Consider the following 124,598-nt stretch of genomic DNA (forward strand, 5'->3'; position numbering starts at 1 on the left):
AGGAAGGACAAGATTATTACACCATGCTTCACTAAACCCCGTTTGTTTCCCTCAGACTGGAGGATGAATTTCGGGATGAACAACAATGCCATGTCTGGCACCACAACCCTGTCCCCTAACATTTGCACTGTAGGACCAATAGAAGAAGAGATGTGACTGGAAGTGCGTCGTCATTGCAGACCCTGCTTTCAGTGATGATGCTGTCATCAAGAAGCGCACACAATTCTATAAGGAGTCCCAAACAGACCGCTGCTCCCATCTGTTTGTCTCCATCAGCTGCCGTTTCATTGACGTTTATAGTGTGACTCACAATCCATTTAAACGTAATCCATCTTCAGTATTTTTACTTGCACTTGTAACTCACACGACGTGAAGAATCGGTCAGGGAGTAGAACTGCGTCGTTACAGGTGGTCCTCATCTTAATGGTGACATCCCCTGTGAGCTCTGCCACCTTTCTCTCATGGCCCGCATTGCTTTTTTCAGCGGTTTGTGCTACAGAAGCTCTTCTGTGGGATCAGACCCTATGGGCGAGCTGTGGCTCCACACACGTGTCGATGAGTCTTGGGCACCTGTTTTATTTATATATATATATATATATATATATATATATATATATATTGTGAGAAACCCGCCCGGCCACAGACAGACAAGACAACGAATGCCCCGAATACACATGCTTTATTTCTCTCATTTGTGACAAACAGCACCACAAACCGGCCAACTGTCTCTTTCTCTCTATCTTTTATCTTTTCTCTCTAAGTCTTCAGCCACCTTCTCTTCCTCCTCAGGCTCCTGTCTTCTCCCACCCGACTCTGGCCCCGAGTGGAGTGCCGTGGCCTCCTTTATACATCACCCAGAAGTGTTCCAGGTGCTTCTTGATTAGCATCCGGCAGCACTTCCAGGTGTGGCAGAAGTGCTGTCAACCACCATTCTGAAGCTGTCCAGGCGCCCACTGGTGGTGGCCATGTCCTCCCACAAGGTGGAGCGTCCCGGTTCTGTGGCCCCCATGCAACCCAGGAAGGTTGCCCTCTCACGCTCTGGGGAAAATACTGCCCCTCTCCTGTTCCTTCTCGTCTCCCGGCATCCCGGTGGGGCAATGTCCCCTGACATCTGTCACAATATATATACATATCTATCCATCCATCCATCCATTTTCCAACCCGCTGAATCCGAACACAGGGTCACGGGGGTCCGCTGGAGACAATCCCAGCCAACACAGGGCACAAGGCAGGAACCAATCCCGGGCAGGGTGCCAACCCACCGCAGGACACACACAAACACACCAAGCACACACTAGGGCCAATTTAGAATCGCCAATCCACCTAACCTGCATGTCTTTGGACTGTGGGAGGAAACCGGAGCGCCTGGAGGAAACCCACGCAGACACGGGGAGAACATGCAAACTCCACGCAGGGAGGACCCGGGAAGCGAACCCAGGTCCCCAGGTCTCCCAACTGCGAGGCAGCAGCGCTACCCACTGTGCCACCGTGCCGCCCATATCTATCTATTATATACAAAAGTCAATGTGTGTATGTATGTTGCAGCATCTCTTCCGAACGGCTGGAGCAATTTTCATGAAACTTGGTACACATGTCCTCATTGGTCGACTAAAAATACTGCAGGGTGAAATCAGCCATAACTCACCCCCTTCTGGGTAGGGTGTGGGTGATCTTACGGTCTTGTATGCATGTTATCATCCAGTTGACACTCGGAATGACCACCAGAGGGCGAACTGGAGGCGACTGCCAGCATTCTTTATGTTTGAGCAGCACTGTGCCCGCCTGTTGCTTTTCAAATTAAATAGAGTTCTATGTGTGGAAGTGTGTGTGTCTGTCCGGCCCGGAAGTGAGATGTAGAGTCGGGGTGAGGGCTCCAGCTCCGAGGATAGGCAAGTGAGGTCAGCACACCGGCAAAAGGAAACCTCCGAAGAAAGACAGTCGTTTAACTGCTAATGCACAAACGATGTGAGCACTTCGGCAACATGAATCCTTCTAGCAGAGAGACACCCAGAGTAGTTCTGACGATTTAAATACTTTCTAGGATCAGCACGGGCTTACACGGTTAGTATATACCAGGCGACTGCCACCATTCTTTATGTTTGAGCAGCACCGCGCCCCTGTTGCTTTTCAAATTAAATACAGTTGGCCGGTTCCGAGCGTCAACTGGATAACAACATACCTCCAAGACCGCAAGACAAGCACATTAGTGAGTCTTTATCCATCCATTATCCAACCCGCTATATCCTAACTACAGGGCCAAAAATATACAAAAATCACCGGAAATAATCAAATCAATTTTTTGAACGTATTCCTGTTGTCACATCTGCACATAGGGGACACTTTAAGGGCTTTGCTGATAAATAATAATAATAATACATTTTATTTATATAGTGCCTTTCCCATGCTCAAGGTGATGTGGATTCTTCACCATTCCAGGGGTTAAACTGATCTCTATATTTTGGGGTCCCCTGATACGGAAAACATCGATATCTCAACAATGGGTGTGTGTGTGTGTGTCACAGTTTCTTGAGGACAGTCTAGAGCTAAAATGGCTGGCTGGAAAAAACGCCACACTTGAAACTTCAGCCTGTTATGAGATGACGAGGTGCTGATTAGCCTTTGAGAAGGAGGTCCTCTAGAAGAACCCTCAAATAGCGCAATTCTGAAACTAGTGATGAATTCCTCTCGTTAGTATTCTAAATTGGCCCTAGTGTGTGCTTGGTGTGTTTGTGTGTGTCCTGCGGTGTGTTGGCACCCTGCCCAGGATTGTTTCCTGCCTTGTGCCCTGTGTTGGCTGGGATTGGCTCCAGCAGACCCCCGTGACCCTGTGTTTGGATTCAGCGGGTTGGAAAATGGATGGATGGATGGATGTATGAGGGTGTGAGATACAAAAACACTCAGTGCAAACGTCACTTCGGAATAGTGTGGGTATTACCATGTGGACATGTAGGCACAATACAAAGAAATAAAGACAGTGTGCCCCGTGGTTCCTCTCTCAGGTGGGCGTTAGCATATCGTAATCTCTTGGACCAATAGTGTGAGTTTTCTGCATTCGATTTATACGACCGACATTATAAAATACCAGAAATTATACAGTAAAATCAAGTCCTGACTTATCCGCGGGAGAACATAAACACGAGTGTATACGGTATGTGAATGTGGAGCCGCGTTACCCCAACTCTGTTTGGGGTGCCCAGTGCTGACCTAGGGTGGTCCCTACAATGCCTTAAATAAAATCAACTTAACACAACTACCAGCTGCAGTTGCTAATCTCACCGTCTCTTATTTACAGTCGCAGACCTCTCAGTTAAATAACCTTAATGAGTCAGGAGCAGTTCCGTAACGACCAGTCGTGTAGTCTGACATCCCCAACGATTCAGTTCAAGCAGTAGTGCAGCGTTTCTCAACCTTTTAAGTATTTGCGACCTGAGTTTTCATAACAGTTTTCGCACCCACCTAAGGTTTTTTTGAAAGGAGCCCACAGAATTTCCCCTTGGGATTAATAAAGTATCTATCTATCTATCTATCTATCTATCTATCTATCTATCTATCTATCTATCTATCTATCTATCTATCTATCTATCAATACCAATTTGTTCTTTTTAAATTAATGATATACAGTGCATCCAGAAAGTATTCCCAGCGCTTCATCACTTTTTCCATTTTGTTATCTTACAGCCTTATTCCAAAATGGATTAAATTCATTTTTTTCCTCAGAATTCTACACACAACACCCCATAATGACAACATGAAAAAAGTTTACTTGAGGTTTTTGCAAATTTATTAAAAATAAAAAAATGGAAAAATCCCATGTCCATAAGTATTTACAGCCTTTGCCATGAAGCTCCAAATTGAGCTTAGGTGCCTCCTGTTTCCCCTGATCATCCTTGAGATGTTTCTGCAGCTTCATTGGAGTCCACCTGTGGTAAATGCAGTTGACTGGACATGATTTGGAAAGGCACACACCTGTCTATAGAAGGTCCCACAGTTGACAGTTCATGTCAGAGCACAAACCAAGCATGAAGTCAAAGGAATTGTCTGTAGACCTCCGAGACAGGATTGTCTCGAGATACAAATCTGGGGAAGGTTACAGAAAACTTTCTGCTGCTTTGAAGGTCCCAATGAGCACAGTGGCCTCCATCATCCATAAGTGGAAGAAGTTCGAAACCACCAGGACTCTTCCTAGAGCTGGCCGGCCATCTAAACTGAGCGATCGGGGAGAAGGGCCTTAGTCAGGGAGGTGACCAACAACCCGATGGTCACTCTGTCAGAGCTCCAGAGGTCCTCTGTGGAGAGAGGAGAACCTTCCAGAAGGACAACCATCTCTGCAGCAATCCACCAATCAGGCCTGTATGGTAGAATGGCCAGACGGAAGCCACTCCTTAGTAAAAGGCACATGGTAGCCCACCTGGAGTTTGCCAAAAGGCACCTGAAGGACTCTCAGACCATGAGAAAGAAAATTCTCTGGTCTGATGAGACAAAGATTGAACTCTTTGGTGTGAATGCCAGGCGTCACGTTTGGAGGAAACCAGGCACCGCTCATCACCAGGCCAATACCATCCCTACAGTGAAGCATGGTGGTGGCAGCGTCATGCTGTGGGAATGTTTTTCAGCGGCAGGGACTGGGAGACTAGTCAGGATAAAGGGAAAGATGACTGCAGCAATGTACAGAGACATCCTGGATGAAAACCTGCTCCAGAGCGCTCTTGACCTCAGACTGGGGCGACGGTTCACCTTTCAGCAGGACAACGACCCTAAGCACACAGCCAAGATATCAAAGGAGTGGCTTCAGGACAACTCTGTGAATGTCCTTGAGTGGCCCAGCCAGAGCCCAGACTTGAATCTGATTGAACATCTCTGGAGAGATCTTAAAATGGCTGTGCACTGACGCTTCCCATCCAACCTGATGGAGCTTGAGAGGTGCTACAAAGAGGAATGGGCAAAACTGGCCAAGGATAGGTGTGCCAAGCTTGTGGCATCATATTCAACAAGACTTGAGGCTGGAATTGCTGCCAAAGGGGCATCGACAAAGTATTGAGCAAAGGCTGTGAATACTTATGGACATGGGATTTCTCAGTTTTTTTTATTTTTAATAAATTTGCAAAAACCTCAAGTAAACTTTTTTCACGTTGTCATTATGGGGTGTTGTGTGTAGAATTCTGAGGAAAAAAATGAATTGAATCCATTCTGGAATAAGACTGTAACAACAAAATGTGGAAAAAGTGATGAAGCACTGGGAATACTTTCCGGATGCACTGTATCATAAATACATATTTTATTCTACCTACTTAACTTTTATCGACATTTATCTAACTCTATATTTATTTTTCTAGTATCAGAATGTAGTTTAAGTTCATTTGTTTTGGTTTCAATAGATGTATTTTTCATATTTTTGATTCTTTTTTCTTTTTTTCACATTTTCGCGCCCCCCTTTTTGTTACTTCGTGCCCCCCTAGGGGGGCCCACCCAAGAGATTGAGAACCACTGGTGTAGTCTGTGACTCTCTCTGACTTTGTGTTTAGTCGTAGACGTGGCTCGCTGACCACCGATGAGCGCCCATCCAGTAGTACAGCACTCAGCATTCAGCGATGAGGAGTAAGGAACACGGGTGTGTAGATCGTCACAAACAGAGGAGACGCGCGTCTGTCTGATGTGTCGTGTTTTACGTGCCGGAACAGAATGGGAGAAAAACAACAACAAAGAGCAGAGATTGAGGCTGAACTCGCCATACTTGTCAACCGTTCATAAAGCACCGACTCTGTCAGGCCGCACATTAGTAGCCATCAGAAAAAGGGGATAACTTCTGATGTTTTAGAATTGTGAAGCCAAGCTTGGAAAGGCATCACGGAAGTAGATTTTATTGGAGCAATTCGCTGAGCAGTTGGACTCACCCGCTGTTTGTATCGAGTCTACCCAACTGGCGATCACGGGACTTCTCCCAGCTCTACACAATGAAGTCTGCAACTGAAAATCGCTGGACATATTGTGTAGTGTGAAGTATGTAGAACTGAGAGAGTGGAATGCCAGCTTGACATAAGCCAATGTCACATTATGTGACTTCTACTTGGAGGGGATGTCAGACTTGATGACTGCTGTTTACTGATCTCGTCATCCTGGTATGACTGGAAATCACTGGGCATGACAAGTTACCCGCCAGGATAGTTTCACACTTCCAAAGTATCACAAGCCGTCCCTTTTCTGATGGCCATGGAAAGGGTGTGATGATGAGCTGCAGTCTCCTTATTTTTTCCATTCGTCCACTCTGTTAGATACATAGATAAATGAAAGGCACTATATGATAGATAGATAGATAGATAGATACTTTATTAATATGGCATGTAGAACATGAGAGATCAGACAGACCAGCATCTCAAAACATCTGCGTTCCTCATGTGTGGTGTTGTTCGTGATAGATACAGTGGTGTGAAAAACTATTTGCCCCCTTCATGATTTCTTATTCTTTTGCATGTTTGTCACACAAAATGTTTCTGATCATCAAACACATTTAACCATTAGTCAAGTATAACACAAGTAAACACAAAATGCAGTTTGTAAATGGTGGTTTTTATTATTTAGGGAGAAAAAAAAATCCAAACCTACATGGCCCTGTGTGAAAAAGTAATTGCCCCCTGAACCTAATAACTGGTTGGGCCACCCTTAGCAGCAATAACTGCAATCAAGCGTTTGCGATAACTTGCAATGAGTCTTTTACAGCGCTCTGGAGGAATTTTGGCCCACTCATCTTTGCAAAATTGTTGTAATTCAGCTTTATTTGAGGGTTTTCTAGCATGAACCGCCTTTTTAAGGTCATGCCATAGCATCTCAATTGGATTCCGGTCAGGACTTTGACTAGGCCACTCCAAAGTCTTCATTTTGTTTTTCTTCAGCCATTCAGAGGTGGATTTGCTGGTGTGTTTTGGGTCATTGTCCTGTTGCAGCACCCAAGATCGCTTCAGCTTGAGTTGACGAACAGATGGCCGGACATTCTCCTTCAGGATTTTTTGGTAGACAGTAGAATTCATGGTTCCATCTATCACAGCAAACCTTCCAGGTCCTGAAGCAGCAAAACAACCCCAGACCATCACACTACCACCACCATATTTTACTGTTGGTATGATGTTCTTTTTCTGAAATGCTGTGTTCCTTTTACGCCAGATGTAACGGGACATTTGCCTTCCAAAAAGTTCAACTTTTGTCTCATCAGTCCACAAAGTATTTTCCCAAAAGTCTTGGCAATCATTGAGATGTTTCTTAGCAAAATTGAGACAAGCCCTAATGTTCTTTTTGCTTAACAGTGGTTTGCGTCTTGGAAATCTGCCATACAGGCCGTTTTTGCCCAGTCTCTTTCTTATGGTGGAGTCGTGAACACTGACCTTAATTGAGGCAAGTGAGGCCTGCAGTTCTTTAGATGTTGTCCTGGGGTCTTTTGTGACCTCTCGGATGAGTCGTCTCTGCGCTCTTGGGGTAATTTTGGTCGGCCGGCCACTCCTGGGAAGGTTCACCACTGTTCCATGTTTTTGCCATTTGTGGATAATGGCTCTCACTGTGGTTCGCTGGAGTCCCAAAGCTTTAGAAATGGCTTTATAACCTTTACCAGACTGATAGATCTCAATTACTTCTGTTCTCATTTGTTCCTGAATTTCTTTGGATTTTGGCATGATGTCTAGCTTTTGAGGTGCTTTTGGTCTACTTCTCTGTGTCAGGCAGCTCCTATTTAAGTGATTTCTTGATTGAAACAGGTGTGGCAGTAATCAGGCCTGGGGGTGGCTACGGAAATTGAACTCAAGTGTGATACACCACAGTTAGGTTATTTTTTAACAAGGGGGCAATTACTTTTTCACACAGGGCCATGTAGGTTTGGATTTTTTTTCTCCCTAAATAATAAAAACCATCATTTAAAAACTGCATTTTGTGTTTACATGTGTTATATTTGACTAATGGTTAAATGTGTTTGATGATCAGAAACATTTTGTGTGACAAACATGCAAAAGAATAAGAAATCAGGAAGGGGGCAAATAGTTTTTCACACCACTGTAGATAGATAGATAGATAGATAGATAGATAGATAGATAGATAGATAGATAGATAGATAGATAGATAGAGTGAAAGGCACTATATAACAGATAGATAGATGATGAAAGGCACTATATGATAGATAGATACTTTATTAATATGGCATGTAGAACATGAGAGATCAGACAGACCAGCATCTCAAAACATCTGCGTTCCTCATGTGTGGTGTTGTTCATCCATCTGCCTGCTCATTGGTTGTCAGCTGTAATGCACACAGAGCCACCATTACGACTAAAGACAAAAATCAAACCTGTTTGAGGAGCGAGTTGTGGGCTCATTGGTGGATCTACCATTAGGAGCCCAGGTGCCCGTGACGGCGAGGGGCTTCCTTGTGACTACTGACAACCCTCCTCTACATGGCTAAATTATTAAGGGGAACCCCCATCTTGATTCGATGATCAGGAGTCCGTGCTTCAGAATTGAAGAAGGGGAACCCATATTCCCTCCCTCCGCTGGATGAAACAATTGGTGTTGTGACCACGATCTAAAAATCACTATGGGAGAATCGCCCGGCCCCTCCTTACCATTTGAATCGAACTTCCACACACATTTATAAATGGCAGGATGTCTGAGTCCTGTATTGTTCATGAAGTCACCCAGGGGCCTGTGGGGGGTCTTAATCTGGCCACCATATTGCTCTCAGGAAGCACTTCTGAGTCAGACCTTGGAATGAAATGTGGGCATTAAGGGTCATCTCAGACCCTAAACTCCAGGCACAGCTACACAACATACAATTCCCAGGTTCAAATGACGTCTTAAGCACAATTCTTTTCATTTATTCTCCTCCATCCCTTCCTTTTTTAGGGGGGTGGCACCTAATGTGGGGCTCAAACCCACAACCCTGAAATTAAGAGTTTTGTGCTTCTCCATTCCTTCTCAGGCAGGCAGTGACCTCCTCCTCTTCCAATTCCATCTCACCATGCTTCCATTATGTCGGACCCAGGAGCACTTCTGGTGCCACCATATTGTACCCAGGAAGCATTTCCAAGTCAGGCCTGCCCTCCATAAAGCAACAACTCCTCGTCCCCCACAGCTCCCCCTTGTGGCAGCTATTAAAGAAACCCAGCAGGGCTGCCCATCCGGACTACAGCTGGCATTCAGCCCGGCAGGTGCCCACAATGAAGATGCGTCAGAGGGTTGCTGCCACCTATTGTGCGTCGCCTTCCATCTTTCCATTACAAAGGCTTACCAGTAAGGCAAACAATCATCTATTCCAGCTGCAATGCCAGCAATCTTATGTCCTCTATGGCAAAAGTAATAATTTTGGTTCAAATTTGTACCCTTTCACAAAAGGAAGTTCTTATTTATCGGTACGTTTCACTGTCATTGTCACCCTTTAGGGGTTCACCACTCAGAGTCCAGCTTCTGTGCGCATTTAAACAGCCGGGTGCTGAATTGTACATTAAGTCAACCAAGGATCCAGTGGGGGTCTTAATCCGGCCTTGGGTGGTCCAGTTGGAGTGAGTCGTTGGGTACATCAGACTTTACACGACAGGGGCAACTGCCTCTGACTCGCTCCTGTTACGAAAATGAAGGCTGAAACCGAAAACCGCTGGAAAAGTCGTGTAATGTGGCAGGACCCCATCAATACAAGTTCAGCTGTATCAGCTACAGTATATGATATTAAAAAATACAAGCCAAGGGCAGATGTCCGCTCGTTTCGTAACCTCCACGCCCACCTGGCGTTCGTCTGCAAGCGGCGGCAACTGCTGAGGATTCCGAGGACGGAAACTCGAAGGCGACAGACGGCTCAGAACTTCTTTTATTGCTGGCATTTCTACCCAGACAGGGTCAAATGACGACACGATGACACCGGGCAGTCCCAAGGTCCTTCGTGCTGTGCCGATTGTAAGGCGGGTGTTAGTTTATTAGCCCCCCCCCCACATCTCCCGACAGAAAGTAGGAAACTGGAGCCCGGCGAGTCTTTAAGTTATGACAAAGACGTTAACCTTGGCCCCCCATTGTAAACCGAGCGAGAGCAGCTGTTCCTGCCCAGTTTCACCGGGGCACAGCTATGCATTGTTCTTTCATCGCTGGAATCTGTTTTTACAGCCCGTTCACACCGCATGGGGCCAAGAAATTTGAATCTTATTGCTGTGGCAAATCGTCATCATCCAGCCGCCCTGGCAGAGAAGCTGAGCAAAAGAGCCTTCTTATTTTAATGAAAAAATATGCAGAGAGTTGTGCCCATTTAAATCAACATGCTGTTTTTCTTAAAAGTCATATGCGTGACATTTATTAATGAATCCATTTCAATTAAAAGAGCTGACTGCTGCCATCTTCAAGCGAAGCTCCCTTCGCTGTTTGCCCGGCAGTTCGCAGCTCCCGCAAATGGGGTGGAGCAACAGTGACATCTAGTGGGCACTGCTGGCATAACCCGTAAGAGATTAATTAAAGGGAAAGCTTTTGATCCGAACATAAATATTGTGAAGGAAAACAGAGACTCCTTTGGCATTTATTTACCTAATAAGTCAGTTGGGCAATATTTGCTTCAGCTTTGATTTATCATTATTATTCAATTATCTTTCAAAATTAAATGCTCTTTAAAAAATAATCTAAATGAATGCAACGGCGTCCCAGACTCCTGGGATGCTCGCGTCTGTCGATCATTGTGGCGGTGCAAGTCAAGCTACAGACGAGGCGGCGTGTTTGTTTGTCACCCAACATTTAAGAAAGCAGATAATCCGGGGAAATTAAATGAAATGGGAAGGAGACAGACGTGAGAGAAATAAAATAATAAATATGTGAAAAATCTCCCATCGAGACAAAGAGTGGAGCAGCGGAACCATTGATTTGCCAATCTGCTTGCATTAAGTGAATCCAAAGGAGTTCCCCACATGGGCCATTTATTCATTTGGAGAAAATGTAGCCAGTAGGGGGCACCTCAGACCCTGAACCCCAGGCTCAACCACATGACACACAAGTCCCAGGTTCAAATGACTTCTTGAGCACAATTCTTTTCGTCTGTTCTCCTCCTTTTTTTGTCACTCAATGTGGGCCTCGAACCCACAACCCTGAAATGAAGAGTTTCATGTTCCTTTATTCCTTCCCAGGCAAGCAGTGTCCTCCTCCTCTTCCAGTTCCATCTCACCGAGGTGAGGTGGAGCAGCTTCCATTATGTCAGACCCGGGGAGCACTTCTGGTGCCACCATATTGCACCCATGAAGCACTTCTGAGTCAGGCCGGACCTCCATAAAACTACAAATGCTGCCCCCTTGTGGCTCCCATTGAAGAAACCCAGCAGGGCTGCCCATCCAGACTATGACTCCCATTCATCCCTGCAAGTGTCCGCACACGGGAGATCCACTGGAGGGCTGCCGTCACCTATTGTGGTGGGGGGCACACGGGCCCAGGAGGCAGTCACTTTACATCCTTCCATCACAAAGGCTTACCAGCCAGGCAAAGAACCCGCAATTCCAGCTGTGATGCCAGCAATCTATAAAATTCATTTTGGTTCACACACGTTCCTTTTCTCGAAAGAAGGTTCTCTTTTATGGGTGCATTTCACTGTCAAGTCGGCTTTTTTGGGGTTCAAGATTATGATGGCTTCATTTTAGAACATTAGAAAAATTTTTAACAAGAACAGGCCATTCATTAAAGCTTGAATATCTCAGCCAATGAATTTCTGCAAAATAACATCAAGTCGAATTATGAAGGTCCCTAAAGCCCTGCTGCCCACCAAACTACTTGGTCACTTATTCGACGTGTTTGAGGTAAAACCTCCGAATGTTTATTTCAAGTCGGTTATCCCTATTCATGCTTTGCGTCGCTTTTGTTCATTCTTGATTCTTTTATTGAAGTTGATCGTGTACATCATTTATTCTTTTTGGTTTCGTCTACGTACAGGGTGAGTCAAAATGATCTTAACATTTGAATGGCGGAAACGATTTATTCACAAAACTCACTTCATGTGTGCAAGATGACTTCCAGGAATGTCTGACAGTGTACCCTATGTGGCACATAAATTGTATCTAAGTATGTCTACATAGCAGTACCATTAGTGCTAACATCAGCTTGACTCACCCTGTATATAAGCTGCCTTAGTTTTGGGGGGGGGTCCCCAAGAGGTGTGGCTACCCGCCAATCACTGCCAGGAACTGCTTTGCTCCCTTAGAAATCCAGAGGGTCTCCCACAGTTCCTAGTGCACTTAGGAGTGCCGAGTTCTTGTGCTTTTCGTAAATTCAGTGTGCTTTGTGGTTGCTGGATTTTTGACATTTCATTTTGTGTTTCAACTTTTCTTGGGATTTCGTTTTGGGATTTTTGGTTGTATTGATTGCCTTCGTGTTGTGGACAAATCCGATTTGCCTTTGTGCTTCATTACTTAAAAAATATTTTTTGTGAAGAATAGCTCTCATTTTATAAAGATTGTATGGGCACCTTTTTGTGTCTTGCCAGGGTTTTTGACTGGATTTCCCTCTTTAGTGGGCATGTTTTCTTTCTTATGTGCTTTGTGACTCCGAGTTCATGTCAAAATGATTTCTCAACAAGTTTCCAGCTGTGTCCCCGTATTTTTGATGAACTCATTTTAAAGTCACCGTCTCGACCCACTGGACTAATTCACTTCATCATTTTAAACACTTCAGTCAGGTCTCCTCTTAATCTTCTTTTCCTTAAACTGTAAAGGCTCAGCTCTTTTAATCTTTCCTCGTAACTCATCCCCTGTAGACCTGAATCAGCCTAGTCGCTCTTCTCTGGACCTTCTCTTGTGCTGCTATGTCCTTTTTGTAGCCTGAAGACCCAAACTCCACCCAGGACTCCAGATGAGGCCTCACTAGTGTGTTAAAAAGCTTGAGCTGAACTTCCTGTGACTTGTACTGCACACATCAAGGCGCTATATAACCTGACAGGTCTCCTCCTCATCTTCTTTTGCTTAAACTGTAAAGGCTCAGCTCTTTTAATCTTTCCTCTTAACTCATCCCCTGTAGTCCTGAATCAGCCTAGTCGCTCTTCACTGGACCTTTTCTAGCACTGCTATGTCTTTATGGAGACCCAAACAGCCCCCAGGACTCCAGATGAGGCCTCACCAGTGTGTTATAAAGTTTGAGCAGACCCTCCTTGGACTCGTATTCCACACCTCAAGGCGCTATATAACCTGACATTCTGTTAATGGCATCTGAACTCTGTCGGGAAGTTGATAGCTTAGAGTCCACTATGACTCCTAAATCCTTCTCATAAGGTGGACTCTTGATTTTCCGACCCCCCATTGTGTATTCCAGCGTTTCTCGACCTTTAAGTATTGCGACCCGAGTTTTCATAACAGTTTTAATTGCGTCCCCCCAATGTTTTTTTGAAAACCTAATAAAATTTATTCCTATATTTTTTGCTGCCAATACACCGCAGCAAGTTTAAAATTTCCCTACGAATAGTGAAATTACGCCACATATGGTAACATTCGCACCCCCTTTTTTGTTACTTCGCGCCCCACAGTTTGAGAACCACTGGTGTATTCAAACCTCACATTTTTAGCTCCTACATGTAATTCTTTACATTTACTTAAGGATAAACTCCCTTGGCTTGTACTCCACACATCAAGGCGCTATATTACGTAACATCCCATTGGTATTTTTGATCACTTCTGTCCTCTGCCTACACATAGACAGTGACCAGTCCACTATGACTCCCAGGTCCTTCTCAATGGGGACCCAAACTGCACCCAGGACTCCAGATGAGGCCTCACCAGTGTGTTATAAAGCTTCAGCAGACCCTCCTGTGACTTGTAACTCCACACGTCAAGGCGCTATATAACCTGACATTCTGTCAGCCTTCTTAATGGCTTCTGAACACCGATGAGAAGTCGATAGCTTAGAGTCCACTGTGACTCCTAAATCCTCCTCATAAGGTGGACTCTCGATTTTCAGACCTCCCATTGTGTATTCAGACCTAACAAGACCTAAACTTAATGCAGGCGTTAGGCTCAGCTCTTTGAATCTTTCCTCATAACTCATCCCCTGTAGCCCTGAATCAGCCAAGTCGCTCTTCTCTGGACCTTCTCTAGTGCTGCTATGTCTTATTGAGTCATAAACTGCACCCAGGACTCCAGATGAGACCTCACCAGTGGGTTATAAAGCTTGAGCAGAACCTCCTGTGACTTGTACTCCACACATCAAGGCGCTATATAACCTGACATTCTGTTAGCCTACTAAATGGCTTCTGAAGACTGTCTGGACGTAAATAGCTTAGAGTCCACTATGACTGCTAAATCTTTCTCTTAAGGTGGACTCTCGATTTTCAGACCTCTCATTGTGTATTCAAACCTCACATTTTTAGCACCTACATGTAATTCTTTACATTTACTGAAAGATAAACTCCCTTGACTTGTACTCCACACATCAAGGTGCTATATTACGTACCATCCCATTGGTATGCCTACACATTGACAGTGACCAGTCCACTATGACTCCCAGGTCCTTCTCAATGGAGACCCAAACTGCACCCAGGACTCCAGATGAGGCCTCACCAGTGTGTTATAAAGCCTGAGCAGACCCTCCTGTGACTTGTACTCCACACATCAAGGCGCTATATAACCTGACATTCTGTTAGCCTTCTTCATGGCTTCTGAACACTGTCTAGAAGTCGATAGCTTGGAGTCCACCATGACTCCTAAGTCCTTCTCATGAGGTGGACTCTCAATTTTCAAACCTCCCATTGTGTTTTCAAACCTCCCATTTTGACTTCCTATGTGTCATACTTTACATTTAGTGACATCAAATTTCATTGTCCACAAATCTGCCCACGCCTGTCTGCTGTCCAAGTCTCTCTGTGATTCCAGATCCACCTTGGCTTGGTACCATCTTCAAACTTAACCAGCATGTCCTTTGTATTCCTATCCAAATCACATACGTACATACACTTCGGTCCATAAGTATTTGGACACTGATACGGTTTTCATAATTTTGTCTCTGTGTGCCACCACAATGGATCAGAAACCAAGCAATCAAGATGTGATTGAAGTGTAGACTTTCAGCTTTAATTTAATGAGCCATTTAGGAATGGCAGACATTTTTTAAACATGTGTTTGGACAAACTAACGCAATCGTGAGTGTAACAATCATGTCAATACTGAGTTGAAAGTCCTCTCCTGTCAAGTCTGAACAGCCATTACCAAGTGCCAGGTGTCCACCCTCCTGATGCCCTGCCAGGTCTTCACTGCCGCTGTCTTCAGGTGCTTGTGCCTTCAGTTTTGTCTTCAGCCAGTGAACCGCATGTCCAGTTGGGTTGAGGTCAGTTGATTGACTCGGCCATTGAAGAATATTCCGTTACTTTGCCTTGTGAAGTTCTCGGTTTGCCGTCCCAGTGTGTTTTTGGCTCTTTGTCCGTCTGTTTTGTGAAGTGTCGTCCTGTCAGTTTTGTCACGTTTCTCTGACTCTGAGCAGACAGTATGGTGTCCTGCACACTTCACAGTTCCTCCTGTTACTTCTGCCAGCAGTTGTATCATCACTACACACACCAGTGACAGACTTGCATTGGCAGCCATGATGGATCAGGACCTCCACCGTGTGGTATTCTCCAGATCAGGAGCCACTCCTCCTCTTCTCCACGCTCTTCTCTGTCCGTCATTCTGCTGCGTATTGATCTTAGTTTCATTTGTCCAAAGTAAACTGTTCCAGAACTGGACTGGCTTTTTAAAAATGTCTTCTGACGTAGTCTGATCTGTCCTTGAGGAGTACCAGTGGTCAGCACCTTTGTGTTTGTCTTTACTTTCATGAAGTCTTCTCTTCATTGTAGTCTTTGGCAGTGACAGGCCGACCTCCCAGAGAGTGGTCTTAGTTTGGCTAAATGCCGTGAAGTGGTTCTTCTTCACCCAGGACAGAATTCTCTGACCATCCAGCACACTGTGGTTGTCCGGACCTTCAGGTGTTTCTGAGTTCACCGATGTGTGCCTTCTCTTTACGAATCTACCAAATGGTGGACTTGCCCACCCCTGGTGTTTCCGATCTCTCTGATGGGTTTGTGTTCTTTCCTCAGCCTACTGGTGGTCTGCTTTTACTGCCACGGTCAGCTCTTTGGACCTCCTATTGAGAGTTCACAGCAACAGCTTCCAAATGCAAATGTCACACTTGGAATCGACTCCGGACCTTAATAGTAAATGAAATAATGGGGGACCTGCTCACCCCTGACTATAGACCAGCTGGCCAGTGGAATGTCCAAACACTTTGGAACCCCTGAATATGGTGGGGGGTCATGTATGAAACATCTGTCATTCCTAAAGGCTCATACGATGTTTCTGTTAAACTGTTTGAATCCCTGCTGAAAGCCTACACTTCAATCATCTTCATCATTTCATCATTTCAAATCCATTGTGGTGGTGCATAGAGCCAAAATACCGAAGACGATGTCACAGTCCAAATACTGTTGAATAAAAATCGCACTGACCCCTGCTGAGCACCTCTCTTAACATCTGCCCATTCTGATGAGGTTTCTGATCAGGTTCCTCGCTCCATCACCATCTGCCTGATCCAATTCTGCACCCGTCTACACACCACACCCTGAAATGCCACCTTCTTTAGTTTGATGCCCACCTTCTCATGTGGCACCTTATCAACTGCTTTCTGAAAGTCCAGATCAATAATATCATGAGCTCCACGTTTGTTGCCTTCTCTTCCAGTTCTCGCATGTTAGTAAAACGCGACCTCCCTCTTCCGACCCCATGCTGAAGGTTCAGTAAAATCTTTACACACAGAATTCCATTATCTTCCCACTGTTATGGCCATAGGAACTGATAAGCCAAGTAACAGTGACGGAAACTGGCATGGCTCTTCTGGTGCCGTTTCTAAAGTCACATTCACTCTTACGGTGTCCCCGATCTTCTTCCGGAGTCCCATGATGTGTTGGTCCCTCTCTGTGATCCTCTCCCTTGTTTTCTACAGGGTCCTATTTATCCAGAGTTCTGGGAGTCTCCATCTACCTTCTTGAACCTTCACAGGCTTGTAAAGTGTAACATGAATATGGAGGGGGTTCCTGGAATGCAGAGCTCAGCGTTCCTGTGTGATATTTTGCTGTCAGTCACCCATCCAGCCCCACCTACATTCACTGTGTGTTGATGCTGTGATGTCGCTTGTCATTGACTGTTCATGCTCATCCACGCTTCCGGCAGCCATCTTTCTGCGTGTGCCGATCTGCATGAAGGCATCTTGCTTTGACGTGACCTCACGTGGAGTGATGGGAAAATGAAAAAATCTGAGTATTACCTCACGGGCGTTCAAAGTTGGGTGCAAACTTCAGAAAATGGTGGGAATTCCTCCTGCTACTTCTGCCAGCAGCCACATCATCACTACACACACCAGCGACAGACTTGCATTGGCAGCCATGATGGATCAGGACCTCCACCGTGTGGTATTCTCCAGATCAGGAGCCGCTTCTCCTCTTCTCCACGCTTTTCTCTGTCCGTCATTCTGCTGCGTATTGATCTTAGTTTCATTTGTCCAAAGTAAACTGTTCCAGAACTGGACTGGCTTTTTAAAAATGTCTTCTGGCGTAGTCTGATCTGTCCTTGAGGAGTACCAGTGGTCAGCACCTTTGTGTTTGTCTTTACTTTCATGAAGTCTTTTCTTCATTGTAGTCTTTGGCAGTGACAGGCCGACCTCCCAGAGAGTGGTCTTAGTTCGGCTAAATGTCGTGAAGCGGTTCTTCTTCACCCAAGACAGAATTCCGTGATCATCCAGCACACTGTGGTTGTCCAGACCTTCAGGTGTTTCTGAGTTCACCGATGTGTGCCTTCTCTTTACGAATCTACCAAATGGTGGACTTGCCCACTCCTGGAGTTTCTGCCATCTCTCTTTCTTTCCTCAGCCTACTGATGGTCAGGCGTTCAAAGTTGGGTGCAAACTTCAGGAAATGGTTGCCCGTGACAGACCCAACGTTCTACCGAATCAGAATGACTTTTTATTTTGGGTTTAGAAGATGAAACGGTCAAAACCAATGAGACAATCTGATCTTTCACTAAGCCAGAAACGTGAGACAAGACTCAGAATCAGAAGTCGGAACACCGAGAAGTCTTTAGATTACTCAAACACAGATATCCAGACAGGGCCACGCCGATGATGTCATGCCAGCACACTTCTGGGCGACTGACTCGGCAACGGTCAACATGAAGATCATCAAGGTGGCGCCACCCGTCGATATTCAAAATGGTGCCGTGATAAGACATTCAAAAAATGACATCTTAGTCAGGAACCAAGATGGGGCAAAATGAATGTCTGATTCGTATTCTTCAACCTCAGAATCCCCATAATAGTCACAAACGAGTCCCTGAGAAGATCCTCAGGAAAGCCCAAATAAATGAATAAATATGACCAATCACAGATCTCATCCATCCATTTTCCAACCCGCTGAATCCGAACACAGGGTCACGGGGGTCTGCTGGAGCCAATCCCAGCCAACACAGGGCACAAGGCAGGAACCAATCCCGGGCAGGGTGCCAACCCACCGCAGGGCACACACACACAAACACACACACCAAGCACACACTAGGGCCAATTTAGAATCACCAATCCACCTAACCTGCATGTCTTTGGACTGTGGGAAGAAACCCACACAGACACGGAGAGAACATGCAAACTCCACGCAGGGAGGACCTGGGAAGTCAACCCAGACGGGTCTCCTAACTGCGAGGCAGCAGCGCTACCACTGCACTCTAGCAGACTATGTATTGCATTTGTCATTCCAACAGATGGCACATGACCAACATTAATACTCCTCTATGAATCCACCCCATACCAAATGGCTTGTAACAGAGACATGCTTTGTATTTGTCACTCCCACAGATGGTGCATTACAGACAATTACAATTACAAATCCTGTCACTTGTGAAATGTGATGTTGATTTATCATCACTATTGTAGAGCTGCATTTTACACGTAACGTTACCCACACTTTCAGTTCACTTCACGTTTCACTTTGGCTGACACCTCCTGGCTTCTCCACTCCCATCGCCACACAACGTCACGGACCCCGTAATGCGCTTCAGCACAGCTTGATTGGTCTTTTCTCTTTGCATTTATTTTTTGGCTTTCTGTTGTGGCCACTAGAGGGCATATGCAAGCTATTAACCCAAGGCACACCTGAAGCACCACAGTCACGGGTTCAAATGAAGAGTCTTCATTTACAAAAAATACCTGAAGAGGTTTCTTCTCACCTTGTTGAGCAACACGCGGCACAATGCAATAGAAAGACATCCTTCCCTTTTGTCTTCTTCCACTCTCCTCCCTTCAGGAAACTTCCAAGGCAGGGATGGAGCTACCATCAGGGCCTTCTGGGTGCCCGCCCAAGAGCCTGTGATGGTAAGGGGTGCGCATGGGCCAGTGGAAACAATCAAGGGGGACCCCCCTGCCCACCATTTGATGAAATGATCAAGTATGAGTGTAAGCCTCACTGGTGCTGATGGGTCTCCCCATCGCTTCCTCACATAAGGTCTACTGGACATCATCTGCCTCCTTGGTGGACCTCCAATGTCACCGCCACCACTCTGCTCTTTCCATGTGGCTTTTCACTTTAAGAAGTACCAGAACCCTTGAAGATCAGAACTCTTAATTGTATCGGGGCGCTCAGTGTGGACCCTAATGAGATCCAAAATAATGACCAGTGGGACCAAAGCAACAGCAAGAAAGGGCCATCTGTCGACAAAATAACGGAGTGAGTTTGCATGTCCTCCTCGTGTCTGCGTGGGTTTTCTCCCACAGTCCAAAGACATGCAGGTGAGGTGCATTGGCAATCCGAAAATGTCCCTAGTGTGGGCTGGCACCCTTCCCGGGGTTTGTTCCTGCCTTGCGCCCTGTGATGGCTGAATGACTGAATAAAGGAGTGCCAAGGGTAGAGAAAAGGTGTCCCCTTCAGGGACCCCCTATCTGCTCCATTCAGTGCCTGGGCTATTCACCCCCCGAGGGTCTGTCCTCTGCCCACCTGCCTATCAGACTGCACTCTCCACTCCCCCACCGACTCCTTCCAGTTTACTTATGGTTGCAAGTTACAAGGGGGGGGGGGGGGCTCACTCTTCAGTGTCATTTACCAGTCAAGGGCATGGGCACTCGCACCCATCACTGCCTAGGGGGCACCATGTACCCTTAAGCCGTTCCTGGCTGTTGGACCACCCCAGGCCCATGTAAGTCTTTGTGAGGTTCACTCAGGTTTCTTTGGCTCTGTTTCTGCCTTCTGGATTTTGAATTTCGATTGTTAGAGGTGCTTGATTTTGGTTTGCTGATTCTGAATTGCTGCCTCGCAGTAAGGTGACCCATCTGGGTTTGATTCCCAGGTCCTCCCAGCGTGGAGTTTGCATGTTCTCTCCGTGTCTGCGTGGGTTTCCTCCCACAGTCCAAAAACATGCAAGTTAGGTGCATTGGTGATCCTAGTGTGTGCTTGGTGTGTTTGTGTGTGCCCTGTGGTGGGCTGGCGCCCTGCCCGGGGTTTGTTTCCTGCCTTGCGCCCTGTGTTGGCTGGGATTGGCTCCAGCAGACCCCCGTGACCCTGTAGTTAGGATATAGTGAGTTGGTAATCGATGGATGGATGAATTTTTGCTTCTGTCTTTGGGATTTCTGGATTTGCTTGCTTTGGATTTGCCTTTCTGGTGCCTTTTGATGCTTTTGATTTGATTTTGTATAATAACCTCTAGAATGATCCAAAAACTTTGTCTTTATCCTTTTGAGCCAGCGGTTTCCATGGTTTCCCTCTCCCGTAGTGCTTAAAAGTCAGCCTTGGTGTTGTGTTCTAGCCCGGGCTTATTTGTGGATTTTCTGTTTTATTGTTGTTTTAAAATGATTGTTTTTTTATGTCATTTCTTTGATGTTTTTTTGTTTAGTATTTATATTCTGTGTCTCTCACTTCATGTGTGTTTCATGTGCTCTGTGGGTGGAGCCATCCCTCATGACATCACACAGGAGGACCCGCCCCTCCTCATTTATATTCTGGTGGAAGTGACGACTCCCCTCAGGTTGTCATGGACTCTTGTTTGGAGATCTTTGTACGTTTGGCTGTCTTTAATATTTTCAGTTATTTCTCCTATGTGATTTCTGACCGCCATATCACTAAGGGAGGGGTATCGCCTTTTTATGTTATAGCGATATAGTGTCAGGTTATATAACACTCATTCCCAGGCTGGATACACTAGTACATAAATATGCAGCCGTTTTTGTAAAGCACAGGTACGTTTGCAGCCGTTGGAAGGTGGGCACGCTGGTATTAGTGCAGACTGGTGAGACTGGCATACAGTCCACGAAAACACAAAAGTTAAAAAAGTAATATTGGCAACTATTGTATAATAATAGTGATCAGCTTTTATTCTTTCAGCTTCCTAGGTACCCCAAAGTTAGAATATCTCACAAAATTATTTTTCCCATAAAGACAGAAAACCACCACACTCCTTGTAGGGCATTTTATATAATTTCTGGGACATTTATGACATTTTGAACTTTTAAGGCCAGCTTGTCATTTTTGCGTCTGTTGTAGACTGATGCTTACAGGTGGTTGTTGGGACATGGCTGCCCTGGGATAAGGACTCTGTGATGATCCTGATCTGTTTTTGGGACTTTTAGTAGGCCTATGTCACAAAGTTTGTGTCACCACTTCATAACACTTGGTTCCGTTAGTCTGTGCAGGCCTCAAAGCCTGCTTCTCGAGATTGGAGCCTGGCTGATTTTTATTTCTAGCCCTTATCCGGGGCCTTGAGGGTTAGTTTTTGGACTGATGCCCTAATTTGAGTTTTAATAGATAGATAGATAGATAGATAGATAGATAGATAGAGTGAAAGGCACTACATGATCGATAGATAGAGTGAAAGGCACTATAAAATAGATATGAAAGGCACTATATAATAGATAGATAGATAGATAGATAGACTGAAAGGCACCATATAATACATAGATAGATAGATAGATAGAGTGAAAGGCACTACATGATAGATAGATAGATAGATGTGAAAGGCACTATATAATAGATAGATAGATAGAGTGAAAGGCACTATATAGTAGATAGATAGAGTGAAAGGCACTACATGATAGATACATAGATAGATGTGAAAGGCACTATATAATAGATAGATTCTTTATTAATAGCAATACTTTTACACTGGGTATGGATGTGAGTGCTCAGGGCTCTCCCAAAGGGGTATTTTTTAGGGGCAGGTGGTGGTGATGCCCTCTTTGGCACCTTCATAGACTTGATGTTTTCAGATCTCACTCCGGACCCCCTCATGTTCCCCCTTTCTTCTTCAGCCACCCCTGGCTCAGATATGCACAGAAAAAAAAAAAAAAAAAGAACGTATCCATCTTTAAAAGAAAGAAGAGCTGAACTGACAAGTCAAATTTATGTGGGAAAATCTACGCCAGCGCATTATAAATAATTTATACCTTTCATGCCCTCCAGCGTTCAGGCCTCATTGAATTTGTCAAATGTGCATCTGCAAGAGCAGGCCTTGGCGCACTTCTGGCAGGCAGGACTCTGTACGATGCAAATATCAGAACGGCGAGCGGAAAAGAGACGAATACAAAGAGAAGTAAGCCTGGCAGCGAACATTCTCAGTTTCAGACAAGAAGAGCCTCGTGCCCTACAATGCAGGAGCTCTGATTTGCACAACAAGTAAAGCGATCAATGCCACCCTGCACCAAATGTCAGCACACTGTCAGTTAGCCACAGATGGATTGATTGTTTGCGCTCGCCTAATGAACTCAAGCCACTCAGGTGGCTTTCTTCTTGAAAACTTTCTCCGTGCTCAGTGTTTCCAAGTAGCGGCCCACAGTTGTGTGTTTGACCAGGACGGCGAGGACCGGTGGGCTTTGGACACAACTGTTTGGGTCTTTCAAGATGAGAAAAAAAATCGGGAGTGGTCTCCCCTCGACTTTCTCATACACTCAGATATGGGGATGAATAACTGAGAAGTAAACCACAAGACAAGGATTCTGTTTTTATGTTCTGTACATTAAAGAACCATCAACAACAAATCAAATCAAATTAATAATATATTGAACAATTACTATGAAAGTAAAGTTGAATAAAAAGGACTCTGCAGTTGCATGAATAGAAGGTAAAGTACCACTGACGGTTAATGGAAATAGCGCAAAGGTTGATAGAAATCTACATTTTGTACCTGATATGCGTATGTAAAATTTGGTTGACCTCTGTGAAAGCGAACTCAAATTACCGAGTTTACACACACAGACACAGACAGACACACAGACAGAATTTCAAAAAATGGTATTTTCAGACTCAGGGATGTCTAAAACATCGAGATTCATCAAAATCTCAACATCAAATCTTTGGATGATTCCAACACTCTCCCTGTACTTTTATATACAAAAAAGTAAAAATTGTGTTTTCGGGGGTGGCATGGTGGCACAGTGGGTAGCGCTGCTGCCTTGCAGTACGGAGACCCGTCTGGGTTTGCTTCCCGGGTCCTCCCTGTGTGGAGTTTGCATGTTCTCCCCGTGTCTGTGTGGGTTTCCAAAGACGTGCATTGGCGATTCTAAATTGTTTGTAGTGTGTGCTTGGTGTGTGTGTGCCCTGTGGTGGGCTGGCACCCTGCCCGGGGATTTGTTACTGCCTTGCGCCCTGTGTTGCCTGGGATTGGCTCCAGCAGACCCCCTGTAGATAGGATATAGTGGGTTGGATAATGGATGGATGGATGGATGTATTATTGGACTCAGGAAGGTATAAAACATTGAGATTCATTAATATCTTGAAATTGAATTTTTGGATGATTCCAATCCTCTCCCTATAGTAGTAAAAGAACAGTCAAGGAGGAGGTCAAGTGCATCAGGAATAGTAAAGGGGAATTCAAAGATACAGACAGTGAAATAGCAGATGCATTAAACTTACATTTTTCTGAGGTGTTTACAAGTGAGCAAGTGGATAACCTCCCAGAGGTAACAGGGACTACTAAGGAGGTACTGAGGGATTTGGAAATTGTAGAGGGAGAAGTACTGCTCAGATTAAATAAGATGAAATCGAACAAATCACCAGGACCAGATAATATTTATCCTCGTGTTCTTAAGGAGGCTAGTGAGTACAGATATAAACTCTTGACGCATATTTTTAGGAAGTCACTGCACACTGGAGAGATTCCGAAGGACTGGAAAATGGCAAATATCATCCCATTATATAAAAAGGGTGACAGGGCAGATCAGAGCAACTATAGGACAGTAAGCTTAACATGAAACATCACAGGAAAATTAATGGAAGGAATTATTAAGGATAAGATCGAGCAACACCTGACAAGGACAGGAGTTATTCTAAGCAGTCAGTATGGCGTCAGAAGAGGGAGGTCGTGTTTTACTAACATGCTGGAATTCTATGAGGAGGCAACAAAAGGATACGATCAAAGTGGAGCAGATGATATTATTTATCTGGACTTTCAGAAAGCATTTAATAAGGTGCCACATGAGAGGTTGGGCATCAAATTAAAAGAAGTGGGAGTTCAGGGTGATGTTTGTAGATGGGTGCAGAATTGGCTCAGACACAGGAAGCAGAGGGTGATGGTGCGAGGAACCTCCTCAGAACTGGCTGATGTTAAGAGTGGTGACCAGCAGGGGGCAGTGCTAGGGCCGCTGCTATTTTTAATATCTAGAAATGATTTAGATAGGAATATAAGTAACAAGCTGGTTAAGTTTGCAGATGATACCAAGATAGGTGGATTAGCAGATAATTTGGAATCCGTTATATCATCACAGAAGGACTTGGATAGCATACAGGCTTGGGCAGATGAAATTTAATGTCAGTAAATGTAAAGAATTACACATAGGAAGTAAAAATGTTAGGTTTGAATACACAATGGGCGGTCGGAAAATCGAGAGTATACCTTATGAGAAGGATTTAGGAGTCATAGTGGTCATTAGTCATTAGGGTAACCCTAACCCTAACCCTAATTTTAGAGGCTTGGTATTGATAGGTTTTCTCAGTAATTCATCCAGGCCACAGGTCCTGGTAGTGTGGCTGCCAGCTGGGTAAGGGGTCGGCCGTTACAGTGTGTGGGGACAGCAAATTTACACAAGCTGTACACGGACTATTTGACATTGTGTCAAAGTGTCATATCTTCAGTGTTGTCCCATGAAAAGATATCATAAAATATTTACAAAAATATCAGGGGTGTACTCACCTTTGTGAGATATGGTATAAGTCGGGTCTTGAAACCCAAAAAAAACGATCCTAAAATCAGACCCCGACTTCTACGCCCGTTCAGAAATGCAACACTTTAATCTTCTTGCCTTCTCCAATCTCGCTCATCAGTTTCTCAGACACATTAGATTTTGTTGCAGTTACCAATTTATTTTGCTACTTCAATGACATTTAATTTAAAACCAGCTTCATATTTTCTTCTGATCGAACGCTCCATCGTAGATAAGAGATGCTCTTACGATACAGGAGTATGAGGATGTGAGATACCAAAAAACACAAATCATTGCAAACGTCACTTCGGAATAGTGCGGGTATTACCGTGTGGTCACGTGGGCACAACAGAGCGAGAGAGAGAGGTTAGGAGTACCCGCCGATACAGGGCATTGCCGCACCCACATAGAAAACAAAAGGCCATGTGCTCCGTGGTTACTTTCTCAGGTGGGCGTTAGCATATCGTAATCCATTGTACCAATATATATATAATACAACTCGGAGTCCTGCCACGTGCAAATGTTCACGGATGACACGGCTATCGTGGGCTGCATCAGGAGTGGGCAGGAGGAGGAGTATAGGAACTTCATCAAGGACTTTGTTAAATGGTGCGACTCAAACCACCTACACCTGAACACCAGCAAAACCAAAGAGCTGGTGGTGGATTTTAGGAGGACCAGACCCCTCATGGGCCCCGTGATCATCAGAGGTGACTGTGTGCAGAGGGTGCAGACCTATAAATACCTGGGAGTGCAGCTGGATGATAAATTGGACTGGACTGCCAATACTGATGCTCTGTGTAAGAGAGGACAGAGCCGGCTATACTTCCTTAGAAGGCTGGGATCCTTCAACATCTGCAATAAGATGCTGCAGATGTTCCATCAGACGGTTGTGATGAGCGCCCTCTTCTACGCGGTGGTGTGCTGGGGAGGCAGCATAAAGAAGAGGGATGCCTCACGCCTGGACAAACTGGTGAGGAAGGCAGGCTCTATTGTAGGCACGGAGCTGGACAGTTTGACATCTGTGGCAGAGCGATGGGCGCTGAGCAGACTCCTGTCAATCATGGAGAATCCACTGAACAGGATCATCTCCAGACAGAGGAGCAGCTTCAGTGACAGACTGCTGTCACCGTCCTGCTCCACTGACAGACTGAGGAGATCAGTCCTCCACCACACTATGAGACTCTTCAATTACACCCGGGGGGGGGGTAAACATTAACATTATTCAAAATTATTGTCTGTTTTTACCTGCATTGTTATCACTCTTTAATTGAATATTGTTTTTTTGTATCAGTATGCTGCTCCTGGAGTATGGGAATTTCCCCTTGGGATTAATAAAGTATCTATCTATCTATCTATCTATCTATCTATCTATCTATCTATCTATCTATCTATCTATCTATCTATCTATTATATAGTGCCTTTCATCTATCTATCTATTATATAGTGCCTTTCATCTATCTATCTATCTATCTATCTATCTATCTATCTATCTATCTATCTATCTATCTATCTATTATATAGTGCCTTTCATCTATCTATCTATTATATAGTGCCTTTCATCTATCTATCTATCTATCTATCTATCTATCTATCTATCTATCTATCTATCTATCTATCTATCTATCTATCTATTATATAGTGCCTTTCATCTATCTATCTATTATATAGTGCCTTTCATCTATCTATCTATCTATCTATCTATCTATCTATCTATCTATCTATCTATCTATCTATCTATCTATCTATTATATAGTGCCTTTAACATATCTATCTATCTTGTCCTTTTCATGTCTGTCTATCTATCTATGGCCTTGACATTATAAAATAGCACAAATGATACTGTAAAAGCGAGTACATACGGTATTGTGTGAGGATCAGTAGCTGAGGTCCTAAATGAGGGGCTCCCAACTCCTACTTCCTGAAAACCATCCACTATAATCACAATGCATCCCCCCCCCCCCCCCCCAAACCATTTGCCATAAAACAACTAACCCACCAGAGAATCCACCACAGCCTGATTTCACACCCCTGCCTCCCTCCCACCAGCCTGGAAATCTCCCCCTGCAAATGCCCACCCCAACACATTAATGTCCTCCGTGTTAACCCCAAGTATGACTTGGGCTCAGAATTCTATGTAAATTAGGGTTAAGGCCGAGTCAGACTCAGGGTGACGTGTGATGATCCGCTTTGCAGGGTTCTGCTGCTTCTAGTGGATGAAATAACATCACACTGCAAAATAATTCTGAATATTTCTATGTGTTCTGCCACTTTATGGTAACTCATCAATATTCATTAATGGGGCGGAGCTATCAACCAAAAAAACACAATGGCAAACAAAAAGCCAAAAATGGACTTTTGACTGAAACTGAACCACTGCTTGAGGTGGGCGCTCACTGCTCTCAACTGGGCCATAACATCTGCTGTCTATAGCAGCGTCTCCATTGTCTAGGGTGGAATCACAAAAACAGGTTGGCACAATCCGTTGAACTCCAAATGGTAATCTGGTGCAGGATGGAAGGGTGGTAGACTGGTCTGTTTTGGAGGCGACCGAGGGGTCCACAAGTCTGAACCTTGCTAAGGAAAGCAAAAGAGAGAGAAAGAGAGAGAGGTCATAAGTAAAAGCCACACATTTGTCTTGTTAACAACGGGAGCTGACTAATCAACATCTGCCCCAGCCGGTGAGGACACTGCATGTGAAACTTTGAAGAGAAACTAGCAGTACCACCTACAACCAGCAGGTGGGGAAAGAGAAGAGTCTCTGAACAAAGAAAGAAGATCCAACCAGGAGAGGAACCACATCTCCGATGTTACCAAGTAGGGTGGTGGCCAGCAGGACTTTAGGGTCCTTCAAAACTCAACTTAATGTTATTTTGGAGGAATGACGTGGACAGGACTGGCAAGCTTTGTGGGCCTCAATGGCCTTTTCTCGTTCAGATTGTTCTAATAATAATAACAATAATAATTCATTTGGCATCCCTGATTGGGTTGGAGACGGTGGCACAGGAGACAAAGCTGGAGGTGACAGAGTTAAAGATGCTAAGATTTGCATTGGGTGTGACGAGGATGGACAGGATTAGAAATGAGGACATTAGAGGGTCAGCTCGGGTTGGACATCTTGGAGACAAAGTCAGAGAGGAGAGATGCCGTTGGTTTGGACATGTGCAGAGGAGAGATGATGGGTATATTGGGAGAAGGGTGCCAAGGATAGAGCTGCCAGGGAAGAGGAGGAGAAGAAGAAGGCCTAAGAGAAGGTTTATGGATGTGGTGGGAGAAGACATGAAGTTGATGGTGCAAGATGACAAGGACAGGAAGATATGGAAGAAGATGATCTGCTGTGGTGACCCCAAATGGAGGGAACCAAAAAAAGAAGAAGATGAAGATGATGATGATGATAGTGATTGGGCATGAAATAGGAATCCCTCACTCATTTTCCTACTGGGCCACAGAGGTCACTTGGCACTGCCCAAACAGAGATCCCCAGTCCTGAGCCCAGTTGTTCTCCCCTTGTCTTTGTCCGTCCTGACCGCATCCTGACCCTGATCTGTCACGTCTTATGGACCCTGGCGGCCCCTGTGCTCCATTCTGCTGTTCGTACCAGTAGATGTTCTCTGCGTCTTTATGAATGAAGGATATTTTTAGGCCTCTCATTTGTATTCTTGGCTTCTATTCCACCCTTTTCCAACTCCCCTGGAAAATCTGAGAATGCAGGCTGATTTCCAGGTTCTCGTCCCTTGACATTTTCTTTCTCGCTCTTCTGCTGGACCAAAATCAAACACGAGAAGCTCTTTTCTTAACACATCTCAATCGGTGAGGAAGAAAAGCAGACGGCCCACTTGTAGAACGGGTGTCTCCCGGTGTTTGTGGAAAGATTAATGGAGCGAGCCAAAAAAAAAAAAAATGCTGACCCCCCCCCCCCCGAAAGTAATTAGAACGTTTGTTTCATATTAAGGAGAGGGTTCGAGGAGAGGTGAACGTGCGGGTGCTCTTGATGTCCAAGTCTCATCCCGGTCCAGCCTTGTGTCCCACATTCACAGCCCACCTGTCAAGGCTTTCAGCGACCTCTTTGTCTTTTTTTTTAATTTTTCTTCCGAGTTTCTTTTTTCCATGCATTTTTTTTTTTTTATTCCCAGCCACACTTCACAGAGGAAATCTGCCACTCGGTATCAGTGATGGATTGCAGCGTACGAGGCAGCTGCCAAATTGAAGACATTCACTAATTTTCCATTTTAAAGGCAAGCAGTGGAACAAAAAAAACGGCGCTGTGCATTCCTAGACGGCTGGGCAGTCCGTCACCAAACCGCTGACATCAAAGCAGGGAGGCGCACCGCACGTCCCGGCCTCGGCCCACCATTGCTTTGCTTAACGGTGACAACGTGACGTTTTGTATGTTTAACATTACGAGCACATTTACATGGCATTGTTTGGCAGACTCTTTTATCCAAAGCGACATACAAAGGAGGTCAACATAACCGAGTACACGTTAGTCTGGCAACGGTTTGGGAAGATGCGTGACCATCACAAGTGAAGAACCCAGAAATAAATGCCAGCAAGTTACAGTAGATGGAAATTCACCAAATCAGAGGGTCGCTTTGTAAACACACTGGGGTTGGACCTGAAAAGGGAATGGCTCCTTTCTCAGATGGGAGGCTCCGAGCAGGACAGAGGAAGGAACCAGACCTGGAAGTGATGGCTGGAAGGGATGGATGGACAACCCACCGGAAGAAGATGTCGCTGGGGGCTCTTTATTCCCCCAAGACGCTAGATGGCAGCATCCCTGGATATCAGTGCCCAGTACAGAACCAGTAGGGCATGCTGGGAACTGTAGTCCGGCAACACAGCCCTGCTGGGGTCTGTGGGTGCTGCAAGGGGGCGCCATAGGGAAATGCGCTCCCTAATAAATGGGACTTCCGTATGACCTGGAAGTGCTTGCATCGGGCAGTAGCTTTAACCCCAGAAGTTCTCCAGGGGTCCTTAATAAAAGGGGGCTGGGAGGACATGGAGCAACACTCGACTGGAGGAGGGCTGTGGAGGAACAGGAACTGGAAAGAAAACCTGCTACTTTTGGAGGTATTTGGTTAATAGACCTTCCATTGTTTGAAGCCGGGACTCTTTGTGTGTTTGTGTTCAGGGTCTGGGGCTCGCTAGCAGCCCGGTTCCATTACAGAGGGAATCAGAATTCCGAATGTAGGTGGGCAGCTCGTTCCACCAGCTAGAAGCTTCACATGAAGAGTTTGGACTAAGATTTGATACCACGCAGTAGTGACGTCACCTGATGTCACCATTCAAAAGCGGACCTGAGTGGTCAAGAAGGAGCAGAGGACCTCACAAGTGTCACCACAAGCATAGGTGCTGACCTTCTCTCAAGGCGTTGAACTTATTATGTGTCACTACAGGAAGCCATTGTAGCGATCTGAGGAGTTGAACCAGGAGTGCTGCTGCCTGCTCTGCCAGATACGGTACGGTAAGTAGTGAACCTGCAAGACTGAGAGACCACAGCAGTAAGGTCCCTGAAGGACAGTTGGTCATCGATCACCACTCCAAGGTGTCGGGTGGGCACAGTGATAGGGTGTGGAACAGACAGATGAGCTGAGATAACGAGAAGGTCCATCTTTGCCAGCTAAGCTTGAGATGTTGCTCCTTCATCCAGTTTGCAGTATCAGTGAGACAAGCAGGGGGTCTAACTGACAGTATGTGGAGGTCTGGGGGGGAACAACAGGTACAGCAGGCTGTGTATCAGCAGCAGAGCAGTGATAAGAGCAGCCATGGGACAGGATGATGAGCTGGTGTCAATGGAGAGAAGGAGAGGAGCCAGCGCTGATTACCTGGTGCAGCCTTCACATCTCTCCATGCCAGAAGACACAGTAGGATCTGCCACTGAGGTAGGACCTGAGGGCAGTCCCAGTGGTGCCAAGGTCAAAGAGGCTGGCAAGAAGGATCTGGTGGGTGACCACGTCGAAGGCAGAGGAGAGCCCTAGAAGGATGAGGACTGGTGACATGGTGGTGGCTCTAGTCAGCTGTAACGGGTTGACATCAGTGACGAGAGACCCCTGTTGGTGCCTGAATAATTAGGGTCACGCAGTCTGGTTATGGTTTCTATCAACCAAGTCAAATTTAAGGCATCCTTTTAGATCAGGGGTCCCCAGCTCCAGTCCTGGAGGGCCGCAGTGGCTGCAGGTTTTCATTCTCACCCTTTCCTTAATTAGTGACCTGTTTTTGCTGCTAATTAACATTTTAATTGACTTGCACTTGAAGACTTGGACCCCTTAATTGTTTCTTTTTACTTAGCTAGCATCCAAACAATAATGACATACCAAATGAGCCAAAACACGACCAGCAAACTGTGACCTTCACACAATATCTGAAAATGAAGGAAGGTGAAGGTCTCAGGAATGTTGATCTGCTCAGGAGCCCCAAACATTTGACCAGAGCTCTTAGAAAAGAGCAAATCAACAAATTCAGAAATGTCTGCTATTGTACAGTAAGACCACCAAGAAGCGGTAGAATTAAACCACAAGACTTGTTGCCTAATTAAGCAACTGGTTGGAGTCTGAGGCCCTGACTTAGGTGGTCTTCTGTTGGCTCCCTCACTTCACATTTCATTACTGTTTAAGGAAAGAAATGAAGCAATTCAGAGGAACGATGAAGAAATTCCAGGGAACAAATCTTAAAAAACAAAAAAAGTCAATTAAAATGACAGGTCACTCGTTAAGAAGATGGTTAGAATGAAAACCTGCAGCTACTGCGGCCCTCCAGGACCGGAGTTGGGGACCCCTGTTTTAGATGGTTTCTCTCCACGGACAACGAATAATTCCAGAATTATTATAATACTGAAGCTGAAATGCGTCTTAATTAAGGTTCCTGCAATTGGGCAGAAGGAGAGTGTAGGTTCTGATGGACTGGGGACGTGTCAGTAAACAAACCTTATATAGTGCCTTTCATATTGAGATGGAAGGACGGGTCCTGCACTTAAACAGGGCTGTCACCAGGTGCGTGTGTCCCTTATGAGGACAGCTGATTCTTCCACTGCCAAAGCCACCATCTCCTGCTACCCCGGTCCCCCTGGGCTCCTCCTATGTGTCACCAGACGCACTCACCTGGGGTCAGAGGTCACACCATTGGCCACAGTTTCCCTTAATCGATGTCAGGAGGATCCTACCCAAGAGTCACCACTGTCTTCGTGCCCACCACAGCATGGAGGAGCCTCTGGCCTGACCACAGGTAGGTGGCGTCTCTCTGTGCCCGTCCTGTCACCTGAACCGTCTGCTCATGTGGAGGCCCCAGACTCTTCACTCTCTCTGATTAACATCATCAGGATCTGTGATGGAGTTTGTGAACGATCTTCGTGGTTTTCCTTACAGCTGTGCTTAGAAGACCATGAGGGGTCTTTTGCGTCTTCCTGTGCTGTGCTGGTCCAATCACTGTTTGGATTTTCCTTTGCTGCAAATCAGGAGGAAACCAGACTCCAAATAATTAAAGTCCTGAAGTGGAAAACGAGAGAAGCTGGCAGGAGGCACACATCACGGCTGTTGGTGAAGGTACCCATAAACTGCCCATCCTTTCATTCTTAATAAACCTGTGCTTTATGTTTGAAGCTCTATAGCCTCACACAGGGGTCCACTAACTGGTGACTGGTGGTCTGTTTTCATCCAGAGCGATTCGTTAGCCTAATTCTGGTGCCTTTGTGTCGTACTGATGACTCAGATGTTTGTAAGTCTCTGTGACTTGATGGATGACCTCCTGAACTTTCCTGTCAGGGCTGACGTTTCTCTGTTCTTCAAGTGGTGTCCCCAATGAGAGCATCCATCCATCTCACTAAATGCATTGTTATTTTATATAGCGCCTTTCTAAAGCCATCAGTGTCCAGGTGTAGTGCGAGGGTCCCTGTGTTTGTACAATGGAGGCACTTTAGAAGGTGCAGCTTTGTTATTTTATATAGCGCCTTTCTATCGCATACACTGGCCCAAGACCCCTCCTTTAACCGTCACCTTATCGTGGTGGAGGGGTTTGCGTGTCCCAATGATCCTAGGAGCTCTGTTGTCCGGGGCTTTATGCCCCTGGTAGGGCCACCCAAGGCAAACTGGTCCTAGGTGAGGGATGAGACAAAGAGCGGTTAAACAAACCTCCTATGAAGAAAAACCATTTTGGACGGCGTTTTCCCTTGCCCAGACGCGGGTCACCGGGGCCCCACTCTGGAGCCAGGCCTGGAGGTGGGGCTCGATGGCGAGCGCCTGGTGGCCGGGCCTGCACCCATGGGGCTCGGCCGGGCACAGCCCGAAGAGGCAACGTGGGTCCCCCTTCCCATGGGCTCACCACCTATGGGAGGGGCCAAGGAGGTCGGGTGCAGTGTGAGTTGGGTGGTGGCTGAAGGCGGGGACCTTGGCGGTCCGATCCTCGGCTACAGAAACTGGCTCTTGGGACGTGGAATGTCACCTCTCTGAAGGTGAAGGAGCCTGAGCTAGTGCGCGAAGTTGAGAGGTTCCGGCTAGATATAGTCGGGCTCACCTCGACGCACAGCTTGGACTCTGGAACCAATCTCCTTGAGAGGGGCTGGACTCTGTACCACTCTGGAGTTGCCCCCGGTGAGAGGCGCCGAGCAGGTGTGGGTATACTTATTGCCCCCCGACTTGGAGCCTGTACATTGGGGTTTACCCCGGTGGACGAGAGGGTAGCCTCCCTTCGCCTTCAGGTGGGGGGACGGGTCCTAACTGTTGTTTGTGCGTATGCACCGAACAGCAGTTCGGAGTACCCACCCTTTTTGGAGTCCCTGGAGGGGGTGCTAGAGGGCATACCTTCTGGGGACTCCCTCGTTCTGCTGGGAGACTTCAATGCTCACGTGGGCAATGACAGTGAGACCTGGAAGGGCGTGATTGGGAGGAATGGCCCCCCTGATCTGAACCCGAGTGGTGTTCTGTTATTGGACTTCTGTGCTCGTCACGGATTGTCCATAACGAACACCATGTTCAAGCATAGGGGTGTTCATATGTGCACTTGGCACCAGGACACCCTAGGCCTCAGTTCGATGATCGACTTTGCGGTCACATGTCTTGGACACTCGGGTGAAGAGAGGGGCGGAGCTGTCAACTGATCACCACCTGGTGGTGAGTTGGCTTCGATGGTGGGGGAGGATGCCGGTCAGGCGTGGTAGGCCCAAACGTGTTGTGAGGGTCTGCTGGGAACGTCTGGCAGAGCCCCCTGTCAGAAGAAGCTTCAACTCCCACCTCCGGCAGAACTTCGACCACATCCCGAGGGAGGTGGGGGACATTGAGTCCGAATGGGCCATGTTCCGTGCCTCTATTGTTGAGGCGGCTGACCGGAGCTGTGGCCGTAAGGTGGTCGGTGCCTGTCGTGGCGGCAATCCCCGAACCCGCTGGTGGACACCGGCGGTGAAGGATGCCGTCAAGCTGAAGAAGGAGTCCTACAGGACCCTTTTGTCCTGTGGGACCCCGGAGGCAGCTGATAGGTACCGGCAGGCCAAGCGGAATGCGGCTTTGGTGGTTGCTGAGGCAAAAACTCGGGCGTGGGAGGAGTTTGGGGAGGCCATGGAGAATGACTTTCGGACGGCTTCAAGGAGATTCTGGTCCACCGTCCGGCGTCTCAGGAAGGGGAAGCAGTGCAGTGTCAACACTGTATATGGTGGGGATGGTGCGCTGCTGACCTCGACTCGGGACGTTGTGGGTCGGTGGGGGGAATACTTCGAAGACCTCCTCAATCCCATTAACATGCCTTCCAATGAGGAAGCAGAGCCTGGGGACTCAGAGGTGGGCTCCCCCATCTCTGGGACTGAGGTCACCGAGGTGGTCAAAAAACTCCTTGGTGGCAGGGCCCCGGGGGTGGATGAGATACGCCCGGAGTTCCTCAAGGCTCTGGATGTTGTAGGACTGTCTTGGTTGACACGCCTCTGCAACATCGCATGGACATCAGGGACAGTGCCTCTGGATTGGCAGACCGGGGTGGTGGTCCCCCTCTTTAAGAAGGGGGATCGGAGGGTGTGTTCCAACTACAGAGGGATCACACTCCTCAGCCTCCCTGGAAAAGTCTATTCAGGGGTCCTGGAGAGGAGGGTCCGTCGGATAGTCGAGCCTCGGATTCAGGAGGAACAGTGTGGTTTTCGTCCTGGTCGCGGAACAGTGGACCAGCTCTATACCCTTAGCAGGGTCCTGGAGGGTGCATGGGAGTTTGCCCAACCAGTCTACATGTGTTTTGTGGACTTAGAAAAGGCATTCGACCGTGTCCCTCGGGGAATCCTGTGGGGGGTACTCCGAGAGTATGGGGTACCGGCCCCCCTGATAAGGGCTGTTCGGTCCCTGTACGATCGGTGCCAGAGCTTGGTCCGCATTGCCGGCAGTAAGTCGAACCCGTTTCCAGTGAGAGTTGGACTCCGCCAGGGCTGCCCTTTGTCACCGATTCTGTTCATAACTTTTATGGACAGAATTTCTAGGCGCAGCCAGGGTGTTGAGGGGGTCCAGTTTGGTGGGCTCAGGATTGGGTCACTGCTTTTTGCAGATGATGTTGTCCTGTTTGCTTCATCAGGCCGTGATCTTCAGCTCTCTCTTGATCGGTTCGCAGCGGAGTGTGAAGCGGCTGAGATGAGAATCAGCACCTCCAAATCCGAGACCATGGTCCTCAGCCGGAAAAGGGTGGAGTGCCCTCTCAGGGTTGGGAGCGAGATCCTGCCTCAAGTGGAGGAGTTCAAGTATCTCGGGGTCTTGTTCATGAGTGAGGGAAGAATGGAGCGTGAGATCGACAGGCGGATCGGTGCGGCATCCGCAGTAATGCGGGCGCTGTATCGGTCTGTTGTGGTGAAAAAGGAGCTGAGCCGCAAGGCGAAGCTCTCAATTTACCAGTCGATCTATGTTCCTACCCTCACCTATGGTCATGAGCTATGGGTAGTGACCGAAAGAACGAGATCGTGAATACAAGCGGCTGAAATGAGTTTCCTCCGCAGGGTGTCTGGGCTCTCCCTTAAAGATAAGGTGAGAAGCTCAGTCATCTGGGAGGAACTCAGAGTAGAGCCGCTGCTCCTCCGCATCGAGAGGAGTCAGATGAGGTGGCTAGGGCATCTGATCAGGATGCCTCCTGGACGCCTCCCTGGTGAGGTGTTCCGGGCACGTCCAATCGGGAGGAGGCCCCAGGGAAGACCCAAGACACGCTGGAGGGACTATGTCTCTCGACTGGCCTGGGAACGCCTTGGGATTCTCCCGGAAGAGCTAGAAGAAGTGGCCGGGGAGAGGGAAGTCTGGGCATCTCTGCTCAAGCTGCTGCCCCCGCGACCCGACCTCGGATAAGCGGGAGACAATGGATGGATGGATGGATGGAACTTAGAATATACAGTAATATACAGTCTTTCTGAAGTAAGGTAGAGTACTGCTATTTTTATATTGTGCCTTTCTTAAGCACTTTACTGGTGTTTATAGTGCCTTTCAAAAGCATACGGCCCAGGATATTTTACAGAGTCAGTGCTGTAGTTTTTCATGGCCTTTTCCCAACACATAGCTGGGCTCAGGTCCCTTCACAGGGACTGCGTTGTTTTTCTATATAGTGCCTTTCTAAAGCATTGAGTCCCGTTACCAGGTGAGGTGTTGCTGTTCTATTCATATTTGTGCAGAGTCACTACTCAGGGTGACAAAGACAATCAATGACTCATATCGATCCTACTTATTATATATAGCGCCTTTCTAAAGTGAACACTCTCCAGCCTTGTGCAGTGTGATGACTGCAGGGTGAAAAGATTTGTTAAGAGTGACGTCAAAGGTCGTGACTGAGATTGACGTTAATTCTTTCATATAGTGCCTTTCTAAACTCACAGTAACTCAATGCACTTTATTATTACTGTTTTATATATTGCCCTTCTAAAGCACACACTTACCTAAGGCCCTTTACAGGCACAGTAATCTATTTTATATACTGTAGTGCCTTTCTGAAGCCAACACTGGCAAAGCATCGCTATTTTATAGAGCGCCTTTCCAAAGAAGACACTTACCAGCGGCCCTTTACAGCCACAGTATTACTGTTTTATTTATCATCTTTCTAAACTATACACTTACCTCAGGTCTTTTATAGGCATACTATTGTGATTCTTTATAGCGCCTTTCTAAAGCTTATATATAGGTACAGTTTGGCTGTTTTATATAGCACCTTTCCAAAGTATACCCTTGCCCAAGGCTGTTATTTAAAATGACCCCATATGGTTCACTTCATATTCAAATTCCAGTATTCCAGATTTTCTCACCTTATTCCTAATGCCACTATGAATGAGACCCTTACCCTTAGTCTGCCCTCACTCCACTCATTCCCGGCTCTTCCACTTCCGGTCTGTCCCCCCATGAATGCCACCTTCACCCTCAGTCTGCCCTCTTTGCAGTCACTTCTTCCATTTCCGTTAATTCCTCAGCCTGTGCCTTCCGTCATTTTAAATTCGTCGTCTGTCCACCAGAGGGCGCCGTGAGTCAGGAAAGCCGCCTGTACGCCTGCGTGACTCGCACTCCGAATTTGATTGTTGGATTATTTGCGCTGTGCTGTGTGTTTGGATTTATTTTAATGGGTTGGTGACATTTTCATTGTCACGGTTTCACATTCTCATTGTGTAGGCTCTCTTAATTCTTGAAACTGGGAGCACTGGGCCACAAAGAACCAACCCAGTTGAGCGCCCCTCCATGCTGAGGCATTTATCCCCCATTTCCAGGCTCCTGACTGGATTCAGCCGGAGGGCCCAAAGCCCTCCATCCTCTCCACTTTTTTTCCTGAAGCTGGATCTGGCAGCACTTTGCACATGGCACACGCCAGTCCATCACTGGTCGGTTTAGTGCCCTGTCATCAATACCACGGACCTTGAGATGGCAGGGACACAGAGAGAATGAGCAAACTGTACACAGAAGGCATCCCAGCTGGGGTCTGGGACCACCATTTTAAACCAGTCACCTGCAAGTGTCACCTATGCCAGCCTGGCTATTGTAATAGTCCATTTAAAAACGGACTTTCTAAACTCTGCACCAAACGCGCAGGAAGGCCCGCTCTCCACAGGTGGCAGTGCACCATCTAGTGGCAGTCTGTGCCAATGCAGACATCACACCAGAGACACGGCCTGCACCTCACTTAGAGCTGACACAGCACTGGTGCCAGCAGGGGCACAACATACCAACTCCACACAGGCAGTGCCCGGGGTGGGATTTGAACCTGGGACTCTGGAGCTCTAAGTCAGCAGTGCCAACCACTCGGCCACCTGGGCCTTATTAAAATGGTCAGGGCATTCAGATTTTGACCCAACTTATTCCAGTTTCATGTAAAGTGTGCCCATGGAAGGGCACATCAGTTTCTTATTGTTAAACAGGACGGACATTGGAGTTGTTTTATATTTATTAATGAGATCTTGAAATAAAGTGTAAGCAGCGGTGTGATAAATGAGTGGCACAAAGCTGTGAATAATAACATCCTAGGCTGGCCAAGTATCCATCACTCCATTCATTTTTAAGCCCACTTAGTTTTGTGTAACTGAACTGACCCTGATGGCATCGGGCACAGACAGGATTGTTCCCTGGAGATCTTGAAATAAATCGTAAATGAGTGGCACCAAACTGTCAATAATTACATCTGGCAGCACCTTGCACATGGCACATAGAGAGACTGCCAGTCCATCACTGGTCGCTTTAGTGCCCAGTCATCAATGTCATGTGAGTCATGTGAGATGGCAGGGGCACAGAGAGAATGAATAAACGGTACACAGAAGGCATCCCAGCTGGGGTCTACCTACTCAAACACACAAACATATGTGGGTCCATTGCAAGACAGGTTTGATGCCCAGGATAGGTTGCCAGTCCATCAGTCACACACATACCCACATGCCAACATGAGTCTTTTGCAAGGCAAGTTAAATGGCCAAGATTGGACGCCTAGTACATCACAGGCCACACATGTGCCCACCTGGCCATTCCACAGATGCCCATTAACATAAGCCGGGCTCTGTTTTATTATATAGTGCCTTTACACAAGGGAATGGTGACTGATTTGTCTGACCCCACACACCCAGCGTCTGACTTGAGTCTGGGCCCGCGAAGCTGTGCCAGCCCCCATGGCACCCACCCCTGCAGTAGCCACCTTAAATGCCAATCAGTGGCTGACCACTCCATGCCAGGACTCTCCATATCTGTGAATGTCGGCCGGCCAATGGATGAGCCCTTTGAAGGTGCAGGGAGCGTCGGTGCCAACAGCTTGAGGCCTCACAGCTTCAGCTCCATGCCGTCCGGGGAACACTCGCTGCCTAACTAACACCTTCTGCAAACTCGACACCCCTGGCACCACAAGAAAAGATGCAAACACGCAAACGGAGAACATGGCGAGTCGTGAGAGACGTGAGACACACGGAGGCCAACAAGCCGAGGCCTTAATGATGCGCCCTAAAATAAATAACGGTTCTGTAAGAGCTGCGCCACTGAGGGTCATTAGCGCTGCCAATTATGTGCCATCCCAGGGTTCCTGAGCTTTTGAATCCTCGAGAAGTGCTGCTGGGATCTGAGGTCTCTCGGTGCGAGTCCCTCCAGCGGGTGCGCTGGGAGCCCCTGGGGAGCCTCATTGAGGGCTTTTTTTAATTGCATCATTAAATGCGCTTCACGGGTTTTATTGCATTGACACCAAAGCCACCAAGAGACTCTGCGGTGTGGCAAAGTCAGATACCAAGCTGAGGTCACACACACTGGTAAGCTTGAGAAAGTGCCACTGCTGTAGAAAACTGCCGGCCAGGGGCCCTTAATGTCCTACATCTTGTTGTGAAGGACCACCTGGACCCGCTGAGGTTTGTCGATCTGCTCCACAAGACTGGCAGTGCCATCCAGCCATCCCCATTACGGGGTGAGCTCAGGGATATGCAGGTGGATGAGCTTATGGTGGGTTGTGTTATGGACTATCTGACCAGTAGACCACCATTGGTGAGGCTCAGTTACTGTGTGAGCACCACGAGGATCAGGCCTGTCAGCTTTTCTATTAACAACCAGACCTGTCATTGTGGTTGTGTTTGTGATGCCCCTGTGCCCGTAGCTGTGGGCACCTGAAACATCTCGTAGCTCATAACCAAGGATGTGAGGAGGCAAACAAGACTACAAAGTTCAAAGAGTGAACAGTGTTTGCTAAAAACAACAAGAAAGAAAGTGCCAGGGGGCATCCAAAAGAATCAATAAATAAATTGTCAAGTAAATTGTGCCCATGAACTGTCTTCAGGAGAGCAAAAAAATGAACATTTTCTCTGCCTGTGAAGTCCTCGGCATCCATGTTTACCATCAGTACCCGCCTGCCACGTCCATCAAACACCCCCAGTCCCTCTTGTGAAGCCCTCAGTATTTCATTGTGCCACCTCCATTGGCACCCATAGGTTCTGGACTGCCATCTCCATCTGCAAACCCTGGTCTGTCACCTCCATCAGCACATTTAGATCCTGGTCTGCTACCAACATTGGTACCCGCAGATCCCAGCCTGCCACGTCCATCAGACACACCCAGTCCCTGCTGCTAAGCCCTCGGCATTCCAGTCTGCCAACTCTAATGGTATCCACAGGTCCTAGTCTGTTTCCCCTGTCTGTCACCTCCACTGGCCCCTGTAGGTCCTGGTCTGCTGACTCCATCAGTACCAGCAGGTTGTCCTGTGAAGTCCACATCATCCCGCTTTGCCACCTCATATCACACCACTTCTCCCAGCGAGAACCCCAGTAAGCTCCAGTGATGCCCAGGTTGCCTGGAGTTGGCATACTCCTGTTGATAGGCACAAACAGGGCGAGATGGACAGGGCAATGAGGACACAGTAAGAGCGGGTGTAAAGTGTGCAGCGCTTGTTCTTCACAAACCAGGTCCTTAATCAGATATATCATTAAGTCCATAAAAGTGTTCAGTGGAGATCAAAAACACCTAAATAATCAGAAGAGAGTCCAATGATAAGAATGGGGCTAAAGTCTCTACCAGGGTCTGTCCATTCAGCCCAAAACGCGCTTCAGTGCTTCTTTCTGCTCAGCCCATCAGGTCTCGTGTCCTCGGCCAAGCGGTCAGCCTTCAAATCGGCTCGTGTTTCAGAGGGAGACCCAGTGAGCTCTGCTCTGCTCCTTTCTCCCACCGCCATATCTCACTACATTCAGTGGATGCCCAAAGAAATGTCACTATGGCAGGACTGGCACAATCCCGCGTGCCCATTTGACTTGGGCTCCAACTAGACAGACGGCACAGCGCTGCACTGTGTGTGTTCGGACCACCCATGAGGAGGGTCTGCTCGAGCTTTATGATGCACTGGTGAGGCACCATCTGCAGTCCTGGGTGCAGTTTGGGTCTCCAGGCTACAAAAAGGACAAAGCAGCACAAGAGAGAGTGACAAGGCTGAGTCCAGGACCACTGGGGATGAATTATGAAGATTAAAAGAGCTGAGCCTTTACAGAGATGAAGAGGAGAAATTAGGAAGAGGATTAGTGCAGTGGATCGAGACGGTGACATTAAAATGAGTTCAGCAAGAACACGGGGACACAGCTAGGAACGTGTAAGGGGACATTTCACACAAACATTACGAAGTTTTTCTTCACACAGAGAGCCACAGACACGTGGAATAAACGACCAAGTCGTGTGGCAGACAGCAGGACCTCAGGGACTTTTAAAACTCGATGTTTTTACTTTCTTGTATACAAACTACAGGGAAAGTACTGGAATCGTCCAAAACGTCGATGTCGAGATTTTGACGGACTTCGACATTTTAAACCTCTCTGAGTCTGAAGATACCATTTTTGGAATTCTGTCTGTCTGTGTGTCTCTCTGTGTGTGTGTCTCTGTGTGTGTGTGTGTCTCTGTGTGTGTGTGTGTCTCTGTGTGTGTGTGTGTGTAAACACGATAACTTGAGTTCACTTTCACGGAGGTCAATCAAATTCTACATACAAGTATCAGCTACAAAACGTAGATTTCTATCAACTGTTGGGCTATTTCCACTAACCGGAAGTGGTACTTGACGTTTAATTCATGCAGCTGCAGAGTCCGATTTATTCAACTTTACTTTTATAATAATTGTTCAATATATTAATAACTAGGGGGCTTCACCCCCTGCTCACTGTGCTCGCCAACCCCTCCAGCCAGTGCCACACGCCAGCCACTTCACGTCTCTCTGCCGCTCGCGTATGTGGATTTCACTTTCACCCATCAACAAATCTTTTAATTCTCACAGAGAGGCCTCTTCATTGGTGAGAAACGCTACTTTTCCCTGATGGCAACACCAATTAGATGATCTACAAGTCTCCGACTTCAAGTTTAAAGCCAAACAATATCTCCATACTTCTGTCATATCCCCTGTGTCCATATATTCGCTTTTACCTTTTTGTCTATCACATTGAATTTTGATTTTGTGTTTGGAATTACATCGTGACAACACAACGCACAACTGCCCGCGAGTGAATATCGTTTCTTTCTCTCTACACGAACTGTGCCTGACAATAGCATTCACACAAACGAGAGATGATTGCTCCGTGTGTGTGGTTGTAAATGTTTTAGATGTGAGTGGGAATTTTCCAAATCTCTTTGCATAAAGTCTTGTCTCGCGGGGCTTGAAATTTTCTCTCGCAGGATTTCACTTTCACCAAACAACAAATCTTTTCATTCTCACAGATACGCCTCTTCATTGGGAAGAAACGCTACTTTTCCCTGATGGCGACATGAATTAGACAATCTACAAGTCTCCGACCTAAAGTTTAAATCCGAACAAAATATTTGATCTCTTTTCGCTGTTCCGTTATTTCACCGAGTAATAATTTCCATTTGTTTGCACTAATGTGATCTTTACTGTCCTTTTTTTTTGAGACTTTCGAATTTTCATACTTTCATTATCTCTGACCTGGTCTGCATGTGTACCGCGCCGTTTCTGAATTCTTTACGACGTTCTACTTTCTCATCTACTCTTTGTCTTTTATTTCTGGCCCGGGTGTGGTTAAATCTCTTGGCACAAAGTCTCGTCTCGTGGGGCGTGAAAGTACCTCTCTGAAAAAGTCACATCTCGTCCCAGGATTTTTTTATTATAATAGAGAGATTTGATTTGATTTGTTGTTGATGGTTCTTTAATGTACATATTCTTATATATGTATATTGCACATATGTACAGGCGGAGTGGTGGCTCTGAGGCTAGGGATCTGCACTGGGAATCGGAAGGTTGCCAGTTCGAATCCCGTAAATGCCAATAGGGACTTGCTGGCCAACCACAAGCGTTACCTGGTAGGTAACCACCCAAATAATCAGATTGTGACACAGACTACGAATGCTGTGAATGTAATTACCCCGATCTACATGCTGTCAAATAAACGAACCACACGCCGTGGCGCAACGTTAGGGGCATCGCCTCTGGCACTGACGTTCGAGGTTCGATTCCCGAGAGAGAGTGCAGTAAGTGTGTACACCTGATGAACCCAGAATGAGCGCGAAACACGTGTCGTGTACTCTTTGTATTATTTGACAGTAAACTATTTCAAACCATTCTATGATCTGCTTCTCACAACTGAGGGCACCGTGGCAGATGTTAGCAGACTTGCTGGCCAACCACAAGCGTTACCTGGTAGGTAACCACCCAAATAATCAGATTGTGACACAGACTATGAATGCCATGAATATATATATATACTGTATATACTGTATTATATGTAGTCTGAATCACAATCTGATTTTATGGGAGGTTACCTACCAGGTAATGCTTGTGGTTGGTCTGCAAGTTGGCAAACATCCGCCACAGTGCCCTCTTCAGTTGCGAGAAGGAGATCATTGAATGCTGCATAGTTTACTGTCAAATATATATATATATATATTGTGACGGATGGCCGGGGTCCATGCCTGGCTGGGATGCCCCTTCACTATATCTGCCAGGGGGACAAGGGGGGGAAGCCCAGTATCTCCCCTTGGATGCTAGATGGCAGCCTCCCTGGGTTGCAGCGGTGCCGTGGACTCCCCCAGGGCTTCATGGGGGTTGGAGTTCTATGCAGCTCTGTGGGGATCCACAGGCGCTGCCAGGGGGTTTGGTCCCTTTTGGGCACTGGTCTCACCTTACCCAGAAGTGCAGCCGGATGTCGCCAATCAAGCACCTGGAGCACTTCCGGGTACCCAATAAAAGGGAGTCAGCGACCACCACTTGGCAGCCAGAATTGGGAGGAAGAGGACGAGGTTGCCATGGAGGAGTGGTGGAGGAAGAAAACTGTGTGTATTTGTGTACTGTGCTTTGGGACTGTGTTGTGGCTGGAGGGATTACTTGGGAAGACGTGCCCTCCAGCTGAAGAAAAATAAATAGTTTTACCTGTGTCTCCCATGTGAATCTGTGTCGGGTCGGGCGCAATATAGTGTCCCTCTTACACTATATATATATATATATATATATATATATATATATATATATATATCCATCCATTTTCCAACCCGCCGAATCCGAACACAGGGTCATGGGGGTCTGCTGGAGCCAATCCCAGCCAACACAGGGCACAAGGCAGGAAACAATCCCGGGCAGGGTGCCAACCCACCGCAGTATATATATATATATATATATATATATATATATATATATATATATATATATATATATATATATAATACTGTATATATAATCCAACTTCTGTCTGTCTGCTTTTCATGAGAGAACTACTTAATTGGATTTAGATCTGTTTTTTTCTAGAATTTGCTTGAACATTCCGGTTGATTTTGCGACTTCTCTCATTGCGCTAAGAATCACAGCGATATACAGTGGTGTGAAAAAACTATTTGCCCCCTTCCTGATTTCTTATTCTTTTGCATGTTTGTCACACAAAATGTTTCTGATCATCAAACACATTTAACCATTAGTCAAATATAACACCAGTAAACACAAAATGCAGTTTTTAAATGGTGGTTTTTATTATTTAGGGAGAAAAAAAATCCAAACCTACATGGCCCTGTGTGAAAAAGTAATTGCCCCCCTTGTTAAAAAATAACCTAACTGTGGTGTATCACACCTGAGTTCAATTTCCGTAGCCACCCCCAGGCCTGATTACTGCCACACCTGTTTCAATCAAGAAATCACTTAAATAGGAGCTGCCTGACACAGAGAAGTAGACCAAAAGCACCTCAAAAGCTAGACATCAGGCCAAGATCCAAAGAAATTCAGGAACAAATGAGAACAGAAGTAATTGAGATCTATCAGTCTGGTAAAGGTTATAAAGCCATTTCTAAAGCTTTGGGACTCCAGCGAACCACAGTGAGAGCCATTATCCACAAATGGCAAAAACATGGAACAGTGGTGAACCTTCCCAGGAGTGGCCGGCCGACCAAAATTACCCCAAGTGCGCAGAGACGACTCATCCGAGAGGTCACAAAAGACCCCAGGACAACGTCTAAAGAACTGCAGGCCTCACTTGCCTCAATTAAGGTCAGTGTTCACGACTCCACCATAAGAAAGAGACTGGGCAAAAACGGCCTGCATGGCAGATTTCCAAGACGCAAACCACTGTTAAGCAAAAAGAACATTAGGGCTCGTCTCAAATTTGCTAAGAAACATCTCAATGATTGCCAAGACTTTTGGGAAAATACCTTGTGGACTGATGAGTCAAAAGTTGAACTTTTTGGAAGGCAAATGTCCCGTTACATCTGGCGTAAAAGGAACACAGCATTTCAGAAAAAGAACATCATACCAACAGTAAAATATGGTGGTGGTAGTGTGATGGTCTGGGGTTGTTTTGCTGCTTCAGGACCTGGAAGGCTTGCTGTGATAGATGGAACCATGAATTCTACTGTCTACCAAAAAATCCTGAAGGAGAATGTCCGGCCATCTGTTCGTCAACTCAAGCTGAAGCGATCTTGGGTGCTGCAACAGGACAATGACCCAAAACACACCAGCAAATCCACCTCTGAATGGCTGAAGAAAAACAAAATGAAGACTTTGGAGTGGCCTAGTCAAAGTCCTGACCTGAATCCAATTGAGATGCTATGGCATGACCTTAAAAAGGCGGTTCATGCTAGAAAACCCTCAAATAAAGCTGAATTACAACAATTTTGCAAAGATGAGTGGGCCAAAATTCCTCCAGAGCGCTGTAAAAGACTCATTGCAAGTTATCGCAAACGCTTGATTGCAGTTATTGCTGCTAAGGGTGGCCCAACCAGTTATTAGGTTCAGGGGGCAATTACTTTTTCACACAGGGCCATGTAGGTTTGGATTTTTTTTTCCCCCTAAATAATAAAAACCACCATTTACAAACTGCATTTTGTGTTTACTTGTGTTATATTTGACTAATGGTTAAATGTGTTTGATGATCAGAAACATTTTGTGTGACAAACACGCAAAAGAATAAGAAATCAGGAAGGGGGCAAATAGTTTTTCACACCACTGTATTCGCACTAATCTGAGACAGAGACTGCGGGCCAAAAGTGGGACCTCAGAAGTGGGGAGCCGGGCAGGGGCCTCCTCGCTAACTCGCCAGCTTCTGTTCGAGTCGGTCTTCCTCTGGCCACGTGTCGGAGTGTTCCTTGCCTTCGTTTAGCTAGCGATACGTGTTTTTTAACTGATTTTTAAAGTTTGTCCTGTTTCACTTCTACGCAGGCCGAGCCGCGGGGGGCAGCTAGTGTAAAGACAGAATCCTTGTCTTGCGGTTTACTCCTCAACTATTCATCCCCATATCTGAGTATGCGCGAGGGGACAGCACTCCTGAATGAAGTGGACAGGACTGGCAAGCTTTACTGGGCTGACTGGCCAGTTCTCGTCTAGATTGTACCAATTCCAATAAGCCATTGGGTCGGCGTCTGTCCGCCGCGGTTACCGCAAAACTTTCAAATTGCCTTGAATTTTTGATTTGATTCAAAAACGAAACCCGCAGCTCCCTCCGTGGTGTTCAACGCGTTCGATGCTCTTTTTAATTGTGGGTCCCTGGGCTTCATGCTTTTCTTTTGTGAAGTCCACTTTGGTCTGCTCTGTTGATGTCCACTCACAGTCTGGAGGTCAGTGGCGTCGCCGATCCCCTCTTACAATGTAGGGCCTTAACTGCTGCTGTTCATTTAGTTGAAATTCTTTTTACATCCTCAATTTATTAAAATACTTCTTGGGACCAACACAGGCAGAGTGTCCTGTGTGAAAGGCGCTATATCAGATAAGGCTTACTTGAGCTCAGTGCTGCCGCTTCACAGCTCCAGAGTCCCGGGTTCGACATCCAGTTGCCGTCTGTGTGGAGTTTGCATGTTCTCTGATAAATAACACACCAGGAGGGCTTGATGATCAATGGATGAATTTCGATATTCCAAATAAATTCAACACACGGGACGAACTGAAAGGAAAACTCACACGACTACAGACCAACGGCAGGGGGTCTGAAATACTAAGTGGGGGGGACATGATGATGAAGTGCAAAAAATCCAACAGGAAACCATTTACAACATGGGTGAGGGGCTTGAAATGATGTTTGGGGGGGCTTATGCCAACTAAATGGCCCCCCAGAGCCGGGCCTGGGATACAAGAGAATTAAATAAGCTCCCCAAACTAAATATGGGGGCAGGCCCGGTCTTAGGTATTATGGGGCCCTAGGCAAAAGGGGGGTCCAGAGCCCCCCTGGAAGCTCTGTGAAATGCGTGAAAATTAGACCAAGGAGTCGATCCGGGGTCCCCCGGACGCCTGGGCCCTAGGCGGTCGCCTACTTCACCTATGCCTGATTGGGACAAATAATGCTGTAGTATATTTAAGTATATATGACAATTGCTCACTCGGACAATTTGTTTTGGGGGCCCCCAAGAAGGTGGGGGCCCTAAGCTATAGCTTGTGTAGCTTATACGTAAATCCTGCACTGTATGGGGGCCAGGATTTGGAGTAGTGTGAGGGGCCACCCAAATTCCTCCAGATGAGCTGCTGTTCACATCCACAGCCAAACTTAAGAGCCCACTACTTGCATTCTCTCTGCCTTCTGTTCTCCACAGACCATCAGTCCCATTGCTTCTTGCCACCGTCTGCGTGGCACCATTCGGGGCGCCCCTCGGCTGAGCAGTAGATTGTGAGCAGCTGCCACGGCGTAAGTCTATGCAGGAAGCTGTACCACCCCTGTGGTTTCAGTGCGGTCTTATTACAATGCTCTCACTTCTTGTGGCTCCTCCACACTTGACTTCTGTACTGTTGGACCACCCCCGGGTGCAGATGGCATCTTATAAGCGGTGCCAACATCCTGTAAGATGAGATCCATGATAACAAACCTCAACACTTTTGGGCATTTGCTGTGCTGTGCAACGCTGCAGACGTCCTAAAACTAAACTGCTCGTTTGAAATGAACCTGCCAGGATGCTGAGGGGGCAGATGATCCAGTAGGCAGGACCCCCACCCCATGTAACGAGAGAGTTTGGCAAGAAAGTGCAGAGCCAGGTGACCCATTTTAGAGCGAGCCATGGCAGGGCCTATGGCAACCTATGGCAAACAACCACTTATTACCATAAATTCCACATTACAACCATCACATTCTTTTATTCTACAGGAAAAACACTGAAAGGACCCGAGGTACCAGGAAGAATAGTTGGCGCTCCGACTCAAACAGCGAGCAAGTAAGGCTGTTTAATGGAAAGATCCTCCTTATTTTAGGGGCTTTGCTCCTCCCACTGTTAAGGTGGCCTAAGAAAGACAACAAACCCCCCCAGAACAGAACTCTGTCACACTTGAACTTCTCCTCAGTCTCTTTCTATGAGCTGCCATGCCAGATCCTTTAGTTGGTGTTTCACCTGGCATCTCCTCTCAGGTCTGGATGGCATACGCTGTCCCTATTTGAATCTCTTGATTTGACTCTGCACCCCCCCAGTCCACATTACTAGACTAACATTCAGATCATGCTGGATTTAAGTTTCAAAGTCAGCAGGTTTCAGCCAATGATCCATGATAAAGCCTTGATGGTGCAATTCAGAGACATTGTGTGGCCGGCAGCGGGCTCTTGAGATGGACATCAAGGTAGAGGCCTGAGCAGGTCAGGTTTTCAAGAACCGCATCTGACCTGCACTGGCATCAGTCACACCGCCACACAGACACACAACAGGACCGCGTCGAGCAGCCTGGCCCCCAACTCCAATGGCAGGCTTCACGGCCATCGCAGATCACTGCTGTTTCTAATTTATTCTGAAAGGAAGAGGATTTTCTTTGTGAATTTAAGACTTTCCAATTTTTTCCTACCGCTGTGCATGTCGATCAAAGTTCAAGGCCCACTGGTTCATGAGTTTTTGTGTGACATCTCTCTATTATATAAAAAAAAATCCTGCGACAAGACGAGACTTTTTGGAAGAGATAATGTCAACTCCCGTGAGACGAGACTATTGTCAAGAGATTTGTTTAAGTCCCGCCCTCCTCTCAACTGTATTTAGCCACGCCCACAGCCCTCTCACCTCTCATTGGTGTGAATGCTTTTGTCAGACTCAGTTCCTGCACTCTCAGCTCTTATTAATTTTTACGTTTTCCTCACTTTAAGTTCCCAATTAAAGAAGACGTATTAAGTCCAAATTTTATTGAAGAATTTCATCAGGAAGGGTTATCAACAGAAGAAATGAGTACACGGGCAATCCTAGCACCGAGAAACGATGAAGTCAAACGAATTAATGCAAAAATTGTCGATTGGTTACACGGCAAATTGGTTAAATGCGTATCAATACACTCTGCTGAAACAGTTGGCGGTGATCGTGCGGAAAATGAAAACATCAACTTACAATATCACGAGGAATATCTACAACTGTTAACACCGCCTGGTCTTCCACCAGCCGAATTACTGTAGAAAGAAGAATGAATCCAAGAAAGGTAATGTAGTCCATCTTCACTAATGACATTAGACACCAAAGGATATCTTGATATGCCATTTGTATTAAAACTGTTAGAATAGCTTTTGCTATGACAATTAACAAATCTCAGAGCCAAACATTCGAAAAAGTTGCTTTATTTAATAGAGAGAAAGAAACGAAATTCACTCACAGGCGGTTTATACGTTGCGTTGTCACGAGGAGAGTCCAAACACCGAATCAAAATTCAATGCGATATTGACAAAAAGTTAATTCCAAATATTGTTTCAAAAATGTTTCACAGTAAAAAAGTAAGTTTAAAAAGTATTTGCGTGTTAATTTACTACGGTTAATTATTCACTGTAATGTAAAACAGTTAGTTCTATTATGCATACATAATAATTCCCATGAAAATAACAATCTGTTTAAATTGTACATCTGCATCCCCATACGCGAGTGGCAGAGCCATGAAGAGGCTAGCGGGTAGCGCAGGCCCAGGGGTTGGCGAGCGAAGCGAGCAGGGGGCACAGCCCCCTAGTTTCATATTTATAAATTAATAATACTTTCAAATTGAAAATACATATACAGCGGGGAAAATAAATATTGAACGTGTCAATGTTTTTCTCAGTAAATATATTTTTAATGGGGCTACGGACACGAAATTTACACCAGATATCGGTAACAACCCACGTAATCCACACATACAAAGAAATCAAAGCATAAATGAAGTTATGTGCAATAAAGTGAAATAATGCAGGGAATAAGCATTGAACACCTGAAGAAAAGAAGGTGCAAAACAGCCTGGAAACCCAAGAAAGCAGCTGAGATCTGTCCATCCTGATAGCCCCCCGTCAGTGCAAATGAATATCAGCTGCTTTAGTCCTAATCGATGACCTATAAAAAGTAAGGTTTCTCATTCCCAGGGTGTCACACAAGAAGCGTCTCATGATGGGTAAAAGCAAAGAGCTCCCTCAAGACCTTCGCCACCTTATTGTTGATGGCATTGGTGACAGACGCATTTCCAAACTTCTGAATGTTCCAGTGAGCACCACAAGTGGACAGAACATCATCTCACCATAAACCGGCCACGACCAGCTGCTCCATGCAAGATTTCTGTCAAAAGAACAATCAGAAGAGCCAAGGACCACTTGCCGAGAGCTTCAGAAGACCTGCAAATTAGCAGGTCCAGTTGTCTCAAAGAAAACGAGAAGTAATGCACTGAACCACCATGGCCTCTACCCACGCTCACCGCTGAAGAAAAAGCACATTGAAGCTCATTGAAAGTTTGCTGCGCAACATTTGGACAAGCCAATGAAATCCTGGGAGAGTAGAGTCTGGTCAGAGGAGAGCAAAATGGAACTCTTTGGATGTCATTGAACACACCATGTCTGGAGGAGAAATGGCGCTGCACATCACCCCAAAAACACCACTGGCAGACTTCATAGTAGAATGGAAGGAATGATGAATGGAGAAATGTAGCGGGACATTCTTGTTAAGAATCTGCTGCCATCTCCCAGGATGCTGGCTGAGTCAATCACCCAACTTGAATCCCAGATGGTGTCACACATGTGGGCATGGGAGGCAGCTAAAGGGCTCAGATGAAGGTAATTCAATGCCAGACCAGAGGATGGCACAGTGCACTGATCCTTTCTCTTCTTCATCGGCAGACCGACCACGGGAAACTTCGTCTTGATTAGATGACGTCACCTCTGATTCCGGCCCCCAATGATGTCGCTTCCCCTGCCTGACTTTAAAACCGCCATGTTTGTCTGTACAACTTTGAACCACAACCTTCACTTTTGGCAGCCTTTTTCAAGTATACGGGCGGGTGCCCCCAAACCTCTGAATGTGTCCGTTTGAATCCTTTCACAACTGAAGATCCGAGTTCATAGAAGAGACCCCCGGAACCTTCAAGATTTGAAGATAGGAGAATGGGCCCAAATCCCACCTGAGCAATGCATGCGACTCATTTCTGCACACAGGAGGCGTCTTGAGGCTGTCATTCCCACCAAAGGCTTTTCTACTAAGTATTAAATACATTTCAGTAAGCGTGTTCAATGCTTATTCCACTTTATTACACATATCTTAATTTATGGACTTCTTTGCTTTGATTTCTTTGTATGTGTGGATTACTTGGGTTGTTACCGACATCCGGTGTAAATTTCATATCAATAACCCCATTAGAAATATACCAACTGAGAACGTCGTTGACACGTTCAATGCTTATATTTCCTGCTGTAACCAGTGAATATTTGGTCTTCAAAACCATGAAAAAAAACAAAAAAAAAGACCAAAAATGAAGGAAGTTGGACAAATTGTGCCCCCCAAAGGCAAGACAGGGAAAAGACCAAAAGGATTTGTCTGAAAAACCCAAAGCAGACACAACCAGTTTGCAGTCCAAAGACAAAAATCTTTAAATCAGAAGCAGAAATCCACAAAAAAAGAGAACAACGGTATAAAAATGGTCTTTACAACTGTTGGTCCTAACCCCTGACATTCATGTGTGCCTGGGGACCACCTTTCAGGCTCTGAGAAGGTAAGCAATACCACCTTGGGATGAGAGGGGGAAACAGTGCCAACCATTTTATTTCCAAGAAGACATCTGTGGATGGCATCCAGCCCCACCCGCCGAGCCCAGAAAATGCTCCTCCACTTCCACCATCCTAAAAATGGATGGACGCACCGCGGAAGGCGGCGTTCATTTTAGACCTGGACCTCAATGATGACAGGGCTCCAGGGTCTTTGGCCTCTGAACACCCCTATAACTGGAGTGCCGGGGTACCAGCTTTATTGTTTGCATTCAGTTCTCTTTTCTACAATTAAATGGAGCTGCCCAGATGGCACTCCAGTCTTTATTTTGCCATCCTTGGTCTGCTCACCTGGTCACACAACACAACACCTAACGACTCTCTGAGGCACCTCAGCCTGAATAAAGGCGGTCCTTCAGTTATGATGTCATGGTGGGCTCGCCTCCCGGGACTCCAACCACAGCACACCTGGGTTATAGCAAAGAAACATAGAGTTGTGTGAAAAAGTAAGTGCACCCCAGGAAATGCTACTTCTTCTTTAACATAAGTGGACATATGAAGATTTCACCTTCATTTAAACTATCTTTTATTAAAGGTGATACAACTGAAATGGAAAGCAATGAAAATGTAACTTGTTATAATTTATTAGAGGAGAGAGGAGGAGAGGTTGGGAGCGTGCGCTGATTACAGCGTGTTCCTGCACCCTGTCACACACGTGCAATTGGAAGGCAGCTAGAGGGCCTAAATAATAGTAGTACCACGCCTGACCAGGGGGTGGTGTGCTGCACCAACTTTCTCTCTCCGTCCTCTGCAGACTATCTCCAGGAAATCCCACTAGGTGCTGGCGCTATTGATGACGTCACTTTCCGGTACCGGTGCCATTGATGACATCACTTCCGTTACCAGCGCCATGGATGATGTCACTTCCAGTTCCAGCGCTATGTATGATGTCACTTCCAGTCTCATCGACTTCACTTCTGGTTTCGGTCCACATGACGTCACTTCTGGTCATGGCCTTTAAAGCCGCCCTCTTACCAAACTAAGTTTAGTTCTGTTTTGGACTTCAAACTGAACACAACTCACAAAAATTATCCTTTTGCAGCCAGGGCATAATATATGGGTAGCTGCCCCAAACCTTTTTTTGATGTACTCGCTTCATTCTTGTTACAAACCACCCCAATTGAGATAGGAACAAATAAGTCCTAAATAAGTCCATCCTAAGTGTCCCCGTGTGCCAATCAGAAGTAAACGGAGTGGCAGTTCTTATCTACGGCGACCCTGGACTTTGCACTGTAGCTGCAGGTGGTGGCTCAGAGGGACTAAGATAAAAGCTGCCTAAGTGTTGAAGCCAATTAATCTGTTCCAGCCTGACCACTTATCCGTCTGAGGAGTTCCAATAGTTGTTATGTGTGCCTCACAACATGGGCACCTGGCAAAGGGGGGGGGGGGGGGGGGGGCACACCATCTGTGGGGTTTAATCACCACTGCAGCTTTATGGTGTTGGGTTTTAGTCCATGAGATGCCTGCTTTGATGGATTAGTTGGCAGTTGGGCTCTCCTACCCCAGTCGGTCTTCATTTTATTCTGGAGTGTGATGGTGATGGCATCAAGTCTCAATTCAGACTCTTTTCATGTGTACTGCCCAGGTGGTGGAGGTGTGATATGCCCACCTACTATACATTCAAAATTCTGCCCCCCATCATGTATTTAGGAAGCAGTTGAAGACTCCCGTTTGGTGAATTTCTGTTGAACGGCTGATTGTGTAGCTTGCAGTTTGTTCAGAGTTCTTTACTTGTGGTGATCGGTTTTCATAACTAACGGTTGTAGTCCCCAGAGGGCACTGCAGCTCCCCAAACTCCTGACACAAAAGGCTTGGCTACAAGTTCACCAAGTTCCTCTTCCAAGGAATCGTTTCCCACATGACTGCCACACTAATTCTAATACAAGTCTCTCCTCCACTCCTCCATCAAGCTTTGTCTTCCTCCTCCCAACTCTGGCTCCCCGAACTGCAGCAGGCTGTTCCTTTTATGACACACCCGGGGGAAGTAATTCTGGTGTCCCAAGACTGTGGCCCAGGAGAACTCCCAGGTAAGGCTGGAGCCCAACAAAGTATGGCTCACTAGTCCCCTCTGCTCCCCCTGGCAGCATCCAAGGAACCCAACAGGGCTGAGCCCATGGACTACAGTTCTCATTGTGCCCTGTGGGAATCTGTAGTGGTGCTGGAACCCAGGGAGGCTGCCATCTGGTATCTCGGGGGAGACAATGCCCTAGGCACACCCTCTCATGGCCTGGCGGAGGTATTGTCCCTCTCCCGGTTCTTCCTCCTTCCAGGTGTCCACCACACCAGGTAAAAAGAGACTTTCTGAAATAATCAGCTACTTTGAAATGTGCCATCTGGAAAAGTCTCACTATGAAACCGCCTTTAAAAATGAAGTAATTTTTAAATAAAACTCGCAAAAGTCAAATTAAAAGTACAATATTGAAACTGAATAAAACACTGCTGCATTATTAGTATATGATATATCAAATATTTTGTTCTACTTTACAGTTTTTCTTACAAGGTTTATTTCTTTATGTAGTTGAAATTGTGGGAATGAGAAACAAAGGCAGGCACTGAATAGTAAATGTCATTGTTTCAATCTCTGTTTATTTGAACCTTTTCACCAGAAACCCTTAGGCCAGTAAAATATCTGTATCACATTTATTGAAAATTAACAAAATTGTAAGCTAAATTGAATAAAGTTCATTTTTTTGGGAAAAAACCCCACCTCACCTGGGAAGCTGTCTATGCTCCTGCCTGCTCGATTATGTTGACCTCATTTGTAAGTCGTTTTAGATAAAAGCGTCTAAGCAAATTAATGTAAATGTAGGTGGGTTTGAGAATGTAATGTCAAGTTACGGCCCTGCAATGGACTACACTTGTCCAGGGGATTGTTCCTGCCGTGTGCCCAGTGACTGCCAGGATAGGCTCCAGCTGCCCCTAAACCCTGCCCTGCTAGATTAGGAAGTTATGAAAGGACAGGTGGGTATCAAGTTACCATGTCTTCTCATTGCACCCACCAGCGATCCCTGTGGCACAGGCCATCTGGCGTAGAGAGAGACGCACCTCGTGTACAAACTCCAATAATCAGACTGATTAAATATTACTCACCATTCATTAAGTTTAAAGCTCACATTGACAGATGAAACCCACCGGCAAAATGGTCGCGTTTCGATTCCCACCTGCGTCGGTTAATCTGTAGGGGAAATCGCAGCGACTTCCGACCGCCGCCGCCGCCTGCGAGTACAGTTTGAAACTACAAAATAGGCGTCATCGCCCCGCCTCTCGTGCCCACGCCCCCCTGCGGCCGTCAGCACGCCCCGCAGTAAAGAGGCGGGGAAGCACGAGATTACGAGAAGCCGCGCGCCGCTCACAGTCAGGCAGTCCGTCCGCACTGGAGGGGGAAAAGCAACTGGCTGTCAACGAGACTGGAATTCCGAAGAGAACAGGGGCGTGAGAAATAAAAAAAGGGAACAAGAGGACGTCGCCACGGACAAGCGGAGTGCAATGTCGGCCCTAATCTCTCCTGCCCGCGATTCGCCGGCTGGGAGAAACGGCGAGTACGAAGAGTTCGAAGGGCAGTTGCAGCGGAGGTTTGACGAGTCTCGGCGAGACGCGGAGCAGGTAAAGCGTGAGGCTCGTGTCTGCGTGGCGGTCGGGGGAGTGTGCTGTGGGAAACGGGCGACAAGGGACGGCGTGTCCAGCAGCAGACAGTCACGCCGACGTTTCAGATGTGATCGTGGGCTAAGCGAGGCGAGTTCCTATTCTGGCGTGTCCTGTCACGCGGCACCGGCTGCTCCATTGGTGGGCGTGGGCTCGAACCCCCCACACTGACATCTTGAGCGCCATTCGAGGGTCCAAACGCACACGTGACAGTCGGCTCCGAAGAATCAGTTGAACTTTTCTGTAGCCGTAGACGAGGTGCCGTTTTTTAGTTCCTATAGGAGTGGACTCGCTCGGAGTTGGCGGTGAAGCGCAGTCGGTCGGTCGCTCGGCCAGCCTGCCCACGTTCTTTCAGTTCGATTGTGGTCGGACTTGCTGGCTGTGTGGTATTTTGGTGTGCCTGTTGACAGGTCCGCAAACTGTTTGAGGCTGTGTGCGATGTCCTGACGCCGCCTGCAGGCCGGGTTGATGCCTTACATGCGTTACAGTTAACGTAGTTCAATAAAAAAGTTCAAAGCGCGGTGAAGATCCCAAACCAGTGTGCCCGTCCAGTGTTCAGAGCATGTAGCCGGTGGAAGCCATCGTGCCGCGTGGACTTTGACACGAAAAAAAAATACAAGGAAGGAAAAGTAAGAGTCCTCTCCAGAAGTCACTTCCAGGTGGATGTGACCAACGAGGGCGTTTCTTATCAGTTGATTACTTTACTAAATCACTCTTGACCAGCGTTTTAGGTTTTATTTTTTTTTTTAGTACTAAAGTTTATTTTCCTCCGGGCGCTCCGGTTTCCTCCCACAGTCCAAAGACATGCAGGTTAGGTGGATTGGCGATTCTAAATTGGCCCTAGTGTGTGCTTGGTGTGTGGGTGTGTTTGTGTGTGTCCTGCGGTGGGTTGGCACCCTGCCCAGGATTGTTTCCTGCCTTGTGCCCTGTGTTGGCTGGGATTGGCTCCAGCAGACCCCCGTGACCCTGTGTTTGGATTCAGCGGGTTGGAAAATGGATGGATGGATGGAAGTTTATTTTGCAGATCATATAGGCCAGTGATTCTTAACCTTTTTTGAGTCACGGACCCCTTTAAGAATCTAATGAAAGCAATGGATCCCCCCCTTCCCCAGAAATATTCACATAAACACATTGAATATAATGCACTTTATTCATCGAGATTTGATTGTCTCATAAATATATGACATACACAAAGGATTATTAAACTTTAAACACTCTATGCAAAAAGTAATGGCTACTCATTATAATTCTGAAATACAATCATCTTGTGCAAATTGAAACAGATCTACCACAGCTACGTTTTCTATTACCATTACTACTACTACTGCTGTAAATCAACAGTACCAGACTGTATAGTGAATGTAAATGTTAATTTTTATCAGATCCTCAGGTTAAGAACCCCTGGTATAGAGAGAGATGTTTATCTTACTGTTGACTAACATGTATTTAAAACGAATCATGAGCACATAAAAGAAAGAAGTATTATATTTTATTGAGTCCGAGCACTGTAAGAATTAAACTGGAAAGGCTTAGGCCTGTTTATTTTTTATGTATCTCAATAAGCCAAAAACCACCAATTTGTTATAAGCTAAGGGTCAAGTATGCAATGAAGAGTGGGGAGTACTCTCAGATAAGAAATGTGAACTTGAGGTTGTAAGTCTTGGTGGCAACCCCTGGACCAGTGCTAGGTGGGACTAGGCCCCATCAAGCATATGTGATGTATGAGAAAGATGAACTGGGAAATGTTGGTGGAACCAATTAAGTGGCAGGATGTTAGGGAGTCAGGTGACAAGAGACAAATGCATTGGGAGATAAGCATTGTAATAAAAGTCTGGTTTGCCCGTCCTCGAGCCCTCATTTCACTTGATTTGAGCCCATGTGTGCATCACCCATTAAAAGCCCGATCCTGCTGCCTTCCTGAGACTCCGTGTGGCTTCTTGAGAAAAGTTGGGCTGCCGTGACCTCTGCCAGCACAATCACAGATTGACTTAACATCTCCTTCATAAAATATCTTGTAATCACTTAGTTTGTTTCCTTTTTTTCTAAATTGCTTTTTACCAGTATCTTGTACACGTGAGTTCAGACAAGGACGCTCCTGTTTCAGTCCATATGCTAGCATTTTATGAGGAAGCAACAGAGGTGAATGTTTATATTGATATTCAGAAGGTTTTTGGTCAGGCACCACACGACAGGTTAGTGAACAAACTAGAAGAATTTGGGGCACAAGATTTGTAAAAATTTAAGTGATGTTAAAAGTGGTGTCCCTCAAAACTCAGTGCATGGGGTTCTGCGCATTTTAATAAAAAATAAACAATCTGAAGATGAATCGAATCAAAAGCAGGTTAGGATTGCAGATGATACCAAAGTAGGTGGAAGGCTGGTAATGTAGAGTCTGCGAAAATGTTACAGAGTAAAGCTTTGGACAGATAACGTTAATGTAAGTACATGTAAAGTATTGCATGTGGAGAGTCAAAATGTTAGGTTTGAATACACAATGGGCGGTCTGAAACTAGAAAGTAGACCTCATGGGAAGGATTTAGGAGTCACAGAGGAGTCTACAACCAGGCAGTGTAGAGAAGTAATCAAGGCAACTAATGGGATGTCAGGTTATACGTCACGAGGTGTGAAGTACAAGTCAAGGGAGGTAATGCTTAAGTTACATAACGCACTAGAGGGGCTTCACCTGGAGTCCTGTCCATATTACATGAAGGACATGGCAGCAGCATTAGAGAAAGTCCAGAGAAGAGCAACTAGGCTGATTCCAGGACTAAGATGTACAAGCTATGAGGAGAGATTGACGGAGACGAATCTTTTTATTTTAAGAGATGGAGATTAAGAGATGTGATGAGGTTGAAGTGTTTAAAATTGAAAAGAAAGTAGTGGGGTGAAATCTACATAATCGGCACAGACCTCCACATTAATGTTTGCATTGTGCCATGTAATGCTTATGTCTCTGTTATGTGCCAGTTGGTATGGGATTTGTAAAAGCAGTGCTAATGATTTGTGATGCGTATCTTTATATGAAGCAGCCGATGATTTACAGTTCTGGTAGTCTGTGTATGCACTAAACATCAAGAACGGTAATGGAGAGAGAGGTTAGGAGCACCCGCCGACACAGCGCATTGCCGCACCCACCACACGACAACCCAACTGAGGATCCCAGATTAGGACCCAAGTGTAATGGAGCTCTTCCGTAATTTCTAGTTGATATGATTCTTGATTAAAATAATAAATTCATACAAAACAACCCAAAAGTTATGGTGAACAATAAAGAGGGAGAGATTTCGTGCCTTCAGAATGTATTCAGGCCCCTTCACCTTTCACATATTTTGTCAGGTTGCAGTTTTGCTAAAATCATTGGAGATTTTTTTAAATTTATTTTTTCCCCCTCATCAAATAAACACTCGATACCCCAGAATGACAAAAGGGAAATTAGGATTTGTGGATTTTCTTGCAAAAACTCAAAAAGCTGAAGTATTCAGACACTTTGTTAAAGGCCCTTTGGCAGCCATTACAGCTTGGAGTCGTCTTGGCTTTGTCATGACAAGCTTTGCACACCTGGATTTGAGACTTTTCTCCAGGTTGGACGGAGATCGTCGGTGGACAGCTGTTTTCAGGTTGTCCCCAGACATGTTGGATTGGGTTCGTGTCCGTGAAGGACATTCACAGAGTTGTCTTTATTCCACTCTTGTGTTGCCTAGGGGTCATTGTCCTGATGGAAGGTCAGTCTGAGACACAGAGCACTCTGGAGTAGGATTTCATTAAGGACAGACACCATCTGTTGGAATAGCAAATGCAATGCCTTTTATTATTCAAAATGTTTGTGATGCACCGGCTGTTGTAGTGACAGAGACATGGCAACCAGACGGACACACAGACAGACAGAGACAATGATCCTTTTATTAAGGTGGACTGGTACTGAACCCCTAATTCTGCAACAAGAAAATGGAGGCATGATTAGAAACTAGCTAAGGGTCGATTTCGTACACATTAGAAAGCGTTTCTTCACGCAAAGAACCAAAAACGCATGGAATAAATTACAGAGTAGCATGGTGGAGAGCGGCACTTTAAGAACTTTCAGATCTCAACTTGATGTTTTTTGGACAGTTTAGCTGAACGGGGTACACAGGCTTGTTGGGCTGAATGGCCCGTTCTCCTCACCATTTTCTAACGTTTCACTGCTAACCAATGCAAACTTCAGCTTCCGCCAACGCTGAAATCGCTAGATTAAGAAAATGGTTGGGTAGAACTTACAGTTACTGTCTCGTCTTGTGTTTGGCACACGGTATATAATTTACTCACATACTGCCATTTGGGTGGCTTGGTGGTGTAGTGGCAGTGCTGCTGCCTCACAAGAAGGGCACTTGGGCCCAAGTCCTTGGTACTCCCTGCATGAAGTTTGCATGTCCTCCCCATGTCTGCGTGGGTTTCCTCCCACAGTCCGCTGACCCGCGGGTGTTTTGGATTGGCGATGCTACACGGACCCTGTTGGGCTGGCATGTGTGTCCCTTCACTGTGTGATAGACTGGTGCACTGTCCAGACGTTCTTCCTGCCTCGCACCCACAGCTTGCTGGGATTGCCTTCCCTGGACAGGTTGGGTTAGGAAAATGGATGGACGGACACAGCCGTGAAGCTTCTTTTGATTTTAGATGAGTGTAGAACTCTGTATTCATGATTTTACTGTCAACAACATTTATTTCTATAGCACATTTTCATACAAGTGGTGCAGCTCAAAATTGTTTACAAGATGAAGAAAGAAGAAATATAAAAATAAGTCTGTGCAATACTAAGTAACAAAGAATAAAGTAAAGTCTGATGGCCAGGAGGACAGAAGAAACAAACAAAAAAAATACTCCAGATGTACTAGAAGAACAAAAAAAAAAAGACAAAATGTGCAGGGGGTCCAAGGCCATGAGGGCCCCCACTGGGCGTTCTACCTCACATCAATGATCTCAATCAGTCCTCTTGGTCTTCAGGCTTCATGTGGAAGAATTAGATGATGATGAGGGTCACATGAGCATCTGGCCTTCAATCCATCTGGACTGCATGGCGCCCTGATCAAGTGGGTGGGTACGGGGGGCACAGATCACCACCACAGAAAAAGAGCAGCAGAGAAAGTAGCAAGTAGTAGAAGTCCACCCATCTTTTAATTTTACAATCGTTTTATTGATGACTTACAGGTCTGGTAGTCTGTGCATGCACTAAACATTAAGAAATGCATGGAGCTCTACTGTAATTTCTAGTTGATATGATTCTTAATTAAAATAATAAATTATTTGTACAAAACAACCAAAAATTCCAAGAAGTTATTGTGAGCAATAAAAAGGGATATATAGTGCCTTCAGAATATATTCAGGCCCCTTTACTTTTGCGTTTCACACATTTTGTCAAGTAGCAGTTTTCCTAAAATCATTTTTTTTTCCCCCTCATCAAACAACACTCGATACCCCAGAGTGACAAAGTGAAATTAGGATTTACGGATTTTCTTGCTAATTTATTAAAACTAAAAACCTGAAGTTTGTTAAAGGCTCTTTGGCAGCCATTACAGCTTGGAGTCTTCTTAGCTTTGTCACAACAAGCTTTGCACACCTGGAACTGGCTCTTTTCTACCTTTGTCAGGTTGGATGGAGATCATCGGTGGACAGCTGTTTTCAGGTTGGGTCCTTCATGTCCGTGAAGGATATTCACAGAGTTGTCCTTATTCCACTCTTGTGTTGTGACTAGGGGTCATTGTCCTGATGGAAGGTAAACCTTTTTCCCAGTCTGAGACGCAGAGCACTCTGGAGCAGGATTTCATTAAGGACAACTCAATACTTTGATCTGTTCAGCTTTCCCTGAACCCCAGTACCTGTCACAGCCTGATGCTGCCACCACCATGATCACCGCTGGAATGCTGTTACTCGGATGATGAGCGGTCCCTGGTTTCCTTCAGGTGTGATATTTCAGGTTATTGGAAAAGTTGCCTCTCACATTTCGCCTTCCACAATTTGCTCCCTGTAGATAATGAGTAGGTCACAGGATTTATTTTGGTTTAAGAAATGCATGTGTTAAAATTGCAAATACTTAAACACGCCTTTAGCAGGTGGAACATTTTTCGCAAACCCATATTCCGTGTTGTTCATCTACTGTGCTCTTTGAAAACACGTAAATGTGATTGTCATCATCTACTGATTTTCATTTGCCTCTTATTGATGGAACGCTCTTTGCCATTGTCAATTTGTATAATGTTATATGGCACGGGGCCTGGCGTATTTATTGATATTACACTGTCTGCCATGCACTGCTTGTTCTTCAGCACCGCCAATAGTCACGCAGTGCAAGTTTGCAGTTTTTGCTGCCTAACGGCCATAGTGTTAAATTGAGTAACGTTGCTGATGAAAAAACTGCGCGACATCCAGTAACTCTAGTTCTATGGAATTATATTTCAATATTTAAAATAACTAGGGGGCTTCACCCCCTTCTCGCTTCGCTCATCAACCCCTTGGCTGGCACTACCCGCTAGCCTCTTCACGGCTCTGCCGCTCACGTATGGGGATGCGGACGTGCAATTTAAACAGATTATTTTCATGGGAATTGTTACATATGCATAATAGAAATAACTGTTTTACATTACTGCGAGTAATTAACCGTAATAAAAAGAGTAAAACATAATAAATTGAAAGTAAATTATGTTTCATGTTGCGTTAGAGGTATTTGTTGCGTAATGCGATTTTGTTCTGTTTGGTTTTGAAATTAACACGCAAATACTTTTTAAACTTACACTTTTACTGCAAAACTTCAGTAAAAACAATTTTTTGAATGAAATTTTCATCAATATTGCATTGCATTTTGATTGTGTTTGGACTTTCATCATGACAACGCAACATATAACTGCCTGTGAGTGAATTTCGTTTCTTTCTCCCTAATAAATAAACCGACTATTTAGAATAGCTTTGGCAAAGACAATTGACATTCGAACAGAAATCTGTCAACGTTTTAATATGAATGGCATATCAAGATCTCCTTTGGTGTCTAATGTCACTAGTGAAGATGGACTACATTACCTTTCTTGGATACATCCTTCTTTCAACAGTAATCGGCTGGTGGAAGACCAGACAGTGTTAACGGTTGTAGATATTGTTTGTGATATTGCTAGTTGATGTTTTCATCTTCTGCACCATCACCAACAACTGTTTCAGCAGAGTCTATTGATAAGCATTTAAGCAATTTGATGTGTAACCAATCAACACTTTTGGCGTTAATTCGTTGGACTTCATTTCTCGGTGCTAGGATTGCCTGTGTACTCATTTTTTCTGTTGATAACCCTTCATGATGAAATTCTTCAATACGATTTGGACATAATACGTCTTCTTTTATTGGGAACTTAAGGTGAGAGAAACATAAAAATTTATAAGAGCTGAGAGCTCAGGAACTGAATCTAACAAAAGCATTCACACCAATGAGAGGTGAGAGGACTGTGAACCGGAAATGGTAGAGAGGAGGGCGAGACTTGAAAATAATTTCCAAAAAGTCTTGTCTCATCTCAGGATTATTTTTATATAATAGAGAGAAATCAAAATAAATAAATAAAATACAGGTCATAATAATTTTTTAAAAAAGTTTAAATAATCGAGGTAGGTGATAGGAATAATATCTGGAGTGAAGTGTGGGGGGTAACTTTTCCGGATCCCGACCGTTCAGTCTTGATTTCAGCAGAGCAGACAATCGTCTTGCTCCGAGTGTGGTGGTCCTCTACAGTGGGTGCCTTTTTTTTTTTTTTTTTTTGCAGACTCCAAGAAAGCTTTTCATGTGTCATCTAGAGATGCTTCGGTCTGAGCCTCCTGCCCTAAAACCTGCATTAGCAGAGTGTTGCAGTGGTGGTCCTCCTCCTGCAGGGCTCTCCCATCAGCGCGGAGGTTCTCAGGTGCTCAGTTGAATTGACCTCAGGTGGTCTCCAAACAAGGTGTAGAAACAGCTCAGCAATGATCAGAGAGAATGGGGTGCACCTGAGCCACGTCAAGTGGCCTAGCAAAGAGTCTCATTACTTGTCTCAATGTGATATTTCAGTTTTTTATGTTTAATGATTTTTGTTAAAAAAATCACAACTTTGTCATTCTGTAGTATTGAGTGGTGCTTATCGAAGGGAAAAAATATTTCGATGATTTTAACACAGGGGTCTGTAGTGGCAACAACTACTGTTGGTTATGTCAGGCTTTGAATATAAACCCTGTTAGCGAAAATGTGAGGTTGATGTTTGTTGTACGCTGATTTTCACTTAGTATGAGGAACTCCCATCACTTGTGTGAAATGAACCATTTTGGCTCCCCGTTGAAAGGGTCGAGCTGTCTGCCCATCAGTCTAGGACAACCTGGATGTGGCATTTTAAGGTGTGTGGAGCGGAACTGACAACCACAAAGGTCTGTCTGCACACTGGGGCCTGCTGAATGCTTCACTCTCGCCTGGAGACCACACATCAGGAACCACATACTGGGAAAGCTTTTCTGAAAGGCTCTCTCCATGGTTTCTCAAAAGCTGTCCACATTTGTGGCTAATGTTCATTCTTACCATTAGGAGGTGCAGGGTGGGCCCTGGTGTAAAGTACCCCCCCACCTACTTTGTGACTGTTATAATGCAGGCCATTTTCAATCCAAAACGGCAACTCTGCACATACAGGAACACAAAGCTAATCAGGCCAAGGTGTGCTGATTTTCATGTCCTGTTCTTTGCCTACCTGCTGCTTGAGAAGTCCAGCAGAATGAACCCTTTTATTGGCTAATTATGAAGATTATAATATGCAGACTTTTGAGGCGACTCACGCCCCTTATTATTATTATTATATGCAATCAGAAGAAGGGACCCGAGTCACCTTGAAACTCTGCATATTATAATCTTCATAATTAGCCAATAAAAGGACTTGTCACTACACTCATAATGACTAACGTGGTACAACATCCCAGTAGTACCTGCTGCTTGTAACTGAACTGACCCACAGGTTGCTGTATTACTAGAGCGTGAGCTCTGCCACGTGGAGTGACTCACCTTTACGGATTGTGACGGGCTGAAGTAGCAGCCTCGTGATTGGCACTTGCTGTATTTCAGTTGTTCTTGGTGTGTGTTGCTGTTGACTCGAGCCCCTCACGCCCCCTTCTCCACAAGCTCAAATTGAAACTAGGAGTGGAGTGGTTCTGAGTAATAAATGGGTGACGTTTTGCTACCGTTTTCAGAAGACCTAATCGGAGAATTCCTTTCTGAATGAGTCGTGTGTTTGTCTTTGCGATGAGGAAGTTGGTAAACTTTGAAACAAGCCGGCTCTGTGTTTGCTGGCCCCCCCCAGTCCGTCTCTGTCGTTTTTCTTTTCCGTCATCCCAAATCTCGAAAACTGACATTAAATTTACTGCTTGTGGGCAAAATCAGCAAACTCATTATCATAAAGTACTGTTAAATTATTATCGCTATCTGTAAACTACATTTTGTTTCAAATTGGGGAGTGGCTCTTAAAAATGTCCACTTTCACTTTTAGGCGGCTTATCTCTTCTTCTTCTTCTGTCTGCTCCCGTTAGAGGTTGCCACAGCGGATCATCTTCCATACCTTCCTGTCCTCGTCATCTTGTTCTGTCACCCCCATCACCTGCATATCCTCTCTCAGCACATCCATAAACCTTCTCTTAGGCCTTCCTCTTCTCCCCTTACCTGTCAGCTCTATCCTTAGCACCCTTCTCTCAATATACCCCTCATCTCTCCTCTGCACAGGTCCAAACCAACGCAATCTCGTCTCTCTGACTTTGTCTCCCAACCGTCCAACTTGAGTTGACCCTCTAATGTCCTCATTTCTAATCCTGTCCATCCTCGTCACACCCAGTGCAAATCTTCACATCTTTAACTCTGCCACCTCCAGCTCTGTCTCCTGTGCCACCGTCTTCAGCCCATATAACATAGCTAACAAATAAACGCTTGAGGGAGACATGAGGGGAGCCTGGCCAGTAACTAACCAAGTGAGCCCAACAGACACGACGGTCTCCCCTCATTTGTGTGTTTATTAAGAACGCAAGACGCTTGACACTCTTCAGTCTGTAAAGTAAACCAAGGAAAGTATTGATGACCTGATCTGTCCAGACATACACACCTGGGTGGAGTGGTAGAGGTCTGCTCTGGTAAGTGGAAGGTTACCGTTTCAAATCCCGTAAACGCCAGACGTGACTCTACTCTGTTGGGGCCCCTGAGTAAGGCCCTTACCCAGGACAGAGCAATTGCAGGTTATGACGGTAATCTGTCATCCAGTCCTGCATTTAGGTCCACCAACCTGCAGGGAAAAATTGGCACTCCAGCCACCATAAAAAACCTCCCAGTGTTCCATTCCATCTGAACTGGTGTGGTGCTGAGGTGTGACCCGTTGCATGGCTGCACTTTGGTCTTAATCTGGGATCCTGAGTCGATTTGTCATGTGACGGGTGCGGTAATGTGCTGTATCACTTCCTCCCCCTCCTCCTCCTCCGAAGTTTAACGTGTAGCACTTGTTGACTGTCACTGTTTTAAGAATGCTGCTGTGAAAAGCCGTCAAGTGATTTGGGTGTCTTAGGGCCCATTTATACTTCACGCTTAGAACGTGTACACTCGTGCAAATCCTATCTCCATACACTCCTTGTCGCTCTCTCAGGCCCTCGTGTAGTCCTCTCTTTGGGTCCCGTTTATACTTCATGCTCAGAATGCGTATGCGCATGCATCATGGCTGCCTCAAGTTCCCAGCGTTCATTTGACACATCCTCTGAGTATGTCCTCAGAAATTAACACGAGTTGCAGTACCAGCAAAAAATCGGGTGGCGCAGTGTGATCAAGTCGGAATGTGACGTCAGAGTCTCAGTTTACTACAGGATCAATGTGTGGCCTTGATGTTCAATGAGGGGTTCGATGTGCTGAAGCAAACGTCGACATACAAATCCATTCATGGTGCTTTTATATTGAAGCGTCGCATATTCCCCACCGTAACGACATGACACATTTTAAAGGTCTCACATACCATCTTCTGTGCCATCTTTTGCACCTTCACAACAGCATCAGAATGTACGGCGGCAAAAAAAAATAAGGGATGCATTGAAAAGGTGTATTTTGTGATTAAAGTTGAAATTTTTTGGCTTTAATCTCGAAATGTCCACTTTAACCTCATAGTTGACGTTTACGACGGTCCACTTCAATGATAAAGTAATCTTAAAGCCGACCCAGCTGTTAATCGTTACCTGCTGCTGGGTCTTCCTTCTGACCTGACAACAGCGGCAGGCAGTGATCACCACATAGAACACGTTACATGTATGATATTCCAATTCAGTGCACGTTTAGAATCCTTGGATCAGGGGTCTCCAACTCCGGTCCTGGAGGGCTGCAGTGGCTGCAGGTTTTCATTCTAACTCTTTTTTCTTAATTAGTGACCAGTTTTTGCTGCTATTTAACTTTTTCCCTTTATTTAAATTGACTTTTCTTGGGACTCTGACCACTGAATTGATTCTCTTTTCCTCAAACGGCACTTAAAGATAAATTTGATGTTTAGTGAGCTAACAGATGAGCAACTTAGTTGGGTCCTCAAACTCCAACCAACTTCACTTCATTCAGTTTCTTAATCTGAAGCCAATTCATGTTGCTAATTAAACTCGTTATTTAATTCCATGGCGCTCATTCTGCCTTGGCAGACAATTCCAAAACTGTTGATTTTCTTTTTTAAGAGCGCTGGCAGTCAAAATGTTTTGTGGACCTGAGCAGATCAACTTTACTGAGGCCTTCACCTTCCTTTATTTTCAGTTATTGTGTGATGGACGCAGGTTGTTGTTTACGTGTTGGTTCATTTTTGTGTCTTAATATTGTTTGGTTGCTAATTAAGGAAAAAGAAATCAGGGGCCTGAGTCTTAAATTGTGCATCAGTTAAAATGAAGGCAAAGAGTTAATTAGCAGCAAAATCTGGTCATTAAGAAAAGGGTTAGAATGAAAACCAGCAGCCACTGCGGCCCTCCAGGACTGGAGTTGGGAGACCCCTGCCTTCGATTACTATTTGATATCCCTTTCATGATGGAATGTGTTAAAGTATGTATGTGACATTTTACAGATAAGTCGTTAACTTCATTTAGATAATGAATACTGATAATAATGACACATGTAGGTGACACGGTGGCATAGCCGTAGCGACGTCCCTTGTGTTCCCTGCCTGGAGTTTGCATGTTTTTCCTGGTGGGTTTCCACAGTGGGCTGCAGTTTCCTTCCAAAGACATGAAGGTTTGGGGATTTGGTGACACTAACATGACGCCTGTGTGTGTGTTTGTGTTTACCTTGCGATGAGCTGATGCCCCGTCCAGGGATTTTGTTTCTGCCTCGCTTCTAATGCTTGCTGGGATGGGCGTATCCCTGGATTGATGGATTTAATCATTAAACGTCCATCCTTTTCAGAGATATTGTGGCAAGGTGTCCTGGGAATTTAATGGACCTTTCAAGCAATTCACCTGAGCCTGTGCTCACTGTGATGATATCTCACACTGCCACCTGGTGGAATCTCCTAGATTTACATAAAGTACACACTCAAATATAAACGGCACACCTCTTGCATAGCAGTAGCGTCCACAGGCGCACGCGTCATGTCATGTGAAGTATGAACCCGACCTTATGCTGTCATTTTGTGACAAGTAGCTGTCCTGATAGCAGGGGGTCAAGTCAAGCTTATTGTCAGGTGGAAATGGTGCCATGAAAATCTTAGTTACTCAGTTGACAAAACTATAATCTAAAAAGCTGTATAGTATGCATAGTGTATGTAGCATGCAGTAGATGCTGTCAACGTTCAGATCTACACATTTGCAAGTGTCCTATACTTACATACGCTGTCTGTTATGTTTTTATGATTAACTCCTCAGCAATCTTTCAACTTGTGGGTAGAATCGACTGGTGTGTGCGAGCCAAAGGGGTGGGGGGGAGTGAGAAAAGCAGCTCAGCAGAATGGCGGACATCTTTAATTGTACTGTATGTGCCCTGAAGAGCGTGCCAGTGCCATTCTGTGCCACCTTCACCAGCCCTCCATAGTGCTTTATGCCCTTAAGCTGAGAAGGTGCCATACCAGGATGATGTGTGTAGACCAGTGGTGAGAACAGATGGAGAAGGGCGAGCCGGCCTTTGACGTCTGAGGAACTGGTGAGCCTTCTTGATAAGAGACAAAATGTGTTGTGCCCGCTTCAAATCTTCAGTGATAGTCACTCTAAGAAATGTAAACTTTATTAACCTCGGGGGTGGGGGGGACGTTTAGGTGCATACAGCAAATAAACATACAGACTCGGAACAAACAGGAATATCAAGAAATAATGTATATTGTGCAGAAATTGCAAAATGAACCGAAGAGTATCAGCATTTGGGTGGTCCGGAGGGAGCATTGAACTGCCTGACAGCCCCGATCAGAGTCAGCAAAGTAAAGGTCAGTGAATCTTTCTTCGCCAACACATTCCCCCCAGCTACTGGACCCCACGACTCTGCCCACCACCCAGTCCAGCAAGCATTGAACAGAGAAGGAGCAGAACACACCACTGACGGACCCCTGAACCAACTGGGAAGAATGCAGAGGGTCTGCCTCCACTCTGCACAGCACTCACAGTACCAGTGTATAGGCCACCTCAAGGGGACCCCATGAAGTCTCAGGATGTCCCACAGGGCAACTCGATCAACTGAGTCAAACGCTTTACGAAAATCGACTGCAAAGGCTGCAAAGAAACTCTGCCAATACTCGCGTCTGCTGTACGAGTGCTGCATATTCCCCGTCTCGCTGTCCATGTTGTACCCCTCGTGTTGAGCCCTTGCTCACTGGGGCCGACTTTACTACCAAACTTCAGCCTTCAATAGAGGACTTCACAAGAATGTCCTCTCGCTCTGTCGCTAGAGAAGGAATGGACGGCCTGCCAGTTACGCTAATCGCAGTCGGACAAAGACATTTCATTTAAAAGTTATAACAGTTTTGGATGATCCGATGTGGCAACCCCAAATGGGAGCAGCTGAAAGAAGAAGATTTGCATCAAAACTAATAGCAGTACATATAATCAATACAAAGAATGATGCGACCGCCATGAGTTCATTCAGTGCCAGGTGGTCCAGTTCTTTAGGCAAAAGTCTAAAAACAAAAAAAAAAAATAGACCATGGGACATTATGGGGTAGACTGTGGGGACAAAAATCAAAGTCAGAAATTCAATTTGAGTCAACAACCAGAGAAGCAAAAGGAATACAAATACACGGCACAAAATGGCGGCTTTAAATTTGCAAACTCAGCTAGCGAAGAACCTCCAGAGATGACCTTTTAGCCTGTCGTGTCGCTAGTCGGTGGTCACAACCCTAACAATGGGTTGTCAAATTAGCGGCCTAAGATAAATAACAAAGAAATGTAAGCTTTAATTCCGAAAACTGTCCGATTTTCTAGGACTCAAAAAAAACCTAAAATGAGTGACAGATCTTGTAAAACAATAGAGTTGTTAAAAATGAAAAAATGCTTTAGATGTAGGGGTGGGCTTGTGTGCGCTCATCTGGCACTACAATGCATATAATGCAGCGACGCGGAGAAAGGAGCACATTGGTGGACTTTGGACTTCACAGTGTCACACACGTGTGAGTAGGAGGCAGCTAAAGGGCCCGAGTGATTGTAATTCTACACCAGACCAGGGGGTGGCGGAGTGCGCTGACTGTCTCCCTCAGTTCCTTGCAGACCATTCTCTGGAAATTTCTGGCACCTCTGATGACATCACTTTCTGGTCCTGGAACTTGTGATGACATCACTTCCGGTTCCCAGCATCAATGATGTCACTTCCTCCACCGGCCTTTAAAGCTGCCATCTTACCTCCAAATATATTCACTTCTGTTTTGGACTCGGTATTGTGAACAACTCTGTTAAAACTTCAGCCTTCTGCAGCCAGGACGTATCATACGGGTGGCTGTCCCAAACCTTTACAATGTCTGTTGGTCATTTTTCTGACAACAGACAGAAGAGCAGCTCGTCTGCCTCGTGTTTTACACACCACGACAGAATTGGGGGAAATAGATAAATACAAAATGGACGAAAACTGCGACTGAACTTGGTTTTTTGTTTTTTTTTAATACATAAACAGAATCCTACGAGGGTCTGATTCCATTGTTTTTCATGTTGGCAATCCTCTCATGATGTTCGTTAAACTATCAGGTTGTGTTTTCTGTAAATGACAGGTTTGAGTAGCAGGAATGGAAGTTATGACTGCAGTGTTTAATGAACCCAGCAGTTGAGTTTACTTGGCCTCAGCTTTTCAAAGTGGCAACAACGATTTGGTTTCATTAAAACATCACTTTAAAAAGTAAAGCTTGAGTTTGCAAACCTGCTTACCTACAAAGAAATAATGTTTTTTGAATCTGAAGCTGTTTGTAGCATCGTCACTACAATTTTAGAGTGCTTTGTGCCAGAGGCCTTACAGCTCAGCAGTTTCAGATTTCATTTCTAAGCTGGCTAGACGTCAGCAGCGTGAACACTTTTTTCTACATGTGGTCATCTGAAGTTGCAAGTTAGCATTTCCCATCCACCTTAATTAAATCATATAGCAAGTGTCTGTCTGTGTGTATGTCTGGTTGCTATGTCTTTGTCATTCCAACAGATGGTGCTTTGCGAGCATTTGTAGCAATACAGTGCATTGCATTTGCCATTCCAACATTAACATTGCTTTTGCAAATCCCATATAACAGAGACATATGCATTCCATTTGTCATTCCAACAGATGGCACATCACAACCATTTGTAGTAATGCCTTTTAATTATTACAAATGTTTGTGATGCACCATCTGTTGGAATGAAAGATGCAATGAATTTTATTACTACATGCATTGCCAAACTCAATAGATGGTGCACCGCAAACTTTAACGCTGAGGTCTCCGTTGATCAGTTAGATGTGAAGCACAGCTGGTAAAACAGAAAAGGGTGTCAGTGTGTGCTTATTTATTAAATATGTATATAGTATAATTATTAATTTGTAAGGTTTGTATTTAAATTATTTTTATTCAGAGAAAGTGTTTTCAGTTTAAAAAAAAAAAAAGTAATTTTTGTGTTATTGTATATTATTACGTGTTAACTTATTTATTATTAGCTGTACCCTGTGGCTTTACCCACATAGTACTGAAACTGGACAAACTTTAAAAATCAATAGACATTGGCAGTATAACTGGTCGTGTTCAGCTCTGACAGGAAAGCGTCCCCCACATGGGGAGAAAAGCACATGGCCATAATATCTCTCTGGCAATCAGCAGCTACCCTCTAAAACGCATGGAGCTCTGATCTGTCTCTCAAAAACATCAAACATTACACCTTAACAATCTCTAGATGATAATGTCTGTTAAACAAACAGGTATCGCTAGCTAAGCTAAGCGGAGGTGAGCTGCACTCCAATACGTGACGAGACGTAGACCAACTCGAACAGAGGCTGGCGAGTGAATGAGGCAGGCCCCGCCCCCCTGCTCTCAGCCCAAAGCCACTCTGTTGGATTTACATAAATACATCGGTACCGCTAGCAAACTATGGTAGGTACTTAGCGCGATGAGAGAAGTCGCAAAATCAACCGGAAAGTTCAAGCAAAATATAGAAAGCAAACAGATCTAAATCCGTTAAGTAATGCTGCTTTGCAGTAAGGAGACTGTGGAAGATTGTGGGTTCGCTTCCCGGTTCCTCCCTGTGTGGATAGCGCTTTGAGTACTGAGAAAAGCGCTATATAAATGTAATGAATTATTATTTTATTATTATTATTTCTCTCGTGAAAATGGACAGACATACATACAGACAGGACACACTTGGACCACGAAATTTTTAAAACTGTTTCTAAGCGATCACCTATGGGCCAAGGGTAACCTACATTCCAAATTTCAAGTCCCAAGTCCGCATGGTTTGGGAGATTTTGTGAGTCAGTGGTATTTGGCTTTTTTTATATATATATAATATTTAATAGTAATGGTATTAAAAATGATTGGGAAAGTTCAGATTTGATATTTTTGTACTTTCCCAGATTAGCACTATGCTAAACAGTAATAATCAGCATTTAAACACCTGCCAAAAAAAAGAAACAGAAAAATTTATTGGAAAAGGTCATGTGTACAAAACAAATGGGACAAGTACAGCTATAATGAGGACCCCCGGCAGATGAGATTTCTATGAGAAACTCTATATATACAGTGTAACAGTGTGTGTATGTATGTGTGTGTATATACCGCTCTCAGATACGGCACGATTATAATACGTGCTGCCCTCCTTGAGAGGCAGCAAAAGGAAAATAAATAATCCGGGGCGTGAGTGACCAACACTACTTTTCTACTACACCACTACAATTATGGAGACACACCAGTGAAAGCAGGGTCAAGTCAAATGATTATTGAAAGATAATGCACTTTATCACTGTGACAACAACAAAAAAAAACCTTATATACATAATATCGTGCTGCAGCGCTTCCCCACCCCACACAAATCACGACACAAACTCTTGACAACATACATTACTAATAAACATTTGAACAAATGGAAACACAAAAAAAAAAAACAATGGATTTATAGTTTAAGTCTTAACTGTACGGTAGCATTGAGCTCAGTCTGTAATAGAGAATGAGGCGCCAACCATATCTCTTATTCCGGGAAATGTTCTGATTAACTGTTCCTTGTGCTGGCCCGTCAAGTCCTCTCCCGTATGCCTTCCTCCCGAAAGTAAAAATAATTTGACTGGCAATGAACCCGGGTTCACCTGACCATATCCAAGAGGTGTTAATCCTTTCCCACGTGCCTTTTCCTGTTATGGCCTCCTCCTCTCTCCTAGTTCTTCCTTTCTTTTTTCCCGCCACCTATTTACATTCGGAAAGCTCCTCCCACTACAGTCTGTTGGCCCTCCAAGCCAGGTGCTCCCGTCCCTCTGTATAAAGGGCCGGCCCTAAACGTAAAGGCATACCACTAAAACAGGTATGGGAAAAGGTACAAACTTACAGGTACATACACATGTTCTGGTCGACCGTTACATATATATGTGTGTGTGATGATAATATAAATAAATGAGTTGTGTTATCATACAGTGTGGAAGACTTTGGCTTTTCCTGCCTTTGAGAAGATTATTTTAAAAGGGCTGACAACAAAGAACCAGGAATAGGCGCACACGTGTGTGTGTGTGTGTGTGTGTGTGTGCGCAGAACAGGACGTCCACTAAACATTCATGTGCTAAGATTACACTTTCTGCTGAATGCTTTCCAGGCCGACACCAGTGTAACGTAAGCTGCCACTGTGTGCCTCCTAGTTGTTTGTCATCTTTGCACACACTGAAGGAAGATCAAATTCATCAGGTGTTAAATGTACAGCACTACCATGTCGACAGCGGGTACACAAAGTGCTGGTGGTCTTCAGAAACACTGTCGCTGGCAAGGGCTTTACAGATATGACAGCTGAAACAATGAGGAGTATTTGTTTTAATTTTGCAGGCTTTCGAAGGCAACTCTTCAGGTAAGATGTAAAAGCTTCATATTGTAATGTGTCCAGTTAGCCAATTAAAGGGGTCATTTTGCTTGACTTCTCCATAATGGCCAACACAATACAACAGCCTACTACTAAAGAACATTTTGAAACTGAAATACGTCGAAAGTAAAGAGCTGGGGAGCACTTTGGAGTGTTTATTGGTTTATTGTCGTGGCCTGAGCACCGTGTCTGGTACTTCAAAAATGCAAAGTATATAAAGTCTGACTTGGCTTTCAGCGTGTCTTACAGAGCTTGAGCTTCAGTGTGGGAATCGCATCTCTTTTTTGTTTTTATTTTTTTTATTTTTTTATTTTTTTTTTATATTTTTATTTTATTAATTTTCATTGTAATCATTCCATACAAACAGATCAATTTATAACCCAACAAATTTGAAGACAAATCAAACCCCACCCCTGAGAAGGAGAGCTTAGCTAAAGGAAAATTGCTTTAAGCTTTTTAATAAGGCAACATTAGACAAAAGAAGGGGAGAAGTAAATATCTATATAAATAAGAGATGGAGAAGGAAGTTAAATGCAATAATAGTTAATTCTCTTATTCTAAAATAATATTGATTAAATCCTGCCATGTTTTGAAAAAATTTTGTACAGATCCTCTAACTGAAAATTAGATTTTTTCCAATTTCAAATAATATAAAACATCGGTTTCCCACTGACTTATAAGAGGAGAATTAGGATTCTTCCAATTTAACAAAATAAGTCTGCGTGCCAAGAGTGTAGTGAATGCAATCACCGTTTGCTTGTCCTTCTCCAATTCCAGTCCATCTGGAAGGACACCAAACACAGCTGTTAATGGGTTAGGAGGGATTGTGACCCCAAGGCTGTCTGAGAGGCACTTAAAAATTTTTGTCCAAAATGATGTTAGTTTGGTGCAGGCCCAGAACATGTGACCCAGTGAGGCAGGAGCTTGGTTGCAGCGCTCGCAGGTTGGATCCTGGCCTGGAAACATTTTGGACAGTTTTAAGCGAGACAGATGAGCTCGGTGTATAATTTTTAGTTGAATAATTCTATGCTTTGCGCATATAGAACTCGAGTGAATTCTCTGCTTTGCTACCTTCCACTCCTTTTCTGATATATTGATTAAGAGATCTTCTTCCCAATGTCCTCTTGGATCTTTGAAAGGAAGGGACTCTAATAAGATTTTATATATTGCGGAAATAGTGTTTGTTTCCTCGGAATTGAGCAGTATTTTTTCCAGCATTGTGGAGGGTGCAAGGTGGGGGAAATCAGGCAATTTCTGTTTAACAAAATTTCTAATTTGAAGATAGTGAAAGAAATGTGTAGCTGGGAGGTTAAATTTTGAACGTAATTGTTCAAAAGATGTAAATATGTTGTCTATATAAAGATCTCTGAGCATTTTAATCCCAAAACTTTTCCAGGTATTAAAAACTGGATATACTTGCGAAGGTTGAAAGAGGTGGTTCTCTTGCAGAGGTGCCACTGATAAAAGATTTTCCATCTTAAAATGCTTTCTAATTTGGTTCCATATTCTGAGTGAGTAAAGCACAATTGGGTTATTAGTATATTTGCGATAACTTTCATTTATTGGAGAGCAGAGCAGGGAGTATAAAGAAGTACTACAGGATTTTACTTCTATTGCAGACCAAGCCTGTGTATGTTCATTTATTTGTGTCCAGGTTTTTATGGCTTGTATGTTTGCTGCCCAGTAATAAAACTGAAAATTAGGTAAAGCCATGCCACCTTCTGCCTGAGGTCTTTGTAGGGTCGCTCTTCGGATACGTGGGTGTTTTGAGTTCCAAATGAATGAGGTTATTATTGAATCTAACTGTTTAAAAAACGATTTATTGATATATATTGAAATGTTTTGAAATAAAAAGAGGTTTTTTTTATTTAACGATTTCATGTAATAAAGTGTGGGCAATCCCCTCTTTTATGGTTAAGAGGCTTTCATTATTACAGCACTACATCTTTTCCTGTCATTAAATTAGTTGATAGATAAAATACATGAGTCATGCCTGCTTTAAAGTTGTGGTGAGGTGGCCAGTCTCATCTGCGAGTTTCTGTCATTTTAACTTGCAGTGTCCTACTTTTGAATGAGGAAGTTTGGAATGATTTGTGAAGTGAATCTTTATGTGGAATCTGGCCTAACGTCATGAAGGAGCAGAGGCCTTGCATTCTTTCTCTGATAAAATGGACTTGGCTGCAGTTGTCCTTCCAACCATCCATCCTTACATTGTATTTATGTATTGATCAGGCCCTGATCTGTGGCTTTCTGCGTAGTTGTGGCTGTGCGTGGTCACCATCCTGTCTCATTTGTGGTCTTGTATGCCGTGACCGTCCTCATTCTGTCTCTCAGTGTTCTTGTGTGTGGTTGAGATGACAATAACGTTTACTTTGGCTTTGACTGTCACACTTCCGTAGGTGGTGGTATCCAGTTATTGTTTTCTCCATACAGTGATGCAAACAGAAATCTCACAACAGTAAGTGTCACACATGCACGCTTCACGCAGATGATGACTAAGCACTCAAGCGCAGGTCATTGGAGCTGTGACTCCACACCCTTTACCACCCTACTAGCCACTTTTTTTTTTTTTTTTTGGCTTTTCTTGTAACATTAATATTATAAGTCTGTAAGGGCCAACGCCTTTCCCAGACCGGCCACTACACTACCAAGACTATTCGTTGGATCACCTGAGGTTTCCTGCTACTCCTTACAGATGGTCTTTATTTTTCCCGATACGAGGAAATAACCAGCAAACAGTAAACAGAAATGTAAAATCAATCCTGGATATATTGTAAACTAGGGGGCTCTGCCCCCTGCTCGCTTCGCTCACCCACCTCCAGGTTTGGTTTACCGGATATACAATGGGAATTGTTACATATGCTTTATTTTTCACTTTTACTTTAAAACTTTTGTAAAAACAATACTTGTCCTTTATTTCCAGCCCGGGGCCTGGTTAAATCTCTTTCACGTGGGGCATATAATGCTGCTCACGTTGTGAACAGGGGGCAGCTGAACGCACACTAAGGAGATGGCGTCGGATCATGTGGTCTTGCTGCTGCTGCTGGCGAGCTGCCTGTCATGTTTGTCACACTGCGTGTGGACACCTCCTTCTAAAGCCACCGCTTTCCCTGCTGAGTTTCTGTCTTAGCATCATGAGGTGCAAGAAAGAAAAAGGCCAGGCCAGCACACCCAGTTGAAGTCGGACATACCCCTTTCTAACCCCTCCGCAGATTTTATACTAACAAACTATACATGTGGCCCGTCGCGTAAGACGTCTACTGTGTGCAGAACTCAAGTCACCAGTGTCCACATATTCACTTTTATTGTCACAATTCCAGAGGGTCACATGCACTTTTGGGGTTCCATACACTTTGTTAATCATTTGGTCGCAATTGCTTTTAAATGGTTTCACTTGAGCCGAACGTTTCGGGTTGCCTTCCACAAGCTTCTTACGACAACTGGCTGGAATCGTGGCCCAGGACTGGTGTAACTGGGATGGGCCATGTAGGCCTCGTTGCACGCGCTCGCTTTTTTAGTTCAATCGGATTGAGGTCAGGACTTTGTGATGGGGTGGAAGCAGGCTGACACGGGCCCCCTCAGCCCCAATGAAGGCACTCGGATACTCGGGACAGACAGCAGAATCAAAATTTATTGTACGGCACACATACAGACGCCAGGGGCAGCTCTTACATTTATTCCAGTTTATCTCACTGGTCGTTATTCACCCTCATCTGACTCCTAACCAGTCCCCTGCTCTATTTCTGACCCCAAGTAATTCCAGCATTATTTCTTACCCAAGGGGGTGTCAAACCCCTCTCAGGCCTTGTCAGACAGACATGAAGGCCTAACTGTACTCCCTACTCACTCAGCGCTTGCTTCTATTACACCGCTTCCCAAACTCGGTCCTGGGGATCCCCTGTGGCTGCAGGTTTTTGTTCCAATCAGCTTCTGTTTTTAATTGGACTCCTGGGCTAATTAAGTGATCTGTTATTTTCCAAGTTATGTGTTTTGGGAGCAATATAGAAATTAGAAAACTAAGTTTGGTAAAAAAAATATATATACAGTGCATCCAGAAAGTATTCCCAGCGCTTCATCACTTTGTCCACATTTTGTTATGTTACAGCCTTATTCCAAAATGGATTAAATTCATTTTTTCCTCAGAATTCTACACACAACACCCCATAATGACAACATGAAAAAAGTTTACTTGAGGTTTTTGCAAATTTATTAAAAATAAAAAAATTGAGACTTCACATGTCCATAAGTATTCACAGCCTTTGCCGTGAAGCTCAAAATCAAGCTCAGGTTCATCCTGTTTCCCCTGATCATCCTTGAGATGTTTCTGCAGCTTCATTGGAGTCCACCTGTGGTAAATTCAGTTGACTGGACATGATTTGGAAAGGCACACAGGGTCTATATAAGGTCACACAGTTGACAGTTCGTGTCAGAGCACAAACCAAGCATGAAGTCAAAGGAATTGTCTGTAGACCTTCGAGACAGGATTGTCTCGAGGCACAAATCTGGAGAAGGTTACAGAAAAATTTCTGCTGCTTTGAAGGTCCCAATGAGCACAGTGGCCTCCATCATCCATAAGTGGAAGAAGTTCGAAACCACCAGGACTCTTCCTAGAGCTGACTGGCCATCTAAATTGAGCAATCGGGGGAAAAGGGTCTTAGTCAGGGAGGTGATCAACAACCTGATGGTCACTCTGTCAGAGCTCCAGAGGTCCTCTGTGCAGAGAGGAGAACCTTCCAGAAGGACAACCACCTCTGCAGCAATCCACCAATCAGGCCTGTATGGTAGAGTGGCCAGACGGAAGCCTCTCCTTAGTAAAAGGCACATGGCTGCCCGCCTGGAGTTTGCCAAAAGGCACCTGAAGGACTCTCAGACCATGAGAAAGAAAATTCTCTGGTCTGATGAGACAAAGATTGAACTCTTTGGTGTGAATGCCAGGCGTCACGTTTGGAGGAAACCAGGCACCGCTCATCACCAGGCCAATACCATCCCTACAGTGAAGCATGGTGGTGGCAGCATCATGCTGTGGGGATGGGAGACTAGTCAGGATAAAGGGAAAGATGACTGCAGCAATGTACAGAGACATCCTGGATGAAAACCTGCTCCAGAGCGCTCTTGACCTCAAACTAGGGCAACGGTTCATCTTTCAGCAGGACAACGACCCTAAGCACACAGCCAAGATATCAAAGGAGTGGCTTCAGGACAACTCTGTGAATGTCCTTGAGTGGCCCAGCCAGAGCCCAGACTTGAATCTGATTGAACATCTCTGGAGAGATCTTAAAATGGCTGTGCACCGACGCTTCCCATCCAACCTGATGGAGCTTGAGAGGTGCTGCAAAGAAGAATGGGCCAAACTGGCCAAGGATAGGTGTGCCAAGCTTGTGGCATCATATTCAACAAGACTTGAGGCTGGAATTGCTGCCAAAGGGGCATCGACAAAGTATTGAGCAAAGGCTGTGAATACTTATGGACATGGGATTTTCTCAGTTTTTTTATTTTTAATAAATTTGCAAAAAATCTCAAGTAAACTTTTTTCAGGTTGTCATTATGGGGTGTTGTGTGCAGAATTCTGAGGAAAAAAAATGAATTGAATCCATTTTGGAATAAGGCTGTAACATAACAAAATGTGGAAAAAGGGATGAAGCGCTGGGAATACTTTCCGGATGCACTGTATATAATATATATTAAAATGTACCAAGCCCTTTTTTTTAACAATATTTTCATCGTGATTTTCATTCTATTTTTCCAGGTGTTCTATTTGCTTAATTAATCTGTTATTTACAACTTAGTGGGTCTGACGCTAAAGTTCAGAGTTGTTTGCCTGGTTGGCTGCTCTGCTCGTTTTTAATTGTCATTAATGATGGATGGATGGATGGAAGATGCAACAAAGGGGGAAAACTGCACAGAGAAAGGGCAAAATAGAATGAAATCAACAAAAGAGAGTTAAGCATTTAAATCTGTAGCAAAAGCAGAAATATTTCTAAATGTCTTATAAATGTAAAGATCATGCTACTGTGCTTTTCTGAATGTCGAATAAGAGAAAAAAATGGCAGCTAATTAAATGAGATGAGTGCTATCAGGTGTTGTCACTGATTGTGAAGCTGCTTGGAACAAAAACCTGCAGCCACAGGGGGTCCCCAGGACCGAATTTGGGAAGCACTGTTCTATTATTTATAGCCAAAGAGTTCACATTCCCTCTCTAAGTGAGGGGCCCGTCCTCCTTCAGTTCTCCTGCACGTCTAACCTTTGGCTTATGAACTACTAGTCGTCCCCACCCAGCTTCACCCACGTAGAAGTGAAACAGGACAGCAAGGAGGGCCCTGCCCGGCTCCCCTCAACCTGCAGCCACTCTCTCAGATTTTCGCAAATAAGTCGCTCCTGCTAGCGAACTCTGATTCTTGCCGCGATGAGAGAAGTTGCAGAATCAACCGGAATGTTCAAGCAAATTCTAGAAAAAAGCCGGTCTAAATCTGTGAAGTACCGTATTTTTCGCTCCATAAGACACACTCCCCCAACCAAAAGAAGGGTGGAAATGTGTGTGCGTCTTATGGAGCGAATATTGCGTCACAGACCGTGATGTGTATTACCTACATAAGTTGACATCCAGGGGTAGAGGGCGACAATCAGCTGTTAATGGCGACAAAACTCACAGTTACGTTAAAGGCATTCCCTCTCTGCTTGGAGGAATGTTAGACTCTTTGACTCGGCATCTTATCCTTACGTGTGCGTGAGTTACGAAATGTAAACAAGGCAAGATGGCATGGATATCTCACGAGGGAGCGAAGCGAGTGCAGAAAACAAATACTCAGCAGACGATGTTTTGCGCATTATCGCTGAGTCTGACTCTGATTTTTCAGAATCTGATTTTGTTGAGAGTGATCAGGAGATCGAACAAGAGAGTGAGGAACTGGCATCAGCTGATCGGACACCAGCCGATGCAATTACGGCAAGGTTCATGTGGGAGACATTGATCCGTGGGAGCGAAACTGGCTACCAGACTTCACAAGACAGCATGACTTGCTGTTGGACATGACAGATTACCAGCCGCTGGACTACTTCAGGCTGCTCTCTCCTGATGCTGCTTTTCAGCTGCTGTCAGACGAGACAAACGGGTATGCAGGGCAATTTTTTGAATCGCGGGCAGCGCTTGCACCGCAATCTCGTTTTTCAAAGTGGAAACCCACAACAAAAGATGAGATGAAGGGCTTTGTGGCATTACAAATAGAGATGGTACTAGATTGGCGATATAACTTCAGGGAGCATTGGTCCAAATGTGCCTTGTCCCCTGGTGGCATTGGACAGGTTATGCCGCGTGATGATAGGTACGTGATGCTGCAAAGTGATTGTGAGCAACTGAGCTTCATAAATTCTTACACTGGCAATGAGGAGTTCAAGAAAGCTGAACTATATATTAGATATAGAGAGAGGGAGATTGGTGGTTTCTAGCTCACACAAAATTATAAAAAATATGTAGGCCTAAATCTTTTTAATCCTAACTCTTACATCTTAATGCTTAGTGAATTATAGTATTTACTTTTCTCATGTGCTTATACAGTAATCCCTCGCTATATCACGCTTCGCCTTTCGCGGCTTCACTCCATCGCGGATTTTATATGTAAGCATATTTAAATATATATTGCAGATTTTTTGCTGGTTCGCGGATTTCTGCGGACAATAGGTCTTTTAATTTCTGGTACATGCTTCCTCAGTTGGTTTGCCCAGTTGATTTCATACAAGGGACGCTATTGGCAGATGGCTGAGAAGCTACCCGGCTTACTTTTCTCTTTCTCTTGCGCTGACTTTCTCTGATCCTGACGTAGGGGGATTGAGCAGGGGGGCTGTTCGCACACCTAGACAATACGGACCCTCGTCTAAAAATGCTGAAAGATTATCTTCATGTTGCTATCTTTTGTGCAGCTTCCTGAAAAGACATGCTGCACGGTGCTTCACATACTTAAAAGCACGAAGGGCACGTATTGATTTTTTTTTTATCTCTCTCTCTTTGTCTGCTCCTGACGGAGGGGGTGTGAGCTGCCGCCTTCAACAGCTTTGTGCCGCGGTGCTTCGCATACTTAAAAGCCAAACAGCCCTATTGATTTCTGATTGTTTGCTTTCCTCTCTCTCTCTGACATGATCTGCTTCTGACACGCACTCCTTTGATGAGGAAGATATGTTTGCATTCTTTTTAATTGTGAGACAGAACTGTCATCTCTGTCTTGTCATGGAGCACAGTTTAAACTTTTGAAAAAGAGACAAATGTTTGTCTGCAGTGTTTGAATAACGTTCCTGTCTCTCTACAACCTCCTGTGTTTCTGCGCAAATCTGTGACCCAAGCATGACAATATAAAAATTACCATATAAACATATGGTTTCTACTTCGCGGATTTTCTTATTTCGCGGGTGGCTCTGGAACGCAACCCCCGTGATGGAGGAGGGATTACTGTAATACTTTTCTAATATGTAGAGATGACCAATTTCAAGAATTCATTTTTCCTCCAATACCTCAAGCTTGTTGTCCTTACGCCATTTTGTCACAACTTGGGAGGACTGCTTGGGCTTACCGTCCATTTGGAGGACCCACTGAGCTTCAACGTCTTCGCTGAGCTCTTGAGGTGTTGCTGCTGGATGTCTCCATCGTTGTCCTTCCTCGTTTTGTGAAGTGCACCCATCCCTCCTGCAGCCCCCACAACGTTGTAGCGGGGCCACAAAGTGTTGTAAATGTCAGTTCTGAGTGCGTCTCGTTTCATTGTCCCATTTACTGTTTGTATGTGTATCAGTTAATGCCGTCCCCGTAAAGGGGGATGGATGATGGAAGGAGACCACAGCCACAAACCTGGAAAACACCTGTCCTTAATTAATCAATCACAGCCGTCACAGGACTATTTAAGCCAGCAGGAGGAGAAGGAAGGAGAGAGGAGAGAAGGAGATTTTTTTTTCACATTCACGACCACGAGCCATCTGTACCTGTTATTTTCCACATCGCGCATTTCCATCCAGTTTGTTTTTCTATCCGCTGGACTTTCTTCAAGGACCTCACCACGAGAGACCCCGGGGTCGGAGTTAATCATCCACCACGCACCGAGGATTCACGGTGAGGCTGCTCCATTTTTTCCGGGGAAAATCAAACAACTCATTTTCACTAATTCAGTCAACCGCATCCAGGACAGTTTCTTTATTACCGGACTCACGTTCACATCATTTCCATATATCATTCAATTCTTGTTATTCGTGTTGTGTATTTATATGTTACAGGGACAAGGGAGGTTTTTTGTTGTATTTATATTTGGTGGTGTCATCTTGTTGCTGGGGTGGAGGGATATTTATATTTATATGTTTCTATTTTTTGCATGTTTTGTTTCATTTAATACATTTAATCCGTTTAAATTTTACATCCTGTTTTTGTGTACTTATCTTTTCACCGTCGATTGTGGGGAAAAGTTTAATTGGTTAGAAGTACGGCTTGATAGTTAGATTCTGTCTCAGTAAATCATCCAGGCCACATGTCTTGGAAGTGTAGCTGCCGGCTGGGTAAAGGGGTCGGCCGTTACAACGTGATGCTCCCACCCTCATGCTTGATGGTTGGTTGGGATTTTGTTCTTTTGGCTTGCCGTCAGGTGTTTGGAAATTGTTCCCAAGGATGACCTCCAGATTTGCGGGGGTCCAGAATTTTTTTTTTTTCTTTTTCCTTGACTGATTTCTTCTGATTTTTCCACTAGGTTAAGCAAAGAGGCAGTGAGTTTGATGGTCGGCCTTAACGTCCATCCGCTTGTTGACTCCAGTTAGGCTGACTGGCTATTGGAAGCTAACTCTCTAATTGCCTCAAGCTTGACATCATTTTCTGGAATTTTCCGAGCTGTTGGAAGGCATAGTTAACAAAGCGTCTGACCCACTGGAATTGTGGTACAGTCGATAACAAGTGAAATACTCTGCCTGTGGACATTGGTGGGAGAAAAAAGACCTCTTGAACGATGTGCCAAATGTATAGTTTGTTAGTATCAGATCTGTGGAGGGCTCATGAAGTGAGTTTTAAAGCCTGAGTGTGTGCTAATTTGTGATTTCAACTGCACACTTAACCGTGTGTCTCCTATTGTGAGCCATTTTAAAACGCCTTCCTCTGATGTGCTCATTTCTGGGTTGTGGGATGACGGCGGACTTCCCATTAAAACCCACAGAGAGAATTTCAGATCTCCATTGAGAATCCCAGAAAGTGCGAGGGGGTGGTGCTGACCTCCGTCATTGTATCTCCGTGTACAGGGAGTGCTTTTAATTCCACTTACTCTGAGCCTTCAGAAATAATTCACACCCTTTTTTTTTTTTTTTAACACATTTTAATTTGCATCCTTGTGATAAAATCTTTGCCTTTCATTCTTTTCCCTCATCAAGTGACACTTAATACCCCAGAATAGAATTTTTGCAGATTTATTAAAACAAAAAAAAAAAACAAATATTACATTGTTACAAGTATTCAGACCCTTCACTCGTTACTTCACTAAAGCCCCTCTGGCCGCCATTCCATCCTGGAGTCTTCTCGAGTTCAACATGACAAGCTTGACACACCTGGGTTGGGGGATTTTCCGCGGTTCTCCTCTGCAGATCCTCTCAAGCTCTGTCAGGTTGGATGGAGACCATCGCTGGACGGCTATTGTCAGGTCTCTCCAGAGATGTTTGATTGGGTTCAAGTCTGGACCACTCGAGGACATTCCCGGAGTTGTCGTCCCTAAGCCGCAGGTTTGCCCTGTTGGCCCAGTCGGAGGTCCAGCACACTCTGTGCAGGTTTTCAATGCAGACGTTGCTGTACTTTACACTGTTCTGCTTTCTTTTGGCCCACTCTAGTCTCCAAGTCACTGCCACTGAACCAGACCACCAGTATGCTTCATCATTGGAATGGCATTATGACATTAGAACAGTCTGGACGAGAGCGGGCCAACAAAGCCCACCAGTCCTGTCCCACTTCATTCCTCACATCAAGTTGCGAAGGTCCCTGAAGTCCTCCTGGCCACCACCTTACTTGGTCACTTATTCCACATGTCTGCTGTTCTCTGTGTGAAGAAAAACTGTTTGCGCAAAATTTACCCTTAATAAGTTTAGATAGACGGAACATTTTTGCCCCAGGGGAAGTTTGTCTGTTTCCATCTGTGTCCCCGTGTTCTTGGTGAACTCCTTTTTAAAGTCACAGTCTTGATCCACTGGACTCATTCTTTTCATGATATAAAACCCTTCCATCATGCCACCTGTTCATCTCCTTTTGCTATGGCAGAGGTAATGAATGCTGCTTGGTTTCTTCCAGATGATGATTAGAACTGAGGACAAAAAGTTCAATCTTGGCTTGGTCAGACCCCATGTCTGGTGCCTTTTTGCAGTTTACAAGCAGGCTTTCATGTGTCACTTGGCCACTGTGCCATGAAACCCGGATTAGTGGAGTGGTGGTTGTCCTTCAGCCTGTTTCTCCCATCTCCACCCAAGTTGGTCAGAGTGACCATCAGGTTCTTGGTCACCTCGTTTATTCAAGACCCCTCTGCCCTGATTGCTCAGTTTGGCCATGCTGGCAGCTCTAGGAAGAGATGTCTTCCATTTAAGAGTTTCGGAGGCCACTGTGCTCTTGGGGAAGCTTCAGTGCTGCCGGAATGTTTTTTTGTGGCCTTCCTCAGATCTGTGCCTGGACACATTGCTGTCACTAAGGCCTACAGACGATTCCTTAGATTTGGTTTCTGCTTAACTGTGGGGCTTTCCTAGTCGGGTTCAGTGCCTTGAAATGACCACAGGTAGACTCCAAACGTCTCGGTGGGGATCAACAGAACGAAATGCTCCTGAGCCACATTTCCAGGATCTCAGTGCTGGTATCAGTATGGAGTTTCAGGTGTTCACTTTAAATCAGTTTGAAACACAAATCCTAAATTCTCGTTTTCATTTTATCTTTCTGGAGTAGTGAATGCTTAATGGGGACAATAATTGAAATTATTTACTCATAAGGCTATAACATAACAACATGAGAAGAGTGAAGGGGCCTGAATACTTAGTGAAGGTGCTATATGTTACTTTATGGGCAGGGCTGTGGACTCGGTAGATAAATCCTTCAACTCCGACTCTGACTCCTCAGTTCCTGGTACTTCTGACTCCGACTCCTCTGTATTTAATATGCTAGTGTATTTTCCATGTTGATTGAAGGAAGGCAACATACACGTCGTCCTTTAACCACAGAACTACTGGCTAGGAAGCTGGACTCTCTACCGTATTTGACAAGAACCTCTGAACACACATCAGGCCACAGCACACACCTCCACCTACATCATTACACTTGCTAAACACATTATATCTGAAATTAAATGAAAACACTTTTTTTAATGTACCATAATCCAGATTACAATATGTGCACGTCAGGTTGTATAATAGCTGAACTTCACACTAGCAGTAACACAGCTATGCACTGAGCTTTATTCTTCCATCCGAGAAGTACTTAATTAGGACTATTGTTTGTGAAATGGGACATTTGAACTTGCTGTATTTTTTTTTTCATTACAATTTAAATTTATTAGGAGTTGGGAGTCGGTACATTTTTGCCGACTCCAACCCCGGCTCCAGGTACCCAAAATTGTCTCCGACTCCACAGCCCCGCTTGTCTTTGTAAGGTGCCTTTGGGAGTTGCTGCTCCTCATTATCAAGTACTCTTCTGAATACAAAAAAAAAATTTGGATGCAAGCGTCAGTAGGCTTTGCACCCTAACTACCCGTTCGGTAATTATTTACCTCGCTGATGCTGATCTTTCTAATCATAAAAGAGGTTGTTACGATATCAATTGACGAGAAGAATTCAGAATGGATTACTGCCATAATTCTCAAGATGTTCTCAGAAATTAATTTGAGGTTTCCTCTCGAGTGCCTCCTTCTGTTGCACGACTTGGCTTAAAAACTAATCAGCACCTCGTCATCACATAACAGGCTTAAGTTTCGAGTTTGCCATTTTTTTCCCATCCCGCCATTTTAGCTCTGGACTGTCCTCAAGTAATAGTGACACACAGACAGACAGACAGACAGCCATCATTGAGATCAAAGTCAAAGTGAACTTTATTGTCATCTCAACCATATTCAAGTACACAGATAGACAAAATATTATCAGTTGTATCATAATAATATCATATATGAAGACAAATATTATTATTATTATGATATATTATCTGCGGTGGGTTGGCAGCCTGCCCAGGATTGGTTCCTGCCTTGTGCCCTGTGTTGGCTGGGATTGGCTCCTGTAGACCTCCGTGACCCTGTGTTCGGATTCAGCGGGTTGGAAAATGGATGGATGGATGATATTTTATCATAATAATATAAAAATTGTATCCGTATGCTTCTGCTGGAGAATGTGAATTTCCCCTTGGGATTAATAAAGTATCTATCTATCTCTATCTATCTATCTATCATTGTGAAGCTCAGGGTCCACAGTGTAACAACATGATGTGCAAATAATTAACAATAGAATTAAAATTTAAAATTAAAACACAAACAAGACGACATTGTGCAAAGAAAAGACAAAGAAGTAGCAGCAATATTGACGTGTAGTTAGCAATATGAACATTGATGCAATGTATGGTATTTGCAATCTAGATATGTAAATAGTCAATAGATATGTAATATAATAAATAATAGATATAGATAATACAGAAATAATCAGTGTATGCTAATAGTTGTTTAAGAAGTGTAAACAATGACCGGTCAGAATATTTCACAGCAGAAGGATATCAAGAGTGTCAAAATGCTTAAAGGTCAGTATGAGATTTTCAGTTCTTCTCTACCTGCACACTCGTCTTTACAGGACAGTGGCTCACATGTATAAAAAGTTCTGTTTTTAGAGGTGGTTGAGGCCGTGTGGAAGATCCCAGGGGCAGCCTGGTGTTGAGTCTAACATCTTGGGGGTAAAAACTCTCCTGCAGCCTGGCAGATCTGGCTTTGATGCTGCAGTATCTTCTCTTGGATGACAGAAGTGTGACAAGTCCATGTGAGGGGTGTAAGGGGTCCTGCGCAATGCTGCAGGCCTGGCGGACACTGCGTTTGTAAAAGAGGCACCCCAATAATGTTCTCTGCTGTCTTCACTATCCTTTGTAGGCGCTTGCGGTCGGATATGTTGCAGTTGCCATACCAGACAGTGATGCAGCTGGTCAGAACACTCTCTCAATGGCGCCTCTGTAGAACATGGTGAGGATGGAAGGGAGAAGACTTGCTCGCTTCAGCCGCCTCAGGAAGTGTAGTCTCTGCTGGGCTTTCTTGATTAGTGATGAGGTGTTGTGTCCACGTAAGTTCCTCAGTTACATGCACACCGAGGAACTTGGTACTCCTAACAGTCTCCACATCTAAACCGTTGATGCTGAGTGGGATATGGGCAGGATGTGATTTTCTGAAGTCCACGATTATCTCTTTTGTCTTGAGAGAGAGATTGTTGTTGTAGATCTTGATGTTTTTGGTATCGGGGGAACCTAAAACATTGAGATCCGGCGAAAACTGGAGATTGAAATCTTTGACGACAACATTTATTTATATAGTACGTTTTCATACAAATGATGTAGCTTTACAAGATGATGAAAGGAAAAAAAAAATATAAAAATAAACTTAGGCAATACTAATTAACAAAGAATAAAGTAAGGTCTGATGGCCAGGGAGGACAGAAAAAAAATTCTAGAGGGCTGGAGAGAAAAAAAAAAAAAAAAGGTAAAATCTGCAGGGATTTCAGGCTACGAGACCACCTGGCCGCCCACTAGGCATTCTACCTTACGTTAGTGATCTCAATCAGTCCTCATGGTCTTCAGGCTGCACATGGAAGAATTAGACGACGATGGTCATGTGGACCTCTGGTCTTCAATCCATCAGTGTAGAGACTGCATGGCACCCTGATCATGTGGTGGTGGCGCTAATCGCCAGCACAGTAAACCAGGAATAGGAACAGCAGAGAAAGTAGGGGTAAGTATGGATTGTGGAGCCACAAAAAAATAATTGAATGCACGTACAGAATATCAGGGTTACACTAAAATGAAGCTATGAAAAAGCCATGTTACAATGACGGGTTTTTAGCAGTTTTCTTAAAGTGCTCCATCGTATCAGCCTGGCGAATTTCTATCAGTAAACTCTTATTCCAGATTTTAGTTGCATAACAGCAGAAGGCCGCACGCCTCACCACTTCTTTTAAGTGTCGCTCTTGGAATTCTAAGCAGACCCTCATTTGAAGATCGAAGGTTACGATTTGGAGAGTAAGGTGAGAGACATTCAGAGATAGAGGATGGAGCAGATTATTGAAGACTTTGTAAGCCATCAACAGGATTTAAAGTCAATTCTAAATGGCACATGTAACCAGTGTAGTGACGCTAGGACTGGCGTGATTTGTTCAGATTTTCTTTTCATAGTTCAGATTCTGGCAGCGCCATTCTGGACTCGTAATCGATTGATGTCTTTTTTGATGGTCCTGAGAGGAATGTGTTACAGTAATCCAGCGGTCTGAAAACGAAAGCGTCAACTTATTTTTCAGCATTTTGCAAAGTTATAAGGGATCTAACTTTTGTTATATTTCTTAAGTGAAAAAATGCTGTCCTGGTAATCTGATTAATATGTTTTTTAAAACTCAGGTCAGAGTCAATAATTACCCCTAAATTCTTTACCTCTGTCTTGACTTTTAATCCTAATGGATCAAGTTGTTTTCTATTAACCCTCATTATATCCGTTTTGACCAATCACTAGGATTTCCGATTTTCTCCTTATTTAGTTTGAGAAAATTCCTACTCATCCATTCAAAAACATAAGTAAGACATTGGGGGTAAGTCAACCAAGAGAGTCGGGGTCATCAGGCGCTCTTGATAAATACAGCTGTGTGTCATCACATTTTCCCTTGAGGTAATCGGACCTCATGGACGCATGGATATCAAAAAGTGCAGCGGACCCCAGAGAGACCCTTGTTTACGAATGTTAAGCTTTCACTCCTCCCCATAGACGACAGGTTAGGGTGGTGGAGGGCGTAAAGTACATACGAGTTTTATTTTCTTCCTTCTTGGACTGGTTGCCTTCCAGTATGCACCCTGACAAGTGTACAGGTGTGATATACGTCTTTGTGCGCTCGCCTTTCTGAAGTTGTCAAGAAATAACAAAAAGAAGAAGAAAAAATATGCCTTTGGCTCTAAATTTTATTTAGCGGAAACATTTTCACAATTTACACAAGTGTTTTTTTTTTTCCTTTCCTGAGGGAGCATCACACACCTACTGGGTTTCGTTCCAGTTAATTCCTTAATCCTCAGCCAATTCCTGCCTTTAATGAAAATCCTTGCTTAATTAAACGCGTGGTTTTCCTGTTGCAGCATTTAGCCTGTTAATTCAGAAATGCCATACCGTGTGCGCTGTGCATATCTTACGTTTTTGATTTATTTTTCTTGTACTGTATTTTTGGGGGAAGCACTGTGGCCATCTAATCCAGATGTCTGGGTTTACGGTTTTGGTTGGTCGTGGGTCCTGTGCACTTTGCACGTCTTTTCTGTATCTCTGTTTTCTTCAGCTGCTGTATATTTGCATTGCTGCACCCTAAAATGGAGCTGACCCAGTGCTGCAGGGATAGGCACTGGTCCCGATTGGAATTTCCATTTTGTGGGTTAGAAAACACGTGGTCGATTAAATCCTGTGTGTTTCTGTTGATCATCTTGGCATCACCCTGAGCTGCATGACACCTTCATGTTCTTACTGTAAGTAGCTGAGCGGACACACCCTGTAATCTGCATTGTAATTTGTACTTCTGTCTGCTTGTTGTTAAAGAACAAAGCCGTTTCGAAACAATGTGGACCAGAAGTGCCTCGAGTGTCTCGCCAGGATGACTGAAAGTTGATCCAGTATAGGGAAGGGCGGAGGGCGGCGTGGCGTATTCTTGTGTTTGTAGATGCTTCCCCTGAAGAGTGCGTCCTGATGGATTATTACTGCTCAACGCTTCAGTGGTGTTTTTAATTTAGTAGAATACACCATAAATTACCAAAACGTACATGAAAGCACTAGCAGCTCTCACTTGGAGTTTCTGTCTGTGTGTGTGTGTGTGTGTGTGTGTGTGTGTGTGTGTTCTGGTTTTGCTCGTCTGTGGTGTCCATCATTAAATATCTTTAAAGTCCTCCTGGGCACGGCCATCAGCAGAGAGAGTGACGACCTCGTCAAGAGGTTTACTTACCTCTTTGGTGACATTTATGTCTTCCTATGAAGTCAATAAACAGATTGGGAGAGCATGGGGGGGTCATGAGGTTGCTGGACAGGGGTGTGTGGCGCTCCAGATATCTCGGCAAAAGGACAAAGGTCCAAGTCTTTACAGTCCTGGTGCTTTTTGTTTGTGACACATGGACGCAATCCAGTGACCTGAGATGAAGACTGGACTCCTGTGTCTCTTCAGAAGGTCCTTGGGTGCTGCTGGTTTGACTTTGTGTTGCTCACAGAGTCCCGAATGAGGCACATGACCTGCATTGTGAGGGAGTGTCAGTTATAGCACTATGGCCACGTGGTGTGATTACCCAAGGCTGATCCGGCTCGCAGGACCCTCATCGTTGAGGACCCGGGTGGCTGGACCAGGACAAGGGGACATCCACGTAACACCTGGCTGTGGCAGATAGAAGGTGGGACTGGGCTGCGCGTCTGCCTGGTGGGCCTGCCCTGCCGACTGGGATCCCGACCTGTTTTGTCGTGTGGTGAGTGCGGCGATGTGCTGTACCAGTGTCGGCTCCCCGACCTGACCTGACTAGTGTCCATTGACATTATCTTATCATTATCTTATATAGGGTTGAAAGTTAACGTATTTTATGACCAGCAAACTTGTTGGAATGTGTTTTAATGAGGTGTCTACACTCACAGCCATAAAAGAGCAGTAAATCAACTTGGCTTTGGTAGAAGCGCTGCTCCCTTTTCACCATCCTCTTCCATTGTAGCTCTTGTGTAAAAGCTTTGCTGCTCTCATATCTCAGCTAATTAAGATGATGGGGGTGTGGGGGGCTGACATAATGAGCTCAATCAACACAAATATGAAATGACCATGGGGGGGCCTGCCACAGTCACACAGTCACCATTCTAGTGTGGCTAATGTGACCCGTCCTAATGACAGCGAGCAGCTCAGGTCTAGTGGCCTAATTGTCATACCATCCATGCACCACATTGCAGCATACACTGGCATGAAATGTCAGGACTACAGTGCAACAAACATACTGTAGACATGAACACAGGACAAGAGGCCAAGAACTGTACTATAGTATATATAAATACATCAAGAAAATGACAAATAAATAAGAGGTAAGCGAATATACAGTACTAAATAAATAAGAAGAACTAGTAGACAGTAGTCACAAGTGGACTGCACATAAATTAGCTACTAGGAGCAAATCTGAGCAAAGCTTTGGAGTCAGAAGAAATTACTGGGTTACCAACTCTGACTAAATGTAAATTGTAGTATAATTATTACAATTTCCAATTACATTTCCTTTGACCCTCTCTAGTCTCTCAGTCACTGCCCACTGAACCAGACCACCAGTATGCTTCATCAACGGAATGGCATTAAGACATTAGAACAGTCTGGATGAGAGCGGGCCAGTCAGGCCAACAAAGCCCATCCGGCCTGTTCACTTCATTCCTCACGTCAAGTTGCGAAAGTCCTTAAAGTCCTCCTGTCTACCACCCTACTTGCTCACTTATTCCACGTGTCTACTGTTCTGTGTGAAGAAAAACTTCCTAATGTGTGTGCAAAATGTACCCTTCATAAGTTTATACTAATTCAATTAAACTATTTTTTTTATCTAGACTATTGGTTAATAAATCTAGGCTCTTTAATTTTCATTATTATTATTTGATAAAGAATATCAGAAAGCCTCAGTGGTATGGCTACAGCCTTTAAACCCAAACCTGATGATTCACGATGACTGTGATGTGATGCCATGTGCGTTGTGTGCTTTCAATTAACACAAGAAGTGCATTAGTCGGAGACGGAGTTGGACTCGGTGGTACCATAAACTAGGGAGTCCGAGTCGGAGGATTTCTGTGCCGACTCCACAGCCCTGGATGTGAGGGTAGGGGGGCACCCACTGTTGTTACTAGTGACACTTCTGGTACTGAAACATTGGTACTGTACTGTTACCGGGCAGCCTGCTGCCGACATCCTGGTGTTGGAGTGCACAGGGCACCTTCGGAGTCTTGGCAGGTTAGTGCACGGAGGAGCAGTGGCATCACTTGGCTCGTCGGCGTGCATCAGAGACTCTTCATAATTACAGGGTTAGACGAGGTCTGCTTTGAGCAGAACTCAAGTCATTAAACTTCACACTTTACTACTTCTTTCAGCTGCTCCCGTTAGGGGTTGCCACAGCGGATCATCTTCTTCTGTATCTTTCGGTCCTCGTCATCTTGCTCTGTCACACCCGTCACCTGCAGGTCCTCTCTCCGCACATCCATAAACCTTCGGTTAGACCTTCCTCTTCTCCTCTTAACAGGCAGCTCTATCCTTAGCACCCTTCTCTCTCTCCTCTGCACATGTCCAAACCAACACAATCTTGCCTCTCTGACTTTGTCTCCCAACCGTCCAACCTGAGCTGACCCTCTAATGTCCTCATATCTAATCCTGTCCATCTTCATCACACCCAATGCAAATCTTAACATCTTTAACTCTGTCACCTCCAGCTCTGTCCCCTGTGCCACCGTCTCCAGCCCATATAACAGAGCTGGTCTCAGTACCGCCCTGTAGACCTTCCCTTTCACTCTTGCTGGTACCTGTCTGTCACAAATCACTCCTGACACTCTTCTCCACCCATTCCACTGTGCCTGCACTCTCTTCTTCACTTCTCTTCCTCAATCCCCATTACTCTGTACTGTTGATCCCAAGTATCTAAACTCATCCACCTTCACCAACTCTACTCCCTGCATTCTCACCATTCCACTGACCTCCCTCTCATCTACACACATGTATTCTCTCTTGTTCTTGATGAACTTCATTCCTGTCCTCTCCATAGCATATCTATACCTCAGCAGGGTCTCCTCTACCTGCTCCTTACTCTCTCTACAGATCACAATGTCATCGGCAAACATCACAGTCCACGGGGACTCCTGTCTAATCTCGTCTGTCTACCTGTCCATCACCATTGCAAATAAGAAAGGGGCTCAGAGCCGATCCCTGATGTAATCCCACCTCCGTCACTCCTACCGCAGACCTCACCACAGTCACTCTTCCCTCGTACATATCCTGTACAACTCTCACATACTTCTCTACCACTCCTGACTTCCTCATACAATACCACAGCTCCTCTCAGTCACCCTGTCATCTGCTTTCTCCTGGTCCACAAAGATGCAGTGCAACTCCTTCTGGCCTTCTCTCTACTTCTCCATCAACATCCTCAGAGCAAACATCTCACCTGTGGTGCTCTTTCTTGGCATGAAACCATCCTGCTGCTCACTAATCACCACCTCACTTCTTAACTGAGCTTCCACCACTCTTTCCCATAACTTCATGCTGTGGCTCATCAATTTTATCCCCCTGTAGTTACTGCAGTTCTGCACGTCCCCCTTATTCTTACACTTCTCTACTCCTCAGGCATCCTCTCAACTTTCCAAGATTCCATTAAACTTCTTCTTTCGGCTGCTCCCGTTCTTGTTTGCCACAGCGGATCATCCAAAATTGTTGTCCGCATATTGATTTGGCAATATTTTACATCAGATGCCCTTCCTGACATAACCCTCCCTATTTATCCGGGCTTGGGACTGACACGAAGAAACACACTGGTTTGTGCAATCCTGGGTTCCAAGATTCCATTAAACATTCTGGTTAAACACTCCACTGCCATGTCTCCTTAACACCTCCATGCTTCCACAGGTATGTCATCTGGACCAATGGCTTTTCCATTCTTCATCCTCTTCATCGCTGTCCTTACTTCCTCCTTGCTAATCCGTTGCACTTCCTGATTCTCTATCTCCACATCATCCACCCTTCTCATTCTCTTCATTCATCAGCTTCTTTACTGTTCTTGATATAACCGGGCACTGCATGGTGCAACATATGCATATGTTACTGCTTTGAGGCAACTCAGACCCCTTCTTGCTTGCATATTGTAATCTTTCTAGAGTTAGCCAATAAAAGGTCATTTTGCTTGACTTCTCACTTCATCCATAATGGCTGACACGGTACAACACCCCACTATTACTGCTTTGAGAAATTCGCTGCATCTAAAACGGCAGGGGGTCAAATAAAGAACAGGTGGAACACCCAAACTGGGGCCGACATGAGGGACGTTTGGCCACCTTGCTTTTAGTTCGTTTGTGTTCCTCTTTTTGTGCCTCACCTGATAGCCTGTGAATGTTTTACTTGTTAGATACTTTCCCATCGTCTTTACAAATGTGAACAATAAATATTCCTTATACGACTGTTAAAGTCAGAACTCGGTTAATTACCAATGTCCCAACTAATGGCGTCACGCTTTAACACCTGAGATGCAATAACTGAAATTGAATACCAGCCAAACGCTGTCGTGAGTGCTCATATTACAGTGTTAATGTATTGTTTTTAGTGTATTTTAACAATTAATGTAATACACACATCACATTTTAAGAAGAATGTTGGGTTACTTGAGGTCCGGGTACATCAGGTCAGGCGTGTAATTGGCGCGTCCTCGTAGTGACACAGAGGCACATCGCTGTTGGCACAGCTCTCTAGGTTTATAACCGTCAACTGCACACACAGAGTCAGTGCGGCGAAAACGACCACCTACTCCCCTTCTACCTAAACTCACTTCACAACAAAATCGACTGACCACACTCTGGTTGGGACCATATGGCGTCCTTATATGTGTGTGTGTGTATAGCTATTCAGGTGCTGGTCATAAAATTAGAATATCATGACAAAGTTGATTTATTTCAGTAATTCCATTCAAAAAGTGAAACTTGTATATTAGATTCATTCATTACACACAGACTGATGTATTTCAAATGTTTATTTCTTTTAATGTTGATGATTATAACTGACAACTAATGAAAGTCCCAAATTCAGTATCTCAGAAAATGAGAATATTGTGAAAAGGTTCAATATTGAAGACACCTGGTGCCACACTCTAATCAGCTAATTAACTCAAAAGCCTTTAAATGGTCTCTCAGTCTAGTTCTGTAGGCTACACAATCATGGGGAAGACTGCTGACTTGACAGTTGTCCAAAAGACGACCATTGACACCTCGCACAAGGAGGGCAAGACACAAAAGGTCATTGCTAAAGAGGCTGGCTGTTCACAGAGCTCTGTGTCCAAGCACATTAATAGAGAGGCGAAGGGAAGGACAAGATGTGCTAGAAAAAAGTGGACAAGCAATAGGGATAACCGCACCCTGGAGAGGATTGGGAAACAAAACCCATTCAAAAATGTGGGGGAGATTCACAAAGAGTGGACTGCAGCTGGAGTCAGTGCTTCAAGAACCACCAGGCACAGACGTATGCAAGACATGGGTTTCAGCTGTCACATTCCTTGTGTCAAGCCACTCTTGAACAAGAGACAGCGTCAGAAGCGTCTCGCCTTTGGACTGCTGCTGAGTGGTCCAAAGTTATGTTCTCTGATGAAAGTAAATTTTGCATTTCCTTTGGAAATCAAGGTGCCAGAGTCTGGAGGAAGAGAGGAGAGGCACAGAATCCATGTTGCGTGAGGTCCAGTGTAAAGTTTCCACAGTCAGTGATGGTTTAGGGTGCCATGTCATCTGCTGGTGTTGGTCCATTGTGTTTTCTGAGGTCCAAGGTCAACGCAGACGTCTACCAGGAAGTTTTAGAGCACTTCATGCTTCCTGCTGCTGACGAACTTTATGGAGATGCAGATTTCATTTTCCAACAGGACCTGGCACCTGCACACAGTGCCAAAGCTACCAGTACCTGGTTTAAGGACCATGGTATCCCTGTTCTTGATTGGCCAGCAAACTCGCCTGACCTTAACCCCATAGAAAATCTATGGGGTATTGTGAAGAGGAAGATGCAATACGCCAGACCCAACAATTCAGAAGAGCTGAAGGCCACTATCAGAGCAACATGGGCTCTCCTAACACCTGAGCAGTGCCACAGACTGATCGACTCCATGCCATGCCGCATTGCTGCAGTAATCCAGGCCAAAGGAGCCCAACTAAATATTGAGTGCTGTACATGCTCATACTTTTCATGTTCATACCTTTCAGTTGGCTAACATTTCTAAAAATCTTTTTTTTGCATTGGTCTTAATTGATATTCTAATTTTCCGAGATACTGAATTTGGGACTTTCATTTCTTGTCAGTTATAATCATCAACATTAAAAGAAATCAACATTTGAAATACATCAGTCTGTGTGTAATGAATGAATCTAATATACAAGTTTCACTTTTTGAATGGAATTACTGAAATAAATCAACTTTGTCCTGATATTCTAATTTTATGACCAGCACCTGTATATGAGACACACACACACACACACTCTACCAGGTTTCTTTAGACTGGTGGGCTTTTTTTTTTTTGGCCCCCCCTCCCCCCCTTTGTTTTCTACGTTCATATTTTTGTCCTGTCATGTGACTCACGTTACAAGTATTTCAGAGAAGTTAGCTGTACATTTTCACCCCCGGGTGACCTTGCAGTACTGAGGAGGAAATGCATGAGTCATATTTAGAAGGTGACTTGTGGGCCAAAAGAGGGTCCCAGCGGACCGAATTTGGCATCTGAGCCCCTGTTTGACCAGTTAGCACTTGAAAACGTTGGAACAGGAGAACTTAATAAAAAGAAAGCACATGTGCTAAAAGTTGTAACAGCAGCAGCAGCTAATCATTTTGAAATGTGTGCAAAAGATGAGGATTTGCAGCTGAACATTACAAAGTTGGGAATGCAAACCAGCGAGTACAGTGGCCACCCTGGTGACAGTTCTAGAATGACATTAAAATACAAATAAAAAAACTCCGTAAAAGTCATTGGGCATTTACTAGAAGTTTGTGGTTGCGGAACTTTTGTATCTTAATTAATCGTTAGAGTATCCTAGTAGTGAAATTTGGTAATGGTGGCACCGTGTCATGGGGATGCAGGGACAGGAGAACTGACGGACGGATGAGTGCAGTCAGATACGGAGACGTCCTTGAGGAACACCTGCTCCAGAGCATGTAGCGGGGCTACATAGTGTTGTCAAATGTCAGTACTGAGTGCGTCTCGTTTCCAATGTCCCGTTTGCTGTTTATGTGTGTGTATCAGTAAATGCCGTCCCCGTAAAGGGGGATGGATGATGGAAGAAGACCACAGCCTCAAACCTGGAAAACACCTGTTCACAATTAATCAATTACAGCTGTCACAGGACTATTTAAGCCATCAGGAGGGAATAGCCAGAAGGAAGAGAGAGGAGAGGAGAGAAGGAGACTTTTTCATTTTTCACGACCACGAGCCATGTTTACCTGCTGTATTCTACATCGCGCATTTTCATCCAGTTTGTTTTTCAATCCGCCGGACTTACTTCAATACCCTCATCACGAGAGACCCCGGGGTCGGACTTCATCATCCACCACGCACCGAGGATTCACGGTGAGGCTGCTCCATTTTGTTCCGGGAAATTCAAACAACTCATTTATCATTAGTTCAGTCAACCGTATTCAGGACAGTTTTTATAACCGGACTCAAGTTCACGATCATTTCCGTATCTCATTCATTTTTGTTATTCGTGTTGTGTGTTATATGTTGCAGGGGCAAGGGAGGGTTTTGTTGTATTTATATATGGTGGTGTCTCGTTGTTGATGTGGTGGAGGGATATTTATATTTATATGTTTCTTTCTATTTTTGCATTTGTCTTGTTTCATTTAATACATTTAATCAGTATAATTTTACATACCTGCTTTTGTGAGTTTATATTTACACCGTCGATTGTGGGGAAAAGTGTACTTTGTTAGAGGTACGGCTTGATAGTTAGATTCATCTCAATAAATTATCCAGGCCACAGGTCTTGGAGGTGTAGCTGCCAGCTGGGTAAGGGGTCGGCCGTTACAAGCACATGGGCAGTGTCCCCAAGCATACAGCCAAGACGATGCCCGAGTGGCCCAGACTTAAACCCTGTGGCGGCACCTGAAGATGGTGTTGTGTTTAATGAAGCCAGAATTCCTCCTCTGCCCGGACTTCAGTTCCTTGTTTCCTGTCCTTTTTGTTCATTTCTGAGTTATTTAGTTATGTTAATGTTACGTTTGTTAATTATTTGCTTTATTCCAGAGTCACGTGTTGTGGGTGGTTCCCCAGGAGGCGGGGCCACCTGCCCTCAGTTCTGTAAAGGCGGAGGCGACTCGCAGTTCCGTGCGGTTTATTTTGAATGCAATGTTCTGTGCTTTTGTGATTTATCAAAATGTGTTGCTCTGTTCTTGACCACCCTGTGGATTTCATATTCACCCTCCCTTGCCTTTGCTGGCAACTCCTCTTTAGCTCCACTGAGCTTTATGTTTTGTTCAGAGCATGTTGTGCCGCTTAAATCTTTAATTTTAGAGGTTCCATGTTTGTTACTAGCTGTGTTTGATGATATTTTGAGTCTTTGTGCTTTGGAATTCTCAAGTTTCGTAACAGACGACTGTTTACAGACACCTTCCATCCAATCCAGTTAAACCTGAGAGGATCTGGTGGGAGGAATGGAATACAATGCCCAGATCTAGGTGGGCAAAGCTTGTTAAGAGACTTTCCCAAGACGACTGTCCAAAGTCCTAAGAACCTTTAGGGGTGAGAGATTTCAGTTTTTTTTTATTCTGAATACGGGTTTTCACTTTTGTCATTGTGGGTTTTTTGAGTGTAGACTGATGGGTCAAAACAACACATTTCTCTGTTTTTAAAATGAAATCTACAACACGGTAAAATGAACAGGAAGTGAAGGGCTCTTCATACTTTCTGAATCCACTATCTAAGAAGCAAATTGAAATTTTTGTAACAACTGTTATTGAGTGTATAGATTGATGGACGAAAAATAAATAAATCTACAACATAATCAAGCAGAAAGGGAAGGGGACTGAAGATTTTACTGAGTTCATTTTTATTAACTGCAAGGAATAAAACGGCTTTGATAATTGGGATTGAAATGCTGACGTGAAGTGAACGCTGCGTAAGAACTGCTCGGCTCTTCCCTTTGCTCCCATTCTCTTCAACTTTCCTGATTCTTTGCCTTTGGCCTTTTTAGCAGGTTTGTGTCCTTTGTATCCTGGCCAGGAAGCAGACCTGTGCACTCTGATACAAATAGTTGGGGTACCAGCCAGGTCATCCCATTTACTCAAAACGAAAGAGAGGGCCCAAAATGGACAAAAAGAAAATGGCTTTGTTTAGCCTTAACAATGGCCAACAGAACGTGGTTGTGTCCTCTCTGAGCGCCAGGTCAGAATGTGACGCTGTAGCGGTCCGGTGCTACTAAGATTCACATCGTCGATGAAGATGGTTATTTATTTATTTTGGTGGAGATTCCAGGGACACACCCAGTCGTGGCCTGACCCGCACACACTCACGAGCAATGACACGAAACCAATGAATGAGTATATAATTTATTAAATGAAAACCCAATACACAACAACAATCGGACAATCCTCGCCTTTCCCCTACGGCGATACAGTTGTAACATAACAATGACCCACAACAATAAACTCTCACGAAAACGTCCTTCTACAGTCCAATACAGCAAAAGCGGATGAAACGGTTTGGTATGAAGATGACAATCCCGAGAACTGCTTCTGTAGTAAATGAACGAAACGGTCCCACCGGTAGTCCTGAGTGTGGCGAGGGGTAAAATTTACTGGAGCGCTCGCTCTTTTTGAAGATGCACCATGATGAATCCACCACTATACACACAACAGGCAGGCACAAGAGAGACGGTCCATTCATCCTAACGGGACACAATACCGGGATGCTCTCTAGGTGGGGCATGAAGTAACAAAAAAAAAAAGGGGGTGCGAATGTTGCCATATGTGGCATAATTTCGCTATTCGTAGGAAAATTTTAAACTTGTAGCGGTGTATCGGCAGCAAAAAATATAGGAATACATTTTATTAGGGTTTCAAAAAAAACGTTAGTGGGGCACAATTAAAACTGTTATGAAAACTCGGGTCGCAAATACTTAAAGGTCAAGAAACGCTGCACTAAAACACCAGTCTCGCCTGTTGCTCTGTCAGGCCCCCACATCCCCCCCCCCCCCCCCCCCTTTCAACTTTCCCGCTAGCCTTTTCCATCCCCAGCAGCGTCTGCTTCCGTTCCAGTCATCCTATGTGGGAAATCCCCCAAACCTTGGGTTTCTGGGAAATGGAGTTGTTCCCACGGTAGCACTGCAACACCACCATGTTCTGGGAGGGGCTCCTTTATGTATCGTCTGCAGTGGAAGGGGCGGGGCTGCTCAGGGTGATGGGGTGTGGCTTGGCGTCCTCCTTGGGCGGGCAGTCATAGGAGAAGATGCTGTTAGCGCCCCCTGTCGTCGCCTTACATATTTCTTACACTTACAAGACTTGGCCTCTAAAGATCAGTTTAGGAACAAACACCACAAAGGCAAAGTTGCATTAATTGTTTTTTTATTATTTGCAGTCTTGTGCAGTGAGTGCCAAGTGACGTGTACTCACTCATTAACCGGCGTCACTCTTCCAGCTGTCCTGCCCTTGAGTGGTAGCCTCTCAAGATTGGCCCTCATGTTCTGTCTGAGTTTGCAGAATGCAGAACCGTGGCGTTCGTGCCAGAGGACATTGTATTCAGTTCAGTTTGTTAATCCTGCCCACGACAAAGCAAATGGCCAAGTTACTAAAAGATGCAGTGAGTTGAAATCTACTGTACTTACTAAGACTGCTGTGCATAGTTCAGAGGTTACGTGGCTGCTTTGGGTAACTGAAGAGTTGATTAGGGTGGCAGCAGCAGCAGCAGCAACAACTCTGCTTTGATGCCAATTCCCGCTTGCTTGTTTTGGGCAGGTTGGCGTTCATTATGCAGGATTATCGACCTGAAAGCAAAGGCCATAGGGGAGCCGCTGCTTGAGGAGCACACAGAAGAGAGGAGATTGGGCTTTATACTCGATTGATGATGAGCCAGGAGTAGCAGGGGGTTATCGGCAGTTGATGAGCGTAATATGGCGAGTGCGCCACTTTAGTTGGTTTTCATTAACTCTTAAACTGTCACATACTTGGGGGTTAATGCACCCCTGGACCAAATACGTATTTGCTGCACTTTTTAAGTAAATCACACAATTCACAAAGAAAAAGTGAAATTTTAATGAAATACGTATTTTTTTTCATGCAAAGAGCATCACAATTACTGTAACTCCGATCATTTTACACCCTGCCAATGAACTGTAAAAACTATAAAAAAAAAACACTACTGGGACAAAATGTAGAAGGTACAAGTGACACCACTGATGAAATTCAGTAAATCACTGAGCCAACTGCTCTTGAAGTGGCTGCACGCGAGCACACAGAGGCCAACGCTGACGCTGGCAGAGACAGTGAGGCTGCAGGGGGCGCCAGTGGTCATCAGTGCTCAACAAATGTATGGCACGGACTGCTCGGCTCTGGCGTGCTGGCAAATTGCACTGGGAAGCGACTTTAGCCGGCTGCGGCATTCCACGAATCGCCGAATATACTTGGCTCTGGAGTGCAGGAAAATTGCATTAGGAATCGACTGGATAGATAGATAGATACTTTATTAATCCCAAGGGGAAATTCCCATACTCCAGCAGCAGCATACTGATAATAACAATATTAAATTAAAGATTGATAACAATGCTGGTATACAGACAGACAGTAACTTTATATAATATTAATGTTTACCAAAACCAAGCCCCTGGTGGAATTGAAGAGTCGCATAGTGTGACGGAGGAACGATCTCCTCAGTCTGTCAGTGGAGCAGGACGGTGACAGCAGTCTGTCGCTGAAGCTGCTCCTCTGTCTGGAGATGATCCTGTTCAGTGGATTTTCCATGATTGACAGGAGTCTGCTCAGCGCCCGTCGCTCTGCCACAGATGTCAAACTGTCCAACTCCATGCCAACAATAGAGCCTGCCTTCTTCACCAGTTTGTCCAGGCGTGAGGCGTCCCTCTTCTTTATGCTGCCTCCCCAGCACGCCACCGCGTAGAAGAGGGCGCTCGCCACAACCGTCTGATAGAACATCTGCAGCATCTTATTGCAGATGTTGAAGGACGCCAGTCTTCTAATGAAGTATAGTCGGCTCTGTCCTTTCTTACACAGAGCATCAGTATTGGCAGTCCAGTCCAGTTTATCGTCCAGCTGCACTCCCAGGTATTTATAGGTCTGCACCCTCTGCACACAGTCACCTCTGATGATCATGGGGTCCATGAGGGGCCTGGTCCTCCTAAAATCCACCACCAGCTCCTTGGTTTTGCTGGTGTTCAGTTGTAGGTGGTTTATGTCGTACCATTTAACAAAGTCCTTGATGAGGTTCCTATACTCCTCCTCCTGCCCACTCCTAATGCAGCCCACGACAGCCGATACATGACTATAGCCGGTTTCCGGCGGTTTAAGGGTTATAGAAATAAAAGCTGTAAATTAAGGCAAAGCAGCAGTTTTCATCATTGAAAATGTGCATACAGTTATGGCCAAAAGTTTTTGGCAGGGACACAAATCCTGTGTTTTGCACAATTTGTGGCTTCAGTTTTTGTGGTGACAGTTCCCATTGTTTTTATGCGATTGTCCCGAGTGATCAGGCGCATGTGAGCTTTATTAGCATCAATGGTTCACTTGATCACAAAAACGCATTTTTATTTATGTTTGCCCTGGCACAAAGTGATCAGCTAAAAGTGTCCCGCCAGCACCAGCACCTCCATCTGAAAAGTCAGCTACAGAATCGTCGTGTTGTCACCAGTGCACAACTGGCTCGGTACTGGCGGCAGGTGGCTGTGAGGGCATCTTTTCTTTATTAGCCAAACAGACAGTGAAGATTAGGGGACCAGAATGACCAGGCTGTGGAGGGCACACCAAACTCTTTAGGATGCCCAGGGATCTTCAATGAGCACAGAGTCAGGACCTCAGTTTTACGTCTCACCCAAATAACTGTGCCATTTTTTTACAGCACAGTGGCCACGTCACTGCACATTCACAGCACAGGGTAGGCGCCCCCCGCTGGACTCACCGACACCTCTTAAATGAAGTGGGACACTCGAGGGGCTGTCTAATTGTTCCCACCCAGTTTTAAGCAGAATTCACTCCTGGTTGTCTTCAGATGTATTCTACTTCTGGTGTCAGCAAGACTGTGGAGGGTCCCAGCAGCACTGGGGTAACCCCCCCCCCCAACCCAAAAATTGCACTGGGCAAATGTTAAGTGTTTTCATACTTGGTTCGTTTGCAGCAGGGGTCACTCAGTCCAGTCCTGGAGGACCATTGTGGCTGCAGGTTTTCATTCTAACCCTTTTCTTAATGACTGACCAGTTTTTGCTGCTAATTGACTTAAATTTGAATTCATTTTATTTGATTTGCTTTTGAAGACTCAGACCCCTTAATTGTTTCTTTTTATTTAATTAACAACCAAACAAGAATGAGATACAAAATGCGCCAAAACAACTGGTGTCCATCACACAATATCTGAAAAGAAAGAAAGGTGAAGGTCTCGGGAATGTTGGTCTGCTCAGGTCACCCAAAACATTTTAACAGCGCTGCTCTTAGAAAAGAGAAAATCAATAATGTCAGAAATGTCTGCTAAAGCACCACGAGAGCAGCAACAAGCCACGGAATTAAAGAACGAGTTTAATTAACGACAAGAATCGGCGCCTCATTAAACAGCTGGTTGGAGGTTGAGGCCCTAACTTAGTTGGTCTTCTGTTGGCAACCTCACTTCACATTTCATTTCTGTTTGGTGCCATTTAAGGAAAGAAATGAAGCAATTCAGGGGAACGATGAAGAAATTCAGGGGAACAAATCTTAACAGAGAAGTCAATTAAAATGAATTCACAAGAAGTTAATTAGCAGCACAAACCGGGCACTCAATTAAAAAATGGTTTGGGATCAAAACCTACAGCCACGGTGGTCCTCCAGGACCGGACCGGGTGACCCCTGATTTACAGGATTGTTTTGTCCTTCCACCCCCATAATTCAGTTCATTTAGGCAGATGTGACCAATTGCACCAAAATGACTGAACTGAGAGCCAAGACATAAAGGCCTTGGTGTGCTGCCAGTTGGAGCGGCTCACATGATTTATGACTACGACTCGACACACTGCTGATCAAACAGAGGCAAACACCGCATTAGTGAAGACATATCTGCCATTGGTTAGGCCTTCTCAACACTAGAAGAAAGTCAAGTTCACTTTTTGCCATTCCGTCAGATCTGTTCTTGCTCCTGATTGGGCCTCTTTGTTTCCCCTCACGATTGTATACCACGTCTTTAAAGAAACTAAATTCTCACTTGTGATTGTGTACATCAAACCACATGCAGATGAGGCGAAAGACGCACGGCTCGTGGGACCAAAGACTGAACCACTTGATCTGCTCCATAAGAGTAAATGCTGTGACCCTTTAGGAGACCCGATAACTGTGGTGCTGCGGTGCGCAGTAAACGTTCATCAAACATCCAAAGGGAACCTTTATTAATGAACACGCGTTTACAGGTTCAGAGCGAGTCGACATGTGTCATTTGAGGTGGATAAATAAATAGAGGTGACATTCAAGTCGTAGGCTACCGGAGAGTAAACATTTGACACCATACGGCGAAATTAAATTCACCGGCTGCGTTTGCTGTCTAAATTAAATTGAAGCACATCGGTGTGTGCCCTCGCTGGAGCCTGCCGAGGCGTGACGTGTCCTTTCTGCAACATGCAAGATAAAGCGTCACTTTCATGACTGTGTTTGATAAACGAACCACACGTGCACCACCACGTTTGAAATAACGAGCGTAGTTCTCGTCGGTGCTTCTAGACAAGATTTCCCAGGAGAAAATCGCTTCTGCCCAGTGAGAGACCCCCATGACACATTTTTACTGTAACTGTTAGTTTGCTGTGTGAAACTCCGCTGACACAACTGGAGATTGAAACTGAGTAGCTAATCGTCTCCTGATGGTGGCACAAAGCAAACGGACTGCGAGGGTGAGAATGCCTGGTCACGCCAACCAGTGTGGGAGGAAAACCTGCATGGATACGTGGGACATGCGTCTGTTTCTCTGTGTACCCTGTTAAGGAGCTGGTGTTATACTAATAATAATAATAAGTTGCATTTTATAGAGCGCCTTTCACAAACCCAGGGTCTCTATAGATGGGGAGTGAGGGAAAAAAAAACCAGGAACACACAAAAGACAAAAGTTCGTCAAAGAGGAAAGTTTTGAGTTGAGATTTAAAGGTTGGAGGAAGAGGAGCAAACTTGGAGAGACTGAGGAAGAGAGTTGTCGGTCCATAACACTGAAGGAGCTGCCTGCCACGGTGGAGAGTCAGGTGCGTGTGACGAGAAGGTCGGGTTTGTACTGTTCATACTTGAAATCTGGAAGATTCCACCAGGTGGCAGTGCGAGTTATCATCCCGGTGAGGAAACGTTCGGCTTCGCTGTGTTGTGAATTGCCTGAAACGTCCACTAAATTCCCATGACACCTTGCCACAATATCTCTGAAAAAGATGGAGGTTTAATGATTCCATCCATCAATCCGGGGATGTGCCCATTCCAGTAAGCATCAGGTGCGGGGAAAGAAACAAAATCTGTGGACGGGGCATCAGCTCATCACAAGGTGAACACAAAGACACACACACACACACACACAGTGGCGTCATGTCTTTGGAAGGAAACCGCAGCCCACTGTGGAAACCCACCAGGAAAACATGCAAACTCCAGGCATGGACCACCAGGGACGCGACTCCCGGTGAGACCGCAGCGCTACTGCTCCGCCACAACATGTGTAATTATTATCCGCATTCATTATTTAAATGAAGTTTCTGAAATGTCACATACATTCATGATGGAATACATTAAAGTAAGTGACATCAAGTATAAATCTGAGGATTCTAAATGTGCAGAGCGCTGGAGTATCAGAAATGTAACGTGTTCTGTGTGGCGATCACTGCCTGGTGCTGCTGTCAGGTCAGGAGGAAGTCCCAGCAGCAGGTAACGATTAACAACTGGGTCGGCTTTAAGATGACGTTTACGACGGTCCACTTCAATGATAAACTAAACTACGAGGTTAAATTGGACATTTTGAGATTCAAGCCAAAATATCCACTTTAATCACAAAATACTCCTTTTCACCGTGTCCTTAATTTTTTTTTCTCTGTGTCTCGAATGCGCTGCCGTACATTCTGTCGGTGGTGTGATGGTGCAAAAAAAAAAAAAAAAAAAGACGGCACAGAAGGTGGCATGTGAGACTTTTAAAATGTATCGCGTCATTACGATGGGGAATATGCGACACTTGAATATAAAAGCAACGTGAATGGATTTGTATGTCGGCATTTTGCTCACCACATCGAACCGCTCATCAAACATCGAGCCTGGAGGATCCTCAAAGGGGGCTTTCTGTCTCATGTAGATTTGAAACGGAGACTCTGACGTCACGTATTGACATTTTATCACACTGCGCCTCCCGACTTTTTACTGGTATTGCAACTCGCGCCCGCATCGTGTTAATTTTAGAGGACGCGTCAGATGAACGCGTGGCAGCCATGATGCGTGCGCGTACGTATTCTGAGCATGAAGTATAAACAAGCCCTAAGGAGATGACTGCACCAGGACCTGAGAGAAGAGCGACAAGGAGTGTATGGAGCTCGGATTTGCACATGTAATCACCGCTCGTATAGAGAAATTATTATAATCGTCCAAACATCTGACCTTGACATTCTGATGAATCTCGACGTTTTAGATCTCCTCGAGTCTGAAGATACCACTTTTGGAATTCTACTTGTGTGTGTGTGTGTCTGTCTGTCAGTGTGTGTGTGTGTGTGTAAACACAGTAACTTGAGTTCGCTTTCACTTCGGTCAACCAAATTTTGCATACAAGTATGAGGTACAAAACGTCTATGAACTTTTGGCGTTTTCCACTAATTAGAAGCGGTACTTTACCTTTTATTAATGCGGCTGCAGAGTCCAATTTATTGAACTTTTTCCTTTGATAATAAATGTTCAATATATTATTAATTTGATTTGTTGTTGATGGTTCTTTAATGTCCATAATATAAAAATAGAATCCTTGTCTTGTGGTTTACTCCTCAAATATCCATCTCCATATCTGAGTATACGAGGATGTCGAGGGGAGACCTCTCCCGATTTTTGTCTGTAATCCTTCACAGTTTTGGACGCCCCCCCCCCCTTTTTTTTTTATCCCACCCCTACCCTCAATACCCTACATTGGTGGTTGTTAAACGTTTTTGTTTGCAGCGCCCACTCTAACGTCTGGAGGTGTTTGTGTTGTATTCCCCTTGGAGCCCCTCTCAGTGTAAGTGCTCTTTAGGTTTTGCTCTGTGTTAAGTCGAGGGGGCAGGTTGGACCCCCTTGGAGTGTTTTTCCGTGGAAGAACAGGAAAGGGGTGTGGGATTTGAAGGAGGGAATCCCTCTTTGAGATTCATCTCGACTTGACGTCTCTGTGTAGTTCATAATGTTGTTCCTTACAGTCCCAGGTGCAGAGGCAACACGACGTCCATTTAACATTCACCCTAACGTGACCAAAGCCAGCGTCACACTCCAATGTAACAACACAAAAGACGCAGGACAGTGACGCTCGAACGTGCTCAGTCTCCATAGTAAAGTGACCGTTCGTAATTGGCGGAGCGCTACATCTATGTGGTGCTCAGTGACACGTAGAACTTCAGAAGTCTGAGGGCTTTGGCTGTGCTGGTCCTAATGCTGCGTATCTTCTACCAGACGACAGGAGGTCTAATGGTGCGTGTGACTGGAGAGAGACGTCTTTCACAATGGCGGAAGTGCTACGCATCCAGCGTGTCTGAAAACTGTCCTGAATCGAGGAGAGGGAGACCCCCAGTGATCCTCTCAGTTGACCTCACTTGCGCCCCTGGGCTTTGCTGCTCCCAAACCACACGGTGATGCAGTTTGTCAGGACGCTCCCCACAGTTCCTCTCTAAAAGGTGGTAATAAGTGGGTTATGGCGAGCCACCACGTAAGGGACTGGGGGCTCTCTGGAGATTATCAACAGCGCTTGTGTAGAGGGGACCCTTGGGTGTCTTTTCCGTGTATGAGACCACTCCCTGTTAGAGCCACACTTGTCATGACTTCAGTGGTCTTCGCAGTGCACCACTTGAGGACCTCCTACCCTCGATTATGAAGCTGATGGGAGTTTGGTGATTGGCAAAATTTCGCAAGAATCAAAGTTTAATGAAATGATGATGATGATGAGGGAGAGAAGAACATGACACGTTACAGTAAGAAAGGAGATTATTTTAATAAGTAGAGCCTTGTGGGAGGACTCCATCTTAGAATAGTCACATGACCAGTGTGGGCCGAGGCAGGGTGCATTCCTGGAGACCCCACTGAAAATTGAAATAAATGGCCGTCAAAGGTATTATTGATAATCTTAGCTGTGTATTTTAGTCCGCTAAAAAGTTGTAATTCTTATCGAGGTCCTTTAAATAATAATAATTGTGATACAAAAATAGTGGTAAGCGTCACGCGTATTGGTGTGTAAGTGACGCTGCAGCCATTATATGCAGGATCGGTGGCCGTGTTATTCCCAGTGTGACCCAAGATGGGCTCCGACTCGGACCAAAGCCGCACAGCTGCAAGTTTACAAAACCGCAGAGCTGCTCGCCTGTGCGTTGGTCCTCAGGGCTGAGCTTTGCGGCTCGAAGCACATTTGATTCAGTTGGTCGCTGGGTGGCCATCTTTACTCTGCTTTGCTCGTCTTTTTGCTCCTCACTCCAAGTCTTCACTTTTTTCCTTTTGCTTATCTTTGTGAACCACAAACTTCCTTCAGTTTTTCTTGCTTTCACAATCGTCACTTGCTGCCCATTTTTCTCATGACGGGAGACGCAGATTGCATGTGGGTACCTTCACAGACGTGGCCCAAATCCCAGCCTGTCAAACCGGTCTGATCCAGCATTAGAAAGGGCCGAGTGTTTGGTGCTCCCGTCCCGAGAAGCCGCCCAGTAATACGCCTGCCCGCCTCACTCACCTCACTAAGGGTGGTCCTCGGTGGAGAATGGAGATGCCGTCACCTGTCTGTGGTTCACATATTCAAATCAATGGCACGATTTGCACTTCCTTCAAAGTGCGCTAAATGAAACGTCTTTATTGAATCTGTGGAAGAGGTGGAATTCATTGTTTGCTTCAGCCCCCCAAGTCTCTACTTGTTCTTTTCCATTTTTTGGGCCACCGAACACTCAAATATTCCGCCACTGACTGACGTGACCTCCACCTTCTGTTAGCTGCTGATAACATCACTTCTCTCCCCCATAACTTTCATTTCCTTACCACTTTGAACACGGTGGTCTCGTTTGTTGAAGTTGCTCTGAATATTGAAACTGATTCAGCTCGTTCCTGCACTTTGGTTTAATGTTCACCACGAGGAGAGCACTGCACACTTGACACTTCCTACAATTTTCTTCAGTATCAAAGTTTAATTCCTCAGTGCAGTGACTTGGCAGACGACGTCGAAAGAAGCCAACTGATTAAAGAACGAGGACAATTTAAACAGGAAGTGAAACACAGCTGGGCAAGTGGGCGGCCGGCCCTGGCATTGCCCGTACGGCGGCTCTTTAAGGACACGTTTACCTGCAGGCCTCCTCTTTGGGACTTTTCATTTATTTTTTTTGCCCATTGACGTAGCTCATTGTTATTGTATTTAATCTCATTAAATCTGTGGCATCAGATCATAAACGCTGTATCATCATAACAGGAAATTGGATCTGTGGTGTGCTTCATTAAAACAGGAAAGACCCGTTTTATGTCACCGGTGAAGTCTCTCAACGAGAGTACCAGATGTACCCAGGTCTCGGCTAAATTACAGAATGTAAAATCAGTCCATTCTTTACAGACCACTGTAACCAGAAACGAAAAATGATATTTGTGAGCCTGACTGTGTAACGTACATGCGGCTGATGGAGGGACAGACGGCTCTTTGAGGCAGGGGCTTTGGTCACTTAACAGCAGAGAGGCCACGAGTGATCAGTTGGGGGGGTCCGCAAATAACAGAGTTAGGAGGGCGGTTACCCTTACCTGGCAAGCTTCATGAAAAGCTCACTGAATATGCAAAATGGAGAAGAACCTTCTAGAAGCCGGAAGAGCCGCCTTGCACTCCACCAGTCATCAGGACTGGATGATGATGATGATGATTGTGCTGCTTCGATGGCTTCTCTTCAGGCTGGATATGTTTAGATATAAATGATTATACTGCAGGATAGCATGAGAGTGGAAGCTGACTTTTAAAAGCAAGTCTGTCTATTATATAGTGCCTTTCACATCCATCTATCTGGGGTCTCTCTGTGAACTGCCTTTCCTGAAGTTTCTTCCATTTTTTCCCTACAAGGGTGTTTTTTGAGAGTGTTTCCTGGTGGTCTTAGAGAGTTGAGGCTGGGGGGGCTGTCAAGAGGCAGGGTCTGTTAAAGCCCATTGTGGCACTTCTTGTGTGATTTTGGGCTACTATACAAAAATAAATTGTATTCTGTCTGTCTATTTATCCTGCCAGCTATGCTATCTCTCTTTCTATCTATCTATCTTGCCAACTATGCTATCTTAAAAAAATAAATGTGAATTTCTCCTTGGGATTAATAAAGTATCTATCTATCTATCTATCTATCTATCTATCTATCTATCTATCTATCTATCTATCTATCTATCTATCTATCTATCTATCTGTTATATAGTACCTTTCATATCTATCTATCTATCTATCTATCTCTATCTATCTATCTATTATGTAGTGCCATTCACTCTATCTATCTATCTATCTGTCTATCTGTCTATCTGTCTATCTGTCTATCTATCTATCTGTCTGTCTGTCTATCTATCTATCTATCTATCTATCTATCTATCTATCTATCTATCTATCTGTCTGTCTGTCTGTCTGTCTGTCTGTCTGTCTGTCTGTCTGTCCTGCCAACTATGCTATTTCTCTTATCTATCTGTCCTGCCAACTATGCTATCTATCTATCTATCTTGTATAGTGCCTTTCATCTATCTGTCTATTTGTCTGTCTGTCTTGCCAACTACACTATCTGTCTATCTTTTATAGTGTCTTTCACTCTATCTATCAAATCTGCACACGCAGGAAGAATCTGGAAGTCTGATTTTGATTTTGTCAGCCGGCGTAGTGAGGTGTTTAAGGTGATGTCAGGTACCTTAGAGTTCCTTGGGTCATTTTTGGTTTGTTGTCCCATCTTAAAAATATTTTTATGTAAATTAAGCAGGATTTTTGTAGGGCCAGAGGTAACAGTTAATAGTTTGAATGTTTTATGCACCGTTAATGGTTCTCTTCTTAATGCTTTATGTACTTTATTTTTTTTTTTTTTCTTTAATGGAGAAATCTCCTCACCCCTCCGCCCCGCTGTTTATTCCATTGTCCATTTTTTTTTGTTTGTTTTAAACACAAGTGATGTTAAACTAATGTGGTTATGTCCCAGGCGGCACGGTGGCGCAGTGTGTAGCGCTGCTGCCTCACAGTTAGGAGACCCGCCTGGATTCACTTCCCGGGTCCTCCCTGTGTGGAGTTTGCATGTCCTCCTCATGTCTGCGTGGGTTTCCTCCCACAGTCCAAAGACATACCAGTTAGGTGTATTGGAGATCCTAAATTGTCCCGTGTGCCCTGTGGTGGGCTGGCTTCCTGCCTTGCGCCCTGTGTTGGCTGGGATTGGCTCCAGCAGACCCCCATGACCCTGTAGTTAGGATATAGCGGGTTGGATGATGATGGATGGATGGATGGAAAAAAATAATCCATTCTAATTAAAAACTCTTAACTATGAGAGATAAGTAAGTGATTGCCTGTCTGAATGTTTCAGTGCGGAGTTTTTCCCAATCCGATTCGGAGGATCACAGGGTGCTGTTCCTACTTTTTGCAGGTCTTGACGTTTAACGCCAGGCAGGAATCCAACACAAAGCACCTGAGGGGACACAGAGTGGCTGAATGTCACCGTCGCTCTCCTGTAAAGATGGAGTCTGCAGGCTGACCTGTCACCGTCATTGTTGCGTGTCACCGAGTAAACGCCACATCTGGCCCTGTCATCAATGCGTATCTTAATGAAACTTGCAGAGCAGGATCACCTCGCCTTCCTTTGGCATTTACAGAACTCGTTCAGTTTAACGAGACGATAGTCGGCAGGCTTGTGGGGGTTTTTTTTGTCTTCATGTATACTGACAGGGAAACGGAGACCCCCTCATTATGAAGGGTAGTCGGTCAGGACGTCCCTCCATTGTTTGTCATGACTTTCTAATAGTTGAGGACGCCGCACTTCTTCTGCTTCTCTTTTTTTGTTATCCTGCATATTTATAATACTTTTGGGGGGGTTGCTGTAGAAATCCAAAGATAAAAGGGTTTTGTCGTCTCCTCCGCGAAGTCCCCCCCAATCCTGTAGAACTGTGGGGCTCTCCAAGTTTTCTTTTTGCCACCCAATTTTGCCTTTTCTCGGCATCACCGCCAGCGGTCACTCCACAGCCCCCCCCCCCCCCCCCCCCCACTTGTACATTGGTCAACGCAGCTTGTAACGGAGCAACAGGTATTTCCTTACATTGCACGCATGAACCCGTCACAAGACCCCCACAGACCAATCGGGACCCACCGTTTCCCATGGAGTTCTAGTGTGAATCTCTGCTCAGCCCAAATTCAGACCACCCATTGACCCAAAGTTTAAGAAGCCGCGCTGTGGAGTGACCAGGACCGGGCAGAGGTCTCCAGCAGTGGGGGTGACTCTGATTTTTGTCAGTTATAACGGACCATGGACCACCCAGAGGTTTGTCTGTGGGACGCTGCTGCCTTGGACTGTTTTCTTTTCTTTCCTTTTGCCCACTGATAATAATAATAGTCCTATTAAAAAAATATTATTATTGTTCCTATAAAATTGTTTTAAACTATTTGTTTGTTTTTGAATTGCTTTCTTGTTAGTAGTGGATCAGTGCTAAAATTTTGACTTTGGTGTCAATAACCAGCTTTTGGACCCCCAGTCCCGATAATCAAAACAATTCTGAAGCAAATAATGGATAACTCCGAAATCTTCATCTTCCTCCGGCCTGTAGTGACACATGTTAGGGTCCGTGGCATTGAGCCGTTTTAAAACAAACAAATGGGGGGCTTAGGCGGAGGGGTGTAGCTTCAAGCAGTGGCATGGCAGCATGGTGTTAGTAATTGGCTGGCCGAGTGTGGACTTCGTTCTTCACGCTTCACTCTCGAGTCTGTGATTGCAGACCCTGCGGCCCACCAGAAGGATTAAAGGAGCCTGAGCAGGAAACTGCAGAATGAGAGACTAATGACGAAGTGGGCAGAATCAGGGGGCTCGAGCCAGCATGGTGACAGGGAAGCAGGCGGCCGGTAGCTTCACGTAAGGCCTATCAATTGGCACTCCAGGGGCGAGTCGTCCTCCACCGAGCAGGAGAAGGCGGAGGACATAAAAGGGAGAGGAGCCCACCAGGGGACACACAAGAGCTGGAGGAAGAAGGGGAACCAGATGGGCTCTGAGCAGAACGGCAGCCACTGGTGTCTCTCTCCTCTGGTTGAGCAGATCGGGTAGGGCGAGCTGAGGGGAGGAAGATGAGAAGAAGACGTGGCCACGCTGGGCAGGGGGAGCAACGGTGAGCGAGGAAACGAGACCCGCAGGGTAAGCGGGAGAGCCACCCAGAAAAACAAATCACATAAGTGTGGACAATCATTGCCTAAGGGGTCAGCCTTAGTCATGTGACCTTTTGAAGACCAATAAATAGAATTCAGTGAAAAAAGATTTTGTGTCACTCGCCCTACGTGTACCTTCGGCGCCTTTCCTCGGTGTCCTCGTCTTTCGGCCGCTCATCCTCCTCCTCAGACGTGACGCCCTTCTTGCCTCCTGTCTGCTTTTACACGTCCCGTCTTTGAAGGCGACTCTCAGCGTCCCTCCCGTGCCGGTGTGTCTCGCTCACTTCACTGACCAATCAGATTGCTCGGAGAAACCAGACACACACACACACATAGCGGCTGTAGCATTTCATTATAAAGTAGATGATGTAGAGGAGTGCACAGCTTATCGAGCACACAGTGATGGCGATTTGAATTTTATTGCTGCCCGCCCGCTTGTCGTTTACGACGTAAAATGTTGTTGTCTTCCTTTCTGCTGCGAATACCAAAGCTCAGCAGATTTGTCTGTTTAGGCTGGGGGTCTCCAGCTCCGGTCCTGTAGGGCTGCATTGCTTTATTTAATTAGAGATTCCCCTTTAATTTTTTTTTTCCTTAAACGGCAGCCAAGCAGAAATGTGATGTGAAGTTGGTGGTCCCTCCGATGGCCAACTAAGTTGGGGTCTCCAATCTCCATGCCATTTGTTTCTTCATGAGGAGTGGATTCTCGTTGTTAATTAAACCCGTTTATTTAATGCCGTGGCTCGCTGCTCGTGTTCTGCCGTACCGGACGTTTCCGAAATGTCATTTCTTAAGAACTCCGTCAAAACGTGGATTGACTTCACAGGGACCTTCGCCCCCCTTGATTTTCACATCTCGTGTGATGGCCGCAGGTCGGCTGGTTGTTTGTCGCCTTATTTTTGTATCTTGGTGTTTGGCTGCTAATTTAAAGGAAACCATTGAGGGGGCCGAGTCTTAAATAGCAAGTCAAATAAAATGAAGGTAGAAGTAGTTAATTAGCAGCACAGACTGGTCCCTGATGAACACGAGGGTCTCTGAACAAAAAAAAAAAAAACCTGAAGCCACTGCGGCCCTCCAGGCCTGGAGTCGGAGACCCCCTGGGTTAAGACATTCAGTACTCTTATTTACTCCTGATGATACATCAGCCTTTAGCGGACATTTGTAACTTGGCTTACTTCAGTTCTGTCAGCAGACTCGGTAGATCAGGGCGCCCACCTGAAGCTACGCGTGTTCAGGCCCACCAGCCAGGAGAAGCAAAGCAGAGGTGTTGGTGAGGCCAGCAGGGGGCGCTTACCCAGTGCTCAGTGCATGGACCCCAATACAGTGCAGAGATGGGGACAATGTGCTTACGTGGTGGTCTGTGCATGGACCCCAAACCCCCCCCCCTCCCCAAAAAGGTGCTGTGATGGGGACAATGTGATAATCCGGTGGTCTGTGCATGGACCCCAATAACTTCCTACCCCCAGTGCAGTGATGAAGATACTGTGCTGTAAAAAGAGTGTCATCCCTCAGAGGGCCCGGACCTCTCGGTGGTCATAAAAGACCCCTGGGCATCCTTTGTAAAGAGCAGGGTGTATCCCACCACAGCCTGGTCATTCTGACCTAATCATCCCCTGTCTCTGATTGGCTCGCTCTCCCTGTGTCTCTCTCTTTGTGGTGTGGCACAAAATGGCTGCCATCACACCCTTTAGGCGGAGGTTCTCCAATTGTGGTGGTTGAAGCCCTTTGAGTAGCTAGTAAGGTGCTATATAAATGTAATGAATTATTACTCTTAGACAAGATATATTAAACTTATTATTATTATTTTTTAACAGATTGAGGAGCATGGCGTCCAACAGGGCACAGAGCCACCACCACCGCCGCCGCCGGTTGACGACTGTGAGAAGCTGGGCACGCTGTTCGGAGAGCTCAACAAGTGCCTGAGACACCTCGGCTTTACTCAGATGTACTTTGGAGAGAAGATCATTGAGCCGGTGGTGGTCGTGTTTTTCTGGGTGATGCTCTGGTTTTTGGGGGTCCAAGCGTTGGCTTTGGTGACAGTTCTGTGCCTTGTCATTATTTATATACAGAAGTAGCAAGCCCACCACTGAACTGGACTCGGACTGCGGCTAAGCTTCAATGTAAATAGGTGTACATACAGAATATAAAGTGATGGCGTCCACAGTCGACTCCTGCCTGCCAGTGTCTTTACAAAGGGACGCAAAATGTCACGAGGACCCAAGACCACCTTTGGAGTGTCTGCCGCTCCTCTGATCCGAGGTAACAACGTGAGCAGACGTCACGGCTGAGCTGAAGAGCCTCCGGGGAGTCGAGGAGGAGCAGCCCCTCCATTAGGGGGCACCGTCTGGCCAGCGTGAACGTAAATCTCAGCCGAGGAGCTTTGTGTTTGCTCTCATCGCGCGTCTCCAGTGCCTTCATTACGTGTTTGTTTGACCCTCAAGTCCTCAAAGTAAATGTCCCACCAATTCAGATGATTTGCTTGAAGCTTAACTTTCTGGGTTTAACTCCCACGGCCTTTTCAATGTCATCGTCTAGGAAAAGGAAGTCCCCCCCAGAATACAAAAGGGGGATTATGAGGAGACCTGGGCTCAAAATTATGAAGGGGATTAGTCCAGTGGATCAGGACCACGGCCCACAGCTGGAAGAGAAGCAGAGACATGGGGAGTAGGTGGGCAGCGGGACTTGAGGGACCCTCAGAGGTTGAATGACGTGGACAGGACTGGTGGGTTCTGTTGAAACAACACAAATGTGATCAGTTAGCGTTGGGGTGTATTGGAGGGCCACGGCTTGTTTTAATTTTACAAACAGCATTTCTGAGGCCTTCTGATGAAAACGCATTTCAAGGGTCACAAAGAGAGGCAAACGTTGGAGCAGTCGGGCGTGCGCTTGACCTCCTGGCGCTGACGGCTTCATCGCACTCGCCATGCGTGGCGTCCACCTCTGAGACAGAAGGTCAGAACCCGTCGGTTTGTTACTCGCTTGGCATCGCCAGACCCGAACCCACACGGTAAGGCAGGAAAGCCACCGAATCCGCACCGGTCAACGAAAAACACGGTGACTCCATGGAGGTGTGGAACAGAGTGAGCCGACCACCTGTCCAGGTAAAGACCAGAAAACCAAAATGTCACATGGAGTGAAGTCCTGTGAGTGCGAGTGCGAGGTGAGGGCGTTCAGGCCCAAGTGGCGTAAAAGGAAAAACACGTTTAGATAACTCTGTACAGTGTGTGTGTGTGTGTGAAATCTATAAATACGGTAGATATCATCTGTATATTGTGTATCTATATTTAATTATCTCTCTCTATAGATACACAACATATGTGCCTGTATACAGCGTGGGTCATATTAATTATATATGTACTGTATAGTAATGTGTGTGCGGAGTAGATCACGAACGGGTGGGTGACGTCGGTCCTGGAGGGCCGCAGTGGCTGCTGGTTTTCATTCCCACCCAATTCCGTCATTAGGAGCCCACACTCGCCCGTCTCAGACTTGATTTTGTTTCCCGTCTCGCTGGTCTGCAGTGCTGGGCTCTCATGTCGTGAATTTTCTCCTTTCCCAGGACGTCATCCTCGTGATGTGAGGCCCAAAGCAGATCAGTTTCAGGCTCACGTCCTTCTCTTTAGTGTTTTATCAAAGCAGACGGTGCAGGATGGACACACGTCACATGGCGGACTGCCGGCTGCTTTGTCGTTTGGGGTCTTGATGCAGATAACGAAACAGCGAATGTGAAGACTGAAATAAGCAGATGGAGTCACCCTTAACAATTGAGACCACTGAAATGAAGCCTCAGAATGTCACCTGAGCAATAAGAGCTTCAGTGGAGATAACTGACTTCTCATTAAAAACATGAGTTGGAACAAAAACCTGCAGCCCACCAGGACTGACGCTGCCCACCCCTGCTATATAATAATATATACTACTTATGCTGCCCATCTGAGACGGGTTGAAAGCAAAGTAATTGACGTAGTCCACAGAGTTAATGTTTGCAGTGCACCATCTGTTGGAATATATTTGTCGTGTATGTAATAACATGCCCTGTATTTTGCATTCCAATACGTGGTGCACCACAACCATTAAGACCTGCTTTTGTGAATCCCAACAGATGGCACAAGACCAACATTAATACTCCTTTATGAACCCCCCCCCCCCCCCCGCCATGCCAAAAGACACATCCATCCATCCATTCATTAATTATCTAACCCGCTATATCCTAACACAGGGTCACAGGTGTCTGTTGGAGCCAATCCCAGCTAACACAGGGCACAAGGCAGGAAACAAACCCCGGGCAGGGTGCCAGCCCACCGCAGGGCACACACAAGGGACAATTTAGGGTCATCAATGCACCTCACCTGCATGTCTTTGGACTGTGGGAGGAAACCCACGCAGACACGGGGAGAACATGCAAACTGCACGCAGGGAGGACCTGGGAAGTGAACCTGGGACTCCTAACTGCGAGGCAGCAGCGCTACCACTGCACTCTAACAGACTTATGTATTGCATTTGTCATTCCAACAGATGGCACATGACCAACATTAATACTCGTCTATGAATCCACCCCATACCAAATGGCTTGTAACAGAGACATGCTTTGTATTTGTCACTCCAACAGATGGTGCATTACAGACAATTACAAATCCTGTCACTTGTGAAATGTGACGTTGAATTAACGGCTATAAAGTGGCTGAGTGAGTGAGTGTGCCATGTGGTGGACTGGCATCACATCCAGCCTTTGACTGTATTATGGAGAAGGTGCCATCTGATAATGAAGAGATGTGACAGGGTGTGTCGTCCAACAGGCAGGTAACTGAATGGCCCAAGTGGGATCTTCAGTGGTAGGACGGGCAAAATACTCGAGTTGTTAGTATAAAATCTTTTTTTTTTTTTTTTTGGTATGTTTTATTATTCCCAACTCCCTGTGCTAAGACGGGTTGAAACTGAAATAATCGACGAAGACCACCGCGTTCATGTTTGCATCTGTTGGAATGCAGTTTGTAATGCATGTAATAATAAAATGCATTGCTTGTCACTCCAACAGGGGGCGCTTCACAAACATTTGTAGTAATAAAATGCATTTGATGGATTTTTACTTTATTTGTCCCCAAAGAGGAAGCTGAAAACAGATAAACACACAGAGGGTGGGCAGAGATAAGAATCCCCCTTAGGAAATATTCACATTTTGCTGCTTTATAATCTAAAATGAAAACCCACACACAAGTCAAGTTGGGGAGCGTGTGTTGGTACAGTGCGTTGCCACACACACACACACACTTTTTTTTTTCTTTCCCAGCTTGATTTACTTGGAGCACCAGTAACATCCACGGCAAAGATAAATAAGCAGCACAATGTAAAGATTTGCAAAGGGGGATTCTTACCTCGCTCCACTCGGGGTGTGTGCCCGGTGGGTTGGCGCCCTGCCCGGGGTTTGGTTCCTGCCTTGTGCCCTGTGTTAGCTGGGATTGGCTCCAGCAGACCCCTGTGACCCTGTAGTTAGGATATAGCGGGTTGAATAATGGATGGATGGATATCTAACACACACACGGTGCCCATTTTCTATTTCGAGTTGTATGTAAATCCCAGCCGCTCGGTTTCTCTTCTGTCCAAGGAGGTTTTCTCGCTGCTCGGATCAATGAGGAGTTTGATTTGGCTGAGCGGATGAACGTCACGACCCCTTGTGGCCCCCGCGTCACTCAGTACGCCACACGGCTCAGTTTACAGGTTTTGGGTCGTTTCCTGTTAACGGGTGGTGAGTTGCATTCGATTAAATGCTAAAGTTCTGGAACATTCTGAAGAAACGCAACTCGTCAGAACCAAATCAGAAATTGCACTTTTAGTTTGAGACGACACACGGAGGTGGAAAGCAAAGTGGCATCCCGAAAACGGCAGGAATTGTGCAACGTGCGCCACACGATTGTCTTTATGGGCCTTTTTTTTTTGTATACATTTTTGAAATGCTAATATTTTCCATACATTGAGTTTGAATGTCGAGTTCTTACAGATGTCACTGAAAAGCAAAGTTGCTATTAATAAAAAAAATCAAAAGCACCTCTCAGATTCTCAGATGTGTTTGTCACGCGTCTGCTCGTCCTCGTTCGACTCGGGGTCGGCGGGAGTGGAATACGCCGTCTGGTGGACCTCATGAAGTCACATTCCCTCGGACCCCAGGACGTCCTGTCCCCAGCTGGATGAAGGGAACACTTGACATTCCTTTTGGTTACGCGACACTAAGTGGGCTTTCAGCCAGCATGTGTGGCAGTGGGTGAAAGAGCACGTAGTTTGCAGGTCATGGGAGTCTGCAGGTGGGGCCCCCCCTTGATGTAATTACGGTTCTTCCCAAGTAAGACTTGGGGTGGCAACGGTCAGCTTCACTGTTGTTATGCCTGAGTAACATGCGAGATGGTAGACTGCTGCCACCTAGTGGATGAAGTAACATCATGCTGCAAAAAAAAAAAAAAAAAAATCAAAAATATTTCAGTGTTCTGCCACTCTGGCAGCTCATCAATATTAATGAGTGGGGTGGAGCCTTCAACCAATGGGGTGTAAACAAGAAGTTTTAGAAAGTGAACCTGAACGCTTAGCGAGGAGGATGTGAGTTTGTCATCAGACGGTGACACGGATAGTGAAACTGATGCATGAAGCCGTGTCCAGCAGGGGGCGCTCACTCCCGGGGATGGAGTTGGTTTTTGTAATTGCGTCACGTTCCTTAACCCACACTACACCTACACAACCACCCCCCCTTAATTATTGTAAAAGGCAGTGAGCCGCGGACCTCACCTTACCACACTAATCCATCTGCTGCCTGCCTGACCGTTCTCTATGGTGGACCCCTGGGCTTAACTTCATCTGGCGCTGTGTCAGCTGGGCATATAAGAGAGCAGAGAGACATATCAGACTTGTGCTTACAGTAAAAAGTCAAGGTGGACGACAAGCAAGATGTGAGCCCCCTAATCACACCGCAGGAACTGTGGGGGTCACTAAGCCTTACGCTGTGGTAGCCAATGGTAACACCATCCCTCGGGCGGACCCCACGCTAACGTTATTTTACACTCTGACACGTGCAAGAAGCCTAAAAATATAAGAAAAGCGTGCAAAGAAACACACGTCTGCTGGCCCGAGTGTGACGGCGGGTCTCAAGTTGTGTTAAATCTGCATCAGTGCTACTGGGGGGACTTGGACTTCTGGTGCTGTTTGGGGGGTCGACCTCACGGTGAGGAAGCTGCAGGATCTCAAGTCAAAGTTAATTCTTCACAGTTCTTGTCTCTTAAACTTGTGTGCTGAAGTGAAGAGTTTTTTGATGAGATGAGATAAACTTTATTAATCCTGTGGGGGGAATTTAGGGGCACACAGCAGCAGAAACATAAAAAACAAATACAAACAAGAAAGAAATGTTTTCTGTGCAGAAATCTCAAAATGAACTTAGTGAGCACGTCTGGAGGGAGCACTGACTTGACTGATAGCAGTGGGCAGAAAAGACCCCCAGATGTGGAATGAGCCTGTGGCTAAGTGTGCTCCAAGAGAGCGCCTCCTGCAGGGCAATTGTTTAAATTGTCCTTTTTTGCCATATTTTTACTCCCCCCCCCCCCCCAATATTCTTTTGAATCCCATGACTTTGACTCCCTTAATTATTTCTATTTATTGACAATTACTGAATGCTTAGTTAGAGCACATGGAGATTAAGAGGGGACGGGATCACAGTATTTCATATTTTCTAAGTATGATGTGAAACACAAGACCCAAGGTGGAGGTTTACAGATCAGTCAGAAAAGAGAGCCCACCCATCATACGAGAAACGACAGAAAGCCGAGGTCGATACGCGAGACAGAAAACAAAAGTCCAGGATGCGTTAAAAGTTCAAAAGCAAGAGAAGCGCAAAATTCACCAGGGTTTACCGGTGGCGTTTTAAAATCTCGTCTACTGAACTGAACCTTTTAAAGTGACGTCACACGTAATGAGTTGTTGACGAAGAGCCTTCACGTGGAGTCCCCACTCCTCCAGGTCAAGAAGAGCCAGTAGAGGCAGTTGTGGTCTGTCGTAAACTTACTGGATCAGGGACCCTTGGATTGATCCAGAACACTCAGGAGGGATTATATACACTCTGTTGCCAAAAGTATTGGGGACTCCCAACCCCCCATCACTGAATTCTGGTGTTCCAGTCCCTTCCATGGCCACAGGTGTAGAACATCAAGCCCCTCGGCCTACAGACTGCTTGCTTCTACAATTTTGTGAGTGAATGGGCCGCTCTCAGGAGCTCAGAGAACTCAAGTGTGCCACCTGTGCTATAAGTCCATTTGTGACATATCCTCGCTGCTAAATATTCCACCGTCAACTGTTGGTGGTCTTATAACAACGTGGGAGCAACTGGGAACAACAGCAACTCAATCACAAAGTGGTGGGCCACAAAAATATCAGAGTGGGGATAGCGCATGCCGAGGTGGGCACATAGCATAGTCCATAACTACAGACCTCCAAAAGCTCAAGAACAGTGCGGTGTAGAGAGGGAGCTTCATGGAGTGAATGGGGACTCCATGGCTGAGCAGCCAAGCCTGACGTCACCAAGTGCAATGCAAAAGCATGCAATGCAGTGGTGTGAAGCCCACCGTAATGCCACTGGACTCGTCTGGAGTGACAATATGATGGACGAGTCTGGGTTGGCGGGACTCGTCTGACTGCATTGTGCCAAGTGTAACGCTTGGCGGAGGGGGGAGTATGGTGTGGGGTTGGCCTCGGCCCCTTCGTTCCAGTGAAAGGAACTCTTAATGCTTCTGCATACAAAGCCATTTTGGACAACTTCAGGCTACCAACTTTGTAGGAACAGTTTGGGACACCATGGCAACAGGACTGGACACACACCAGAGCACAAAACAAGGAGTGAGTTTGGTGGGCTGCACAGAGCGCTGACCTCAACCTGACAGAACACCGTTGGGATGAATTTGAGCGAAGACTGCGAGGCCTTCACATCCAACATCACCAAAGCTCTCCTGGTCACAAATCCCCCTAAACACTCCTACACAACAGAAGAGCTGAGGCTGTTGGAGTTGCAAATGGTGGGCCGACTCCACATGAAGAAGGGGATGTCGTTAAAGTTCACATGGGTGTACAGGCAGGCGTCCCGATACACTGTATTGCCAAAAGTATCTTTTGAGTGGTCTAGGAACTTGAGTGATTTCACCAGGAAGAGCTGGGGACCAACCAGTCTGACCTGTGTGACCAGTAAAAAGGAGATGAGAAACGTGTCAAGTTCAACTAAAAGGGCACAAACTGAAACAAAACGCCACAAATGCCTGCCAGTGACCGAGCATGCAGTGCCTACAAAGACTCCTCACCGCCCCCCAACGCGGAGGGTTT

At 45.3% G+C, this 124,598-nt stretch overlaps 1 protein-coding gene across 1 annotated transcript; it reads left to right on the forward strand.

Annotated features, from left to right (window-relative positions):
- The first annotated feature begins 55,779 nt into the window (after positions 1–55,779).
- On the forward strand, positions 55,780–119,423 carry fam241a (family with sequence similarity 241 member A). Its single transcript, XM_028805101.2, has 2 exons — positions 55,780–56,083; positions 117,071–119,423. The coding sequence occupies exons 1-2, from the start codon at positions 55,967–55,969 to the stop codon at positions 117,329–117,331; spliced, it is 378 nt and encodes a 125-aa protein (XP_028660934.2). The 5' UTR covers positions 55,780–55,966; the 3' UTR covers positions 117,332–119,423.
- The last annotated feature ends 5,175 nt before the right edge of the window (positions 119,424–124,598 follow it).

The sequence above is a fragment of the Erpetoichthys calabaricus genome, chromosome 7 (assembly GCF_900747795.2).
Source record: "Erpetoichthys calabaricus chromosome 7, fErpCal1.3, whole genome shotgun sequence".
In the NCBI taxonomy this organism is placed as follows: Eukaryota; Metazoa; Chordata; class Cladistia; order Polypteriformes; family Polypteridae; genus Erpetoichthys; species Erpetoichthys calabaricus.

What these genes read in the sequence shown, in the direction of transcription:
- fam241a (XM_028805101.2), top strand. Translation starts at nt 55,967, where the DNA reads ATGTCGGCCCTAATCTCTCCTGCCCGCGATTCGCCGGCTGGGAGAAAC. An exon ending in CTCGGCGAGACGCGGAGCAG is followed by an intron (nt 56,084 to 117,070) that starts GTAAAGCGTGAG and finishes ATTTTTTAACAG; the next exon opens with ATTGAGGAGCATGGCGTCCA.